Source organism: Phasianus colchicus, chromosome Z (genome assembly GCF_987193195.1).
Source record: "Phasianus colchicus chromosome Z, bPhaCol1.hap1.1, whole genome shotgun sequence".
Classification (NCBI taxonomy): Eukaryota; Metazoa; Chordata; class Aves; order Galliformes; family Phasianidae; genus Phasianus; species Phasianus colchicus.
Window position 1 is genome coordinate 50,645,083 of NC_143476.1, and position 144,179 is coordinate 50,789,261.

Sequence of the window (144,179 nt, forward strand, 5' to 3'; positions counted from 1 at the left end):
AGACTAGGCATTTTGAAAAAACATTTAACAAAGGAGCTCAGTGATATCAGAAGGATGTAATAAAGACATGATAAAGTACATATAGAAAGCAGTGGGAAACAGCAATTAACTTTTTAAGGAAAGTCACTGTAAGATCTAGTGCTGTTTTGCAGCTTACAAAGGGAGGTCAAAATGAACGCACACCTACTCCACATCAGAGGAGCCACCTAATAAAATATAAATAAATACTTCCACAGCATACTGAGAAAGCTCCTGGTGTGACACGGGAGGTGGTCAGAACTTTAGAAGTCAGGCACTGCCTCTGCAGGACTGTGGTTATAAGGAAAAAGGGAGGCTTGGTCCACTTAAGGTACAGAACACAAATAAAAGTGATGCAACAAGCAACAGTTTATTTGTAGAAAAATGCTTTAAAATTTTACTACATGGTAAGATTAAGGAAAAAAATAGTATTAATATATATACATACAATATATATACACAAACACATTGCACCATTAAAATTACATGCTTTTTAGAACAGAATGCGCTGTATCCCCTCATATCAATTTTAAAGTTCTCACTGCAAGAAATCTTGTGTCCTTTTGTTTTTATCCCCATTAAAATTTTCAAGTACAAGTAACTTAAAATCTAATAGTAGAAAACCATTTGGTATACACAAATTACAACTGACAGCTATACAGTATTATTCTGCGGTATCTAACACATGTATATCCTTTTTGAACTCCATAATGAAACAAACTTTTACCTGAGGTAAATGGTAATAAAGAAGCATGGTAATTGGCAAGGTTAAGAGGTTTTCACATTATGATCTGACTGTAATCGAAGTTAATTAGGTATCACACATCTGTACCCACAGTATTGGCACATGAATGATCTGCATGAGTCATTACCAATGTCTTAAAAATAAGGGAAAAATTAAAAGGCAAGCACCACTTGCAATGATAAGCATGCAGACAATTTCAGTGAAACAGAGGTAGCATGTTCTTGTAACTCCAGCAGGGTCATTCAAACCAATGGAACCCCCCTCTTCTGCAAAAGGCACTCGCTTTTTCAGCTAAAAACAATGCGGTGTTATATTCAGGCAGACTGATTACAAGTGTAGGTGGATTTCCCTCCTTAAAAATAGAAAAAGGTGTTAAACAGAGGACACCATTTAAAGAAAGAAAATGGACATAAGAAATACATATTTCATGTACTATGTGCTATTCTTCTCCCCTTTCTTTTTACAGGGAGAATTACTTCATAAAATAGTTGTGATACATCTAGAGTTGAAAGACTTTCCAGTTAAAACATCAGTATTAAGCAGCACATTATGTAATCTGTAATAACTTTTAACACATCAGAAGTACACCAGCCTTTAAGAGACCAAATAAAAAGCAACAGTTCAGCCAGAAGTAGAAAGCTTAAGCACAAAAAGGTGGTGCTGAAGAAGGATAAATACCCTTTGATGTAAAACCTCGTAATTGAGAAGGTACAGAAATTCTTGTACATTTATCTTTTTTGCAGTTTGAAAACATATCTATGCAAAACACCTGTTTCTTACCGTGACACTACAGAGCTAATTGAATTATAAGATGTGCCACTGTTGCAACTTGAAGCATAAGCCTCTTGACCATTAGCATCAAAATTTATTTTGAATACAGAAGATGCCTTGAGTAAAAAGTCTGCTGCATCTCTGCGACCTAATTCCCTCAGCTTAGACATTAGGATTCCTACAGTGCTCTCAGGAGCATTACTCCACTCCTGCAGCAGGGCATGGACTGGGCTTGACAGAAAGTCATTTTGTGTTCCATTATTTGTATTGTACTTTGCAACAAGATCGGGGAGGCCCAGGTTCATGGCCAGAAGGCACCAATCTTTGCCCATGGGATCAGGTGGATCCAAAAGTCGGCTCAGTTTTCTCCTGGTAAGCAGATTCAGATCTGAAACATGAATATCCATTCCTAGGCTTCCTTGGGAGTAGACATCAAGACACCCAAAACACAGTATACTACTAAAGCTCTCTTTATATCCCCCCATGGTGTTGGTTAGTGATGTCTCCTTTTGACTCTGTGCACGGAAGAAGTCTCTAGGCTGATAGACCATTACTGGTTCATGATGTTCCCTCAGCTGCTGAGGACTAAGGTAGTATTTTACAGTCAAAAGGCCTGGTAAGGTTGTGGCTATTAAGTTATCAATGGTGCTGCATACGGAATCCAAAAGTAAACAGCACTTGATCTTCTCTGTTTCCAGTCCTCTAACTTGAACCTCTATACCCTGACCATGGTTGACAAGCAGCACTAAAAGCTCAGCGCCACGATTCATAATCTTTGATCCATTTACCCACAGACGTATATCAGCATCTCCCTCGGTGCTTTGTTGATGAATCCACCTGCAGAGATTCACCTGAACTTTATGAAAAATTCCACAAGGAAATGGGGTAAGATGTTCCACAGGAACAATTCTAACACCACCGTAAATCAGTACCTCATCCTCCTCCTCTGTCCAAGACCTGTGGAGATTGTCAGTCTTGATGAGAGCAGGAATATCCACCATTGCTCCACTGCTAAGGTCTCTTGCGCAAATATCCATAGCGTCCAAAATCTGTATCAGTTCTTCCACGTCACTATCTGTTACCAGACGCTGTATGTCCTCTATAGTGTATCGACCTCTATAGTGATGAAGAGCTTTTGGGTTCTCTATTGACAGGATTTTTCCAAGGACATTTGAACAGAGCCAGCGAGGATCCAGAAGAACAACGTCTTGAACTGTTTCACTCTGCATAATGTTAATCTGTTTATAAATAGGAAAGCTATCATCGGTATTTTATGAAGAACAAGACGGTACTCCACATTCTGTCTTTGACCTATTGACCAAATCACTAAATAACATAGCTGACTGAACCTGAATTGCATTTTAATTTCTTGCAAATATTCAGAACTAAGATCTCATTCTTGGCTTCCATTAATAAAAAAGCCATCAGAACCCAATAGCACTAAAGCCTAGCCAATGCTCTGCAAACTATTTATGCAAAGGTGTTTTCCTACAATTCCATTTCTAACAAACAAATTTCTCATCTCATTTCACTACCTCATTTCAAGATGCTAGTCCTATAGGATATCCATAGCATATCCTAAGTATTTTAAGATGTTACAATTATAGCAATGAACTGCAGTTCTTTTTGTCTCATAGAAATGTTGTTGTCTCATAGAAATGATGAACACGTACATCAAAACAATAATGATAACAGGAAGCATTATTGACCAGTCTATTACTTAAGATGTCTTAAAAGGAAGAGTAAAAGGAAATAACTATAGACATTTACTTACATCGTATTAACCAGCATTTGACCAGAGAAGTACCTTGATAGTAAGAATACATAGTTTAGATAAAAAGCACTTACTTCTCCTATGCTATGCAACTGCTGTGCAATATGCCGCAGGTCATCTTCATTTGCTAGGGGATTAAGCTGCTCCTGTACGTCATATACAAACTGCTGCAAGGACATCAGCTGATTGGGTCCATTCATTTTTCTCCATGAAGGCAGCACGGAGATCATTTTTTCACACAGAAGAGTCATAGGTGGGCAAGTCTTACAAAAAGCACAGAAAACGTCTTGTAACTGTACTCCCCTAACCTTGAGATCTAGTACATACATGATATATATATACACACACATGTCAAAAGGGTCCTCTTGTGATAGACTGTTACTCTTCTACCTGGTATGAACTTACGAGAAGATCTACTTTTTCTTAATGAAATATATTCCAGAAACAGCTGTGCATTTAACTGAAATCTGTACTCACCACTGTCTGTTCTGGAAATTTCAACAGGTGATACTGGAGAATATCAGATAATACATACAAATAGCATATTTATCTATTGACTGTTTTGGACATTACTGCTGACTATGATGTTCTAGGGGAACCTAGATCCTCTATAAAGGCAGTGAGACAGAAAGCCCAGCTGAAGTGCCATTGTACCAATGCATGAGCCCGGGAAATAAGCAGGACAAGTTGGAAACTGTGATGTGCTTAGAAAGTTATGGCCTTGTTGCTATCATAGAAACATCGTGGGATGACTCCCATAACTGGAATACCACCATTGAGGGCTATCGGCTCTTTAGAAGAGATAGGCTAGGTAGGAAGGGTGGGGGAGTTGCCCTCTATGTCAAAGAGTGGAGAGACTGTGAGGAGCTTCCTCTGAGAAACTGTCAGGAAGAGGTTGAGAGCCTGTGGGTTAGAATTAGGGATAGGTCTAACAAAGGCCAGCTGGTGATAGGAGTATACTTCAGGGGAGACTGCTGACGAGGCTTTCTTGCTTCAGATGCAGGAGGCTTTGTGTTCATGGACTCTTATCCGGATGGTTGAAGTCCCCCATCAGGACATCTCTGGAAAGACCACACGGTGAGTTGCAAGAGGTCTAGGAGGCTCCTGGAATGTGTTGATGATAACTTTCTGGTCCAGATGTTGGACAGACCAACCAGAGGTGAAACATTGCTGGACCAGCTGCTCACTAATGCAGAGGAAATCATTAAAAACGTTAAGGTTGGAGACAGCCTGGGTTGCAGTGACAATGCCCTGGTCGAGTTCGTGATCTCAAGGGATGTGGGCCTGGTGAAGTGTGGCGTCAGGACCCTGAACTTTGGAAGAGCTAACTTTAAGCTGTTCAATGGACTGTTGGCCAAGATCCCCTGGGTTGCTGTCTTTAAAAACAAAGATATTGAGGAGAACTGGCCGCTCTTCAAGGATGCCTTCCTGAGAGCACAAGAGCTCTCCATCCCCCTGAATAAGAAAGTGAGCAGAGGAGGTAGGAAACCGGTGTGCCTCGGTAAGGACCTGCTGGGCATGCTGAGGGTGAAGAAAGGTGCGTACAAGCTCTGGAAACAAGGGTGTGTCATTTGAGAAGAATACAGGGATGCCGTCCAGACTTGCAGACATGGGATCAGGAAAGCCAAGGCGCAGGCAGAACTTAACTTGGCGAGGGACATGAAAAAACAATAGGAAGACATTCTACAGGTACATTGGCCAGAAGAGACAGGACAAAGCGAGTGTACCTCCTTTGGTAAACGTAAAAGGAACTAGCTTCAACAGATGAAGAGAAGGCTGAGGTACTGAATCAGTTCTGTGCCTCAGTCTTCACTGGCAGTCAGGATTCCAGCACTTCTCATGTCCCTGAGCCCTGCATCCCTGAACCTCTAGGTGGGGGCTGGGGTAGTAAATCCCCCCCCTGTGAGGGCAGAGCAGGTCTGAGACCACCTCATGAGACTGAATGCGTACAAGTCTATGGGGCCAGATGGCGTGCATCCCACGGTTCTGAAGGAGCTGGCTGAGGTGGTTGCCAAGCCGCTCTCCATCATATTTGAAAAGTCGTGGCTGTCAGGTGAGGTCCCAGATGACTGGAGGAAGGGTCACGTCACTCCCATTTACAAGAAGGGGAGCAAGGAGGACCCTGGGAACTACAGACCGGTGAGTCTCACCTCTGTGCCAGAGAAGATCATGGAACAGATCATCCTGGATGACATGCTTGATCACATGAGGAATGGGTGTGTGATCCGAGACAGCCAGCATGGCTTCACCAGAGGAAGATCATGCTTAACCAATCTGGTGGCCTTCTATCATGGAGTGACGGCAATGGTGAACAACAGAAAGGCGACCAATGTCATTTACCCGGACTTGAGCAAGGCCTTTGACATGGTTCCCCACCACATCCTTATCTCCAAACTTGAGGGATGTGGATTTGATGGGTGGACCACTCGATGGATAAGAAACTGGTTGAAAGGCTGCAGACAGAGGATGGTCATCAATGGCTCTATGTCCAGGTGGAGGCTGGTAACGAGTGGCGTCCCCCAGGCATCTGTGTTGGGACCGGTGCTCTTTAACATCTTTATCAATGACATCAGTGATGGAATTGAGTGCACCCTCAGCAAGTTTGCTGATGACACCAAGCTGAGTGGTGCAGCTGACATGGTTGAAGGAAGGGATGCCATTCAGAGGGACCTCGAGAGGCTAGAAAGGTGGGCCCGGGTGAACCTGATGAGGTTCAACACAGCAAAGTGCAGTTTTGCACTTGGGCCGGAGGAATCCCAGGCATCCCTACAGACTGGATGGAGCGATCCTTGAGAGTAGCCCTGCAGAGAAGGACCTGGGGGTCTTGAATGGATGAAAAGCTTAATATGAGCCAGCAGTGTGCCCTTGCGACTCAGAAGGCAAATGGTATCCTGGGCTCCATCAAAAGAGGGGTGGCCAGCAGGGACAGGGAGGTGATTGTTCCCCTCTACTCTGCTCTTGTGAGGCCCCATCTGGAGTACTGTGTCCAAGTGTGGAGCCCCCAGTACAAAAAAGACGGGGAGCTGTTGGAGAGGGTCCAGAGGAGGGCCACGAAGATGATCACGGGACTGGAGCATCTCCCCTACGAAGACAGGCTGAGGGAGCTGGGCTTGTTCAGCCTGAAGACAAAAAAAAGGCTGTGGGGTGACCTCATTGCAACATTTCAATACCAGAAGGGAGCCTACAGAGGGGAGGGGAATCAACTCTTTGAAAGGGTAGATAACATCAGGATGAGGGGAAATGGCTTTAAGTTGAGGAAGGGAAGATTTAGGTTGGACGTCAGGGGAAAATTCTTTACAGAGAGAGTGGTGAGGTACTGGAACAGGCTGCCCAGAGAGGTTGTGGATGCCCCATCCCTGGAAGTGTTCCAGGCCAGATTGGATGGGACCCTGGGCAGCCTGGTCTAGCATTAAGTGGGGAGGTTGGCGGCCCTGCATGTGGCAGGGGGGTTGGAGATTCATGATCCTTGAGGTCCCTTCCAACCCTGGCCATTCTGTGATTCTGTGACTATGTATTGCAATCTCTAGCCCCAGCACCCAATCTGTATGCTATGAAGACCCCTCAAATTTCATCTAATGGAAACTTCTATAAAAAAAATGTTCTGTCAAAGAAAAACTTATTAAAATCAAGACACCATTGAGAACATTAAATAGGCTATATTTTATAACATTAAAAAACTTCTTCCTTGAATCCAAGAGCGAACTCAGCAACATGTTATCTTCATTATTTCTTTTACACTTAACAGAAGCAGCTGCTTCTGAACATTTTGTTGGCACGTCATACAGTTAAGAAGGACTTTAAAATGACGAATTTAAATGACAGACTTCAAAATGACTTGGTCACCCTCAGTACTGAAGTTTGTGTAGATTCATGTTAATTACATGCAGCTCAGGGCAATTTTACCCTTAGTTTCATACACATATATATACATACACAACTATGAAAAATCTAAATACATAATTTTTCAATAGAAGAATCTATATATTATCTATCTATCTCTATATAGTAAGTTTGCACATCTATATGGAAAGTGTTCAACCCTGGTCTTTTTGAAAAACCATCTACATCAAATACATTCAATTTCTCTGTAATACTGCTATGACACATAGTATAAAACAAACAAGAACACAAGCACTGGAGTCCAATCTCTGTCAACTCAAAATATGAAAATATAGCTTCAAACTGATAATCCCAATAATTTCTTTTAAATAAAGGCTATTTTTGGTATCTGTACAATATGCCAACAATTTTGGAACTGCTGATGGAATCCTTCATGTCAATAATTTGTTGATTTTCTAATTTCTGAGTTTCAGAATTTTCTAATTTCTGAAATTAAGTAATAAGTTTACAGAAAAAAAATTCCTGTCCTAAGTTTTCACATTTTGGCTGGCACAAACTAGACCATTAATATTACTTACAGAAATTATCTGGCTTCTTATTTCTTGTAAGTGATTTCGGAGAAGCTTCATATCTTTAGATCCAGATGCTCCAGCATCCAACACAAATAACTTCTCTGAAATCTGAAGATCATTTCCAAATCTTAAAGAGAAAGAGAGACAGCATTGTTTACTAGTCCCATATCTATTTTCTTAATCCAGTGACATTTCAGCATTAAACTGTATAATACCTAATTTCCTTCAAAGAATAATGTGTACATGCAGTACTAATTATGGTAAGATATTTTATAAGGAAAGACAGAATAGCTGCTCTCTAATTTCTTTGATTGTAAGCAGATAAGTTGACAAGAAGGCTGAAGAGTCCTAAGTGAAGTATAATTGCATCCCAGCTCTTGTAATAACAAACACAATAACATTCTAGATAATGGATAGCAGGAATTCATTTTTAAAAGTCTTGAAACTTGCTCTTTAGATCCTACTCAATTAATAGTTTAAACTCAATAGTTTAGTTTTCATCAATACAGACACTAGCTCTATTTCTTACTTTTATTTAACTTCTCAATCACACATACTTGTTTTCTTAGCTCTGGAATGATCTGCACTTAGAAGGGTGTAAGCTTTGGTGCTGAAATCCATATATATTGTGATAGTTCATTTCAACTGATTGAGATACCACATTATCCATTTTGTGGGTAACACAAATACGTGAATTCCTTAAATAATACTCCTTAGTTTGTGAAAGTTTTCTGTTGCATGTTACTGACAATCAGCACGCTCTCCGGACATGTGCTCAAGAAGCTGAGCAGCTTTTCTGACTACTGAATACCTTTTGGTTGATCTTCAGGTATATACTCTGTCATGTCCAGTTCTTTAGCAACTGTGTATGGGTAGTACCTCCCAACTTGGCTTAGTTTTTCTCCTACCAATCCTAAATCAATTCAGATTAAAAGGTGGCTGCCCACCTCTGCTGTGAAGCTTCCTCTTTTGCTCCTGCAGGCTGCAGATCAGAACTGCCCACTTTTCTGGTGCGAAACCAACACAAGAATGTCAGACAGATTGTTGGCCTTTGGATCTAACCCATCTTGAAGGTGAAACTTCTGAGCCTCAGTCATATTATGCAATATTTGCTCATGTGAGCTCACTCACTGAAAAACAGTATTGACAATTTTCTTCCACCCACCCCCTCACAGACTAAGCTTCCAGAATATTTTCATTAAAAAAAGAAATTCTCAAAATAGGACACTTCATTTTGTGTCAATATCGCATAGCTTTAGCCAAATAAAAAACCTTTTACATATTCTTATACATTTTAGTATACTTTCTTTGAAACTCACACATACACCACTACCAATAAATATAATCCCTCCTTACCTGTTCCTGATTTCTTTCAAGAATGACATATCCTTGTCATACCAAAACTCCCCCCCGGCAGGCCGAGGAAGATTGACTATATCAGCATGCGTGGCAACCAAAACAACACGCAGTGGAGTTTTCAGCCTTCCACCAAATGCTAAAAGGGAAACAAGAACACTTCCTTACTATAAGACGTGTCCAGGAGGATGGGTGCCTTACAGAGCCAGGGAAGGAGCAGTACATGTTTTGTTCTTGATAACGATCACTTCTGCAGTAGATTTACAAACTTTTAAGCACGGCTACATCTATTTCTATATAATGAAACCATTGCTGTTCTGGCTCTTAGCCACTTACAAGGTTATCTACGTAACATTCAATTTTAATAGCTAGAATCTTTGAATAGTACCAGAAATACTGGTATTACATGCCCTTACTGCTTTAACAAAAGCATTAATTAACAACGCTACCAATAGGTCTATTAACTACAGTCTATAACAATGTAAGGAAAAATAATTAAGGAAAATAAAAGCTTTTTGAATGGGTTTCTCATTATCTCAACACTACTAAGGTAAAGCTTAGGGAAATGCAGGTTAGAACAAAAACGTCTACAACATTTATATGTTGGTATGAATGCTATTTTACAGTACTTACACAAACAGTGACCTCTCACCTAGGTGAGAGTTAAGTAGGAAAGCCTGGCAGATACCATGAAAAAGAATGAAAAAGAAAGAAAGACACAAATGGCATGAATGAGGAGACAGCATGGAACACAGAATTTTCAATCTCCTCTCAGACTGATCTTCCACAAAAGAGGAGACATTACTAGACAATTATTTCAGAAGAATGACAGAACATCCAGTTCTGCAGTTTTTGTTTGACAAAAACATTACAAGTCAGAAACATGTTTTTGTTGATTAAGCTGCAGAATGTGGATTCATTCTTAAAAATAGCCGTATTTCCCATCTTTGTAGCACTTCAAGGTAAGTTTTCTCCAGATGTAGATTTTTTTTTGTTTTTGAGCTCAAGAATTTAGAAGCTGTAAGTAATACCAAAAGTAAAAATTATCCACTAATGTCAAATACTACAAATATACATGAGTATCCAAATAGAGTTTATCAGTATAAATACTGATTTAAGCAAAGTGCCTAAATAATGGTATTAACTCAGTCAAACTAAGTTTCCTTACTAGACCAAGACATGAAAAGCTTTTAGACACTGCAAGTTAACTACATTTTTAGCTTTAATATTTTTCTGCTTAATATTTCAGAAATAACTGCAAGTCAATTCTATCCAAATGGTTATATTCATAACGTTGTGTTGTGACCTAAAATGGAATATGAAAGACAGTCAGGTGTCTGAGGTGAAAACTCAAAGTCAGCCCTTTAGGTCATCATTATCAGCGGTTAGGCTGAGATCATACATACAGAAGAGAGCTGTAAACAAAAAGAGGGGCAATACTCTGCCCTATGTAAGCATACAGTATTTTTGTCTGGGCTAGTCCCTAGCAATTTTTATAAGCATCCATCAGTGCTGAGTTAGATCCTCTGGTGGACACAACACTTTGATTAGTGGAACCAGTTCTTCCATAAAACTGCAGACCACTCCTTAGCTACAATCATGATCAAACCTTACAGTACATATGCCTACACCTACAGACCTTTTAAGGAAAAAAAATACATGAAATTAACTTAAAATCAGTTTGCTCGTCACATAATTCTATGTTATGTAACTTATATGATTGTATGATCCTTTTAACTCATTGAAAAGCTGGAATACAAAGTCATTTAACTTAAAACCCATGCAAAGTCTTTAAAAAATTGAAGTGAACCAGAAGTACTGGTTTCTGTATATCTTGATGTACCAGAAGTTAATGTATTTGAAGCTAAAATACAGCTCTAATTAAAGATTAGTGGGTGGGTAATGAGAGGTAATGCCAGTGTACAACATTATTCTTGTTGGAACAGGTCCAGAGGAGAATTATGAAGATGATCACAGTGCTAGAGTACTCCCCCTACAAGGTCAGGCTGAGAGAGCTGGGACTGTTCAGCCTGGAGAAGAGAAGGAGGAGACTTCATAGCAGCCTCCCAATACCTGAGGAGTCCTACAGGAAAGCTAGGGAGGGACTTTTTTTTAAGGCAGGTAGCAATAGGACAGGGCAAAATGGTTTTAAACTGGAATAGGGTAGATTTAGACAAGATATTATAAAGAAATTCTTTACTGTGAGGGTGTTGAGACATTGGAACAAGTTGCCCAGTGAGACGTTGAATGCCCCTTCCCTGGAAGTATTCAAGGCCAGGCTGAATGGGGCTTTGTGCAATGTAGTCTAGAGGGAGGAGTCCCTGCCCATAGCAGGGAGGTTGGAACTAGATGGTCTCTTCCAATCCAAACCATTCTATGATTTTATGATTCCTGTTGACATTCGCAAAACTAATTTGCCCTGTAAAAATATTTAACTGGTGTTAGATTTAACTGTATTTTAATCAACATGTCCAGAACTTGCCTTAAATGGTTTCAACACTCTTAAAACACTTCTTAAGAGCACTTATCTGACATTAAAGTTCATTTGCCACAAGAGCTTGTGCTGTACTTCGTGACCTTTTTCAAGTGGATAACAGGGTGCATGAAATTCTTCAGGCTTGTCCCACAGATAAAACTGTCCACCGCTGAGAAACATTGATTCAAAACTTATTCAAGTTTTGCTTAAATAAAAGGGGATGAAACTGCTTAATAGCAGTCAACATAGAGGATTGAAGAGTTGTAGAGAAATGCTTATATTCCTGTGATATTTCATTAACAAGCAAAAGAACATACCTATCGGCTCCTCAACAGGGACTAATGATTTCAGGAAACTAAGCCAAAAGGTCACTTGGTTTAACTGGATTTCATAAGGCTCCTCAAGACTAAAAAGCACTATATGAATTGCAGTAGGATCATTTGCAGCAAAATAATCGTAACAGCAGAAATACACAGGATTCCCAGAGAATTCCCAGATGCTGATATCACCAACTCCTAAAAAATAAACAAATACATGTCAGTAAGCATGAAATCTTACTCATCATGGAAAGACAAATCAAACAGTTAGTCTAACTTAAACTTTTTCGGAGATTAAGTGCATGCAAGTGAGAAGGCAAAACTGTAAATGCAATCACGAACAAAAGGAATGGTGAAGTTTCAGACCATCTGAGAGTTTGAGAAGTTGGGTCCTCACAATTTGTTCCTCTCTCACATTCACTTCTCTAAACCATTCAGCTGGATGTCACAGGGAAACACCTGCATTTTATATGCAATGCAGCCTTACACATTAAACTGGCTTTTGTCTTGTATAGAAGCGATTCCTTGCAAAATATAACCGCTCTTTTCTTGCTAATCCCAAAAAGCATTTTAATGTTGTTTTTTTTTTTTTCTTTTGAAGTGCAACTGCTGGTATTAAAAGCAACCCAAGGACATTCTCAAATAACCCACTTCATTTTACAGAATTGTGTTACTCAAACCACATTTGCAAGTGAGGACTGAAGAATCACTATATTTGGAGCTGAAATAGCACAAGATTGCTTTCTGTGATCTGCTTTATTTAGTTTTAGGTGAGAAAACCATTAGCATGTTGTACTGCATTGGCACTTCCCAGAGTCATTACCATGTTAGTGTGAAATTAGATACAATTATACTACCTTTACTTAAATAAATGCTGATTGAGATGCACTTCAAACTTCTGGGAGAAAAAAAGCCAGAGACCTGAAATTTACTTTTATGAGTACAGCAATTCAGAGTTCATCCATGTACACAATTTCCTTCAAGATCAAGATGGTAGAGAGAAAGAAAAAAATTGAAGAATTTGTGGCACAACTATTTCACTGCAGAATTTGACCTGATTTAAAATTATTCTGAAAGAAGAAATTAGCCCATACAAAGAACAAGCTTTAGTTACATGCCAAACTCCTCAGCATCTAGGACAAATGTTTTGTCACAGTATGTATTAGTGTGCATATGCTGAATTTATATTAAAATTAAATTAGAAGATTGATTAATTTGAACTCAGAGTCAGAATTGCAATCTGCTGAAGCGTGCAGAACATCATCCTTGCACAGAGAGATCTTACTAACACCCTTACTAATAATCATAGAGGTGGTATGTATCTTTTGTATGATCTTCACACTCAAAAGTGTTACACTAGGATCTACGTGTACGTAAGACAAAAGACAGCCATTGGATGAAGAGAAAGCACTACATTAGCCTTTAGTTTGAACTGCTCACTCCTGTTCCAAAACATCTTCTAAAACTAATCTCTGCTAACTGGTTCCAATTGCAGAACACTTAACTGCTTTCTGAAAAAATGAAACCAGAAGTTCCACTCCGGTGCTCACCAGATATGTTCCAGCCCCCTTGGTGGGTAAGAATAGTTAGGTCCTTCATGGAGATGGGAAACACACCTAGGCCTATGGGACTGAATTAAATCTGACAAAAATCTCTAACATAAGCGTAGGGACCTTCAGACTGGTAGGTGGTGTCCTAACCTACTCCTATTCCAACAAACCTCTTTCTTCCACCCCACCTACTTGTCTCAAAAGTATTCCTGTGTAATGCTATGAATATCTGACACAAAAGATTACTAGGTGTTTTACAAGCAGAGAATTTCACACTGATATACTTTCTATTTAAACACACCCCACCCCCCAATATTGAATTCTTAACCACAGTCACTACCATACCAAGTCATACATTTTATTTTTTACTTCTAAAAACAAGCAACATGGCATTACTTTCTCCACAGAAGAGAGGCAAGCCAGCTCAGAACTCTGCTTACCATTCAAGTAGGCATTCTGAATGTCAATGGCCTTGGTGGACTGATCATCAGCAGAGAAATGAGAGTGATGAGCAGGTGAAACAAAAGCTTCTAATACCCCTTTTGTCAGGCCTGGCTCAAACATCATACTTCGGCTTCTCACACTGACATTCTCACAACCAGGATAAAGATTCGTAATGCTTACTGAAACTGAGTTGGAGAAAAGGAAAATAAAATTAAAAATCATGGGAAAGTTACAATCATATGACTTCAAAATAAGTATGCTAGGCAAACAGAAAAAAACTGATAAAAAATCAAATTTTTCTTCAAAAAAAGATGATTATCAAGCTGTGTGTACACACAACTACATCTTTATTCTGAATGCTGAAAAGGAAAATATTAGAACGATCCCATTTGGTGCTTAGTGCACTGGAGCACATATACTACTGGGAAGGAAGCTAGGAAAGGAATAATTTGGAAGTAAAAGACTTGAAGAGTTAAAGCTCTTCTACACCACAAGAGTATACATTTTTATAGATAAGGGTTGTAATTTCATAGCATGGACTATTTTTATTGGCATAAAAGTGCTACACATTTGAATAGTTAAATTCTGTAACTAAGGATAAAAATATCATAGAATCACTAAGGTTGGAAAAGACCTAAAAGATCATACCATCCAACCATCTATCTATTGCCAATAGTTCTCACTAAACCATGTCCCTCAACACAAAATCCAAACATTCATTGAACACCTCCAAGGACGATGACTCCACCGCCTTCCTGGGCAGTCCATTCCAGTGCTCAGCCACTCTTTCAGAAAAATAGTCCAGCCTGAATCACCCCAGTGCAAGTTGAAGCTATTCCCTTGAGTCCTAACACTGATTAGGTGAGAGAAGAGGCTGACCCCCAGCTCACAATAGCCTACTCTTCAGGTAGTTATAGAGAGCCATAAGGCCTCCCCTGAGCCTCCTCTTCCACAGACTCCCAGCCCTTCAGCTGCTCCTGATAAGTCTTGTGCTCCAGACCCCTCACCAGTTTTGTTGCCCTTCTCTGGACATGCTCCACGGCCTTAACGCCTTTGTCGCAGTGAGGGGCCCAAAACTGAAGAGCACTCAAGAGTGGCCTCACCAGAGCTGAGTACTGAAGGATGATCACTTTCCTGCTCCTGCTGACAAACCACTTCTGATGCAAGCCAGCATACCATTGGCCTTCTCGGCCACCTGGGCACACTGCTGGCTCATGTTCAGCCAAGCATTGACCAAAATCTCCAGGTCTGTTTCCTCTACACAGTCTTCCAGCCACACTGTATAATAACTATTTCTGAGGAGGTGCAGGAGAAAAGCAGGCCCTTAACTGAAATGACTTATAAGCAATTTGTTTAGTTTACGCTCGCTGCAGATTCTGTAAATGAAAAAGGGCTTTTTAATTAGTTTGCACCATCTAGTGGAGAAAGTAAATATTTATTTCCTCTATTAGAAGCTGAATTCTAATACATGTCAGTAGTATAATAAAAACTTTCATGTCCTTTGGTAGACTATTTAAATCTTTAGGCTCACGTGAATTAAATACAGTGAATTCAGACTCATTTCTACAGAATTTTTAAAAACATAAACATGTTGTCAAGTACCCTACAAACTGGGCTGTTTCAGATTGTAGTGCTCCATTCAGAACATTATTCATGACTTACATAATGATTTGCATCCAAAATGACCAGATACTGAAACAAAGTAATGTCATAGTGGATTCATTTGAACAGTGCTGCTCAGTTTTCAAGTGTAAGTTTTAGAGAAGCTATTTTCAAGTGAATGCTTCAAATTCACCATTACTTTTATGGGGATTTTTCAAGCAGCATGACTGACAGATCATCTTTCAATTTATGATGCTATGACAGCATTACATTACTCTCTGGTTCTTGTATCAAGTGACCTAAAAAAGTGTCTTCGGTCAAAACCTTCACAGAATCAGAATAGCGTGGGTTGGAAGGGACCTCAAAGATCATCTAGTTCTAACACCTGTGCTGAAGGCAGGGTTGTCAACTACTAAATCAAGCTCAAGATCAGGTTGCCAAGGGCACCATCCAGCCTGGCATCAAACAACCCCAGGGATGGGACAGCCACAGGTTCTCTGGGCAGCCTGTCCCAGCATCTAACCACTCTCAGTGAAAATTTTCCCCATAATCTAATCTAAAATCTCCCCTTTTTTAGTTTAAAATTGTTCCCGCTTGTCCTATTACTGTTTACCTGTGTAAAAAATTCCCTCCTGATTGTAAGCTCCCTTTAAGTACTGGAAGGCCAGAGTGAAGTCTCCCTGGAGCATTCTCCAAGCTGAAAAAGCCCAACTCCTTCAACATTTCCTTTGTAGGAGAGGTGCTCCAGCCCTCTGATCATCTTCATGGCACTCTTCTGTATCTGCTCCAACAGCTCCACATCTTTGTTGTGCTGGGGGCCCCAGATCTAGATGCAGTACTCCAGCTAGGGCCTCACAAGGGCAGAGAAAAGGGGGACAATGACATCTCATGCTCTGCTGGCTACCACTCTTCTTATGCAGCCCAGGGCACAGGTAGACTTCCAGGCTGCAAGAGCACACTGCAGTCTCTCCCTGCTGTTCAGCTTTTCGTTCACAGGGATCCCCAACTCCTTGAGAGCAGCTCTGCCAAGAAGGACTTCTTCCCCCAATCTATTTACATCTGGGATTGCCCCAGTCCAAGTGCAACACCTCACACTTGGCTTTGTTGAACCTCATCAGGTTCACACAGGCCCACCCTTTGGAATCCGTCAGGTTCTTTTTGATGGCATCCCTTTTTACTGTCACATTAACTGCACCACTCAACGTAGTGTCACCTTCCTGCACTGCCTCCAGGAACTGATATTTGTGGTGTAGTTAGTCTCCCCTTGTACAACACAGTGAATTATGTTAAATAATCCAAGAACTTCTGATTAATTTATTGATGTATTCTCTCACCACCACAGGTGTTAATGTCTTCTGATAAATGAACAGCAAATGTAGTAACAATTGTGTTGGGTATCTTGACAAATCACAATAATTACCTTAGCATTTCCAAAGGTGATAGGAGAGAAAGAGGAGGTGAAATCTATTGCAAGCTCTTGCTCTAACATTATTTGGAAGTAATGACAATACCTAAAACTGCAAGCAATACCCAAGGGTTTTTAAAAGAGAAAGACAACACTGACCTCATCTGAAACTTAGGTAACAAGATTATTTCTGAACAGCAATTTAAATTCAAGCTCTTCAAATTGCCTGATTAGCTTGGATACATCGGACAGCATTTCAATGTTACAACAAACAGTCCTCTCTCTCTGGCATGCTACCACAACTACAGGCTCTTCCAGAATGAGATACATGTCGATGTGTAAATCTAACTAGTTTCTCCACATCCTGCAGCTCTTTCCACATTACACAGGTTAACTTCATGAGCAAGGTTTCCTTACCATATGCATACTTCAGTTTAGAAAAGCTCCTTTTTCATCTTGATTAGAGACCGTTTTAGACAACAATTGGCTGATCCAAGTGCCTTACCAGAAAGCTTCTCTGTGTATCTGTGGTTATACTTAATGATTGTCTAAGGATGCAGAAACTGTTTTACACAGAATTTATACTTAAACAAAAAATGCTGATGAAACTTAAGTCCAAAACCATGATGGTAGAATCTCATTATGGCAGCAATATCTGCAGCTTAAGACTTTTTTATAGAAATAAATACAGTTTTCAAAGTACTGTCCTCTGCTCTCTTAAGCTCACATACTTACCACAGTAGTAAACAGAAGCTGAACTATTCTTTATTCTCCACAACTGCTGCTTCTCTTATTTCTTATTTTAGGCATCAGATTGCATGCAGAGTAGTCAATACCAACTCCGCTTTACTTTAATTTCTTACACACACAGGTTATTCTGTCTTTTACAGCACAGTTAATAGGTGCTTGTTTGGACTTCTACAGATGAAAAATGAGTTACTATTTAAATGGTATAATGTTAAAGCCATACCTGAAGGTTTGGAAGACAAAGGAGATGGAGGGAATCTGGTTGAGTTTGTGGAAGAGAGTCTAGGCCTACGTCTTCGGAAGAAGCTTCGGATTAGGCCACATTTGAGAGACTCCACAAGGGTTGTTTTTCCAGAGCCAGAGTGTCCAAACAGCTTCAGTTTGATCCGTGGCTGTGGGTTCTGTGTGTGTCGCAACTGCTGGATAAAAACCACCCTGTGCGTATCCTAGAAATCAGTACAAACAAGAAATCAGAGTGCATGGCAGAGAACTTTTGCCTTCCAACAAATGTAAAACCTAGGATTTAAGTAGAACTTCTTTGCCAGGTTAGCATTCATCTGGATCAGTTCTCCACCCCTGCTCCATCATGCAAGTGATCAATCACTGGCAGAGGAGGAGGAATACGTAACCAAAACACAGCTAAATCACTACTGTCCAGAATTTGAATTGTCATGAAAATCATCAGAATCAACATCAGTGAATGGGATCATTCTGACACATGATAGAGGACAAAAGAGAAAAGAATAGTCTATTTTAGTTCCCTTTTTCCTTACCCATGATTCTGTGTAGCATAAGATTACCTTTAAGCTTATGTTATATATATTCGGGTCTGAAGAATTTTGCAATGATAACCATCTGAGCAATCTGAAAACTTAGCATGCTTCTCCTTTCCTCTTTCTGTTATCTTTTTCTATACTTGTTATGCTTAGGAGAATGTTCTCCGCCTGTTTATTTTCACTTCACTTTTTTGCAAGCAAAATACTGCCTTATCCAGACCAATCTTACATCTCAATTCCCACAAAGTTCTTGTCTCCCATTAAAGACCTCTTCCAACCTTCGAAATTTCTACCCTTCTACTGCAAGCTTAAATCCTCTATACTTGTTTCCCTTTTTACTCCCAAGCCTCAATAAGTCTGCTTCCCTACTTAACTGTCCTTTCATTGTTTGTCCTCTGAATACATTCATTAGCTCTTCCACAGCAGCAGTCTCCTCATCATATTCAGGCCTTCTTCAAACCTAATCACAGCTTCTGCAGAAGAGCTTTGCTCTTTAAGCTTACCCATCACCACTGTTTTGCAACAAGAATAACAGCCTAGGACAAACAAAACACATCTTGCTTTCTTCCTGCGGCAAGAAGCAATCAGACATAGATGCTCTACTCATGTGAGCTGAGCTTTAAAAATCAACTCATTAAGACAAAGCAGTGGAGGACAGGAAAACCATTAAATGCCTCCCACCTCAGAAAGACCTATTTTAAGATAACTAAAAGAGCAAAGAAATTTGATTTATGCTCCCTTCTTCAGTCACCCATTTGGAGCTGACAGAGGCTCCATTGTTCAGCATTTGTACTGGGTTTAAGGTGAATTATTAAAAGAGCACCCACTGCATCAATCCCTAAAATAAGAACATGCTGCAATTTCACTGAGAAATTGCTCAGAAATAGTAGCGTATTTAATTTATTTTCTTCCTCCCTAACAGGTATGTACAAAGTATGTTCATCACAATGCAAATTTGCACCCCCTCACTGCTAATATTCAATTATCTTTAAGAGCTACTAAAACAGTAAGTTCTTCATATGTGCTTTTAGGAACAAAATCCTCTAGAGGCATTGAAGACAAAAAATGTCAGGTTCAGTCACTACTGATATCATCCATTTTAAGTGGTTTGTGGTAGATTTATTAATTTCAGCTTACCAAGTTATCTATTGCAAGCTCTGACCAAATATATAATTACCATACATTTTCCCTACATATGTAGTCAACCTACAAGAATTAAATATACTCCACTGTCAAAGAGCATTAGATAAATCTCTTCTGAAATAAATTTTAGTAGCTTTATCTTGTTCCTTTTGTTCTAGGTTGATTTGTACTAGTTCCATATCTACATCAGAAACATTTTTCCACCTGCATGCAAAAACAGTCAAGAGTTGTTTGTTTTTTGTTTTGTTTTCTTTTGAGCAATACTGTGCCGTAGCGCATATATATATGCTATACTATGGATCTTGTTATGACAAGTGTACACGAAAGATATCACTGCAAAGAAAGCCTCAACTTTGTACCTTTCTGTCATTTTCACTGATATATTTTACAATCCTAGCAAGTATAGATTTACTGGCATGGATGATTCTACTTCCTCCTTGGAAATGCCTGGCATACATACATTTCCACTTCAAAATTATGTGGAAAGAAGAGCCTGATCATATATTGTATATCTCCACAATATCATCGGCATAATTAAAACAGTACTCTTAGCTGCTTTGGCTGTTGCCCGAAATCTCCAGGAAAGTGATCTCTGTATCTTCACAGCATGAATGATACTGCATATTTGGAATAATCAATCTATATCAGACTTGTCAGACTTACTCCTTTATGAGAAGCCTAGATCAGCTTTATGTTCTAAAAGGTAGGAGATTTTGAGCTTCTGAAATTGCAGAATTAAAAAAGGACACAGAGAACTTACACTACTATTCCAAGTGGTATTCTAGCTTCCAGAAAACCCCTCGAAGTCATAACTCAAATCTAATTAAAATGGTGTTGAAAGCAAGTCCTCCTGATATTTGGTAGGCATAATTAGAAAGCACATAAGATGGAATGTTGGTGTTGTCTATCTTGCAGCAAGGATATTTGTAATGGGTTTTCTAGAGTGGCTTTTGTGAATGATCTTATGGATTTCCCATTTTCAAACTGCTTCTACCATTTTAAAAACATGAAGAGCTCAGTTAAAATTTACACGTTCCCAACCTTTTTAAGTCTTGCAAGCAGACTGGCTACATGTTCATGCTGCTCTGCTCTGGCAAGATCTTCTGCTGTTTTCCCATCCTGTTGAAAGATAAATCATTAGCTGCAGTTTCTTCCTTTTACCCACAAAAAAAAGTTACGTGCAACACAGATCAACTCTGCTTAAAGCAATAACTGAATAATTACTGTCAGACACAGATGAGTCAGGGAGAAGAAAAAAAAAAATAAATGAAGCAGTACTGACTATGCCCACTGGAATTCCAGTTTTCTTAAGTAGTGCAAAGATACATGCAGTGAAATACACCACAGTATTTCGTTTACAAATTAGCATCTGGATGCTATTGTACAAATACACTTTGAATTCAGAGTCTTAGAGTGATGCAGTACTCTCTTTCTGTATTCTTCTTTTCTCACCAATTAGTAGATTATAGTAATTTCTATATACATTTCTAATAGATACTACTTTCTAAATAGATTTCAAAGTTTAAACAGTTCACAAAGACGACACATTAGCATATTCGCTTGCATGAATAGCAGGTGAATTTTGTCTGCTAATGGATAAAGAATGATGACAGCATATAAGTCAGTGGAGGTATAAAGAAAGCATGAACATTATAAAGGATGTGCTTTAAACTGCATCGGCAAATTCAAAAAGAGAAAAGCTACCTTCAGCATTCTACTCTTGATGTAGAATTACCCATGTTTTATACATCAGCAGTTTAATATAAAATAAGCTGAAAGAGAAAGTGCTATTTTTCCTGTTACGACCACATTAATGTTGATGATGTTTTATATTTTGGCAGGAAGTAACTAATTCAGAAGGATTTTAATTCTCTCTCTTTTTTTTTTTTTTAAGAAAGAGCTTTCAGATATTAAGACAAAGTACTGGAAAATTAAGACCTCTTTCTTGGACTTCCATTTTTTATATACTAGCATTTCACGTGGGGTTTGTGTAGTCTTAAGTAATTTCTGACAACCCTGTTAACTATTGACTGATACATGAAACAGGCATCTTTGATAACTGGGTATCAACATACAGGAGCCATTTTCAGTTTTCCATAGAAGTTCTCCAGAATTTCTGATAATTAATACAGAAAAGGAAAGGAACATTAGCAGGCAATAGTCAGAATCACAGGTCATGTTATGAAGTGACTAATTCTGAACAAACATCTTGTCCTTAAAAATTCCTTCCAAAATTTAAAAGCGTCTGCAATTTTACTGAAGAAAGATCTGAATTCCTTACAATTCTTTTTCCTTAGAAAGATGTAACAAAGACAAGAATCTTTGCATCCGCGCTGATCCACATTGCATGGCTAGATAGTGATAAGACAAGAGGGAATGGTGTTAAACTAAAGAGGGAAGATTTAGGTTAAATGCAGGGGGAAATCTTTCACTAAAAGGGTGGTGAGGCATTGGAACAGGCCGCCAGAGAAGCTATGGATGCCTTATCCCTGGAGATGTCCAAGATTGGATGGGGCCCTAGGCAGTCAGATCCAGTGACTGATTAGTGGTTGACAACCCTGCCTCAGGGGTTGGTTTGAGGACCCTTCACACCTAAGCCATTTTATTATTCTATGATTAATTCATATTCAGGGTGTTCCTCCTGACAGGGTTAGCATCAGCACTACTTACTTTGTCATTCACACTGATACAAGCTACAGAGATAAAAATTACAAGGAATAGATGGACAATTATACCAACATAATCATTTTGACATAAGTGAGCTGATACAGCTCATGAATCCCCTATCCACACTTTTTCCTTATATCTCAACTCTACAGTATGCAGTATTGACAACAGAAATACAGAATAAGACAGAAAAAAAAAGCAAAGGACAAAAACAGGTGTTAAAGAGAAAGCTGTAAAATGCCCCACAAACTCCACTGCATGCACATTTCATTGCTGATTATAGAGGACACAGCAGTTACTGACCTAGTCTTCCAGATGTCATTTTTAGATACTAAACTTCTTCAAGCCACAATTTCAAAGGTTTTAATGACTATTTTTGAATGGCTTCTATTTGTCATGTGAGATACATACTTAGAGGAAAAAAAAACCAGTGCTCAATGTATGGGAAAGCATAAATGTAATTTCCATCAAACAGCTAAAGCAAATGAGATAGAAATCTTCCTTTTCTCTCCCTTTTTGTTGTCTCAGGGATACTTCATGTGAGGAGGAACTTTGAAAAACAGAGTCAGTTATAACCAAATCACAGTCGCATGATTTCAATATACAGAGAAGCAGTTATTTCAGATTAGAATGCAGTGATTAGAGCAAGGAACAGCATAAACCAATGCAAGTCTTCTAAAAATAAATTACAGTGGGTGGGCAGGTAAAGGTGTACACAATGCCTTGGATGTATGGAGGGTGTACGAGGTATTTAGGAAGAAGGATATTTAATTTCTTTGGCAGATGTGCCAGTAATGACATTGCTGCTCAAAGCAGTAAGAAAGAAAAAAAGATATCTTGAGTAGTGCTAATTGCGAGCAACAGTACTGATTGATCTGACATAAATGATTTGTTTTTACAAAGATACTTGCACGCTAGTTCAACTCTTCCATGCACCCACACATTTATGACGTGAAAATGAAGCTTTTAAACTGCTCCAAAAATCCCAAAAACCCAACAGGATTCATATTATACATTTTTACAGCAACTGTACATGGTATGAAATGACATATCTTAACATAAAGCTGTAATAGGCCACCATTGTTATCTATATGCCTAACTAATTCTTAAATGAAGAAACTCCGCAGATGAAGTGGTAGCTTCACTGTACCCAGTTTCAAATTCAGCTGTAAGAAGGGAACAAGTAGACAATAGGTAATTATTTTCAAGCTACAGATCTTCTACTACCTACTATTTTTTCATTTCAAAATGTAGTTGTATTTAACTCCCAGTGCTCTCCCTTGAGATAAAATTGTTTTCTACCACTTACATAAAACATCCATGAAGCACGGTCTTAATACTTACTGAGGTTAAAGTTTCCACATTGGCACCAGTAAGACACAGGAACCGGACAACTTCAAGAACGCCATTGTTTGCAGCAAGGTGTAAAGGTGTTCTTCCATACTATTGTGGAGAAAATAACGTGTCATATTAGTCAAAGAATATCATTCCAATGTTTATGATTAATAATAAAACATATCATACCATTGTTATGTACTGATATACTGCAAAGGTACTGTGAAAGTTTTAAGAAAAAGCCCTTAGTTTTTAAAACTCTTTTTGAAGTTCAATTTATTTCAAACCAAGCATTACTGAAGATAACATGTCTGCAGTGTTCTCCTAGCAAGGAATAAGAGATGAATATAAGGAGTGCGCATGCAGGGATTTATGATTATAGTGACAAAAGGAAACTGATGAAAGTATCCTCATCCTGTTTTTGCTCTTTTCTCCAAATATTTCTGCTGACAACAGGCTTTCATATCAATCACTTCTGGTCTTTTACCTTCACAGCTAACATCATAAATAACTCTACAGTATATTGTAAATCCCTGCACTACTTGCAAATCCTCTTATCACATCCTCTTATTACTTCATATTTTCAATACAGTTCTCCCTGTTTTAACCCTACATTCAGAATTCATTTGCTTACTTCAAAAAAAAGAGTACTTGAAAGCAAAGCTAAGTTTATGCCAGCTGCAAACTGGAAAGATGCTTACCTGTCAAACTCAAATGTTTATGATGTTCTACTGCACACAGTCTGTGAAAGAAACTAGCAGTGCCCTCAACTGGTATTGGATATGCATTGGACAATGCCAGTTTCGAGGACCAAGAACAGATGGCCCTTAGTTAATTGACTCACATCATCGGTTTCACTGCTTAAGAGGACAAGTAGAAATAAGTGTCCTTTACTTCGTAAGACCTTTGCTTACTCTTTCAAATAGACTGTGTTCTTAAAAATCACTCCAGTATATTTGACTCCTAAAGTTCATGTCCTGTTAGTCTTTTAATTGCATCTCCTGTGCCATGATCCCATATATACTGAACACTTAAAGACTGTTCTTTTCTATGGTATGCTTGAGGCCAGGCTGATCCCAGCTGAGCATTTTCAGTTATGAAAAGAGATGCTAAACCAGCTTTCTGCTGAATTAACTCACTTTCTCAAAGTGTGTTCTCAGCAGTAAGTCTAAATTTAATTGCCTACTCAATAATACTTAAACTCAGAGGCAAGATCAGAGAGCTCATTACTGTAAGTTTCTTGACTTTGCAGCTGATGATTTTAGTTATTAAAACGAAGTGATTTCACTGGACAACTTTCAAGCCAGAAGACCTACAACTTTAATTAGCTAGCTAATATAGAAAAGGTCAGTTTTCATAATAAATGGAAGTATTAGTAAAATGTTACTGTAGGAATATGCATGTTTTCAGAAAGAGTGAATTACAATATCTGAATCAAACAATTAATAGATAACGATATAAAGATCATTACTGATATACAAGTTTCAGAACACATAAGAATTCAACAGAGCAGGGAAAGACATTGGAACTAAATATCAACACAGCATGTCAGCAGTCTATTGGCAGACTTTAAACTTCAAACAAGCTAAAAGAAAATTTCCTCAAACAGCTTACTTACTTTTCACCTAAAGATACATAGGAGGAAAGCCAGAATGGTAAACCTGCATAGCACCTCATTTAGTTATCCCATACCTTGCAGCAACAGCACAAGAAAGGAAGCCAAGAAAGCACTAGTGTCTCCAAATTTAGAGATAGGTAATTAAGCTTTCTCTTTGGAAAGTGCCTACTGACTTTAGTAATGGGCATTTCACATTTTTACCTGGCAGTAATCCATCAATAGGCATCACAATCAACATTTCTGAAGGTTTATCACTTCTCTAATTGCCACTTGTAGGTGAAAGAATAACCAATAGGACAACTTCCCAAAAGCACCCCCCTCAGTCATCGAACTACAATTTTTGAAGATTTTTAACATTTTAATTCTGAGAATTCACTCTACTGATGACAACTTATTTTATATATGAAGATATTTTAAGTTGAATGTTTTATCATCATTTATTTTAATAAATGAACTCAAGAATGAAAAACGTAAACCACCTAATATAACATGCATTTTTATAACCAGCAGTAGAATCCACACTTCCTTTCAATTACTTGTTCAGATGACAGTGCAGATCTGTACTGAATTTAAATTTAATAAAAATGCACCAGTCTTTAATTTTGCAAGCAATTTAATGTTATTAGAATACATCAAACCAATGTCTGTTCAGACCTCCAGAAACACACAACCTGTGTTCTCTGGTGCCTAAGCATGATCTACTCATCTAGGAAGGATCACTGGCACAGACTTCAACACTAAGACTGAGTGGCAAAGTACACTGTGGTAATTAATTCACTTGAGCTCTTCTTCATGGATCTTTAATCCATGAACTAAACTGAAAAAGGTAAATCTGCAGCATGAGTCATTTAATGCTTTGCTTTTGGCCACTTTAAGAGATAAAAATGAAGGGAAAATAATTTTCTTACTAGCAAAGTAGAGAAGGTCATCCAATGCAACAGGTGACCTCTTAAACAAAGCAGTTCAGTGCCATATCCCATTTACCTTATTAGCGACATCCAAGTTACAACCTGCTTCACAAAGTGTCATTACAATAGGGACATTGCCATCTTTGCAGGCCACATGTAGAGGAGTGTTGCCATGTCTGTCTTGAAAATCTACAAAACAGCCTTGATTGATGAGGGTTTTAACTACTTCTATCTGACATCTTCTTACAGCAAGGTGTAGGGCTATATGACCATCCTGAAAACACAAGAGAGCCAAGATGTGAGGTAAAAATAAAAATTCAAGTATTTTTCAGAGTCACAATAATTTTCCAGTAATCGTATGCATTTCCTTGCCTCCAGAATAAAAAAAATATCTGGGGGGAAGCAAAAGGGAAGGGCAGGGCTAGAAGAAGGGAGATGCACAATATCTGTCAGAACAAATCAACAACAAATAGAAAGCCAAATCTTTTATTAAGCCAGCAGGCTTTGCAGTGAAATGGATGAAATGTAAATACACATTCTCTAGTGAAGACTTCCCCAGAAAGTGGGAGCGTGACCAACTGAAACAATAAGCTCAACATTGTAAACCACAGCAGTATTTAATAACAGAAGTTAGGAATGTAAAAGTCAAGCAATCTGTAACTTTAGAGACAGAGCTTGCTTTCTCAGTGGAATAACTTACAGGCAACCTGGCCAGAGGAAAAAAACAAAATGATATTGCACTGAATATAGTCTAGTAACAAGTTTGTAACTACCACCAATAAAGCTAGCTATAAGGACAGGCATAGTAGGAGTATAATCTAAGAAATGCAAAAATTTATTTTTTTGGATCACATCATGAGAGAGAAAACATGATTTTGGATCAAATGCAGTTGTATTTTTAAATAGATTGATTTTTGTTCCTAGTACACTAATGTCATTTATCTGACCCTCAGGAATCACAGGCAAACATTAAATTCATCCTTTCTCTAAGTCAGTGGCCTGTTAACAATTACAGAACCAAATGTTCCTTCCATTTTCCTCAATATTATTCATAAGCTGATAATGAATAATCAAAATAATAATAAAAAAAGTAAAAATAATCAGTTAGCAACTTAAAAGACTAGCGTAGCCATCCATATACTCTGTAGAAACTGCTCAGAAATTCCAAATCACAAAAAACAATGCTGGCATGCAGCATTCAAATAAATTCAATTCAAGTAATTCAATTCAGAGGTATGGCTCTGTGACACCTGTGATCTCTGGAGGCAATTCCTACTAAATGAAATCACTCACCCATAACTAACCTTATCTGTTGCATCAAGGTCAGCTCCATGTTCTGACAAGCATTCCACAATATCATGGTACCCCCTAGCAGATGCTGTCAAGAGTGGAGTCTCTCCTTCTCTGTTTTTAATGTTCACATCACAGCCTGCTTCACAAAGTGCTTTGGCAACAGAGTAGTAGCCATGCCAAGAAGCACAATGCAATGGGGTTTCTTCTTCCTAGAGACACAGAATAAGAACAACCCACAATGAAGGAGAAACAAATGTTTCAGTTTTCAATTCACTTCCTTAACATAGAAAGAAAGCAAGATGGCAGGAAAAAAAGACAGTCTACTATACAGGCCTTGTAGAAAGGGGATAATTTCAAAAGCTGACCTTCTCAAGTATTTCCTGCTGACACACTAAGGGATTACAATGAAGCACTAGATTTGCATCATCGCCTGGATTCTGGGAGTCTATATTTCTCACTGTAAGGCTATCTGTTGTCTACACTCTGAATGTGAGTAGTACTAGACCAGGCATTTCCATGCTATTAAGGCTAATTGTCTTGGTCCTCCTAATTGAGGAGTAATTCTCATTCATAAACATTTTCTACATCCACATCTTGCATGCCAAGGGACTAAAATAGTGTTTAATACAGATAACTCACCAAGGAGATATAAGTCTCACTAGACTTTCAGCTTTTTTTGTTTGTTTGTTTGAACCAAGGAAGATTCAAAACTTCATTTCCAATATCTCTGTTTTTCGTAACAATTGTGTGAAACATCATTAAGAAATTCAAATGTTTCATAAAACTATGCTATTGAAACTACTGGTTGTGCATCCCACTACAAAACAAGAACTGTAATAAAGATTTTTTTTCAAATTCTAAGAAATGAAATACCCTTTCTGTATTTGATTAATAACAACTGACAATTAGTGCTGATATTAGAGGACATGGGCTGCATTCAAAGTTTCTGTAAAAAAAAAAAAAAAAAAAAAATCTAAGGAAGGAAGTAAAAGTTGATTCTACTTAAACAATACAAATATAGCCCTACAGGATGCCAAATTTTAGTTCCAAAAGTCAACATCCATGCACAAGAGAGTATCAGTGAATTTAGGGTTGAATGCATATTTTCTTTCCCAGTTAAGACTTTTCTTTCCTCTTCTTACAAGACTTGACAGTTCAGAACTCACAGAACAATAAGCATCTTTAAAAGAGCCCTTCTGAACGCTCCTTCCATTTTCAAAAATGGGTGTTTGACACTGCTGAATTCTCTCATTTCTCATTAAAAAGCTGCTGAAATCAAACCAACAAGTAATGAAAAGTGTTAGCTGAACTCACACACCACTGGCTGGACCTTCATGATGTGAAACTTCTTCATTTTTAAGCTTCCACTTCTAAGCTAATTTGTGCTGAGTACAGCAGTGGTTGGTTGGTTTATACATTGCTTTTGAGTAGCTATTTACTAAGAGGTATCAAGATTTCCATTATTTGAATTTTTTCTCTTTTCCAAATTCACAGAATCATAGAATGATCCAGGACCTTTAAAGGCAATCTAGTTCAACTCCCCTGCGATGAACAGGGACTCCTACAGCTAGCTCAGGGTGCTCAGAACCTGGTCCAGCCTGGCTCTGAACATCTCCAGGGACAGGAGCCTGTTCCAGTGCCTCACCACCCTCACTGTAGAAAAACTTCTTCCTTGTATCCAATCTAAGTCTCCCCACTTTTAGTTTGAAACCATTTCCCCTTGTCCTGTCACAATAGATCCTCCTGAAGAGCCTGTCCCCTTCCTTCTTACAGCCCTCCTTAAGATACTAAAAGGAAATTCAAACATATTAAAGGCTGCAAGGAAAGGCTTAGAGTTTTGACCACTTACACTAAAGCTGTGTTTCTGTAGGAAAAGCAGAAAGTACTTCACCTTATCTTGGAAGTTTGGATTGGATCCAACACTACAGAGAAACTGAACCACATCCACATGCCCATATCGAGCTGCAACATGAAGAGCTGTCTCCCCAGACTGCAATTACAAAAGAACATAACAGTGTAATTTTGAATGTTGCTCCAAATTCACACCACTATGTACAGCTTGATTGTCTGTACTATTTGGGGCACACCTTTCTTCCTGTACCCTAACAGCTACAGTTAGCAGAGGTCTCCAGTTCGCATACAGTAGTTGTATGGGACAATCGTGATACCACCAGACAAAAGGTATTTCTTCAAAGGCATTCCTTTTCTGGAACTTACTTTCCTATTTAATTTGCTGAAGATCGCAGTCAAAATGGAATTTCTGAGTAATGTGAGGAGATTGATGTGTGCATAGCTGTCACTAAAACAGGATAACTTTCCTATTCTATTCCTATTCTTACTACCCTTCCCAACTTTACATCCATACGTGTAAGGAGTCGACCTAACATTTCATTATATCCTTTGGTACATATATTTTGGTTATTACATAAAGTAATTTGCAAACTTTTTTATAGTTATATTACAAAGAAACAGTATTTCTACTAACAGTGTAATTCCTCTTCCAGTATTTCTATCAGGAATGGAATACTGATATTGCTAGTATTCCTTTCCTTTCTCTAATTCAACATTCAAAGAGCATTTCACAACTACATACATTTCACAAGTATAACTGCTTCTGTATTGGAGCTTTGGCTAGCATGGAAATATTGTTGTGGTATAAGCTTTTAACAGCAACTGGCTTTTCAGGCAAATGTTGCTGAAATAACTGTGAGATACAGGCTAACAGCTCATCAACTCTAAATTCTTAACCTCCTTTATACTCAATAAAGTAAAACCCATTTGTCAGACTAAAGTGATTTTCAATCAAGAGGAATGAAAAACAGAATCACGATTTTACACTGAGTTCCAAGGCAAAAACCCAGTGTTCATGTGAAAATTAATTTAGGTTTGTTCTTCTCCACCTACCCACCATGTACTCACCACATTTATATGCACGCTTGCTTAACATCCATCAGAAGAATAATCAGTACGTTCAGCTACTTAAAAGCTGTGTTATTAAGCTCTGTAAGTCAGCTTGTAAAACCAAACTAAAAAATTCAGTCATTTTGTAATGCTATAATGTGATAGAAAACACAGTGATGACAGCAGGATAGCAGAGTCCCAGGCTGCAGCAAGTGAAGAGAAGCTCTAAGTGCAGCAGCCACGAATACAGAAACAAAAAGAAAAAAGCTGCTTACCTTTGGAAGGCCTCAGGTAGGCAGGAATCTCTTTCAAGATACCCTTGCCTCTACTGCCAACTCTTAAATGAGGTCTGGATGGGGTGGGTCCTGGCTCCACCCCTTCTGGTCACTCTGGTGCATTGCTTGCACCTGAGCTCCTTTGGGTTGGCTCTACCTTCCACCAGGTGCTCAACCAACAGCTGTTTCAGGCTGTGACCTAGCATTTTCGCTACACACATGAAGAATTAAAAATTCACAGCTCAAAATCATTTCAATCCAAAGACCTCTCCCTTTGCAAAGGTAAAGCTTTATGAAAACAAAATACCAAACAAGCTGTCTCCATGAAATATGGAAGAAATTTTGTTCTTACCTTATCCTTAACATCCAGAGGACATTTATTCTCATTCAGAAATTTCAGTGTTTCTATATGACCGTGTCGAGAAGCCCAATAGATTGCATTAGATCCAGCCTGCCCAAAATGTTTGATTATAGGTGTCAGCAATCACTTCAGAATCCTGATTTTAGACATTTACTGAGGTAAAAATGCACATACATGTATACTGATACACTAACAAACAGACTCATTACAGTAAATTTAAGCTCATTACTTACATCAACATTTTTATATATATACTTTTTTTTCTTCAAGTTGGTTTAACAACTGGACATATCAATACCAAAAAATCCACCACAGTCTGTACAAGGATAATTAATAGGATAACAACTCTATGCAAGGGATAATCCTCTTCACCCTTGCAAGTGAGATTATGGAGAAGTCATAAAATAAAAACCTCTGTTGTGCTTATTTTTCCAGGTAGGAGCAGACAGTGCTTCAAGTTCACTTTAAATGAGACCCAGATCGTTCAAAGATATTTTGAAGAAGCACTAATTGCAAAGTGTACCTGAATTTTAGTTGTGACATTCCCCACTGCTGAAATGTGTACTTATCATTTCATACTAAACAAAGTTTAGTTTGATTTAGGGCAATTTGAACAAACTCAGTCAACTTAATAAGCAAGAGCTACATTTTAAGATTAGTATCATTCAAATTACCACAACTAATAAAGTGATCAAAATGAGGGTATATGCACTAATAACAAATAAAGGTATTAAAAATTTGCATTTATCTTTTTGCTATGGAGACTAGTGAATAGCTTACAGAACAAGCTCTACTGCATATACTTTTTCATTTCCAGTACAACCTGTTTTGAACTGCCTGTCTTCTGCTAGCTGTACTGAATGCGAAAATCTCATTTAGAAATGGTGACAAATCAGAATTCTTACTTTATCTTGGACATCAATACGGGATCCACGCTTTAGAAGCAACTGAAGCATCTGAATATTTCCACAGCCAGCAGCAATGAGTAGTGGAGGTGTTCCATGCTAATAACAAAAAATACAAGCAAGAATAATGTATTTAAATTTTGAAGGATTAAGAACAGAGATTGGAATAAAAGAAATACAGTTAATGGCATCTCTGGATGTTCAGTTTTAAATAAGTCTTTGGGGAATACTGTACCGTAAATAACTCACTTCTTTGTCCTACTACATTTATTATATATCAATTTGTTGCATTTTTTGCGATGAAGTCACACTAGCTAAATGACACAAAATATTAACAGCACACTTTTCAAATTAGGAATAATAATGTTAAGTTCTCACTAGCCCAGTTTACAAAAATGGTCCCTTTCACAATTTCTTTGTAGTTACATTTCAAACAGCTTAGAAAAAAAGAAAAGAATATAAAAAGAATATGTAAGTTTTTGGCCACAATATCGCAAAGACACAACCTTCTAACAACATATTAGAAAGTTAAATGGTACTGCAGAATTTGAACAAAAATGTGTATTCAGGACTCCTTCACAGTAAAATGATAAATGCTTTACTTTCACACTCCTCAAGAATACTTCTTGAAGTGTATTATAATGAACATTATAATCATTAAAAAAAAAAACTGAAAATCAAAGCTGAGATGATTTATCCAAGGTTTAACAGCAGAGCCAGCAATGGAACTTCAGTCTCCTAGGCTCAGTTAAAATACTCCCACTCGAGCAGCTGCAGGATACTAAAATTCTTCAGCAGGCAACTCATTTTGCTTCTGAAAATGAATGGCCCAATCTAAACTGTGTTCATATATACAGTTTCTGTTGTATGGGACTTTTGTTTCTGGGAGTGCTTTGTAGAGCTGGTTTGTCAGTCTGGTTATTTGTACATGTTCAACCACCTTTATGTGCTCTAAGGAACAGTTGCAAACTGAAGCAAAGGCTAATCTCTAATGCAACAAAGCTCATTTAAACAGATTTGATTAGTAGTTTTTCAATGGCTTACTTTTTCAAAAGCATATTTCAGGCTCCATTTTCAGGTAGTCTGAGAGGACTGCAGGCAGAACTTATCAAAATTTTCCCTAAAGAAAGGCAGAACAATTTCCCATCCACTTGACATTTCTTTTTCATTTCATGTGTTACATTCCTATTACAGCCACACTGATATATTCAACAGGGTTAGAACTAGTCTGCCACCCACTTCAGCACAGACCCACACTCTACCTTGTTAGGTTGATTGACATCGTAATTTGTCAGAGATCCCAGAAGGTGCTGTAATCCAGGAACATTGTCATCGTTGATGGCATGAATAATAGCTTTCATCACAAAAGAATCTTCCTCATCCTTGTAATTAAAGACAAAGAAGAAAAACTGCTAGCTTCAAGAAAAACAACCCCTCTCAAACTCAACAGTTGCCAAGACACTGAAAAATTTTAAAAAGTGAAATGTTGAAGTCTTCAGATGAAAGTAATCCTTTGCGAAGCATACAGATAAAATGTTTGAATGTTGTTTGAAAGTCACACCAAAAAGCCCTGCACCTTTTCTAGTGCAATAATACTTAATCTATAAGCTCATTATTCACTAAGATTCCAGACACAGAACTAATTCCAGCAGAACTAATTACATGCATGTATCCAAAGGGAAATGTTCAGCAGCCTATTGCTCCTCTTGATTGCACAAATCTATAATGGCTGGATAGATCTACTCAAGGGTGCTGATGGAGCTGGTTGAAGCGCTAAACAAGCCACTCTGAAAAAATTTACCAGTCGTCTTAGCTAACTGGCGAGCTCCCAGTTGATTAGATACTAGCAAATGCAATGCCTATCTGCAGGTAGTGCAGAAAGGAGGATCAGGGGAATTACAGGCCTGTCATTTTGACCTTGGTGCCAGCCAAGACCATTGAGCAGATCACTTTGAGTGCCATCACATGGCACACACAGGACAATCAGGTGATAGACCTTGTCAGAATGGAGTTATAAAAGGCAGGTTCTGCCTGACTAACCTGATCTTCTTCTACAACATTACCCACTTAGTGGATGAGGGAAAGGCTGTGGATATTGTTTACTTGGATTTCAGGAAGGCATACAATTCTGTTTCCCAAAACTTGCTCCTAGAGAAACTCACAGCTCATGACTTGGGTGGATATACTGTTCTCAGCATAAAAAACTAGTTGGATGGCTGAGTCCAAAGGGTCTTTGTGAATGGAGTTAAACCTGGTTGGTAACTGTTCACAGGTGGTATTCTCTAGGGCTCAGTATTTACGTCAGTTTTAATATCTTTATCAATAATATTGATGAGGATATTGAGTGTGCTTTCAGTATGTTTGTTGATGACACTGCATTGGGAAGGAGTGTTATCTGCTTGAGGGTTATTCTTCTGCAGAGGGATTTGGATACACTATACGTACAGTCTGCATTCAGCTGTGTGACATTTAACAATGCAAGATGCTGGATGCTGCACTTACGTCAGAACATGCAGTGGTATACATTTCAGGAAAAGTGGTTGGAAAACTTCCTAATAGAGAAGGGGGTGCTGATCAGTAGCCAGCTGAACATGAGCCTGCAGTGTCCCCAGGTGGCCAAGAATGCCAGTGGTGTCCTGGCCTACATCAGAAATAGGGTGGCCAGTGGAGAAGTGATTGTCCCTCTATACTTGGCACTAGTTAGACTGTACCTTGAATACTGTGTTCAGTTTTGGGCCTGTTAATACAAAAAGAATATTGACTTGTCTAAGCATGGGAAAAGAGCAACAAAGCTAATGAAAGGACTACAAAACATGACACATGAGAGGTGGCTGAAGGAACTGGGGCTATGTAATCTGGAGAAAGGGAGGTTGAGGCAAGACCTCATTACTCATTACTACAACAACCTGATAGGAGGTACCAGCAAAGACAGTGTCAACTCTTTTTTAAGGTGACGGGTGATAAGATTGGCAATGGCCTTACGTTGTGCCCTCCCTCCTTTCAAGAAATGGTTTAGATTGGAAATCAGGAAGAATTTCTTCAGAAAGAAAGGGTAGTCAGGTATTGGTCAGTTATCATCCAGGGAGGTGGTAGAATCACCATCCCTGGGGGTATTTAAGAGATGTGTGTATGTGACATGGTTTAGTGGCACACTTTTCAGTATTAGATACATCACTGAACTCAAGGATCTTAAAGGTCTTTCCTAACATGTTCAAAACATTAAAAAGAAAAGATATACACAAATACAAAATGCAGAATCAAGTTCTGTGTTATCCAGATACGCTGTAGAAGAGGTACTTTGGATCCAGCTTTCATACTTTCATATGGATGAGGTAGGAATCTAGAAAATAAATAATGAGCCTAGGTACATTTGCTGACATAACTTTATTTTTCTCCCATGCACTGAAATTCACTGAGCCAAGTATCTGAATCTCTTATTTCCTTCATAATGTTTCTGACTTTTTAAAAATCTAACATTAGGATGTGCAGAAGATGATCTCTTCTGTTGCAATACAGGAGTGGAACGCTGATAGAGTGTTAAAAGATATAATGACAGCCGATAAGCTGGGGTGGGGGAAGTGGGGAAAGTGGAAAAAGACAGAGAATAAGCAGCGTGAAAGCAGAAAGATAGGAGAAAATGGAAACAAAGATATATGGGGTTACAGAGAAGGGACACAAAGAAGATAACACGAACAAAAAATTTTGTGGAATTTGTGAAGTATGATCCTATTAATGCACAGGAAAAATGAATTTACCCAGCTCTAAACATATCATTATTGCTGATCACATGGGATTTCTGAATAGGGAAAGTGTTAATTTCAAAGCATACAATTGCTATTACTTAAAATCCAGTAGATATATACAACCCCAAAAACTGAATACTGCCAACTCTAAAATTTTGTCCTTAAATAACTGCGTACTATCCTTACTTTGATACTGCTGTCTAACATTTGTCGTATCTATGGAGGCTCAGTAATTCTGAATGCTCTGTTAAAAATACCCATAGTATCATTTTATGTTACACTGTGCCATGAAAAAAAAATCAGATGCAACTTTTCCACATTATAATTGCTACAGTACTAAAATTCCCCCTGAATAAAACTAAAAAACGGAGATAAATGAATTTCAAGCACAAGCTGATCAGTCTCAGTATGGTAATTTGTGGGATAAAGAATGTCGTTGTATTGCTAATGAGTGGTAAAGACCAACAATAACTTGAGCCAGATGTAAACACCCACAAGGCGCCCAGCCCCTTACATGTAACCAGACTTGGTTGTGCGGAAAACTGTGGTGTTGCGCGGGTATAAAAGGTGGCAAGCACCTACAATAAAAGTCCTTTGTTCTGCACCAGCGAAGGAGTCCAAACCTCTTTCGCCACACCTGCAAGGGAGCTTGATGCCCTCTTGCAACAGTAACTGATAAATTAAACTTCAAAGTTGGTGTCATGCACAAGATCAGACTATGGATAATTGCCCTTTGTAGATTTAAAATCTATTTCTTCTTACATCTGATGATTTATTAATTCTGCACAGTTTGTCCAATATTTGTCTTAGAATCATTTCAGAAAATGTTATTTCAGATATATTAAGGCTTCCTAATCATATAAGTATACACTTACCAGAGTATCATCACTCCTAGCAACACTCATATTACTTCTGGACAAGAAGGATCTTGATAATCTCTGGCACAAGGATATCAAGCGTACTGATTGCTTTTTAAAAATAAGAAGAGAAAAGCTATATTAAAACAAAAATCGAAACAATACTTGTGATAGAATGCTTTTGCAGAGCTTTTAAAGGAAGACTGTTTATTAGTAACACAAACAAGTTTTATGCCAACCTCTCTCCCATCTTTTTTTGAGGTTGCATTTGAATCTTCAACTATAATACAAATAAGCTATTCATTTGCACTAGTAGAATTATATATTTTTGGATTGGTACTATTTCTAAAAGCCATTCAGATACAGAGCAAAACATGAAAAGTAGCGTGGATTTTAAAGCACGCACACACAGAAAATCTAACTGGGCACAAATTAACTGACAACATTCCTTTAAGCTGTTATTGTTATATATATATGTGTGTGTGTGTGTGTGTGTGTATGCATATATGTATATATATATGTAGTAAGATATTCCTAGACTTACAATTTAATATTAAGGAAGAAATTAATATTTCAGTTTAATAAACACCATAGGTATTTACCAAACAGAGACACTGCACTGTGGCAAAAAAAAAAAAAAAAAAAATCGGTGAGTGCCTTTCCTCTATAAACATGAGCAAGATAGTTGATAACAACAAACAAATAGACACATAAACACTCCACATACACAAGCACTTCTGCACAAATCATTAGCAAGGAAGTCTTCTCACTATACTCAAGCTTCTACTTTATTCCAAATGACAAAGGAAAAGCATGTTTTTCTGGAGCAGGTGATGCTATTGTATTTTGTATATGTAACCAGCACTGAGAAGATTTATTGAATGACTTACTTTCCATTTTCGCCGTGCTGCAAACTTCTTGAATTTCTCCATATTCACTGCAGATGCTTTCCTACTTAGTGCTTGCTGAGTATCTTTAGGCTGTGAGCAAAAGTAAAATATAACTATGAAATATCCCACAGTTACAACCAGAACTTTCATAAAACATCTTTCTTTATGTAAGACTTCCATTTACTATTACTTTATTATATTGTCCACAATTCACACGTACCTGTATTCATACAGACAGCCTTCAAAAGCAGCAAGATATATTTAACAATTAGACCAATATTCAATTTGAAGGCTTTGCTAAAGAACTTAACATGTGAAAGTGGAATAAGAAATCAAGAACGGTTAAAGAACAGAACAAGAATGAATTACATGCTCACCTTGATCCAAGGATGTAGTAAACTATCTTGAATAGTCATTCTCTTCCTATAATAGGAGAAAAGAGAATTGTTTCAGGTAGTAAAAAATAGAAAACACTATATAGTAAAAAAATATATATAGTAAAAAAATTAATATCGCAAAATAATCTGTAATTTGAAATATTAGAGACATTTCAGACTGCAACAATGCATAGGCAAGAGGAACAACTCACTTTGGATCCTTGACTAGAAGTCTTCGTATAAAATCTTTAGCTAGGGCACTGGTATTACTGAAGAATTCTTCTTCAAATTCATAATTCACAGCAGACACGTTTGCTAATGTTTCCTGCTTGGTTTCTCCAAGAAATGGTGATGCACCACTTAGACTGCAGAAATAGAGAACCCTCCTCACATTACATGTTGAAACACAGCTGTTTAACTCTCAGCTCAAACAACAGCAGAAAATGAACATTTTTTTTCTTGCTTTAAGACTGGAAATACTATTTTCAGGAAGGTTTTATTTAACAGGGCAAAAAAATTCTCTGCAATTTTAGAGAATACGGATTTGCTTCACGTGCAATCTCAAGGCCCACTAATGACCATTCTAATCAATAATTGTAATACTGCTTTTATGATTATTCAACTTGAAACATCTTGTGCAATCAAAATTAGTTGTCTTGCATAGGCATCACCAAAATCACAGAGAACAGATTAAAAAACTAGCAATTCTGAGAACTGCCCATAGATTTTTGTACTTACAGGATGTAAGTTATCACACCAATGCTCCTGGAATAAAAAAAGAAAAAAAAAAGAGGGTGAGAGAGAATGAAGAGAAATGGAGAAAGAGAAGGGAAAATGTAAGTTTAGAACTCATAAATAACCATAACATTTATTTCAAATAAGATCTAGCAACTCACCACATATCTGCTTCAAGACCAAGAGGCTCATAATTTACTATTTCAGGAGCTGAAGGAAAAAATAAATAGATCAAAATATAGCCCATGGGGAAATCTATTTCAGCCTGAGATTATGTAAGTCAGAGATAATAAACTAAGACGCTGACAGACTAAATACCTTTAACATATCTTACAGAAGGAATGAGTGCTACAAACTGCTTATTTAAATTTCAAAATATCATAAATTACCAAAAGTAATGCCTCCACTTTATGTAAGCGGAAACTACAACAGATACAAGGAGTGCAATAACACAGTTTGAGAGAGCAAATTCTCAACTAGAAAACACTATTTTTCAACACATTCACAGCAATTTGCTATGCATTTTCACCAGAAATGAACAAAATGCATGCCACATTCATAAAAATCTGCACCAGGAGGTGACCCATTGTCGCTGTTGTCACAGCTGAAGCACACCACCTGTCCCTCACTGTGCTCACGTCCACTATTATATCTCCATAAACATTCAGCAAGTGTCAATGAATGTCAGTGGGTGCAACGTTTTCCACAGAGGAGTTATACACCTCTGCTTCATACACACTTCCATGTCAAACACAGTATCATCAGAATGCCACTCTGCTGCCATCTCTTACATGGCAACAAAATATAATGGAATATTGTCAGGAATATTAAACTTCCATTGCCATACCCCCAGCATGTGTCTCTGATGAAATGGATTAATATAATAACACAGGAGGCATTACTTTTGGAGTCGCCACCATGTAAAGTCTATCTCAGTCAAACCAAGCTAAACCATATTTATCATTTCACAGAGTGGGAAGGAAGAGTTTTAACAATATCAAGTTTCTCACCAACAAACTCTGGTGTTCCGAAAATATTTTTGAATTCATTTCCAAAATCAATTTTGTGCGCTAAACCGAAGTCAATAATCTTGATTCGAGGCTTTGGTACATTTTTGTCCAACAACATTATGTTTTCAGGCTTTGAAAGGGAGGAAAAGAGAGAAAAAGTAGATTACATATAGGTACAAAATGTCTGATATATTCCAGTGCTATTCAGTGTTGCGCACTTCCTATATACTCAGCAGAGAAATCCTGCTTTTTCCTATCACAATTTAACATGATAAAAATTAAATACAGAAAATCAGAGTTTCATGCTGATGACAAACAGCTGATTACTAAATTCTACTCTTTGTGGATACAACAGTTGCAGTTTTCATTTGGAAAGATCCTGGTGAAACACATTCTCTTCTGTAAAGATCACAACCCCTGTGATATGATCACTGCAGTTCTGCTAGAAGCTTGCAAGAGACAAAAACTATTAAGTAGTATTTGATTAATATTACTCCCTGAAAGAGTTTTTTTCACAGAAAGTGAGGAAACAACAAATCAGGGAAGTATATCTCTCTGCTTCTGGTTCTCCAAGAGAAAATTTAGGGGTAGTCTAGCTCCCAGACTTTAAGGCTTGAAATCCTTTCATAGGTGAATAGCAGGTTCTTGTATTTAGCAATTACTTTTTAAAATACAGCAAAAGATTATTTACAACACAGAATCACAGAATGGCTTAGGCCGGAGGGGACCTTAAAGATCATCTACATCCAACCTTCTGACATAAGCAAGCTTGCCACCCACCACATCAGGCTGCCCAGGGTCCCACCCAGCTTTACCATGAATGCCTCCAGAGATGGGGCATCCACTGCTTCTCTTGGAACCTTACCACCCTGTGAGTAAAAAATTTCATCCTAACATCTAACCTAAATTCCCCTCTTTTAGTTTAAAGCCATTCCTCCTTGTCCTATCACTATCCATGAACATAATTTGTCAAAAGATGAAACAAAGAAGAAAAAATGTCAAGACTATCATGGAATCATAGAATGGCTAAGATTTGAAGGGACTTTCAAGATCACTGAGTTCCAACCCCTTAGCATGGCGGGCTATATACCACCCCCTTGTACTACCCCTTGTACTACCACTATCTACCTGTGTAAAAAGTTCCTGCTTATAAGCTCCCTGCAAGTACTGAAAGACTGCAATGAGGTATCCCCAGAGCCTTCTCTTCTCCAAGCTGAACAAGTCCAACTCTCTCAACTTTTCCTCAAAGGAGATGCTTCAGCCCTTCTCCAGACTCACTCCAACAGCTCTTTATCTTTCTTGTGCTGAGGGCCTCAGACATGGATGCAGTACTCCAGGTGAGGTCTCATGAGAGGGGGACAATCCCCTCCTTCTCCATGCTAGTCACTCCTCTTTTGATGTAGCCCAAGGTACTGTTAGCTTTCCAGGCTGCAAGAGCACACTGCAGGCTCATGTCCAGCTTTTCATCCACCAGGACTTCCAGCCCTTCCCCTCAGAGCTGCTCTCAATGAGTTTTTCTCCCAGTCTGTAATGTATTTAGTATCACCCCAATCCAATTCTAACAATTTGCACTTAGCCTTGTTGAACCTCTTCTGTTCCTCTTTTCAAACATGTCCAGGTCCCCTTGGATGACATCCCTTCTTTCAGCTGTGTCAACTACACCAATCAGCTTGGTGTTACCAGCAAACCTGCTGACAGTACACTCTCTTCCACCATATGTGCCATGAGTTTTTGGTTTAGTAAGAAAGGCAGTTAGCAGAACTGCTGCCTTGGAATTACGGAGGTTAGTCTTACGGAGGTTAGACCTTAGAGACCTGGGGTACTTAATGATAAGGCCAATTGTTCTTGGGGTATCCAGCCTCCTGAGTTGGAAGACAGCAACAAGGAGCAGAATCAAGCTCCTGCAATCCAATGGAAAACTGTAAATGACCTATTACATACTTTTAACATTCACAAGCCTGTGGGGCTAGGTGGGATTCATCCAACAGTGGTGAAGGAGCTAGGAGTGCTCACCAAGTCAAATTCAATAATTTACCAGCAGTCCTGGCTGACTAGGGAGTTCCCAGTTGACCAGATGTTAGCAAATGTAACTTCAATTTACAAGAAGGGCAGGAAGGAGGAGCCAGGGACTTACAGGCCAGTCAGTCCTCCTCAGTGCCAAGGAAAGATATGGAACAGATGTTATCGCATAGCACATAGAAGACAATTGAGTGATCAGATGCAGCTATAGATTTAGGAGTGGTAGGTCCTGCCTGACTAATCTGATTTCTTTCTGTCACAAAATGATTTGCTTACTAGATGAGGGAAAGGCTAAGGATATTCTCTGTCTCAATTTTAATTAAGTGTTTGACAGTTTCCTACAGCATTTTCCTGGAGAAACTGACTTTCATAGTTTGTATAGGAGTACAAGTTACTTGGTGAAGAACTAGCTGGATCGCTGGGATCAAAGACTCATGATAAATGGAGTTTTTTTCAGGTGACAAGTGGTAGGATGTAAGGAAAAGCTGCACTATGGGAAGATTAGATAGGATATTGGCAAGAATTTCTTCCTGGAGAAGGTGGTCATTAGAATGGATTGCTCAGGGACATGGTACAGACCTCTCCCTGGAGGTGCTTAAAGAGATGCATGGACCAGATACAGTCCAGTAATGAGACTCCATAGGTCATGCTGATAGTTGGATCTGCTGATCCTGATGGTCTTTTCAAACCAAAATGATTATATATGCTGGCCTGCTCTGAGGAATTCTGAGAGCTACACCATAGTGCTCATATTGTACAAAAGGACATCCAGAACAGATAAGAACAGATCTGGCCCATCAGCCTTCTATTAGCTTTCTTTCTCAATAACAAGGGTTGATACATAGGGCTGATAAATCACTTCCAAAACTAATTTTCTTTATTTTCTTTATTTCAAGATCTCCTCAGAATGGTTTCATTTTGTTGGAAGTTGCATTTTTTCATAAAAAATCTTATATTAAACACAGATGAGAACTATTTATGGTTCAGTAATTTCTTTCAATTGGCTGATATTTTCCCTGACTATATAAGCAAGCAAAACAAAACTACAGCCAAGATCTGCACGATGGAAGATTTCTGGTTAATGTTACAAAAGAAACATTGAATCATAGAATAGTTTGGTTGGAAAGAATCCTTAAGACCATCTAGTTCCAACCACCCTGCTACAGGCAGGGACACCTCCCTCTACACCAGGTTGCACAAAGCCCCATCCAGCCTGGCCTTGAATGCTTAAAGGGAAGGGGCATTCACAGCCTCACCAGGCAACCTGTTCCAGTGTCTCACCACCCTCACAGTAAAGAATTTCTTCATCATATCTAGTCTGAATTTACCCTGTTCTAGTTTAAAACCATTTTCCCTCGGCTGGTCACTACCTGCCTAGCTACTGAAGGCCCCATGCAGGTACTGGAAGACCATTATAAGCTTCCTGCAGAGCCTTCTCTTCTCTAGGCTGAAGAGCCCCAGCTCTCTCAGCCTATCATTGTACAGGAGGTGCTCCAGCCCTCTGATAATCTCTGTGGGCCCCCCTTGGATCTCCTCTAACAGTTTGATGTCCTTCTTGTGCTGGGGGCCCCAGAACTAGACACAATACTCCAGGTGGGGTTTCACAAGAGCACAGTAGAGGGGCAGAATCACCTCCCTCAACCTGCTGATCACACTTGTCTTGATGCAACCCAGGATATGGTTGGCCTTTTGCAGCAAGTGGATATTGCTAGCCCATGTTGAATCTTTCATCAACTGACACCCCCAAATCCTTCTCCTCAGGGTTGCTCTCAAGCCATTCTCAGCCCAACCTATATCTGTGCTTGAGATTGTCCCGACCCAGGTGCAGGACCTTGCACTTGGCCTTATTGAACTTCACGAGGCTGGCATGGGCTCACCTCTCAAGTCTGTCCAGGTCACTCTGGATAGCATCCCTTCCCTCTAGCATGTCAACTGCATGACTCAGCTTGGTGTCATTTGCAAATTTACTGAAGGTGCACTTAATCCTACTGTTCATGTCACCTACAAAGATGTTAAATAACACTGGTCCCAGCACTGATTCCTGAGGAACACCACTCCTCACCAGTTTCCACTTGAACACTGAGCCATTGACACAACTCTCTGAGTGGTCCATCCATCAGATATATTTTTCTCCAGTTTCTTGACCAGGAGGACATTGTGCAGGACAGTATCAAATGGTTTGCACAAGTCCAGGTGGATAATGTCAGTTGCTCTTCCTTTATCCACTAACGCTGTAACTCCATCATAAAAGGCCAGTGAGTTTGTCAGGCATGACTTGCCCTTGGTGATGCCATGTTGGTTACCACCAACCATCTCGTCTTTATTTTCCATGTGCCTTAGTAGGGCTTTTAGGAGGACCTGCTCTGTGATTTTGCCAGGCACAGAGATGAGACTGACTGGCCTGTAGTTCTCTGGATCTTCTTTTTTCCCTTCTTGAAAATGGGAGTTATGTTTCCCCTTTTCCAGACAGTGGGAACTTCTCCAGACTGCCATGACTTTTCAAATATGATACATAGCAGCTTGGTGACTTCATCCGCCAGTTCCCTCAGAACCTGTGGATGGATCTCATTGGGTCCCGTGGACTTTTGCACCTTCAGGTTATTTAGATGGTCTTGAACCTGATCTTCACTTACAGGAGGCAGATCTTACTTCTTCCAGTTCTTACCTTTGCTTTCTGCAGCTCGGGTGGTATGGCTTAGAGCCCTTGCCAGTAAAGACTCAGGCAAAGAAGTCACTGAGCACCTTAGTTTTCTCTGTATCCCTCATGATCATGTCTCCAGTTTCCTTCCAGAGAAGGTTTACATCTTCCCTGGTCTTCCTTTTATTATTGATATACTTGCAGAATTTCTTCTTGCTCCCTTTAATGTCCCTGGCTAGATTTAATTCTGTCTGGGTTTATCTTTCCTAACCTGATCCCTGGCTGCTCAGACAACTCCTCTGTAGTCCTCCCAGGCTTCCACTCCCTGCGATTTTCTTTTTGAGCCTCAGGAGCAACCTGATTCACGGAAGCATCCTGGCATTTTTGCTTGTCTTCCTTTTTCCCAGGATGTACTGCAGAGGGTTTAGAGGAGATGGTCCATGAGTACTGACCAGCTTTCTTGGGCCCCTCTTCCCTCCAGGGCTTTATCCTGTGCCAGCCTGCCAAGTAGTTCCCTGAAGAGTTCCAACTCTGCTCTCCTGAAGTCCTGAGTGGAAAGTTTGCTACACAGCCTGTTTCATACTCTAAGGACCCTGAACTCCACCATTTTGTGGGCACTGCAGCCAAGGCTGCCCTTGAGCTTCACATTACTCACCAGCCCCTCTTTGTTGGTGAGGACAAGGTCCAGCATAGTACATTTTTTCGTGGGTTGCTGTACCACTTGGAAGAGGAAGCTACCATCAACACATTCCAGGAACCTCTTCAACTTCTGGTGCCCTGCTGTGTTGTCCCTCCAACAGATATCAGGGGGACTAAAGTTCACTATAAGGACCATGTTTTGTGCATGTGAAGCTGCTCCTATTGTTTATAGAGGGCCTCATCCACTCAGTCTTCCTGATCCGGCAGCCTGTAGCAGGCTCCCACTATGATGTCTCCCTTCCCTGCCTTTCCTTTAGCCCTAACCCATAAGCTCTCTGTCAGCTCCTCATCTATCCCCAGGTGAAGCTCCCTGGACTCCAGATGGTCAGTGATGTAGTGGGCAACATCTCTTCCCCTTTTCCCTTGCCTGCCTTTCCGAAAGAGTTTATACCCATCCATTCTATCATGTCTCAGTGATGCCAATGACATCGTATCCGTGTAGGCACACACATGCCTGCAACTCTTCTTGCTTGTTCCCCATGCTCCATGCATAAGTGTACAAGCATTTGAGTTCGGTTCCCATTGAGGCTAATTTACCAACTGGAGTTCCTTTATCTTTCATCTCAGGTGCTGCCTTACTGGCTTATGATCCAACTGTAGGCCCAGAGCACCCATTACCATCATCAGCCTCAAAGTGGGATGGTTTGAAGATCCCCTCTCTCAGAAACTCTAGTTTGAGCCTTCCTGATTAAATTGGAAAGCTTGTTGCCAAAGATGGTCTTCTTCTTCTCTGAGAGATGAATCCCATCCTCCTACAGCAGACCAGATTTCTCAAAACTAGTTCCATGACATAAATAGCTGAAGCCCCATTCATGACACCACTAGCCCTGTTCATGACACCAGACTTTAATGGATGTTGCTCATAGTTGTGTGCATTCTTATATGCTCAACATACCTTTAGATCAAAGTGGGCAATTTGAAGAGAATGGAGATATTGAACACCATTAAGTATTTGCTTGAGAAATTCCGTGGCTTCCTCCTCTGTAAGAGACTCTTTTTCAGCTAAGAAGTCGAAGAGCTCTCCACCTGCAACACTGGGAAAGCAGAAGTAGAGTTACTGCCAAGCTTGTTTTAACCTACAGGCTCCTTTCAGCACAGTTATTATCAGACCAACCTCAGAAAGCATCCAAAACCTTATAAATTGTCAGTGTCAAAGTAGAAGATGGAAAACACTTGATTCAGAATCTGAAATAGTAATTACCCCCAACTTCCCCTGAAGAGAAAAGATTACAATAGAAAAAGTTCGTTTCTTTTTTTAACAAAAAAAGGTTGGAACAACTAAATATACATACATTTACAGTTGGCTGTATCTAAATTTAAGTGAACCTAAACCCACGTACTCAAATATGCTAGAAAATAAAGCTTGTCTTTGCTCATACACCCATATGACATTAGATTTTGTTTGGTTGTATTTTACTGGAAAATACAAAATTCAAAACTTTCTTTATAATAATTACTAGTATTGTTTTTTTCATTATTCTTGTGTTCAACTCTTGAAAAACATAGTGTACTCTCTGAAATAGTGTTATCACACTAAGCATGCGTGTTATATTTCTACTCTAATCTTCCACATAACTTCTCTAACAGGAAAAATCTACAATTGCTCTTAAAACAATTTCTGGGCTGCAAGGGCACATTGCTGGCTCATGTCCAGCTTGCCACCCACCAGTACCCGCAAGTCCTTTTCATCAGAGCTGAGGTCTGTCTTTCCATCCTGCTGTATCAGCCTGTACTGATAGTAGCATTGCAGTGACCCAGTTGTGAGATCTTGTACTTGGATTTGTTGAACCTCGTGGTTCCTGAGCCCACTGCTTGAACCCTTTAGGTCTTTTTAGATGGCATTCAGTCTCTCAGGTGTGTGACTGCACCACACAGATTGCTGCCATCTGCAAACTTGCTGAGCATGCACTCGATCTCACTGTCATTGTCACTAATGATGAAGATACTTAAAACTGTTGGCCCCAGTACTGACCCCTGAGGGACACCGCTCATCACTGATCTCTATTTGGCATGAGCCAATGATCACTATTTGTTGGTTATGATCCTGCAATTAGTTCCTTGTCCAATGAATAGTCCACTCATCAAATCCTTGTCTTCCAATTTGGAGAAAAGGATGTTGTGGGGGGATGTGTCAAGTGCTTTACTGAAGTTCAGACAGACAACATCAGTGGATCTTCCCTTGTCCACTGACACAGTTTCAGCTTCAGAGAAGGTCACCAAGTTGGTCAGGGAGGACTTGCTCTTGGGGAAGCCATGCTGGTTGTCTTGCATCATCTTCTACTTTTGCATGTGCCTTAGCATAGCTTCCAGGAGTAGGAGGATCTGCTCCATGATCTTCCCTGGCACAGAAGTAAGGCTAACAGGTCAGTAGTTCCCTTGGTCATCCTTTCTATCCTTCTTTAAAATGGGTGTGATATTGTTTTTTTTCAGTTCATCAAAGATTTCACCCATTTGCATGATTTTTCAAATATCATTGAGAGTGGCTTGGTGACTATGTTAAATAATTCCCTCAGGACTCTGGGATGCAACTCATAATGACCCAAATACTCAGGAATGTTCAGTCTCCTCTGGTGGTCATGAACCTGATCTTCACTTACAGCAGGAGCAGCACTGCTTCCCAAATCCCATCATCTGATTCTATCTACTCGAAGTGTGTGTAAAGAGCAGTTGCCAGTGAACGCTGATGTAAAAAAATTGTTTAGTACCTCAACCTTCTCCTTGTATGCTCTTACCAGTCTGTCTGTATAGCTCACTAGGTGGGGAGTATACACTTTCCTGGGCTTTCCTTTTCCGGTTGATGTACCTATAGAAGCCTTTTTTATTCTTTGCAATCCTTGCCAAGTCCAGTTCCAATTGGGCTTTAGCCTTCTTCCCAACTACATACCTACACAATGTAGAAGCATAAGGTTACCTGTCCCTATCTTCACTGCATTTTCATCTTCCTCTCCAGTTTGACCAGTAGGTCCTGGTTCAGCCACACTGAACCCTTCCTCCCTTCCACACTTGGGGATGGAGAGCTCTTGTGCAATAAGGAAATCTGACAGTTCTGCTCTGCTCCCTCATCCTTGAGGACAGATTCCCAGTGTGTTTTGTTGACTTCACTCCCTGAGGAGCTGGAATTTGCCTTCTCTAAAATTCAGCATCTTGATTTTACTCTTTGCCTGTCCCATATCCCTCAGATGTGTAAACTTCACCATGCACAAAGTAAACAAGAAACAAGATTCATAACTTCTCTTAAAAAAATAATCAAGCTCTCTTCAGTTTTAGAACACCTACAGAAGTAACTTGCCGTTCTATAACTGTTTTTTCCTGTTTATAAAAACAGCACTATTACACAGAAAGGTGTTAGAGACAGTAAAGGAAATCACATTATCCCTTGTATTTTGTACAATACCGATAATTTAAAAATTATATGTATATATATCAGAAAGCATAACCGAATACAGTATTTATACTTTCTGTAGGGAAAAAATAATCTGTTCATTATTTTTAAAGTTCTAATTATGAAAAATAATGGGATTAACATGTAACAATAGCTTAACAATCCAGGCAAGTTTCTGGAAATACATTTGACTTACTTTATCGTGTCTACTTTTCAAGAGACTTAATCTGCATTATTGTAATGCAAATTGCATGAAAAGTGTATTTTAATGAGTTCTTGGAGCCTTCACTGAGCTGCCTAGAAGATAATAAGAGTATTGTTTTGGGTATTATTTGGGGTGTTGTAATATTTTTCTCATGAAAACAATTATTAAAACAAGTGCAAAATGAAATGCAAGAATTACAGACTGCAAGGAAGAGAGATTTTTTCAATAATTTTTTGTTTGTTTGTTTTAGAAACATTAAAATGAAATTGCTGCAGATTAAATACAGTTGATTATCTTATGCAGGCTGATCAGAAAGATCTTATAAACGGATGGATATGCATATTCCCTTATTCTTTGCTTCCCTCTGAATTAAAGTAAAAGGCTTCAAAGAGCTTAACAATGCAGGTATTGTTTATTAGCTTCCTTCTAATGCTTTTCAGAAGAATGTTTACTCTGTTACCTTCCTGGTCCTGGTCAGGTCTGATATTAAACACTATCACCATAGGTATACAGAAAATCATTGCATCATTACAAGGTAATTGTTGTTTTAAAACAATTAATAGAGTGCTAATGCATGTCTGCACTCAACACGCTTTACAAACTAAGTTTTAATTCTGCAGTTTATTTACTGGCTCACAGTTCCTTTCATTAGTGGAATCTACTCTCACAAATTATATAATCACTTTATATACCTAGATTCACACTGGATGATCTTGAGTGGACTTCCAAAATTGCAGATTAAGAAACTGCTTTAAAAAAAAGCCAGTCTAAGACACTGGCTGTCAAACCTATTGTGTCAGTCCTCACAAATCTAAAATACTGTCAGGTTTTCAAGTCTAGTCCTGTGCTTCAGCCAGGATAATGTGTTTCCATACTAAATAAACACAGTGTAAACTATTCTCCCATGTTTAATTTTAGAGGTGAAACTGCAAGCCAGAACTGTAGCAAAAGAAAACCCTACTGACCAAAATACCTGCACATAGTCTTTTCTGCTACATGGCAGCAGTCTCAATCTAAAGGAGAAGAGGCAGACCATTCAAATCCTAAGACTGACCTTATAAAACTTCAGCCTCTCCCAAGAACAACACAGGTTCCACTGCCATCACAGTGACCCAGCATTGTTTCTCATGTACAAGTTAGGCTTGATACTGTTGGAGAATGGATGCCCTGTTTAAATCTAGCTTCAGATCACTACACAGGCTTCCCTGCTGCTGCCAGAACCCTGCAACCTAGCTTCCAGCTTGCCTTTTAGACATAGGGATCCATACTGCACTACATAGCTGACTGCTGCCAACAGACTGGGTGAGAATTGCTTTCCTCAGGGTGCAGAGGCAATGAGTTCACTGAGCACGAGGATTTCCTTCTACAAAGCACTTTGGAATAATTATATATTGTATCCTCTGGAAGCGCATTGCTTTTTCTCTATTTTCTTTTTCTCTGTGCACTATCTGTTTGCTAGCAGGAGTTACAGACAGCTTTCTGAATAATTCACCTATGCACTGACAACTCTTCTCTACAAACTGCTATCAAGTGACAGGTCAACAAGAAGATATATCTCTTCATATTAACATTAACAGCTGAACATACATCACATCTGAATCCCATTACAGTTTCGAAACCTTTACTTTCACCATTATGTAACTGTTTCCTTTGAAGCATTAACTCTTCACTGTTCCTGAATTAAACCTTTCTGCTTACCTTTAAATTGGAAATGTTCTCCAGTTACAATAAATAGATTGTTTATATATTTGCTTCAGTATACTAAGAACTTGTGACTCATGGGTATCACATTTTGATCCTAGAGGTCAGTTTTTATTATTTACTGTGCTAAAACACAGAAAGCTGCAAGGACTGAGTAAATCTATTTTCACTGCCATAACATCACTTCATACCGTTTTCAAGCAGCAGAGCACATGTTTTTAGAAACAGCAACAGCCCTGAACTTGAAAATATTCTGTACAATCATTTTTACTAAGAGTAACATTGGTATCACTGCATCTCCAAAACAACGAGGCAGCAATGCTAGCTTTCCTGAACTGGTTGAAGTGAAACAAAGACTTGGGTCTGCCGCATTTACATAAAATGCAGTAGTAGTAAGCACAGTTCCCCATCTTTCCAAAGGAAGGCTGACAAGATGTTTTTGCAGCTCACATATTTCTCTCTGGGAACTGAAATAGATCACACCTGCCAAAAAAGGACTTCCAGATAGTACTGTTTCCAGTTATCAGGTCTCCTCAACTAGGAAACATCTCTAACCAGCAGACCTTGGAGGAAGTCATTACAGGAACCGGCACAGGGAACTTAAAACCAATTAACCTTCAAAGTCAGTGTGGCCACCTCATAATGACTCAGTCACATGCTGGGTTGATCACATTGCTTATATGATAATATTGCCTAAATGATAATTAATGATTATCTAATAATTTCTCATGAAGTCAAAGAAAACAAAACATAAAATGCTAAGTCCTTGTTTCAAGCAATTTAACCCAAGTTTAAGCTTAAAAGATTTAATCAATAGATTTCAAAATAATGTGAAGTAGAAAAGCTAAAATCCAGAATCAGTTTAATCCAATTTTTGAATCAGAATTAATTTGGGAAGTTATCTGAATTATTTTCTACTACAGGGATCATGTCCTTTCCTAATCCAAAATACTGTGTTATCAACTTGCAGAAGAAATGCTCTCTTCTATGGAGTCTGGTTGTCTGTGGTCAACTGTCTCTCCTATGATTCCTTGAACTTTTTCAAAATATAAGTTTTCTGTCCAAGACTAGAGTAAAATACTGCTACTTCCATTTTATTTAAGGATTTTAGTACTCATTTATCAGCTTTTATGAACTATATAGTTGCCAAGTCACTCTTCTGAAGTGAAGTAAAAAGTGTGCCAAATATTTTGAAAGGGCAGTTCAAGGATGCTGCTTTTTTTTTTTTTTTTTTTTTTTTTTTTTGTATCCTACCCTTGCAACACTATCATATTTAGTTTATTTTCTTAAAGAAACAAAACCAAAAACAAAACAGTCAAAGGCTTGTTACTGCATTACAACTCCTTGTCATTTTACTGCTCTAGCCCATAGTGGAGATAGTTGTGAAATCCTCTATCTGAGGATTTCTATCCTTTATTTTCTACAAGTACACAGACCAAGAGGCTTTGGCTTCAGAATAACTAGCCAGAAGAATATGTGCTCCATAACTGGGCAAGGACCTAGACAACTTCCAATAAGATGGAGACTTGAAAACTCCAGTACATCTTTCCAAACACATTTGTTAAGTCTTTATTTCTAGGTGCTGAAACACTCCCTGTGGTTCTATCTGACAGCCCGTGATTCAGGATTTTGAAGTCAAAAGGTAGCACAATATCTCAAGATCTGCACTGTGGAGCATGCTTATCTTCTGCTATCTCCCACTAATCTCTGAAAAGCCAGTACAAGGCTCATCAAGAACAACTTAGCAAGTCAGAGGTAAATTTAACAAAAATATCAAGGCTATTTTAGTCAAAATACAATTAAAGAAACTGTGCTGACTTCAAACCTCAGTGGAAGTCAAGCTATTTTAAGCAAAGTAAGTTAATTCTGATGATTTAAAAGAGAGATTACAGAGTTCATTGTTACTTGTACTTATTTTTTTGAAAAGCAACTCAAAATGTCATTAGAATTTTACCATCCATTCTTTGCTTTGTTCTGTTTTGATAAATATAGAGGTGCCAAGAAGATAGCAAGAATGGTTTGGTTGGAAAGTACCATAAACATCATCTGGTTCTAACCCCCTGCCGCAGGGAGGGCTGTCAACCACGAGATCATGTACTAATCAGGCTGTCCAGGGCCCCATCCAACCTGACCCTGAACACATCTTGGGATAGGGCATCTACAACCTCTCTGGGCAGCCTGTTCCAGCACCTCACCACCCTCTCTGTGAAAAACTTCCCACTGACATCTAACCTAGCTCTCCTCTCCAATAGTTTAAAACCATTTCCCCTTGTCCTATCTCTGTCTACTCGTATAAGAAGTCGATAACCCTCATGTTTATAATCTGCCTTTAAATACCGGAAGGCCATAATGAGGTCTCCCTGGAACCTTCTCCAGACAGAACAAGACCAGATCCCTTGGACTTAATTTTAAAGGAAGTATACAGGAACTAACTTTTGAAAAGTACAAGCCTTTATACTTAATGTTCAACCACTTGCAAGTAATAAAATTCCTCTCCTGAGCTGAGACTTTAGCGATACACTACAAGAATTAAGACTCTTAAACTAAGATTCCTAATGCTCTCCATCCATTTCTATGCTCAACATCATATTTGAAAAATCATGGCTGTTGGGTGAAATCTGTGATGAGTGGAAAAAAGAAAAAATTACTCCCATTTTTAAGAAAGGGAGAAAGGATGACCCAGGGAACTACAGGCCAGTAAGCCTCATCTCTGTGCCTGGGAAGATCATGGAGAACATTCTTTTGGTTACCATGTAAAGGCACATATGAGACAAAGAGGTGATCTGAGACAGCCAGCATAGCTTCACCAAGGGCAGATCATGCCTGACCAATCTGGTGGCCTTCTATGATGAAGTGATGGCACTGGTGAACAGGGAAGGGCGATGGATGTCATCTACCCGGATTTCTGAAAGCCTTTTACACGGTCCCTCACCACATGCTTCACTCTAAGTTGGAGAGGTATAGATTTGAATGATGGACTGTTTGATGGATTAAGAACTGGTTGGCTTGTTGCAGCCAAAGGGTTGTGATCAATGTTTCTGTGTCAGGCTGGAAGCCAGGCACAAGCAATGACCCTCAGGGGTTGGTCTTGGGACTGGAGCTCTTCAGCATCTTCATCAATGACATCGACGATGGCATCAAGTGTACCCTCAGCAAGTTTGCAGATGACACTAAGCTGAACATTGCAGTCTATACACTGGAGGAAATGGAAGCCATCCAGAGGGACCTGGACAGGCTGAAGAATTGAGCCCATGAAAACCTAATGAGGTTCAATAAGGCCAAGTGGAGGGTACTGCAGTTGGATCAGGGCAATCCCAGGTATTTATACAGACTGAGGGAAGAACTCCTTGAGAGCAGCCCTTCAGAAAAAGACTTGGGGGTCCTATTGGATGGGAAGCTGGACATGAGCCAGCAGTGTGTGCTTGCAGCCCAAAAGCCCTACTGTGTTCTGGGCTGCATTAAAAGAGAAGTGGCCAGCAGGGAGAGGGAGGTGATTGTCTCCCTCTACTTAGCACTTGTGAGGCCCCAACTGTAGTAGCGCATTCAGGCCTGGGACCCCCAACACAAGAAAGACATGGAGCTCTTGGAATGGGTCCAGAGGAGGGCCACCAAGATGATCAGAGGGCTGGAGCAATGCTCTTCTGAAGAAAGGCTAAGGCAACTGGGCTTATTTAGCGTGGAGAAGAGAAGACTCCAGGGAGACATCACTGTGGCCTTCCAGTACGTTGAAGGGAGCGTATAAACAGGAGGAGGAACAGATGTTTACAAGGGTGAATAAATGGTTTTAAACTGCGACAGGGAAGGTTTAGGTTAGTTATTAGGAGGAAGTTTTTCACACAGAAGGTGGTGACAGGTTGCCCAAGGAGGTTGTGGATGCCCCATATCTGGATGCATTCAAGGCCAGGCTAGACATAGCTCTGGGCAGCCTGATCTAGTGGTTGGCAACCCTGCAGATAGCAGGGGGTTGAAACTAGACGTTCTTTGAGGTCCTTTTCATCCCAGGTCATTGTGTCATTCTATGAACTGAAGGCTTTATTTTTAGCAAAAAGTATAAACAGATAACTCTAAGTACTCCACTACTGCTATCAAGCTGCTTTGAAAAGTGAGGCCATCTGGACTGTTTTCATCCTAAGCAATTGTTCTTCTCCAGTGCACCTGGAAAGCACCACATATTGAGAATATTTTGCAGGTCTGCAGCTTAAATTAAATCCTAAAGAAGTGGAAGGAAAAACAAAACAAAGTAGTCAGATATTGTGCATTCTCGGTTGCCAGCAGGCCAGTAAAAAGGTAACCACGTAGGCACCAAAAATGTCTGAGGAAAGAACGTAAACTTGTGGGTGTACTTGATCCTAATGTTGAAGTCATTCATTAAGATGTTTAAGAGCATCAGTCCCACATCAGATCATTGGGTCACACCATTCACCACTGTTTTCCATACAGATATAACTGCTAACCACAACCCTCTTGCTATGACCATCCAACCAATTTTCTTCCACCAAAAAGTCTTTCCCCAATTTAGGGATTAGAATGGGACTATGTCAAAAGCAAAAATTTGCAGAAATCTGGGTAGATGCCATCTGTTACCCTTTACCCTTCCCTTGTACATTGATGCTGTTACTCCATAGAAGATCACCGGATTGGTCAGACACAACCTGCTCTTGATGAAGCCATGGTGCTGACTATTTAAGATCACCTCCTCATCCTGCACTGTTCTCAGCACATCTACCAGGACGATCTTTTCCATGATCTTTCCAGGCACAAAGGTGAAGCTCACTGGCCTGTAGCTCCTCAGATCTTCCCTTCTATCCTTAAAAAGGGGAGTGTTTCCCTTTTTCCAGTCATGTGAGACTTCATCTGACTTCTCAGCCACGACTTCTCAAATATTTTGAAGAATGGCTTGGTAGATAAAAACAGCCAGCAGTAAGACAAGGAAAAAGTATACAAGAAATGATACAACAACTATCAGTCTGGGATTTGACATGTAATCTATTTATTTCCCTACTCTGTCAATATATTTTTTGAGATCACTAGCAAATATCTTAAATGCTTTCCTTAAATACTTTCTACAGAACAATGGTAATAACTTCTACTTCACAAGCTGGATAAAAGAATTATAAATATGAAGTCCTATACTATTAAGGTGAACATCTCTCATATACAGGTTGTGACATGAGAAAATGCTTTTTACTGAGGTGGTGGTGGGGTACTGTAAAAGGTTGTCCTGAGAGGCTGTATATGCCCCATCCCTGGAGGTTTCCAAGGTCAGGCCCCAGGCAGTCTGATCTAGTACTTGATCTAGCAGCTAGCAACTCTGCCAACAGCAGGGGGGTCAGAACAAGATGATCTTTGAGGATCCTTTCAATCCAAGCCATTCTATGACTACAGGATGCATGCTGTTTGGCCCCAGAGACTTGTACACATTTAGTCACATGAGGCAGTCTTGGACTTGCTCTGCTGTTACGATGAGGGGAATTTTGCTCCCGTGATGCCCATCCAAACATTCAGTGATGTAATGTGGGAAACCTGACTACCTGTGGAAACCAAGGCAAATAACTTGCTTGAGTGCCTAAATCTTCCCCAAATCTGCTGTTGCCATTTCTTCCTTCTTATTCATCAGAGAAAAAATGGATTACATAGTTAAGTATTTGAGTATATGATTAAAATGACAATCTTCCCACATTTTCAATGGTTTTGTGTAATACCATAGTAATTTTGAAGATAGTAAAAGTTGTCTCTACAGCAATTACAGCAATTCAGTTTATAAAGGGATCGCTAGTGTATCGTATCTTCCTCTCTGACCCTCTGTGCTACTTTTTGATACCACAAATAGCACTTCTTCAGATTAATATCCATGTAATAGTTTTGAGAAGTGGAGAAAAATCTCTGACACTACATTGGAATTATTGACTTGGCAATATGATTAGCTAAACAGCTAAACAAATAGTGTGCTGTGCTTCACATTATCAGTTTTATGAAACATTAACTCACGCTGGATGCAGTAACTGTTTCCATTCAATAAAAGTCAGCAGGTACACAAAGACACGCATGGCAGCCTTGCCACCAAAGGAGCTTTTATTCCATGTAGAAAAAAAGAAAAAGAGAGGAAAAGCTCCATTCCTCCTACCACTATCTACAGCTATTAAGTTTTCTTCATGGCTCAAGTACTGGACACTGGACTTTCATGTGGACAGACTACAGAACAGAAAGAAAGCAGTGCAGAAGCAGCAATGTGATAACAGTAAGATTACATATAAGAAGAATGTGAGAGCAAGGGGAGGGAAATCATGTTTTTTTGTTTGTTTGTTTGTTTTTTTTTTAAGTATTCATTACACTTTTTCTTTTTTAAAGACCTTTGAGCTTCAGTGGTATTAGGTCTTCTGACAGAAACTAAAGTTCTTACTTTTTACAAGTTGATTATTCAGTTTTCTGCAAGAATTCTCATCTACACAAATTCAAACTAATGCAAACGTGTAAATCTGAAACATAGGAAGCCAACACCCAGACAATAGCAAATGTTACAATGAGCAATCACATGCTGGACTAAGAGAAGTGTAAAAATGTTTCCATTTATTACAAATGTATATATCATAGCTAATAACTGGAGCATAACTCTATAAGGTAATTTGCAGTTTATGAAATTTCTACTGTAAATCTACATGTACGCAACTGAAAACACGCCACACTAAAGTATCCTTATAAGGTATGTGGAATTATCAGTTATGAAAGCTAGTAAATAGGAAGATGTAATGTACAAGAAAAAAAAATCACGTGAACAGCAAAGGAAAAGAGAAGCATTGCCCAAGATTCTCACAACAAATCAGACACATTTGCTTGCATGAAATACACATTCTGAAACATTTAAATGGTATGGAACAAATATGGCAATAATACACCCTGCATTAGGCATCCAAACAACTTAAAGACATGCATGTTCCACAAGCAGACACTGACAAGCTGTGAAGGGTAAATACTGATTAACTAGAGAACTTGCAGTCTTTGAGGAACCTGAGCTCAGGCTCCAAGCAGAAGCGAAGTGTTCTCTGCTAACACGGTTACTTCAGTCAATTAGCAAATAACTGGATAAAAAAATGGGAACTAAAACAAGGATGTGAAAGTTCAGTTTACATTTCAACAGGAAAGAACTGTGAGAATTCTACTCTCAATTATGTGGGCAAAAAAATAAATAAATTCAGTGATGCTGCTTTACACCAAAACAAAATACCACAAAATTTGCTAAACTAACCTCCATCCAGAATCTGTACTTCCCTCTGCTCTAATCTTGAAATCATTCAGCTCTACGCTGCTCTGGATTTAGAACAGTAATGATGATTAAAATAACAGGCAGGAAAAAATATTAAGTATACTGTACTTATTTAACCATTGTAGCACGTTTAGAGTAAAAAACAAATGTATAAATCAAGAAGTGACAACTCCAATATAAAGAAAAAGAACCCTCAGGCTATTATCATTCACCTTCAGTGAAGTAAGAAAGATTCATTAAATCACCATTCTTAAAGTACCTTCATTTCTTTAAAATTACAACAAAAAAAATCTGTCATTCTTCCCCAAATTTCTAGAGTCACTTACAGTTCCAGAATAAGAATGACATCTGTTTTGTTCTCATAAACATCATGCAGGGTAATCACATTAGGGTGTCGAATCTCTTTGAGAATGCTGACTTCTCGCTCAATATCTTCACGACCCACGCCACGTCGGCTAGATTTTGTTCTCCGTTTCTTGATGAATTTTGCTGCAAACTGCTGACCAGTGCTTTTCTCACGGCATTTTTTCACTACAGCAAACTGCCCACTGAAAAAGAAAAAAAAACCAGAAAGATGGTTCAAGAAAATTTAGAACTGGGAGTAGTTTCTACTTGCTACTACAGGGAGAAACAGCTGTAACTCCAACTTACCATCTCCGCTGAAATATATAACTGTTTATTGTGAAAACTAGAATAATACATGAAAAAAAAACCCATCCTGGAATTCTACAGACATGTAGCATGCACATATACCCATGTTTCAGCATACATAACTAAAAAATACTGCCTGTGTAGACCATTAGATTTTTGACACATATATGCTTTGGGAATTAGTGGGAGAAGGTTCTGCATTTCTCCATCTTCACTCATGCTGAGGGTAATTTTTTGTTCCAAGAATCTAGTGCTATGTTAAAGCAAGAAGAGGATTTCTAATACTATTAAACATTCCTCTTAAGTTTTCTTAAACTCTTGCTCAGGGTTCTCTAGCAATTTTGTTTTTTTCACTATACAAAAAACTATACAAAAATGTCAATGAGAAAGTTTTCTGAAGTTTTTCAATTTCTAAAGGTAAGCAAAAAAAAAAGTGACTCTTGATGTAGATTTATAGCAAAGGTTAAACCAAAGACAAGCTTAATAGGCTTGGATGTCTGCACAGAGATGTAACATAGGCACGTGCAACTCCCATCAGTACCTGAAAGATGAGCTAACTTGTACTGGTAGTTGATGCTAAGTGGGAATCTTCCCTATGTGAACGCAATCCATTACACCATTTACATCACTGAGAATCTGCTCAGGCAAAGTGCACTGATGAAGTAAGCAGACAATTAAGGAATATATGACAGACTGAAAATAGCCAATAACTGATAAAAGCAGTATTATATAATTAGCCAACTTCCATGCTAGGTGGCTTGGACTAGATGATCTTTAAGTTCCCTTTCAACTCATATCATCTAATGGTTCCACAAATAAATATAAGAGAAAAATCACATTTGTGATTTATGAATTTGAGGGGCTGGATCATGCTGTTGGGTTGCCACTATCACCACACTTAAACCTGAGTGACAAAGCATCTTGAGCTCGGACACACACACACTGAGCAACTGCCTTGCAGAAGACTGGGCAGAGACATCAACCTTCACTTTCTAGAAAGGCTTTGGAGTAGCCAGCACTTACAGGGGAGTCTTTGAACTCTGCCATGGGCAACCAGAGAAGTAAACACTGAGAAAAGCATTCAATTTAAGTTTCAAGATTTGGTTTTACTTCAGTGTTATCATCAACACATTCAACATTTCATGAAATCAATTAATTAATTTGTAAGATGACATTATGTCCCTTGAAAAAAAAAATATTTAAGGCAAGGATTTTTTAAAAATTCTGCTGCATGCTTTGTTATTCCCCTGCATATCTCTGTTCTAAAGATAGAGCTGTACTGCTCACAGCTCAAACCTGTCAAGGGCCTGATTTGCCCGACAGGGCCCAACAGATATTCAAATGGTAGTGGGCAGAGCTGTGCTTTGGGCTGTGCTGGCCATATCCTCTTTCTGATTAGGTGTAAGATGGAAGGTGTACATTATTAGCCTGAACTTAGCTAGTGAGAGTCATCTGAGATGATCTTGGACACTCATACAGGACCAGGATACAAGGTACAGGACCGCTGGAAGATCTGTGTTGTCCTAGACCAGCAGCAGAGGGACAAAAAAGACACTCTACGGTACCTCAGCCCTCTTTGCTTGGTTCAGTTCAACTCCACAACAGCTCTCCAAACAACACAGACTTTGGGTTTGGTCTCCAGGATCTGCACAGTTTTGCACTACAGGGCAACAAGTCAGGGCAGAGCATGCACTCAATTATCTGCTCTGCTGTGGTGAAGGGCTTGCACAGTGTCCTAGGCTGTTGCTTATAGAAAGGAAAAGCTGTAATTCTCTCACTCTCTCTCACACAATATGTACGTCTCCAGAGATATTTAGTATTATTGAAAAAGCCAGCCATGTTTCAGAGAGTTCAAAGCTCCAGAGCAATTGCAAAGTTAGGCAGCAGATACAGGCATTTCTACAACTCAATCCAGCTCAAGGGTCAGAAGGAAGTAAAAAGTTCCTCTTCGTATCTTGGTCAAGTGGCTTTCTGCCTCTAAGTCTGAACTGCGCAACAGAAGAAACAAAATATTTCTGCTTATGATTCATCCACAGGCTTGAGTGCTATGCAGACATCTGGGGAGCTGATCATGGGATAAAAATGCTGCACACCACATGATATGTACACATGACATTAAATGACTCTGTAAAGAAAGACTGCCAGCAGCAACCTGTAAGGGTAAGTAATTTTTGGTTTAATCCCAATGGGCACAAAATTATTGTTACACTTTCTACTCTGCTTTTAATTTATTTTCTTGGGCTCTACTGCAATACTCAGAAGTTATATCTACCAAGGTAAGCAGAAAACCAGACAAATTCTGGGAATTGTATTCTTGTCACACTAGTTATCCCTTTGAAGGAGAGCTTATTAAAAACACCCTCATCTCTCCATACCATAGGGAGAAAAATACTAGTGCTAGACAAAAGCGTTCTCTGCCCAGTAACAAAAAATGGCTCTTTTTTCGTGTTTGAAAAGAATGCCAATCTTTGCATAAGTGAGACACCCACAACATGATTTTAAGCTATTAATGTTATTTTTTCCCCCACAGATTTGAGGTTGTAAATGCACTCAAACAGCACATTAATAATGATTTTGCAGCTAAGTGATTCGCAGCTCCAAGAAGCTTAGAATTTACTCTGCATGTGCGCACACGTAATGCCTATTCTCCTCTTCTAACAGCATGTACCCACTGCAAAAAAGGAAAAGAACACATTAATCTCAAAACAATTAAATAGTCATTAGTCAGTAAGGAAATATATAAGACCTTTTCAATCATAAAAATATGAAGGTTAGCCACTTTCTTATCAGCACTCTCCTCAGAAGTTTTACAACAGCTACTGCTTTACCATAGTAAAAAAAAAAAAAAAGGTAAAATAAAAAACATAATCACTACTAATATCAGGCTTAAGAAAGGCTGGGGCTAAAAAGTAACACTGAGGTACATGGATATACATTTTAGTATCCTAGATTTAATAAAATTGAAAAACTGACTGGGATTAAGAGTTATGTACATAGGTTGCTTCAAAAGTAATAATTTCTAGTTATTTCCATGGAAATGGTAACAGATACAGAAGAACACAATAAGACTATTTCAGAGAGTTAAGTATCAGCTACAAAACACTGCATATTCAGCATGTTCACCATCATTAGCTACACATTTTATTTTATTTTTTTTTTAAACAGAGATGAGCAAGCCTGCACGCCACATCTGTTACACTCTGCAAAGCTGTCCAGAACAAGGGGCCACTGCCATCACCATTTAGTCTCCATAAATGTTCAGCAAGCATCAATGAATGTCAAAGGCTGTCATTTTTTCCACGTGGAAGAATTCAGCCACACCCTTCATACACACATCCACTTTGACAGAGTGCCCCTCTGCCACCCGTCATGGCAACAACATGTAACAGAATACTGGTGGAAAGGTTCAGTCACTACTGCCATACTGCCAACATCCATCTCTAACATCATGGGCCAATATAATAAAACAAACAGGAGGAACCACTTTTGGAGAAGCCCTTCTCATTGAAGAAGCTTACACTGCTGGTGTCTGAAAAATTATGACACCTAAATTTCTGATATTTTTTCCCCTTAGTCCATGACATATTTTTTTCTTTTTTTTTCTTCTTCACTGAAGATAGTAATGCATTTTGGACTTCTTTCTAAATAGAAAGCATTCTGCACATAATTTTAAACATGCAGTAGTTTAGATCTGTAAACTAAAGAAAGTTGATTTCTCTGTGGTGTCAGTAGATCTTCAGTATCCCCCTTTCCACAAAGACGCATTGTGCTTATGATGCCTTTAAGGTTAAGAGTTCTTTAATCTGATGTTGGCTATGAGTCAACTATCATGTTACAGCATGAGGCTGAAGCACTGAAACAAAAGAGATCAGCTCAGGCAAGTAGATCTCCTCTCTTCTGAGATATGTACCATTTTCAGTCTTTTTTTCCCCTCAAGCTGTAACTATTTCAAGGATACCTCTGCACAGGGTATACCACAGTAAAAAAGTGCTATCACATGGCCAATCTGTTGCTTAAAATCAAATGACTTTGAAGATTGCTCCCATCTACAGTTCATTAGGATGTGGAGTTCTGGGAATCTTCGCCACTGCTCAAGAGTACAAGAAAATTATCAACAAACAGTTATCTAGATTAAGTGCCAGTTATTCAACAGCCTTCTTACTGCTATTCAGCACATAACCCCACAATTAGTTGTTTGTTATTAAATGCTGTACTGGCAGATCACTTTTAAGCTGCAATCAAAGAGGCTATTTCACTCCAGAGTTCTCTAAGCCCTGCTGTTTTACAGCTCCCTCTAAACTTCTGCTTTAAAAGCAAAGGAGAGGTGTAAATCAAAGGGTATTTACTGGACTTTAAACTGTAGAACTGAAGCAACATAGCTGGTATAAGTCAGCCCTGTATAGGCTAACATATTCATATTCCTACACATTCTCCCACTGATCTTTTATTTCAGATCAGCATTCATTCATTTAGCCTCTTCAAAGACAGGAAAAAAAGCACTTGAGTTTTTACAGTTCCTATTGCTTTTGCAGGTTTGATTTGAAGTGGCCAGGTCACGAAGACCGTTGTCAGTACAGGAGAGAATTACACTAAAAAAAACAAGCCCTCATAGAAAAAAGGATCTGACATTTTTTTCCACATGGCAGAAGCAGGCTCAACAGTGAAAATGACAGCTTGACATGAGAACAAATACTTCTGCTAATAACAGTAATTTGTTTCGCAATTTTGTAACTCTTACTCAACCAATAGCTAATTGCTAGCCTGAATCCACTCTTTTCAGGACACTTGGCATGAAGCTTACACATCCAGTGAATTTTCTGACTCACTTTTGAGCAAGTACTTATCCTACTGGCTTATTAATCATTACATTTCTCTGTCATTTTTTGTATCATAAAGACAACATGTGCTACCCTTTGTAATACATATAGATAAGTGCAAAAATTATGGAAAGTGACAAAATCCTCAATAGAGCATGCACACACCACTCCTTATTGGTCCTGGATTAGTGAGATCAAAGAACAACCACTAGCATGAATTATAAACAGTTTTAACTGCAGACAAAGATGTTTTAGAATCTATTTTCCTTGGAAGGAGGTTCAGTGTTGCAAGTGCCTTCCCTTTCAGAGGGATGATCATAGTGATTAGGGGTGGCAGACTCATCACCTGTTCCAAACCCTGTACTCTTGTCCAGCCCCAGCCTACAGATTTAGATTAGCTGCAGATTAGTTGCTTCTGTAATAAGAAAAATTCTTGCAAGAAGAACCTTCCAAAAGAGGTGAAAATTGACCAAGAAGGTACTGAAGCAAACCCCAGAGACCGGTTTCTAATATTTATTGCCACAGACGTGCAAGTGTAGGGGAATTGCTCATGCAACTTTGAGATGGACTGCACTAACGGAAGCAGAAGAAGTGAATGAAGAAGGGACATTACACTGATAATAGTAACAAGATGTCTCAGTACCTTCCTAATACTTAGTGCTTTTTTTGAAAAAAAGTATGTTATAGACTTGGTATTCATTACATAGCTCTGACAGTGTGATGTATCAAGATTCAAATATTACCACTTTCACTATTTGACTGCTCTCCTTTTAAAAATCATACTTACCCAATAAAAAGACACTCAAATAATACTATTGGATCGCAAGTCAATCACTCAGCTACTTGCTTCCCCACAAGAACAGCTGCTAGCAGACTACAAACATCCTCACACCTCCTCTCTCCTCTGAACTCTTCTCAATCTCTACTTCAGATGTCAGAAGTGGAAAAGCAAACATCCTCTCCCCAGTTTTTATGTCCTGTTCCTGGAAAGCTGACACGCTACTTGTGCTGAAGTAGTCATCCACAAATCCGAAACACAGCTGGCAATTTCCCTCACAGCACTGCAGCAGGGAAGGCCAACTGAGCTCATGATTGGTTTTTAGCCCCCCCATCTTCACTCCAAAGAACTGAAGATAATCTGAACAAATGAGAAGTCTCCTCTGAAGGGATCAGTGGATCTGCTCATGTTGCTTCAGCAAAAGGACACCAATGTAGCATTAAACAGGTACCTCAGATAAAGCAAGTGTCTTGATAGTAGATACCTTTTAATAGAAACTGCTTCCTTCTTTTGCAGGTACTTATGTAAAACCACTGCAGCATTTGAAGTCTACAAAATCATTTTAATAGGATTTAAATCCAGAGATGTTGCACATTATACTTTCATGCGGTAACTGCATTTCTGTGGATTTTCACTCCTGCAACTGAAACAATTACCTACCAGTATATCTCTCTCTAATTTGAAACCTTTCGTGATGTGGAAACACACCTTCAATTTTGAGAATTCTGCGTTCTGCATCATGCCAAATACTTTCACAATATGCTGTCCCCTGTGCAAAAAGTGTCTATACTGTGAAGATGCAGGCTTTATTATAGTGTGGACACATTATAGTGTGGACTTGTGAAAAACAATGTTTATTGCTTCATTATTACAGATTGAAATGAAAGCAGTTACATAATATAAACCCAGCAGTATCACCTGCGATATTGCCTCCTAAACTTGTGAAGTTTATTCCGTATTTTCAATTTCCAATTATCTGCCCAGATTCTTCATGTTTTATAACCCATAGAGACATCACATGGCTCAAACTGTTGAGTTTTTTTTTTTTAAGAGAATTTTTAAAAATATATTTTTAAAATTGTCTTTGTTCTAATGGCTTAACATTCTCCAAAGCTTCTATTGAAAATAAATGGCAGGGAATATGACAAGACACGAAGGGGGATGTACAACTGAGCAAGGGAACTCATCCTTCACACTTGCTCTTGCTAACAACAGCCACCTCCACATCTCTTTGTCAGCTCGGTCCATCAGTCAGCACTACCACTCATATGCTGTCATGGTAGAGGACATCCGAGTTTTTCCTGCTAAATAGGTTAATTATCACCAAACTCTGGGGAAGGTACCTGCACCTAAGTGAGCCTTTTTCAAAGGAAGACAGTTTCTTTAGAAACTGTAAAGGGTTATAGATGTCAGATCTCTCTCCATGTTCTAAATCTCGCAAATAATGTAGCAGAGCTGAAAACATAAACAATGCCAAATTGGAATCCAGGTGATCCTTCCCCATTACCACTTCCTTGCAAACTTGCACAACATGGTAAACATTAAGAGACACTTGAAAGCTTGTCCTGCATGTGCGTCAGTGACTCTTAAGTGCAAAGTGTTAGACTTGCCCAACTGAAGAGATAAGCTCCCACCAACATTAACAGGGCAGGGTTAGTCACTTGCTTAAGAGAGCACTCCTGGCAATCATCGCAGGAAAGTGGTGGTGGCAGTCTGCATTCACCATGCTCAAATACAACTACGCTCACTGCCAGCATTATGCCTCAAGGCACAATCTTCTCTAATCTCGATGGATGAAGAAACTGAGATACATGTGCATGGACACATGCAGGGCAGTGCAGCGGGGGAAAAGGGCACAATTCCCCTGCTTTATCTCCAAATCACATTAATTTTGCAGCCATACAGGGAATTAATGCAGGACAGCTAGTTTGCTCATACTGTGTTTACTTAGGCTCTGAAAGGTGGAAGTGCTTATTCAGTGCTCAAAATGTTTGTGCTCCTTCCCTTGCTCTGCAACATTTAATTCACCGGTAGGAAAACAGAAAACGGAAGTAGCATTTAGTCTCCCAAATACCAGAGCTTTGAACAGAGATGGCAAACAAAACGAGGGAGAGCACTGCAGGGTGCCTGTACCTGAAGGACCCTGGATGATTAAGCTATATGCTTTTCTTTTTTTCTTTTTCAAAACTTTCTATGAAAAACAAAACAAAAAATCAAAACAGCTCTGGCTAAACAATCTTTAAGTAATAAGCTTACACTTCAAGTACTTATAGACACAAATCTCTCATTTGACAGCGCAGTTGTCTACTGTGTGTCTCTGGCTGAGAAAAGTATTTCCACAGACTGCCCTGTGCCTAAGCTGGCAATGCTCTAAGTACTTGGCTACTTTTTAATATGGAGGAGCAGTACCCGATCACCACAAGCATATTTTTGCTGCACACAAAAACCTGCTCTGAAAAAGGGTGCACTGGTCACAGCACAAAGCCAGAAGTAAATTCAGGAGACATATGAAAAAGCAGTACATCAGAAAAGAGCCAGAAGAGGAGCTGAACATTATATAGCATCTCCTAGCATCAAGCTGAAGAGGAAATAATGCTGAAATGCTACATGAATGAACAAGGAGAATGAGGCTGCTGAAATCCAATGGTTTGCTACAAAGACAGTCTTTTCCAGCAACCACTGATACAGAGAAGCACATTCAAGAATCTAAATAAATTTGACCATAAAAACAGAAGAGTACTATAAGTACAAAGGCAGAAGAATGTGTTATGTGATCTTGCTGTGCTAATGTTTCTGACATTTAAAGAATTTAAATTAAGTTGTAACTTTTACTCATCAGTAAAATAGAAGCTGATATGCATTCCTCAGGAACATTCTAGAAAACAGCAAAGCTAAAAAGGGCAAGAAGAATACGGAAAGGGGAGTGCAATCATATCCCTAAAGCAAAGCAGATCTTCCAACATGAATTATTCCTAACTTTCAAATTCCTTGTTGTAGATGTGTTTATGTACTTATTAACTCAAGAAAAATCTCTCAGTTTTTCCTGAATTTCTGACGTTGAGCGTCTTTCAGTGTCAAATTACAGTGCTTTGGAAGAACCCTGATCATAATACAGTCACCCAGCATATATGATAAAGAAAGTTTCATAGTTTTCCAACAGGAACACAAATACCTCAGTTAAAGGGATTATACCAAAGCATCTGTTTCCTTCATATGATATGCTAAGCAAAAAAAAAAACACCAAAAAACCCACAATGTAACAAACCCACTTTCAAAATAATCCGTATTATTACCCTACGAAATACTTCCAGACAGAGAAAGATGCGTTGCCAGATGTAATTTAGTGCATAAAAGTCAGCTACAATTTTTTTGCCCAAATCAACTGAAACCTTTGCTCCACCACCTATTCAAATACAGACTGAAAAGCTTAACTGTAAGCTATTAGTGAAATTAATGGAGAGAAAAGCAGCCTGGCAGTATTTGTGATAGATGATGGTTAAGATGAAACAACCATAATTTGATGTTTCAGGTGCTGTAAAAAGCAGATAGGCTAGAGTTTAAGTGCACACATTTTTATAATATAAAACTGTACTTTAAAATTACACATTTCAAGCATATGCATAGCTGAAACTACATTAGCAGAAATTTGTAATCTGCCCTGAAATTAGATTGCACTGGAGTCTTTTATTGTTTTACATCTTTCTACAGTTTTGTTAGGCTGATAACAGACTTCTCTGGATTTTACAGTGCTTAAAGAAAAGTGATTTTTCAGTCTTCTAATTGTTTTCTCAGAAACCTGAAGAGCCTCTAGTTCTAAGGAAGGACATAACAACAGAACAGCATGAAAGCACACTTCAGTATCCATGACAAAGCAGAAGACAGATACCATATTTCTTATTGTTTCCTATACTTTACTTCTGCCCTTTTTACCTGATTCATGTATGAAAAAATTCTAGAGGAATAATTACAAGATCCTGGACTAAAATAGAGAGAAAAAAATGGAAAGAAAGGGACTTATTTTTGATCCACGTACATGTATGCATAAGCAGCCAGTTTTAAATGAAATACTTATGCCTTCACGATACCAGATTATCACATAGTATTACAGCACTTCACAGGCCTCATTATAAATGCAAACAATAAAATGTGTGTGCAGTACTGCCAAGATTCACTACAAGAAGTGTTATGCATGCACAATTTCTGGTATGACCACATCTCACCCAACAGAGTGCTCCAGAATAACAGCTGTTGTTAAGCAGAAGGTGATTCATCAGATGAGTCCCACTGGAGGTGATTCAGAATTGTCTGAACTGGGATGGACCTTTAAAGGTCACCTAGTCCAACTCACACGCAATGAACAGGGGCCTTACTGAACAAAGCTGAGGTCCAGTTAGATGACATCAGCCACCACAGAAGGCCTCTAGGTTAGTCAGGCAGGACCTGTCAGTAGTAAAGCCTTGCTGGTTTTCTCACATCACCTCCCGCTCTTCCATGTGCCTCAGCATAGCATCCAGGAGAATCTGTTTGTTTTTTTTTTTTAAAACTTTCCCAGCACAGAGGTGAGACTGACAGGTCAGTAGTACCCCGGGTCATTCTTCCTACTCTTCTTAAAAGTGGGTGTGACATTGCTTTTTTTTCCCCCTGTCATCAGGGACTTCACATGACTGTCATGAAGGAAAAGCTAAATTCAGAGTATTTCCAATATATTTTTCGCATACATTTCATCCACGTGTTGAAAGTAAAAACAGTATACACCTTCCCCAGGCCCAACAACACCGCTTAAAAGGAAGATATTGATCTGCTTACGATTTTCTCCTTCTATTCACAGATCACACTATTTTACCAACACAGCCAATGAAAAGCAAGTTAAAACCTGTTTAGGCATGCATGTACACACCTGTGCATACAATTACAGCACCAAAAGCACTTATTAACTAGTATAAGCCATTAGAATTAACTTTTCCTTCTCTAAGTATCAGCAGTTTGACAGTAAAATTCAACCGTATATGAACAGTGAATTGCTCACATCTGAGAATAAGGAGTTTAACATAAAGACATAGTCTTGTGATGACTAGACTTAATTTTGTGGGTAGAACAGAGAACAAGTTTTTAAAAACTCAGCTTATTCCCTCCCGCACGTAAATATTTTCACTTACTCTTTATGCACATGTACGTGTGCCAGAACCTCAGTGTATTACAACAAGAGCATTGTAGAAACAGGAAAAAAATAAAATATGACTATAATATTTTGATGATATCTTACACATACTACGTTGTGGAGTGAATATCTAGATATTTGGAATACTCCCTCTTGGCATGCAGTAACTGGGTTACTGTCTTTGGAAAGGTTTTAACGAGAAATGCAGAATCTATAGGGAAAAAAAATCAGAAAGTAAAAAATCTGTATTATTTGCTTTCTGCTGATGTACTTAGCCTGAAGGCTGATGCACAGACCATGCCAATTGTGGCTGCTACTAACTAGAGTGTAGTCCTCTCTTCCATCTGAGAAGAGAGCTCCAACATTTTCCCTCTTTATACAAGGCTTTGTTTCCAGTCAGAGCGTGCTCTGAATAACACCACATCTCTGTGAAGTTGCAAATGCTCCTGTTCAAAGCGATTCCTGGCATGTTACTTCATACTGGGGAGTGGAGGGGGTCATGAAACTCAGAACTGTAGATACTTTACTGCACAGTTCAATGTGAAAGAAGTTATGAAAACACCTCAAAGAATAGCAGCCTGCGTACTGCTTGGAACAGAGGCTATTTATATTTTCTTTATGCAGACCATCTCCTTGACATATAATTAGATGTTACTGAACTATGCTTTATTAAAGGAATGTTTACATATTTGATTAACTTGTCATATAGCACAAAATAGGCAAATGGGCAAATATAAACTGTTACTAACCCAAACATTACCCAAAATATAGGCAGATATTAAATTATAAGTAAATCTTAAATCAGAAATACAAATAACAAATTTAATAATTACATGAAGAATACCAAATCTGAGTACTTTATCTGCACTGAACACAAATTGGATGACTGAAAGAATAACACTGGTCTTCACTGAAACAAGAATTGTAGAGGAATTACAGCACAGAAAGGAAAGCTCTAACAAACTAAATACTGCATACATACACAAGATTCTTACTGCAATAAATACTTTATTATCCAAAGTGCCACACAAAGCATATCATCATAAGCCACAGTCAAGGCTTATAAGGGCATTTCATCACAGTTTGAAGATATTCAATATTGAAATTTACCCAGGACTTTAAATAAGTTCACACTCAAACACAAATTGGCAAATGACAACTCAATAGTATAAGAGTGCTCAGGAGAAAATGCTTTGAAAGATGCATCTTAAAACCTCTACACAGTCCCTAGCCAGTTTCAGAGTTTAAGCTAGAAATTCTGCTTTTCATATGATCTAACATCTAATCTTAAACTCAGCTTGACCAAGCGGTGGGTTAAGTCAAAGGCTTGCAGTGCACATAAAATACTGCTTGTTGGTCTTTTACTTCTGTAGAAACAAAGATTTTTGAACAAGTGGCACAAGTCCAAAGGCTCATCTCCAGTATTCAGCACCTTCACCTTCTGCTTGATCCCACCACTGTGCTCCTGTAACACAACTGAAAGGCCTTCTCCTCACTCTTCTGACAGCCCACTGTATTTATTTTCCTCACTAAGTCCTCTTAATTCAAGACTTCTGTAATCCCTACCTTCCCCTCCAGCCTCAAGGTCCACCTCTCTGATCCCTGCCTGGATCTAGGCAGACAATAAAGCTACAGTGTCCAAAACATGGAAATGCAACAAGTTCTTCCTCATGCTTTCTGGCCCTCTCTCCTCTCCTCTCCCTATGCACCCTGGCTTGCTCAACACAGCAGGATGGCCAGGCACTAACATCCCCCCCAGTCATAGCTGAAGTCATGAATTGGAACTCCATCCCTCGTAGGAGAGAGATCTTTTTCACAACTCTTCTCTTGCTGTGCACACAGTGTCCCCAGCACACCACTTGGTTTCCTTCCAACCTGCCCATCTTGTCTTCTCAATTAAATGGCACAGCACATCAAAGAAATGTACTTTAAGAGATACGAGACAAAACCAAACAATTATGCCTTATTTCTAGATTAAACGGAGTGCTGTCTCCAGGGTTTACCATTTCCCTTGGTTTAAGTAAAGAACTGCACCCCAAGCATGGTCTTCACACTTAACCAGCATATTAAACTTGTTACATGGAAAGAAACTTGCTTATTTGTTTCACAGAAAAAACAGTGAGACTGGACATATTACTTTCTACAGACCTACTAAATGGATTCAGTTTAGTGCATGCACAGTTAAAACACAGTTTTAAACAAATCATTTACTGTAACCTAAATAAAAGAATTGAGAATAAATTGTAAATAAAGGACTTTAAAAGTTCTACATACCTCATTTAAAAAATAAATTCTTACTTTTTGAAGTTATTTCCTCTCTTATTCGATAGCTGAACAACATTTGTAGCAAGTGTCTTTAAAGATAAATGAAAAATAAAAACATCCACGGGCAATATCTAAATTTAACATACCAGCTAGGTAGCAGATGGCATATCATGTGGTTACCCATCAATCTGCAGCACTGGCAAACAGATTAATCTACAAATCCTGCTGTTTAACCAGAAGCAATAGGGATAGTATCTGCCTCTCCCCCACCTCCTTGCTGTGTTCTCCCCACAACCCTATCTCACACACACACAAAATTTTGTTCACGAGGCAATGGTATTTCAGCAGGAAGTACTTGGATGTTTACTCACTTACTTTCAGGCCCAAGGCCAGAATTTTTGAAGCACAGCCTCATTTAAAGCACAACCATCCGAAACTCCTGTACTTGCCAAGATGCTTTCTCTTCCAGGAATTCTGTTACATATGATGTTTCACATATTTTCTAATTCCAATAGAACATTCTTCCAAGAATGCAAACAGAATTTCTCTTTTTTTTTTCCCCTTCCATTTCTTTCCCATTCCCTCTATAAGAATTGGGATCAACAGTCTCCCCATAACAGAACTAAATGGAACAAGCTATCCTGAAATGGCACATTCATTTTCCTTGGGCTTACTCCATATAAGCCCTAACTCACAGTACCTATATCATTCTGTAAAAGTTTTTGTAAAGGCAGAAAGGGCTCAGGCATCATGCTTTCTCTAGTCTAAGTACATGGAACAGATTCAATAGCTGGGATACCAAGGGCAGGATAACTGATAACCTTTTTAAAAAAGAAACAAAAAAACAGAACACCCATAACTCCTAACTACTCAGTCTACACATTTTTTACGTTCAAACATATAGTGCTGAAACATGCTGAACTAAAGATCACTATTCCATGTAACTTTGACAGCGGATTTCTTTAGCACTTGGATTATTTTAGAATATTATGAAAACAACAGTCATAGTGTACTTGCAAAAGTAATGGATTAAAAAAATAAACACTTGTGCCAAAACCAGCCCTATCATTCAAAACTGTTTTTATTTTCTGGTAGGATCTGGTTAGGAAAGTATTGTTGAGAAGCACTAAAGAGACAGCAAATTTGGGGCATAGCTGCTGAATAATTACACAAGCTCAGGTTAAGCATATGTTTTCCTTGTGTTAGTACTACCTGTAGAACAAGAATGAGGCCTTCAGTTGGAATTCCAGCTGCAATCAGATAAAAGGGGAGAATGCCATTTCTTCAGAAGGCTGACCGATTAACTCTTCCAGAATCAAAAAATGATAATAGTAAATCACTGAAAATTGAAAAAGCTTGCATCTGATTAAGAAGAGAGATAGGTGCATCATCATTTTATTCATCTACTGGCTCAGTTTAATTGACTGAAATAACATCCTCCTACCATCCTTTGGGGCTCAATCCATTTGTGATCCAGGCTTTTAATGGTATCTATATCCTCTACAAAACCATCTTATTTTTCTTGTATGATTTTTAACACACATGCTTTCTGCCTATAGAGCACTTGTTTTAACCCACGATCAAAAAACCAGAAACAACCATTTAGATAATAAAAGAATGTTAAAAGCGTCAATTCTCAGCATTAATGCTAGTATCCAGAAAATGACATTTTTTCTATACTTGCAGGTACTCAAGTTAATCTTATTGAGGCTTAAGCCATCTAAACTGAAGTTACCATATTTTAATTTCATACTCCATATAAACCTGCTCATTGTTAAAAACAAGTATTTTTTCCAAGTGCTCTAAACCAATATTTTTACTTACTGTATATAAGTAGAAAAATCACCATATCTCAAGAAAGATAAGTAAAGACAAAGATATGTAAAGTAACCCAGATTCAAGGTGATGTGAACAAAAAGGACCTCCAGAAACACTAACGCTCTATAACATCCAGATCTCACCTGAATCTCTGAAGTTTGAACTGGAACTCAGACTTTTATACTTCCAGTATTTAGATAAAGTGCTTAAGGGTTAAGTTTCATGGTGGTAAACTGTTGCTTATTTTCAGAAAACCAGTGCAAGCTGTATTTGGATGAAAGATAAATGTGCTACAAAGCTTTTAACGAAACTTCAGCAAACCAGAGGCAGTCACTAGAATACATCCTCTGAACCTCAACTCTACTCCAGCTGTGTTTCTGCAAGCACTGCAGTGCACCAAAACTACCTTCAGACAGCTTTGACCTAACAACACTGATGCTCAGTGTTATGAAGCAATCCAAAACCCACATGCATACTTTGATGACACTTCTGAACACCATGAAAACTATTTTGTTAGTAACAGTAAAGGAATATGTACATATGTAAAGGAAAAATTGGGGACCAATTGTGTAAGCAACATACACATATTTTCATTAATTCATGCACATTTTATGCTCAATGAATAACAGTGAGAATAAACAAAAGTAAAAAAAACCTCTTAAATTCATATCAGCCTTGCTAAAAAGAGTTGTTTCCTAAAATTCAGACTCTGTGCCAAAAAAGAAAGTGTTTTTCTCAGTCTGGTTTTGAATAACAGGATGCCAGGAGATCCGTCATTTAAAACAGTTGCATATTTATAATCCGTAACACTGCAGAGCAAAAGTTCCACTTTCTACAGTAATTCAGCCAGTCTACAGAAGACTCACACACATCAGCCCCAGCTTTCAGCAATGCAGCTCTTTCTACTCAGATTAAGAGTTAAACCTCAGAACAAAAATGCAGTCATAGAGACATCAGCATAACAACCACTCCAAGCTGCAAACAGAATCCTTTCCTCCCTCCATTATAAGGGATGAGAAGTGCATAAACTACAGAATTTGTTTCAGAAACTTTGGTCTTCCATCAGGGAGCATGTTTTTAGATTTTTCCACTGTAGAATTTTTATAACATGGTCTTGTTTCACTCTATCATCCCTACCTCTTCAACTTCCAACAAGAGCCTGCATGTCATGCTCGTATAAAAAACTGTACCAGTGGAAGTGACCCACTGTTTCACAAATGCAATGACAACATAGCTGCTAGGAAAATGTTGCCCACATAGTCCATCTTTCACAGCGCTCACATCCATTGTTTGGTCTCCATAAACGTTCAGCAAGCATCAATGAATGTCAGTGGGTGCCACCTTTTCACAAGAAGCAGTTCAGTGATACACCTTTGCTTCATACACACTTTCATGTCAGACACCATTCTGTCAGAACGCCTCCCTTCTGCCTTCTGTCACATGGCAACAACACAATGTAATATTGGTGGAAAGGTTCAACCTCTACTGCCATCTCACCAACATCTGCCTCTGATGTCATGGGCTACCACAGTAACATAGGAGGTATTACTTCCATAGCAGTCCATATATTGTAGATATGCTATATTACACCAGACACAGAACAAGTGGGTTGACTTGGGCCACTTGGTTAAGGAAGAATGCAAGTTTCATCACAGCTCCAAATTGAACAAATAGTTTCTGAATTCACAAATGACTTTGTAATCTGAGTTTTTACCAGGAATATTTTTTTCAGCAAGTTGGCATTTTCCAGTTATACCTGGCAAAAGCAGCATCCCTATAGAAAGCATTTAAGACCACCTCTGCTGCAAACAGATGAGCACAGGTGAGCTGAGGATTCGGGCCTATTCCCCATTGTTACCATCATCTTCCTTCTACTTGGAATATTTCAGATGAGAACCCAGAAAAAAAAAGCAGAACCAGCTCACCCAAAAGCTAACTTCTCAGCATTTTCAGTAAACTTTCTCTGTTCACCAGTTCCCTCTTCATGAGATATTCTACTTTGCCTTCTTTGCTGTCATGACTTCTCAAAAAACTTTAACTCTTCACTTGCTAAATGCATTTACTCTTTCAGTCATTAGTTTCAGAATTTTCAGAAAGTTAGGGAGCACTCCTCTTGATATGTTGCAAGGGTACAAAAGGCATTCAGTTAATTTCAACTATACATAGAAGCACTCTTATGAAGTTTGGGTAAGACGTTTCTGTAAATGATAATTCTGTAAATGACAGTCTTCTTTATAAAAAATGTATTTGATTGAGCTTCTACTTATTTTGGCATGCAGAAATAAATTACAAACAACCCTGAATTATTTCACTTCAGAAACAATAGCTGGCTTTAATATTTGATTTTCTACATAAAGATTTCTCAAGTAAATACTTGAAATATTAAACCGTACTAGTTACTGAGCTGTCTTATATACTGCTTGCTTAAAAATTGTTATTCCCATACAAAATACAAAAGGAAGCACACAGAACTGACTCAAGGTCTCATAGTGCAAAGTTGCAACTAATTCTCCTTGCATTTCTGCTACAAAAGCAGTTTACCAAGACATTTCTTTTTAGCTTCAAGAACACAAATTCTATTTATACATTTCCTTCACTTTCCTAACATAATCATTCCTTTATGAATTATGTGAAACCTTGCCTGAAGCAAGGCTCCTCTTAGGAAGGTCTGCAACACTTTCTTTCTCAGAAGCAATCTCAAACAAAAACTGTTACATTGAGTTACCAAATGTTTTTCTCAGCACGCACCTCTTTCTACACAAGCAGTAGCAAGTATCTGCCTTTTCTAACGCCAGCCACCAGTTTTTCAGTTCAACACAAATGTCTGAGGAAGACGAACACATTGACCTCTCTCCTCAGTCATGCTTCATTTTTTTTTTTCCTTTTCATTTTAAAGCGCCAGATTAAGGAAAATCACCATGATTGGAGGTTTCTCCCTGCTCGTTTTAAATGGAAGAGAAAATGTCAGTGGGGAAATACAAGAAAGCAGAGATGAGTGTGCTAGTGCGTTCGCTACATTTCACTCTACAGAAGAACTGGATGAAGAATAAATTGTAATTGTCCTTTCTCATTTTGAGGAACAGGCTCTTTATGGTCTTAGGACTATCTGAACACACACCATGTCAGGGGCAGGATCCGGACAGAAGCATGGCCTCACTCTGCCTCACACAAGGGTCTGATGGGATGCAAGACAAGGCAGCCACTGCCACTTCTCATGACATCAGCACTCAGGCATAGCTTTCTGGATAGTGGTGCCAGCTCCACGTTGCCTCCAGAAGCCCAGGAGAAAGCGCACGCTACGTGCCTAATGAAAGGCCCTGTCCAGCCTGCACCACAACCTGCCTAGGCTGATCTCACAGCAGACCTTTTGCCTGTGGCTGCCACCTAAGACAGCGGTATTCATCATGAGAGCAGAGAACAGCACAGGATGTATCTCACAAAATGGAGGGGATGCTCTACTGGTACACAGTACGGGATGAAAAACAAACTCAATCTGCTCCAAAGGAAAGTCTATGTTTCCAGAAACATCTCCTTTTCCTCCTCTCTGATCCATATACCTTGCCCTCCACCATGGTGCACACAACCGCTTAGAGCCACTGAGATGCTTAAGGATAGATAAGGAAGCAGCTAAGGTTTCTGGATGTTTTCAGCCCAGAGCAGGGCAGGCTGAGGGGAAGCCTCATGGTGGTGGCAGCTCTCTGCTCTCTTCGACAACAACAGGGCCTAGAGGAACGGCATGGAGCTGTGTCGGAAGAGAGGCAGCTGGGGGTTAGGGACGTGTTAAGGTTAGGGTCCCAGGCTGCCAGCCTTCAAGAAGCCTTTGGGCAATGCTTTCAGATACAGGGTTTGGATTTTGGGTGGTCCTTTGTGGAGCCAGGGGTTGGGCTCAATAATATTCTTGGGATATTCTATGATTTTATGACAGACCGCTTTCCTCTTCCACATCAGGGAAAAGGCAGCTCACGTAACACGGAGAAGCAAATATCAGTACACAGCAGCTCACCAGAAGTGAGTTGGCTGTATCTGCTGCTCTGCCAAGCACACCAGCCTTTGCTCTTCGACTGTCTGGGGACTTGACTGGGTGTTTACTGCAACTGACCTGGAGCATAAAGGACTTACACAATTTTAGAAAGGCAAGTTTGCATGTGAACAACATTCTGGATGCGTATCTTCTCACTTCATGAATTCAGTTTTGTTATGAAAACCTGTAGGATGCACCCAGTGTTACCAGCCAGGAGCGACTATATGCATTACAGTCCTCAGCAGTGACAAGAAAAATAACAGAAGCTGCTTATGGTCTTGGCAGACTGTCCAGAAAATGTGGTGGCAAGTTTAAATCTGCAGAGTGGCAGCCATGTGTCAGAATTCCCCTTCCCTCCCAAAATACAATAAGAATTGCTACAGACCCACAGCTTCAGCATGGCTGAAGAGTGGCTGTAAGGAATGGAAGTTTTGTAACAGAACTGCAAGAAGCGGAAAAATGTGAGTTCATCAAATGAAGATGTCTCCCAGAGAGTCACCAGCAAAATTCCCTCACAATTAATGAGTTCGCATAAGTGCTACTCAAGAGTAACCTTCAGGCTGCCTATCTGGCAGAAACATAGCTGAAGTGATAGCTTGTTGGTGATGACAGAGGAAAGAGCATAGATCAGCTGCCATAATGCATAACAGCTTCTGCAAATTTGGCAGTCAAAAATTAGCTTAAAAATTTGATAGAGATATCTGTGAAATACAATACAGAATCCCTAAATACCTTCCAGTTTAAAATCATAGTCACATCTTCAAGTCGGAAAAGCTTCTGATTTACTATTGGCAACACTGATTACCAAAATAAAGACATCAGTAAGCCTGAGCTGTTTTGGAGCATTTGTTAGACTTGAACTCGTTCTCATTCTCAATACACTCAATACACGTGGTTTAAGATATTTACTGCTTGTTTCTGAAAGCTTTCTCAAAAAAAAAAAAAAAAACAAACAGAAATGAAAAACCCTCCATCAAAGAAAGTCCATCTCAAGCTTTGTTGTAAAGAACATTTTGAGTAAACAAGTTGAAACTCTGGTAGGTGTGTGAATTTAGACTTCCACTAGACCGTGAACTAGGTAAGCACGAACACTGCTTTAAGTAATCAGACATAACTGCATCAGAGACACAGAAATAAACAGATCTCCACAGTACAAACTCCTTCCAAAAAAGTTCCTGAGAAAAACATGCCCTATTGGCAACAGTGGCACAAAGCAAGCCCCGAGGCAGCAGAGAGATGCAGGCAAAATATCATACAATAATTTAAAAAAAAGTTATTTCTAAACTTGGTCCTAGGATACCACAGAACCAGGCACAGGAACAAATAATAATTTAACTGACAGCTTGTATTCAAATTGCAAAGGAAAAAAAGAAAGTTATTTTGTAGCTGTAAACAAGCCTGCACAAAACCATTTCACAGAGATTGATAGAAGGTGGTTTTATTAGAGACAGGAAAACGACTGCAAGATGAAAGTAAATGATAGAATGTCTTAAAATGTCACCCACATGAAAGATAGTACCATCTCTGCTGAGCAGGCTGTAGATAATATGACTAACAGTACCTGAGCATAAACATCACTTTTTTGTAACTGGAAGTAGAAGGGTATCAGAGTTAAAATGAGTATACAATACCCACTTCCAAAGACACTACAGGAAAACCACTATCATGGAGAAACAACACTGACACCTAGGAATAATTATATTTTTTCTAGCCTTACATAATTTTTCATGCTGTCATGCTAAAACTCTTTTCCCCAAATGCAACACTACTAATAAATGCAATAAACCTTGTCAGAGAGAAATGAAAAACATCAGCGCTGGAACTCATAAAATGAAGGCAGGGAAGGTAGTACCTTTTGAATCCTAAAGCTCTTCTCTGATGTTAGAGCCACACATTAAGAAACACAAAGTAAACCGGGATAGCACTTAAGACTAGTTTAAAAATTGGTACTATGAAGATGAGTAGTAGATTTTGTCTATGCAATTTATTAAGAATTCGTAATTTTTTCCCCTCACACTTTTCCTCAAATATATATTTTTTATAATTCATTAATGTTAAAATCAGTTAAAACACCATATGCATTACACACAGGTTTGTTGTGCTGGATAGTTAGTGCAGTTGCAGCTCTGCAGAGTATAACAATATGGGAAGCATCTCCTCTAAGACACCTCCTCTGTCTCAGCAAAGGGTCGGCAGCATCTGTGCACAAACTTACCTACACTCCTGCATTCTCAACCACTTGTTCCTGCTGTCACATTTTACCTCCAATTGACACCTCATAAAAATCAAAACTTATTTCTAACTATCAGCACTCTAACATTTATTTTAAAAACAAAAGTATTCACATATGTCACAGAGGAAAAAAGCCACCATACATCTTAGGATCAAGTGATAATAGACTGAAGTTTTTCCAAGGCTACATTGTCCCTTACAGATTTGGAGAGACAGTACCCTAAAAAAGGCAGAAGAGACTAGAAATAAGTAGGCAAACTAGAGTATAAATACATCTGAGATCATTTTCAACTTTATTTATACTACTATTCTTCAAGCAAGAAATATTTTCCAACACCTGCAGCATTTTTATTTTCTGCTCCCTCAGATTTCATTCATGACAGCAAAACCTCTGCCTTAATTTAAGTTTTCTGCTTTGCCAGCCACATACTAATAATTAACATTAGCCAGAGAAATCTAAGAGAAAAATATGGAGTGTCAGATGAGAGCCTGTTTTTTGTCTGTTTTTGACTTCTCAGTAACAAGTAATTATTCACTGCAACTTTCTGAAATTTGAATTCTTTTAAGTTGATCTATTGAAAACAAAGGTGAAGTTAATAGTCATGCAACATGATGTTACCAAGGAGCAATTTACTACCACTTTTAATCAGTCAAGAACTCCAGTACTTTTCCATGGTGCACAGCTTTTCTCATCTACAGAGAGTCCATTACTGTCAAGTTAAGAAATGAAACTGAATTAAATTCTAGATAGTTCACTACATTTAGGATACTATTCCAGAAGCATCAAGTTTCATTTTACATAGGTAATTCACTGTAATTGTACTAGTTTACAGAAGTTCACTGTTTTGAAACAATGCAGACAAAACAGAAAAGAAGACAGGTCAGAAAGCTTTCCCTATATATGATTTCCTCCCTGAATTATGAAGTAGAAAGAACAAAATTTAGAAGACTAATACATTTCAATACTTTCACTTGCCAGCAGTAGCATCAGATCACCTATGCTGAAAAATGCAAACACTTAACTGCTGACAAACAACATTCAAAATCCAATACAAACAAAAAGGCTATGTTGCAATGATTGCAGAGGCCATTTCAAGCAAATGGAATGGTCAAAACAATATAGCTGTCCCTGTAATGTGAAATGCAATACAAAAGAATAACATTTATTTCCCATATACTCCTTTACCACGTAGTCTTCCCATCCCAGAGAAGAATTGATTAGCTTGGCCACTTGGGAATTCTAGCTAGGAATCTGTATTGACAGAGAGGTTAGGTTGTACACAGGATCGACACTGGGGCCTCCAAGGAAAAAGCGATTAATCAACCAATTTCACTGGAAATGTCTGGAACAACGTGAAAGCAGTCATGACACCACAAATAAAAAATAAAACTTCTGCTGATTCACAAAGTATCAAGGTGAGCTTGTTATCACAGAAGACAACTTTATGACGTAAATGTTACAGTCAGGATGTTGGACAAGGGCTAAGAATACATCACATAGAGAAAATAGATCATTTTAGTCTAGGACTTAAGACATTCTATCCTATCACAACTGTGAACATTCTGAAAAACTTCAACTGCTGGCCAGATATTCAGGTATTAAGAACAGGCCAGTGCATTCTGACACACTGAAGTCAAAGAAAAAAATCCAACAGGCGTCAGGAAGCAAGTACTCAGCTGAGGCTGAATAGCAGGTAAAGTGCAAAGGACAAAAAGCAAATATGAACAAAGATAAACACCCAAGACAACACAGAACACAGTGATGTGTTGTTTAGTTGGGATATAGAAGCAACTGAACCTTGATACAATGACGAAGAAAGAGGCAGGAGAATACAGAGTAGATAAGCAATCTGAATCAAGCTACACATAAACAAGCTGCATGTATTTCCTACATACTCTGCAAACTGACCCAAGATTTATAGAGACTAACCCGACTGTGCAGCCTGGGCAGCAGAGAAGCTACCTAAGAGGATGAGGCGAGCAGCAGCAGCTTCTGGCAACAATCTCTCCCTGGAGCTGCAACAGTGCTCTATGTCACGACCACATGGCTCCAAAGGTCAGGCTAGGCATAGCCCACCTGCCCTTGTACCAGCACAAGACTGCCCTGGATGAAAAAATGCCCTCTGCCTTGAGGCACCACCTGCCCTGCCACTTGCATACACGCTTTGCAAACACTGATGCAGAGATATTAATTGAACACATCCACAAGGCTCATACTTTTCCCTCAAGAATGGATCCAATTTTTACTTCAAAAAGGCATTGTATTACAAACCTAGATTTTTCCAGTGAGTTTTTCAGCACTGAGTGTATGCAAGAAACAGTATCGAAAAGATGCTTCTTTTTTTCTAGATCAGTATAGGTTGTCATCACTATAAGTTAGTGATAAACACTGTTAAAAATATAACATTATTTGACAGGGTTAAGAAAGGTGTGTTTAAATGAGGTTGTTTACAGTACTTTTAAACTTCTTAATCTCCCCAAAAAGTGAACACCATAATTGGATGCAGAAGACAAATTTTATTATTAGATCATTTTATGCAGCCGACTAAACACAGGACCTCTCATAAACAAACCCAATGACAACACAGTTTATGTGTGAGGTAAAAATGGAGTAAAAATAATGCACAGAAACCAAATACCATATATCCTGTATATCCACGCAGACAAACAGTCTCTTTCCTCTCCTCCTCCACCCTTGTTTTTAAGATAAAAGTCATTAAGCTCCCTAACTTCACCTAACATTACTAAACTTGCTTGAACATCACAAAAGAAAGGGTATCAGCAAAACATTAAGAAGCTTAAGTGTCCTTACGCATATTTTGGTTTAAGATAGCAAATTGAGTGGTGCAGATACAAGTTTTAAGAACAAATTCTGGATTCTGCTAGGGAAGTACTCAGGCTTAAAAATGAACAAACAAATGAATGGTTACTCCTGCAGCAAAACTAAGCCAACAGTTTTGGGCATGCTTCAGGTACTCACTTCACACTCTCACCAGTGTTCTGGCAAGATGTAAGCTGTGAAAGGGCTACAAAAAAAAAAAAAATCCCCCCCAAAAACACTCTCTCATCTGAGTCAGTCTCATCACTCAAGTACTAACAGCTCTCTGTTCCACAGAGGAATACGAAAAGCTGCTGCATTGCTTATCACAACAAGGATGGGTTGTCTCTCTCCTCACAAACCCTACCGTATGGATTCCTTTGTTTTTCCCACATTTCCTCACGTGGGGAGAATGAGCCTCAACAGCTTCTATTATAACTACCAGCAAAACAATACATCAGGAACATTTATGGGTGTATGGTTGGCAATTTTGGAGCTTAAGACTGTATCACAAACTACATATCAATGGAAGTGCACAGAAGGAATGATACCAACTTATTATTTAGTTATTAATTTGCAATCACAACATATGCAAAATACATGACAGACAGAAGGGCAAGCAGTCACATTGTTTTCTGAACTTGCTCTTTTGATATTACAAAATACAGAAGAAACGAATTACATTTAAGTGGGACAAATAATACTGGACCTAACACAAAAAGTACCATTTATAGAAAATCAGTTTGCATCCCTATTTTTGTCTGAAAGTGAGAGCTCAAAGAGCCCTCCAACATCAGCTTTCTTTCTCCCCTGAAGGTGCCTATCAGTACTCCAGCAGGAGAGTAAGAGCCAGAAAGTACCACGCAAGCACACAAGAGTCACAATTAGCCCTCAGAAACAGTTCAAAACTGATAGCATGCAATTAGTTTGCCTAAGGAATACAGACACAGCTAGGAAATGCACGCTTTTACTTGCACCATACTTTTCAAACCGCTAGTTTCACCATCAACTAGTTTCCTATCACTAAGTCATTCTGTGAACTAGAAAAACCCCCGCATCCCCACTTAATCTGACTTCATTTTTCATAAACATTAGTATAACCCCCAGTCTGCCCATGCACAGCTATCTGCCCACAAAGGAGCCAGAGAAAGCAGTTCCCTACTTGGCACTCAGGGTGGGGCAAGGGCTGTGACAGGCCTGGCAGCCAGCACCCACAGCCTAAGAGGGCTGCAAACAACCTCACTGGAGGGGTTTGGGAATGGTAACTGCTGACAGCAGTTATCTTTTAATTCTGTGTGTTCAAATTCACACTGCACTCACACCTAAATTGCCTTAAGTCTTCAAGGGAAGATCACACAAGAAGTTACACCCACTTATTTTTTATTTGGGTAGAAACTCAAAGCAGAGTTTCATGATTCAGTTGGACACCAATTTTCTGTCTCTTCTTTAAGTGCTTTGAAGAATGAAGAATAAGTGGTTTTCAAGCAGAAAAGGTGGCACTGTCAATGGTGCTTCAAACAATGAAGAAAAGAGAGATCGTGCAGCTGCTAAATCCTCCATAGACAACACCAGCACACAGCCCTCCCATCAATGCATTCTTTCAAAAGACCACATGATTTTAAAGAAATTATGACCGCAGGGTTAGCAGACAATATATGGGATTTCTCCATGATCATACTCTGTTAAGCAATTAGGTCAAGCTGTGCCCTTTAAAATTAGTTTAACACAGCTAAAGGTCAAGGGAAGAAAGCACGTGGTGGAAAAGAGGATGTAAAAAAGGAGCAGGAAGATTTATTTTAACTCTCAAGAACTTACAAAGCCCTTGCCAGAAGGAGGAGTTGCACTGTTGCTAGAACTTTTTAATGGATAAAAGGAACATTCTTGGCACAGGAAAACTGGCATCTGTGTACAAATAGAGAAAGTGTTTTCGAAGGTCCAAGCTACACACACACACACAAAAAACACACCAAAGAGAAACTCCTTTACATCAATCTGTTCACTATTACTGCATTGATAATTCTAAATTACACTTTTGTCAATGGATTAATGTGGCTTAGTAGGCAGGTAAATAAGTCAATTTGTGCTGTTATTGATAATTAGAACAAAGAGTTACTGCATGCTGATGTGGAGTTCTTAAAACAGATTCCCTTGCTTGAACAGGAATTCTGATATCAGATTTTTTTTTCCTATTCACATTTGGGTTTTGAAATGCAAATTGGACTGAACGGAAGTATTCTGGATCTATGCTGACAGCAGCTGTTTGGAAAAGAAGGTGCACAGAAAAAAAAACAAAAACCATTACTGAAGGCCTGATGGTTCTGTCCTGTTGGAAATCCATAAATTACTGCAGATACAAAACAAAGAGCTACAAAGAAAACTTTAGTGACTATCTTATAGAGATCAATAAGCAATTTAAGTCCTAAAGTAGCCATTTAAGATTAAATTCTTTTTGGCATTTTCAAATTGTTAGGATTGCTAGAATAGGTGGGTGTGAGGCACACACCAAACAGGCACAGACAAAACCTTCCTCATTTCCTGTATGCACACAAACAATTCAGCACTATTTTCAGTTTCACATCATCTATATAGCATTCACTTATATGGTCTGTATAACGCTAGACTTAGATGTTTGTTGCTGTGCCAGGAGGCAAGGCAAGAAATGCAAGTTATCAACATCAAAGAAACTTCATACAAGAGGCTGAGCAATGCCAAGACATTTCCTTTTCCTGATCAAATTATTGCCTAGGCAGAATAACAACTGCAGCATTATTGGGGTCTGTGCGTATGGGGCAGTGGGGGGGAGGGAATAACAAATTGATGGATATCCCCTTGTAAGCATAAGTAAATATATCATTCTTTACACGCTTATCATTCTTGTGAAGCTTGAAGGTAAAAACAACAACAGAAGAGGTCTTGTATGACAAGTCCCTTAAGATTAGCACTTTACTTAGTAATTTACAAACTCCAGAACAGGCAGAACTATCTGTTATTTTAGTTGTCCAAGTAAGGGCTCAAGAAAATGCTTCAGACAGAAGTCTACAATAGATACAGTGGTTTAAAATACCAATGTGAGTCCATGCCTAGACATGGCAGTATCTACTATATAAGCTAGGGGAAGATGTATGGCTGTAAAACTTCCCAGCCAGCTGGATACCAGCCATTTTGTAATAATGATGGCTGCACTGGAGCTTGCTGGAATTCATTTGGTCTGAATATATGTACGTCTGTTAAAGCCTTTTCAGAACCATCTTATCATATCAAACACAGGGTATTCACACTTGTAAACAGTCCGAATAGTACCTACATCTCTGATGGAAACTAAAAAGCCACAAATAAGGTGAGACAATGCAGAGAAACGCACAGATTTCTCTCTTTTTTTTTTTTTTTTTTTTAAAGTGCTACTCTAACCATCACTTAAAATAATAAAAAGGAGCCTGCATATACAGGATCGATGCCTAAGTAAATAGCCACATAAATAAAGAACATAATTTACTGTGCCAACCCCTAATGCCAGAATTTGAGTCTTAATATTTCTATTGTCCTTTAGAGCTTTATTTTTCCCTTTGGACTTTCCATGAAATTTGTAAACCAGTTCAGAAATTATCATTACTTACAGTTAGCCTGCCTAAATGTTGGAAGGCACTCATAGCAGAGAAGCAGTTGTTAGATATATAAAACAGGGCTACTTTAAGGAGTTGTTTTTCCATTATCTTTGAAAAAGACATTTAACACTATGACAGCACACCGATTATTCAGCAAACACTTACTAGAAAGACAGACTGCAAAGCCCCCAGACTGGTTATGCTTTCCTAAGAAAGGATACAGTTGAAGTTATGATACAGATTTTTACTTCCCATTGGGCATGAATAAGCACTGTAAAATCTACAGGTTTTATTAACATTCCAGTACCAGAACATGAAGAAACGCATGAAACCATAAGCTTACACTTGGCTTGAAAAAATGTTTACTTTTCCCCTTTCAGTTATTAATTTGATGTTAGCTACGTACACAAGAAATACACCGAGCGATAAAATCTATAAGCAATCATTTTTTTTAATGCTTTTCAAGAAAATCTGCTTTGGTGAATGAATGTCATGCCTCTCCTTGACTAAAGTAAGTTTTTTCGGGAAGACACCAAAACCTGCTATTAAAAGAACTGCAAACAAAGCTCAGTTTCTGTCACATTCTCAAACCTCATACCAAAGGCCTTAGTAACTGACTGTATACATTACCGTTTTATGAGCTGCTATTTACAGCCAAGTAATTGTCTGCTTCCCCTACTCCTTAGCCTTTATTTACATCTGTTCACACTCACAGATGAGCCGGAGCACTTAGGAATTCAGAACATTTAAAAAAATATATTGCAAATGGCCCCCTCCATGCAAAGGAGGGCCTGCCTGTCTGCCCTATAGCTGCCGCAATGAGAAAGCATGCTCAGACCATGCAGTCACAGCCCTTGTAGCCTAGGTTTAATTAGCAGCCAGGCTTCTCCCCCTGCGCAGAGCAGCATTTCCATGAAGCACCATGGAGGTCGTCCACATGCTCCCTGCCACCCATCATACCAATGGTGCTTGTAGGGCAGTGTGGCAGGTGAGGACAAAGACCATCATTGGTCTCTCTTTGGGACAGGTTTGGTCACCCTAAGGGCACCTGAGCAGGCTAAGAGGGAGGCACTGCAGTGCCCCCCAGGAGCTACCTGATGGCTTTTCCCTTATGGTTCCGCTGTGGATGCCTCCTTTCTGCAGGAACAAGGGGAACCAGAAATGGACCAGCTTTGTAAAATGTAATCTGGAACTATCTGTTCCTCAATTAATGTTGTAACTAGTAACAAAAGCAGAAAAAGCAATGCTTCTTTTAGGCAGAAATATGAAGTAAATAGTATCAGAAGGCCCTTTCAGATAGAAAGCAACAAGAATTACAAAGACACAATGGACTAAGCTTTTCCCTGACACACCTTTCTTTCCCAGGGAACATACAGCACATCTATGCAGATAGCCCAGCTCATGCAGTGTACACTGCTCCAAAAGTAATACCTCCTAGGTATTTTCATGGAAACAGTTACAAACAGCATGATGTCACTATTTGATAGAACAGGTTCTCAGCTACAAAACACCATTATTCAATAGTTACCATCATTAGCTATGTATTTTCACCAGCTATGAACAAGAGCCTGCATGCCACACTCATAAAAACCTGCACCAATTGGGAGTTAACCCAATGTTTCACAGATGCTATGACCCAGACTGTCATGTATGTAGTTTTCTTAGTAAGTAATAAGCTGCCAGTTCATTTGGTGGAGCTACTGAAGTCATGGGATCTTGGCCAAGAACTTATTAGACCCAAGTAAAATATCCAGCAATATTATTTCCCAGTCTGGACAAGGAGAAACAGATTCCACTGAACTTGGCAAGATAATTTAGCTGCAAGTAGTGCCAGAAGAGAATGCCATACAGTTAAGTAATGTAAGAGCTACCTGTGCCTAGTGATACCTACGTAACTAAGGACAGTAAACACCAATCAGTGTGCACTCAAGAGAGCACAGGATCTCAGCATTCTAATTTTTTAACACTAGTTTTCTTTTTCTCATTTAGAAAAGCAAGACTAAAAGGCACCATCTCAGAAATAAAATACAGCCCTCTTAAGCTGCAGACAACCTGCAATACAAATCGAGACTAAAAATTTCAGCTGAGACCAAAGAGATGAAAGGAACCATCTCACTTCTCTGTAATCATGTCTTGAATGTCACCACAGACTCCAGAAAATGAACACCTTTTCTCTTTTCTCCTGTAAGGGTAGTAACTTCAAAACACTGTAGCTCCAGATCATGGTCCTCCTGATCCCTGGCCCCACAGGAATGCTCACAAGCAAGGCACTCTCAGCAAACACTTTCAGAGGCACACACCATCCCACACCTCAAGCCTTATAATGAGTTTGTGAGAGATGTTCTTTGAGATAAAACTGAGAAAAGAACAAGAGCCCAGAAGCCAAATGACATACCAGACAGAAAGTAGAACCTCCTCAGGTAAATGGCAAAAACTTATAACTAACACTGATAGCTCACTAAAAAAGATACAGTAGAAATCAAATATTAATAGTACATTACTTTAGTTAAAGGCAATCCTACCACTGAGCTGAAGCAATAAATACACAAATAGCAGGGCACAGCATACAGGAATGTTTTTTTTTTTTCCTTTTCAACAGCTCATTCTCTTGAACAGCTCAGCAATGAATCCAATAAAACTAAACCTGTCGACCAGGCTGTAAGCATGGTTATAATTTACACTGACTGCAAACTCTCCAAAGGTGTGGATATACCCTCGTATGCTCGCCATCACCTGGTAAGAACTAATGTTCTTCCAGAGAAGTACAGACAACATGCTCTGAACACCTACAGCATCTTAAATGTGCAGGCAGGCTATTCAGGAAGCGACTTGCTCCTTTAAAAAGTGGCATAGCACTGCTCTGCAAGTTCTGTGCTGTTCAGTCTGGGTAGCCACACAGCAATACTTCTTCCTCAGCATTACTGCATCTTCAAGCAGAAGTTGTCATTTGTCGCATCTGGTCATGCAATTAATAGAGAATAAGGGGCAGGGGATAAGATATTAAAACCAAAAACATAAGGTTGCAAACCATCAGATGGATTACTCATTGCAATGCTTCACCACAATGCCAAATTGTGTGAACTGCTCTGGATTTAGGTGAAAAGCACCTGTTAGAAGACATTCACCATGACATCAACGTAACAACCAAAAATATATATTTTAAGCATGTTAGAATATTATAATAGCCTTCATAAAGTAGGAAACATCCTCAAGGACGATAACATGCCTGGATAGAAAAGAGATTTAAAGCTGATCTAAAAGATCCACAAAGAATAAATCCTTATCAGCTTCCTCCTTTCCCACAACAGTGTCAAGCTAAACTCCCCATTAATTTTACAAGCTCGGTCTTTGAACAATTTAGATTCCCTGTTCAAACCAGCTTTGTTTCAAAGAGAAATCCTGAAGTTCACTCTCCTGGAGGCCAGCAGCACTTCAATTTCCAGCCTCTTCATTTACCTGTGAATATTAAAGTGTAAATCTAATTTAGATCTTTCAAGATCAAAGTTTCTTCATTTCCTTAAACGTTTTCATCCTTTCAGTGTATTTAGAAAAAAATCGCATCCTTCTGCACTTGACAGGAGTGTTACCCAACAACTGACCAAGACAAGCAGGCTCCACTCTTGTGATATCAGCCCCAGGTTATGAGATCTGACTGCAGCAAAATTATCTACATTAGGCTACCTGGCAGAAGCTCTTGCAGTCTGCTCCACTAACTTTCACACCATTTACATTACTCTATACACACTACGTTATGAAGATATACAAGGAAGTACTTTCAATTCCAGAACCCTGAGATGCAAACTTTCATTGTTCACCTCAGTTTCCTCCATAAGCTAGCGCTGACTAAGACAGATCTACTGTGCTGGTGATTAATGCTTCTCAGGTTTCCTGGATAGTACTACTTTGGGTCACCCATCTTCCCCCAGTGGGGTCAAAACACAGTTTGAGAGAAGCCTTACTTCATACAAGACTACTATGCAAGACCCTATCATTCAGGAAATAGAAACTACTAAACCACTGCTCTAACAGACATTGTTTCCTCCATAACATATAACTATGCCAAAAAGTTGAGTGTTTGCTGCAAGACTAACAAAATCAGCCAAAAACAGAACACTGGTCATATGGACCAGCTGTGGCTCTCACAGGAAATATGCAATTTCCTCCAAAAACTGATAGGCCTTTTAATGTTTTACCAACTTTAAAAACTGCCTGGCAAGGTTTCCCTGCAGCCTCAGTACTCTCTGTCATTCTCATTATTTTCAGCTCTATTTCCTGGTTCACAGCTTATGTTCTGCCTTCATACCATGGTTCTTTACCTCTATTCCTCCCATGTGTTTAACTAGAGGCAGATTTGTAGAACTTTCCTCGCAAGTTGAAATTTCAAAGGGCTTTCAGCTGATCTGAGTGTGACTGTGGCCATAAGTTAGATATAAGGTGTTTCTTCTCTTTGCATCAAAGAAATGGGTAGAAACATTCAGCAGGGGAAAGTGATACTACTCACGTCACCTACAGTCAGCCTGGACTGGGTCTGGCATACTACTCTCAGGAAAATGGAGCCTCAGCCTCCTAAGACAAGCATGCCAAATTCTGTTTAGTACACTCAGTTCTAATAGGGGAAGAGATTTACCTGAACATCTGTGAAGGCAAATAACAGAGATGAGAAAAAAGTCCACCAAAAAAACCTCCATATTCACAGAAAAACTAAAAAGCAAAGCTGGAAAGAACAAAATTAAGTTTAACCACACCCTCAACGCATCAATTCAGGAGCTGACTGTACTTCACTGAGCCTACCTAGAAGAGAAATCAAAGACAAACATTTTATCTACTTCCTGATGAGTTCAGATTTATATTCATTTAGATGAATGAATAATAATCAGCAAGCTGTAGATTTAATTACACTTAGTTTTAAAAGTCTCATAAATCAGACACTTCTCCAAACAGAAAAATGCACTAAGAATGAAGCTGTCACACCAAAAAGCAGCTGTACTTCCTGTGGTTTTCCTGCAGCAACACCTCTCAACACATTTTAAAAGGCAACAGTTGTTAGTGGCTGTGCTGCATGCAGCCTGCATGATCTGCAGTTTGCAGTTTATTATGCATTTCCAAATAGAGCCATTTTGAGACATGACTTTGAGGTAAAGTGAGATGAGATCCAACAGAAGAGTAACTCTTGCCACCACTCTTTACAGTTAGAGGATTATTTTTTCTGTCCCCATGCAACCACTAGGGCTTGCTCTACTTGATGTTATCAAGGCAAGCATTAAATATTCAGCTTCTCAAAGCTTACAATACTGATACAACATATACACAGTTCAGAGATAGCACTGAAATAGCTCTTTGCTGCAAGCTGGGCTTCATCAGCCACTCAGGTGTTTTACACAAGAAGTAGCTCTGGGGCCAACTGTTTGAGCCCATTCAATTTACTGCAATTCATTATCACCTATTACTGGAATTTGCATACATAGTTACAAAAGAACTGAATTTCATATTTGCAAAGCTTACACAAGTAACTCGGGAAACACTGCTCCAGGGGTTTGCTTGTTACCCATCTTCAATATTCAGTAGTTTTGTCTCTGCACAAAAATGAAGGTTAGCATGTCTTTCAAGGGAGCAAACTAAGTAGTGATACCCAATGAAGCAGAAACTGAGTTTCCACACGCATAATTAAAAATTTTAGACAAATGTAATACTTCTCACTTTACCAGACCGTCCTTCAAACTGCTCCTTTCCTTATTATGACTTTCTGATAGGATAACTAAAGGAAAAAAAACATCACCCTACAACAGTATTAAAAAGACAGCTGGCATGGTTCTCAGCTTGGCCGTTCTGAAAGGAACCATCATCTTGAAGGAATTTCACATGCTGTGTATCTCATAATGGAACTTGACAATATGTGCACAATTTCTGCAAATCAGCTTATTAGTATGAGTTGTTCAGGTTGTCAAGCCTGAAAAGCACCATGGTCACGTTATAATTGTCATCCAAGCATTTTTTGTCCACTGTTTTCTCTTTCCTCTCAACACCAGAGTGCAGTGTAATTACTGTTCCAGTGTATGGATAGGTGAGGGACAGCCTCTGCAGCCCTAAAAATGAGCATTTCTGAAAACTGAAGCATGAACAACCAGAAATATATATATATTCTGCCTACGTACTCACTGCTTACTACTGAAATCAGTTCCCACATGGCCAGAGATTTCTCTAACTGAATGCTCTAAAGAAAAAGAACATTTTTCAGATCAAATATATTCACTTCCACAACTGCCTATTCTCTCTTATCATCACCTTCATCACATTACCCTATGCATTTTCCTCTCTGAACTGATAAAGTGATTAGATACCTTAGATAACAGCAGAAAGCAGTAAGCTAACCCTGGCAGCTCCTCTGCTTACTGAGCTACCAAGCAGAAGCATGTTGATTCCAGAGCTGCTGAGATCCATTGTTTTGTTCAACAATGGTTGAAAATGTTTCACTTGTGAGTTCAAAAGATCCAAACAAGTGAAGTTCAAATTTGCCTGATATCTCTTCCTACTTTTTGAAACAACAGGGGTGTTCTATTAATAAGTAACAAACCACAGTGCAAAGCAAATGCCATTCTTCAATTCCAAAACATTTCGGTAATCTGCAGCTCTTCAGGGAACACTCAAAAGTTTAATGATAAAAAAAAGGAGGAAAAGCAGAGGCAGGAAGAATTTCGTATTTAAGAATATTAACTAAGTCATTTAAATTCATATAAACAAACATGATGTACATAGTGTAGCTTTGCTTGGATACCACTCCCAATAATTTCCTGAGTAATGCACCATTTCTCACAGCAATCGCTTCCGGGCAAAGTTGATCATACAAGAGTAAGAAAACCCATTTTTATTAGTCTGATCTGGTTTCAAGGTCTTTCCTTGCGCCCTCCCCATGGTAAGGTTTTTAATACTGATGAACTTTAATTCCCATCTTCTGGGCAAACTGAAGCAGAGACACTGCAGCAGGGTATTTAAAATGCACAGTCAGATGGCTTGCAACTGCAGGCAGAATTAAAATGAATAAACCCGCTTTAGCAAATTCGTTGCTCTTTCATGATCATCTCTAATCCAGTAGGATCAGAATCTCCAACATTCTTTGAAATGTCATGGTTAGATGATTATTTAACACAATAACTTACACTGGGCTAATACACTGATACATACCACTAAATCTGTAAGACACAAAAAAGTGTACACAGAACAAAACGTACATGGTCAAGAGCACGGTCTCCACGTATGGTGTTCCATCCTGAAGACAGCATTTGGTTGGCAAGTCTCAGGATACTCAGTACAAAAGCTAAACATGACAAAAGAAGTAGATCTACTTCAACAATCACAGAGCTATCTGCACAATTAATGTAGAGGCAAGATGAAAAAAAGTGAATGACCCCACAAGTATTCACAATTCTGAACTCTTTTTCTCTTATTTTCTATAATGATTAATCAAAACACACAAAAGAACTGAATAGAACTCATTTTACATTTTACCAAGAGAATGACTGTTTATTACTTTTGCCATGCCACTGAGAAATAACATAAAACTGAGAAGTGCATTTTTTTCAGCCAAGGCGTGCCATTATCTCTTCTCCTTGTTTCAGCCACCTGCAGGTTTTGTGCAAGCAGTATTTAAAACCTTCTTTACTAGCTTTGATCAGAAATCTCATCAATCCACGTATTTTCTTTAAGAGACCTTCGCTAGAACAGCAAAGCTACTTTTTATTCTAGTTACTACCAGAAGTATTGCAAGGCAATAGAGATAGCAAAATAAATTACAAGAAAAAAAATAGTGAAAACATTAAGATACCAAAGTATTTGCATCTTCATGAACCATTCTCAAAAGGCAGGTGATCCTAGGAGCTTCAGGACCCATATGTGAAAATACTCCTTAGTGGAAAAAAAAAAAACCAAAAAAAAAAACCCAACACTAACCTGTTTGCTTACCTACTTGTTTGTTTCACTGCTGCTGCTAAATGGAAACAAATGAATTCATCCCTAACAAGGGAAAAACAGGCTGATTTAGAAAAAAAAAAAAAAGAACCTTTAATCAGCGCTTAGCCAAATCTTAGATCATGACTCAGGTTCTCATATAAATACAAAAAATCTTAAAGTTACAGGTGCTTTTAATAGTCACTTGATCCTTTAGTTTTAAGCCTCACTCAGGGTTGATATTTGCAAGTACATTTATATGCAAATATAAGGTGATGAGCCTAAGGGGGAATGAAGCAAGAGAAAGAAATAGAATTTACGAGTGTATTTCAAGCAACCCTCCAAGCTTAAGTTCAAAAACAAGTTAGAAGCATCAGTGAGCTAAACTGCTCAACAACAATGCTGAGATTTCTTTATCCCTACTGTTTTATGGCAGCGCTTAGCTATGGAATGATGTGTATTTCTCAGAGCAGCACTGAGGTAAACTCCTTCGGCCCTTTTATTTTTAAAGTGAAACCCACACATCCGATTATGTTTATAATCAGCATTTTCTCATAACAGTCACTAAAAATCAGCAAGGTTCTTTGTTACATTTACTTTAAGGAGAAACAAATAGAGTTTAACTAATTCATTTAAATTCTTAAATGTTATAGGTTTAAACTGCACGCTAAGGTTATAAACCACTAAAATGGAGAAAAGCAAACAGCCCTGGCACTGCAACACCTTGTTTCTAACTCATCACATTAACACAACAAGTTGTGTTTTTTACTGAACTTTATTACATGATTTTCAGATAATTTAAAAAACTCCACTTGCTATTTTTTTTTTTTTTAATAAAAGTAACTAGTAACATCATCCAGTATTTGCACTTCCCCATGCTTCAAAAATGAAATTCCCCACCTTCAGTGCTACTTTCTGGAGTTGCATAAGACTTCAGAAGCACGCTTGTACAGGAAAATCCTCATATTTTTACATGAGGAGTGTCCTTATGGAACCTCTTCTGTATGTGAGCATTGTTAAGGAACCAGCTCTTTATCACAAACAGGTGTTGATGACCAAGGGTTGCACTGACACTTTCCCTCTAAAACGAATACATGAGGAGTTATACCAAGCTCAGTGTTTCCTGAACTAGCAGGCTGGAACCGTTTTCTCTGTGAAGAATTTTAAGAAAACACAGTGGATAATTTCTGATTCTCTCTTTATTTTCTCCTGTAAAATAAGTCACGTACCAACATCTGTAAGCACAAGCATGGTGCCAGTTTCAGTAGTCCAGAAGCTGAAAACTGAATTCCAGAACGCTTCACACATTCTTCCCAAAGTCTTTTTCAAGTCCGGATAAAGAATTCAGACCACACACCTGAAATTTATGGCTCAGCATACATATATCATTCTACCACAGTATCCAACAAGTCAGTACGACGAGGCTGCCCGTCAGACACCTGAGATGCAGAAAAAGGTTCTGCATGTGGCTGTACAACGAGTACGTTACTGTTGCTTTAAATGTCCCTGATAACATGCCGCTCCTTTCTATCCGCATCCCACAGCTCAGAGCCCCACTGCACCGCAAAGCCGGCCGACACCGCCAGACCGCCACCTCCGGGGGCACTCAGGACATCCCCTGCCCTCGGCGCAGCCCCGAGTAACGTGACACTGTCCGCGCTTTGCAATCACTGGCATCACCGCCGGACACAGATTCGGCCCTGTGCCGTCTCGAAATGCCGCAACCCTCTCCTATAGAAGCGGGGATGGACGACGAACCGCGGCCGGCCGAACTGAGAGGGGCTGAGGCGGAGGGCGAAGGAACGGGTCTGCCCGTTGCCCATCCAGCGCTCTCAGCACCGCTGCCGGCCCCGCTTCGGCCGCTCCCAGACTCGCCACAACGGCACAATGAGAACTTCTGTCCCCGCCGCCGCCACCCCGCACCCACCTGCCGAGATCCTCGCCGGTCTCATAGTGCTCCTCCAGGTTCTCCTGCCGGAACACCGTCATGGTAGCGTCGCGCCACACCGCTGACCGCCGCCTTCAGCCCCTGCTCCACGCCCTCATCACCGCCACGCCGGGGCCGCCCTACGCCCTGCGGAGGAGCGCGGATGTGAACGCCCGCCCTCGGCCGCACCGCCCCCGCCTCCCGCGACCCCCGCCCTTCCCCGGGGCGCCGCCCGCCCGCCGCATTCCGCCGGGATTCCGCTACCCGGCGGCGGCTGGGCGCTCCCCGGCCTCCCCGCACCTGACCCCGGCGAGGCGAGGCGGGAAGGGGGTTTCCCTGCTCGCTGTCGCGCTGGGACCCGCCCGGCGGCAGCACTCGTTCCCCGCGCCCGGCCGGTCGGTCGCTCGGAGCTCGATCGCTCGATCCCCCGCCTCCTCGTCCTCAGTCGCACGGCGCCCCAGGCACTATGCGGCCGCTCCCGGCCGGCTCAGGCACAGCACAAGGCCGCCTCCCCTCCGCCAATGGGAAGGTGCCGCCGCCCCGCCCCCGGCCCCGCCGAGGAGAGCGGGCGGCGGCCGCGGCGCTGCCCGGCCCTGGGAGATGGCGGTGGCGCCGCCCTCGGTCGGCGGCGGGTACGCGCGGCCGCCATTGTGCGGGGGCCGAGGCCGCGACCCGTCGGAACCCCGCCATCCCGAGGGGGGAAGCTGTCTCCGCGCCGGGCGTGTGGCCCTTGGCTGGACGGGTGTACCCGGCGTGGGGCGGTGTGTCGCTGGGCCACGTGAAACCCATCGCGTTGTTCCTGCCGTGCTGCGTGCTTGCTGTCTGTCTGTCCTTCCCTGGCTTCCTGCGTTTGTGGCTGCGTGGGTTTGGCCTGCCCTGTTCTGTAGCATATGGCCCAGTGCTGGGTTAGAACTTAGCTGCATACATTTCTTTATAGCAGCTGTGTTCCTTTCATCTGCACTGTTCAGCCCTGAGGGAGTGCATGACGTCAGGTCACGGAGCAGCTTTCAGCTCCCATCTGAGCTTTGTGATTCTCAGAAAGAAGATTGCTCATCAGAGGTGAAGAGTTCAGCACAGCCATGTGTTGTCATGCTCACTCCATTTAGCATTTGAGAGAGCACAGCCTTCTCTAAGCTCAGCACCAGGTGGGCAACGGTCTGAAATCTCCCGAGAAAGTCATGATGTGGGCTTGGATGAGTGTCAGAGTTTCCTGTGGCCCAAACGTTGTCATCCAGGAAGTGGAAGCATAGGGGTTGTGAGCTGCAGTTCCGTCATGTTGCCTCCAAGGAGCGCACCGCAGGCACAACACTACCAAAATGGAAGCAGTCAGAGTAGCACTGCCCTCCACTGCTATTGCTCAGGAGAAAGGAGGGCAGACCTGTGCACAGCACATCCCATCTTCAATGCGTTTGTCTCTAGTGGGTTTTCATGACTCACACATTTGAGGTGGTTGCGTGGTTTGCACAGCTCAAGAGTCCTGACAAGCATTGGGTAAAAGTTCAGAAGTTCCTTTTGGCTTTGGAGATTTCTTCTTCGATGGATGAAAAGACAATCGCTGCAACCAGCCAAAGAGTTTTTTGGTAACTAATCTTCACATTTTTTCTTGTTGTTTTTGTGATGGCCCTGGGCTCACACAGGAGTAGCACCTGTAGTCACACATGTTTTGCTCTACCATCACTGCTCATGTATGCAGCTCAGGGTGTTCCTTGCAACACAGCCCTGCACCAAGTGAAGCAATTGGAAACTCAGTGTTGGTTTAGATGAGTGCTCACAGTGAAATCAGTGCACTGTTTCTGAGAAAATTACCTAGACGCATAGCATCAGCAGAAAAAATGCATTGCTTACAGTCCTTGTCTCATTTATTTAATAGCTGTATGGAAGACTAAGCCTGGGTTTTGTTCACGCTCAGGCCCTTCGCTTGCAGAAGCAGCTGTGTCTGAACACTGTTGCTGCAGCATTGCTATGCATGGTACATGTGGCCCCAGTGGCAGCTCTGTGCCAGAGCATGCCTGAGTGCAAAGGAGACATTTGCAACTCAGAGCACCATCTCTGCATCTATCTAGGAGGATACTCAACAGGTGGCACTCGGTGCAGGCCGTTTCAGAGGGTGTACATACTATGCTCTTGGCGGGACTCCTGCAGTCCTTGGTCTAGGTAGAAGACCAGCCTGCTAGCTGCACCTTCAACATTATTCTTGACTTCTGGAGACAGGTGTTGGATTGCCCATGTGATGAATGGGAAAAACAATGTAGAATTGCTGACAAATGTAGTTAAGCAATTTTGATTGCAGTTTATACTTTCAGGTTTTACACTGCAGTGGATGAAATGCAGCTGACAGGCCAGAAGGCTGTGCTGTCATTCAGCAGGACCTGGACAGGATGGAGAGCTAGGCAGTAAGATATCAGATGAGATTTAACAAAAGCAAGTGTCAAGTCTTGCATCTGAGAAGGAATAAAAGCATGTATCAGTGCAGGTTGGGGGATGACCTTCTGGAGAGGAGCTCTGTGGAGAAGGACCTGAGGGCCCTGGTGGACAACTGGTTGGCAATGAACCAGCTATGTGCCCTGGTGGCCAAAAGGGCCATGGGATCCTGAGATGCGTTAAAAGAAGTGTGACCAGCAGGTCAAGCAGGCTGATCCTCTCCCTCTGCTCTGTCCTGGTCAATCCTCACCTGAAGTACTGTATCCAGTTCTGGGATCTCAATACAAAAAAAGACAGGGTTCTCCTGGAAAGAGTCCAGCGGAGGGCCACAGAGATGATAAAGGGCCTGGAGCACCTCTTTTATGAGCAAAGGCTGAGCAACCTGGGACTGTTTATCCTTGAGAAAAGAAGACTGAGAAGGAATCTTATGTTTATAAATATCTAAAGTGTGGGACACAAAGGGATATAGCCAGACTCTTTTCAGTGGTCTGTAGGGACAGGGCAAGGGGAAATGACCATAAACTTGAGCATAGGAAGTTCTGCACCAATATGCGACAGAACTTCTTCACAGTGAGGGTGACAGAGCACTGGAACAGGCTGCCCAGGGAGGTTGTGGAATCTCCTTCTCTGGGGATAATGAAGACCCATCTAGACGCCTATCTATACAACCTGATGTAGGGAGTCTGCTTTGGCAGGGAGGTTGGAGTCAATCTCTAGAAGTCCTTTTAAACTGCTACAGTTTTGTGATTCTGTGAAATGCTGTCTATCTTGGCTTTACACAGTATTCTCCCGGAGAAGCTGGCAGCCTGTGGCTTGTACAGATAACACTCTTTGCTGGATAAAGAACTGGCTGGAGGGCCAGGCCCAAAGAGTTACAACCAGTTGCAACCAGTCACGAGTGGTATTCCCCAGGGGTCAGTACTGGGGCCTGTCCTGTTTAGTATCTTTGTTGATGATGAATCCCCTGGATGAGGAAATTAAGTGCACCCTCAGCGGATTTGCAAATGACACTAAGGTGGGAGGAAGTGTCAATCAGCCAGGGAGCAGGAAGGCCCTTCAGATGGATCTGGACAGGCTGGATAATTGGGCTGAGGCCAAGGGAATGAAGTTCAATTGGACCAAGTGCTGGGTTTTACACTTTGATCACAACAACCGCAACACAAAAGGATTGAGGCAGAGTGGCTGGAAGGCTGTGTATAGGAAGAGGATCTGGGAGTGTCAGCTGACAGTAAGCTGAACATGAGCCAGCAGTGTGCCCAGATTGCCAAGAAAGCCAATGGCATCCTGGCTTGTATCAGAAACAGTGTAGTCAGCAGGACCAGGAAGGTGATTGTCCCCTTTTACTAGGCAATGTCGAGGCCACACTTTGGTAACAAAACTAGTAAAGTGAAAGTACCTTGCTGTAAATCAGGAGTGGCACTGACTCCAGTAAAATTACCTTTAAATAAAAGAGGATTAGGTACAAAGATTTATAACAAAAAGTGTATTTGCGAAGGGCTGGATTGTGCCTGCCAGCTTACTGTGTCAACTAGTATGCATATATTTTGCTATAAAATAAGCTTTCTTTTTCTCAATAAATATTACAATCAATTCAAATCTGTAGAGATCCCTTGTATGTCCAAGCACTGTTTAGTAAAAGGGAAGCTACAATATTTCTGCAAGCCCCATGATTCACAGCACTTCTCAGCCACTTTTCCATTTCATCTAGGCACCCTTTTCTACATTCAAACAAACAGAAACAAGTACAAAAACAAACAAACAAACAAAAAACCCACTAAAAACAATAGAAGAGGAGGTATGTTAAGTACAAATATTTTCAAGACTGGCTGGTCTGTTTCCATCATCCAGGTAAGATGCCTCTCCTAATAATGTAAGATAGAACTGTCAGTGAAAGATGTGAGTCACTTAGAAGGGCTATTGTTTCTTTTGCATATGGTTTTCTTTTTAAGAAATCAGTGTTTGCTTCCGACATGACTATAAAAGCAATTTCCTGGGTAATGTGTGATGTTTTCTGTGCTGATTCACAGGTTTTCCATGCCTATTTTCATTTCGCACAAAGCACACTATGTCAGCCCCAGGAAGTTGCTATTTTGTATGCTCTGTATAACTAAGACACTCAGATTGGGCAAACCCAGAGCATTGCTATTAAAAAAGGAGCTCCAAACATACCAAATATTCCTTTACAAATGTCACAGAATATTGGAAAAAGAAAAAAAAATATAAGCAAGTAGCTGACAAAAAAAATTGATTCACCAGGAAGTATTGAACAAGGCCTTTGACATGGTTCCCCACCACATCCTCATCTCCAGATTGGAGGGATGTGGAGTTGATGGGTGGACCACTCAATGGATAAGAAACTGGTTGAAAGGCCGCAGACAGAGGGTGGTCATCAATGGCTCTATGTCCAGGTGGAGGCAAGTAACAAGCAGCATCCCCCAGGGGTCTGTCTTGGGACTGGTGCTCTTCAGCATCTTTATCAATGACATCGATGACGGAATTGAGTGCACCCTCAGCAAGTTTGCTGACGACACCAAGATGAGTGGTACGGTCGACACAGTTGAAGGAAGGGATGCCATTCAGAAGGTCCTCAACAGACTTGAAAGGTTGGCCCAGGTAATGAGGTTCAACACAGCAAAGTGCAAGGTCTTGCCCTTGGGCCACAGGAATCCAAGGCATTTATACAGCCTGGAAGGAGCAGTCCTTGAGAGTAGCCCTGCAGAGAAGGACCTGGGGGTTCTGATGGATAAAAAACTTAACATGAGCCAGCAATGTGCTCTTGCAGCTCAGAAAGCAAATGGTATCCTAGACTCCATCAGAAGAGGGGTGGCCAGCAGGGACAGGGAGTTGATTGTCCCTCTCTACTCTGCTCTTGTGAGGCCCCATCTGGAGTACTGCGTCCAGGTCTGGAGCCCCGAGTACAAGAAAGACAGAATTGCTGTTGGAGAGAGTCCAGAGGAGAACCACAAAGATAATCAGGGGGCTGGAGCACTTCCCCTACAGAGACAGGCTGAGGGAGCTGGGTTTGTTCAGCCTGGAGAAAAGAAGGCTGTGGGGTAACCTCATTGCAGCCTTTCAATACCTAAAGGGAGCCTATAAACAGGAGGGGAGTAAACTGTTTGAAAGGATAGATAACAGCAGGTCAAGGGGAAATGGTTTTAAGTTGAGGCAGAGAAGATTTAGGTTGGATGTCAGGGGGAAGTTCTTAACAGAGAAGTGGTGAGGTGCTGGAACAGGCTGCCCAGAGAGGCTGTGGGTGCCCCATCCCTACAGGTTTTCAAGGCCAGGTTGGATGGGGCTCTGGGCAGTCTGGTCTAGTACTAAAGGGATAGTTGGTGGCCCTGCCTGTGGCAGAGGGGTTGAAGATTTATGATCCTTGAGGTCCCTTCCAACCCTGGCCATTCTGTGATTCTGTGTATTCAGCGCTGTCACTGCACTCATGTCAGTGGCACAGGGTAAACTGGACAGGCTGCAATAATAGCTCCTTAATGATTTGGTCAATAAGATATGATTTTGTTAAATTTTGCTATAATTTGTCTCCTTGCTGTGTTTTGAAAACCACAAATATGATAACATAATGACAAGGATGGGATTTGCTCCTCCAGAAGCACTCCGGAAAGATTAATGCCTCCTGTAATTTCTAGGTATTTATGTAAGTTGCTCATAGAAAGAAATGTGCTCCATCTCCCCAGAGAGTTGCAGCTAATCTAGGAACTGCTAATTCGTGTGTTTATTCATAAGAGGTTGTATCACATACATCCCCACAAAGCAGCTCCTTGACAAGACGATTAATTGAATGCCTGACTTGAGTTGCAAGTAGCAGATTACCTAAGCTACTTGAGGGTCTAAATGTACATGTCAGCATCTCCCTGTGCAAAAGTCCAGACCCAGAGTCCTGGCAGAGCGCTCCGGGGTTCATGTTGTCCAGAAGCTGAATGTCACTCCCTCTGTGATGATGCCCTTGACAATAGCCCTTCTGCAGTGGAAAAATTGAGCTGCCAGTGGAAGAAGAAAGGCTTGTATCCATGGTACTTGTGTCTTTCCATGATGCTGAATTAAGACTACAAAAACGTCTTCCAAATGACCCAAGAATAACAACTAACTGCAATTAGAACTAACCAGAAATTACATCTCTTTGGCTTAGCTTCTTTGCAAGTATTCTTCCACATAAATTTGTGCTATTGTGTATTTATTTAATAGAAAATCCAGAAATGATAAATTCTATTTTTGCTAGAACTATGTCTTTCTGAAAAGGTTTACTGAAAACATTTTGACAAAGATTTCTTAAAAAGCAATTTCAGCAAGGTAAAATGTGTAATTTGTAGTTGCATTTAGTTAAAATATTGCTCTTAATAACATAACTCTGTGTTGCATATAGGATTAGATTCTCTGGGAGACAAAGTATTTGTCCTGAGGTATCATGAAGATGCCCACTGGAGTTTTGACTTCAGGCTCAAACGGTTACTTCCCTATGAGAACAAAACCCATACATTATATAACAGAGTTTGTTTAATTTTTTGGTAAATTTTACTCTTTTAGGGAAGAATAAACCTACATTGGAAAGAAGAAATCAAGACAGCCTATTCTGGAAGTCACTGGCAACTCATGAACTCTACAGGGAAATTGAAGATCTGGTTTGTCCACACAGTACAGTAACAGTACAGCACGCTGCACAGTAAAACTTGAGTTTGGATGACATGCTGATATCTAGATGCACATGCTTAAAATTAAAAATAATGAGTACTGCTGTTGTAAAATAATAGGTTTTATACTGACTTGTTGCACAATATGCACAAGGCAGCACGTGCTGTCCTGCCTTCACATCTATTTCCTCCTTTTCCTTTTCTAAGAAAATCTCTACTATCTCAATCATGAACCAAATGAAAAATTCAGAGTAGCCACACATAAAGGAAAAAAAGTTAATGTGGATAATGAAATATCTCTAAAAGCTTTCACTCAATGACCCCAAATGCTTTACGAGTATCAGTTGTTTTGGTTGTCCTTCACGGCACCTCTGTAATAGTGATGGCTGTTAAGAAGTCATACTTGTACATGCTGCTTAATAGCAGCTGGGACCAGAGCCACGCCAGGGCTGGAGGTGTCAGCAGTGGGGACACTGTGTCACATCCCTGCAAACCTCCGTATACCCGGCATCTTCAGAATGGATATTTCCCTTCCTGAATGGGACTCATCTCAGGTGGAGCGACTGTTGACTCTTCTGGCGCATCACTATGATACATCACTGAGCCTTCTGAAGCTCCAGATTCTTCTGAAGCTCTTTTTTCAACGATGACAAAGACAAACTACTCCTCTGAGATAGGCAACCCACTGTGACACTGTCTGTGCTTGGGCCACTCCTGTCTTAGCAACGTGGGTCAGATCTTTCACCCACCCCTGAATTTGCAAGGTCATTTTAACTAGAATTTCAGCTGTTTGGGTTATTGACTCTACTGCCTGTAATGAAGAGTAGTCAGCCAATTATTTTGCAATCATACTGTCCCTTTCTTCTGCTCCATGCCAAACCTGAGATCAGAACCCAACTGGGGTTCAAACGGAATTCTGGTGCTGCCATGGGCCCCAGCAAAACCCATCCTGAGTTACATGGACATCTATTTCAGCTGTAAGGGTGGGATTGAATATACCCAGCACCTGGGCCTGTTTAACAGCTAGTTTTGTTTGCTGGAGGCCTCTTATTTTGTTCTCCCTGGTCCCATTTTTGGCCTTCCTTTTTGAGTCACTATAAAGGCCTCAGCAGCTGCAGTAAGCAGGGTATGAAGGAACACCAGTATCCCAATATACTCCAAAATTCTTGCAGCTGCCTTGGCGCGGTAGGGACTGGGAACACCTGAACATTGTCTGTTATCATACTAGGTGGTACTTGGGTCTTTCCTGACCTAACTACATCCAGGAATTTTGTTGACAGGCCTGGTTCTTGCACTTTCTGTGCGTTTATAGCCCACCCTTTCTCTTATGGAGAGGTAATCAATGAGTCTACTGCCTTCCCTAATGCCTCCAGTGAGTCAGACATCAATATGAGATCATCAATATAATGGCACAGTTTGATGTTATTGGGATTATTCCAGTCTGCTAGGTCATGCACCACTAAGTTATGACAATGTGTAGGTGAGTGCACATACCCTTTCAGGAGGACCTGAAAGGTTCACTGCCTGCCTGCCTATGTAAATGCAAACTGATCTTGTAATTCTTCAATGATGAAAAATGAGAATATTGAAGAATGCATTTGCCATGTGTAGGACACAATGGTAGGTTTCTAGTTTCCAACTCAGTGTGTCAAGAAGGCAATATTGGGTATGGCTGTATGAATGAGTGGTGTGACCTTACTCACTTTCTGTAATTCACTGTCATTCTCCATGTGCTGTCTGACTTTTGTACTGACCACGTGGCAGAACTATACAGGCTATGTGCATACCTATGCCCAGTAGATACTTCAGGACTGGGGCAGTAGGCACCTTGAGTATAAATAATCCTGGGGTGGGAGATGCCCAACCCCCAGCTTCAATCATGTCTGGGTTACAGGGATGGTCTGTCCCCAAAGCCCACCAATCATCATCCTAGCTACCTGGAATTTAGTTGGATCACCATAAATAATCAAGGTTTCTGCACCTATGTCTACTAATGCCATAACTTGCTCTACAATCTTCTGGGACCAAAGAATAGTTAATTCAGCAAAGGGCCTCAGTTCCCATCTGGGGCCTTGTATGGGAACTGCTGAATCAGGGCCTGAACCTCTGATTGACCACCCGAGGTGAGCAATGAGTCAGCCCTGGTAGCACAGGTGAAGGTAATTCTGGTTCTGCCTGTCCTAGACTCCATTTAAGAGCTGACTACAAGCAGGGAAGGATCTCTTTTGGAGATTGCTCCTCTTGGAGTCTTCTCAGCAAGCCCAGGGCAAGGGTAAGCTTTCTATCCATTCTTCTTTAGTGTGGTAACAAGTTTAGCCTAACTTTCCCGTATATTTCTTAATTGTAACATCTGTATATTCATTGATTATACAGGCCTTTAGATGCAGGGGAGCTGGCATCCCCTATCATGCAAGTAAACTTGCAATCACCAGTTCTTTTTCCTCAGGTGACTTGGGCATAGTGGCCCTGGTCACTTGAGGAGAGTTTTTCCTTTTATTAGGAAGTATGAAATCTTCTGAGATTTATGTTCTTGTTGGTACTTGTTCAATAATTCTTACCTCTACTTTTTGGGGGTCTTGAAGCTTTTGACTTTCTTTCAGCTTCCTCCGTATTTGAAGGACATATTTGGGCAGGCGATCAATCTTTGCAGATTGAACCCCAGCCTGGATTAAATTGTTAAACATCTGTTTTTGGGATACCTACATGGATCCTAATAGAGAAGTCTGTAGGGCAGGTCTCCTAGTTTTACTTATAGGGAAGACCTCTTCGAAGGTCAGGATATTGTGCCTGGTCTGAAGGTGCTCTGTTTGTCCTAGGTCAGTCACCAATTGGGCTGCTTGTTGGACAATGGCCTCTGAGGTTACCAAAGGGTTTAGTATTGACACTTGTATGCCATACTGGTAGGGGGGAGCTTATTGTAAGATGAGGTCCCTCACCCCTGCCAAGAACTTAACCAGGTCTGGACTCTCAAGGGCACCATCATAACTTGTCTCTTTCATTCCCAGTTCTCTGTTATAATTTGAAGTTCTTTCATCAACATTCATAGACCAGTATTTATTGAGACATTACTTTTATCTGGCCATGTGATTCTACATGCAGCCATTATTAATTAGAGAATTATTTTCTTCATTATGCATTACAATCACATATAGTCTTTGAGTGTCAGATGTGTAGTGATGGATGCAAGTATAGAAATCTCTGGTCCATTAATAACCACACTTTCAGCCCCCGTATTCCATAGCCTTAAAAGCCAAGCTGGTATGCTCTGTCATGATCTGTTTAAATTATTGTAACAAATTCACGAGTTTGGCAGCTGTGTATGTGAATTCTGTCATATGTAATGTGGGTAGGGGCCACTGCTGAGGTGACAACCCCATTGGTCTATCTTGGACTTTCTTTTGGTTTTTTTTGAGTAATTACTGGTCTTATTTCTAGAGGATTTAAGGTTCCCAGGTCCTCTAGTTGCATTTCAGTCTGCTTGATTTTATATGTAGATTCAACTAGGATCCAAGGATCCTGCTGATCTAACTCCTTTTTCTCTTCTGATCATATAGTCCTTAATTTTAGAGGGGAGATGCTGCACAAAGATGAGGCAGTTTGGCCCACCAGAAATGTAACTATTTTCCGATTGTCTGATATAGTCTTTTAAGAGCTTCTTTTATCTTTCAATCTTTCCTTATAGGAATGATATGCATTAATAGTTAGTAGCAGCAGCCATGCTACAGCAGATGCTGCTGCTACTCTTTTCTCTGTTGTTAGGAATGTTTGTTCTAGTTTATTCAAAAAATCTGCCATCTTGGAAGGGGATTTAATAATGGACCATTATCCCTTATAGGTCCCAATTCTACAATAATCCATGCAGCGGTCTGACATCAGGAACCTAGGGTTTCCCTGGGAGTTCCTCTTCTTGGGTGTTAGGGGTCCCAATGACAGCAGCAGCTGTGGGTACAGAAATAAAGTAAGAAGATGCTTACATTCAGAAGGCCTCAGGTGAGAAGGGATCTCCAGCAAGGTACCCTTTCCTCTACTGCCAACCTTCTAATGAGGTCTGGGAAGGGGTGAAATCTGGCTCCACTCACTCTGGTGCACCCTGGTCACTCTGGTGCACAGTGTACACTTAAGCACCCCTGAGTTGGCCCTGCCTTCCTAACAGGTGCTCAATCACTGTTGTACCTCTGTGTGAAAAACTTCCTCCTAATATCTAACATAAACCTCCTGTCTCAATTTAAAACCATTCCCCCTTGTCCTATCACTATCCACCCTTGTAAGTGGCTGTTCCCCCTGTTTATATGCTCCCTTCAAGTACTAGAAGGTCCCCCCAGAGCCTTCTCTTTTCCAAGATAAATAAGCCCAGTTCCCTCAACCTTTCTTCATAGGAGGGGTGCTCCAACCCTCTGATCATCTTAGTAGCCTTCTTCTGGACCCATTCCAAGAGCTCCACGTCCTTCTTGTACTGGGGGCCCTAGGCCTGTATGCATTACTCCAGATAGGGCCTCACAAGAGCTGAGCAGAGGGAGATAATCACCTTCCTCTCCCTGCTGGCCACCCCTTTTTTAATGTAGCCCAGAACATGATTGGCCTTCTGGGCTGCAGATGCACACTTCTGGCTCATGTCCAGCTTCTCATCCACCAGGACCCTCAAGCCCTTCTCTGCGTGGCTGCTCTACTGGAGCAGGTTGTCCAAGGAGGTTGTGGATGCCCCATCCCTGAAGGCATTCAAGGCTGGGCTGGATGTGGCTTTTTTTTCTGCCTGTCTGGCCTATTTGTACAGCAGAGAATGAAACATTTCTGCTGCAACTTCTGCAGAGAGAAACGAAGTTTGCACTCCATCTTTTTGTGTGCAATTCCTTTGTTCAAGGACTGCCAAAAACAAACTGGAATCCTCCAATGGATGAAGATGGCCATGAAGATTGTGACCCTGAATACAGCAGGGGGGTTGAAACTAGATGATCACTGTGGTCCTTTTCAACCCAGGCGATTCTATGAAGCGTGGTTGGAGCATTACTAAACATTTGTGAGCAGCTGACTCCAGCAGGCAAAGGGGCTGGAAAAAGAGCAATAGGCTTCTGTTCTGCAAGTGACACTTGATCTTGGTGGGTAGATTAAAAGATAGTGTATATTGTTCAGGTACTCTAATCAGGTCAGTTAAAGTTCTCTGTGTACTGGAAAAGACTGAAACACCAGCTTCTAGGGCTGGACTCTAGCTGCACCTGGGAAATGAGCAATAGGAGACAGTGATGCTTAGTGCTGCTTGGCCTGCTCTTTCCTTTTTATTTCTCTGGCTTCATTGTTGCTAGCTAGAGATCATGCAACCTAAGCATGTTCTACCTCACTGTGGATGGCTGCTGAGACAAACAGGTTGCAGCAGTTTTCCTGACAGCTCTTCTGTGCTGGGAGTAAACTCTGGGCCAAAACAGTAATCTCCAAAGCATGTCAGGGTGTAGTGGTGGTGTGATGCCAGCAGCACCCCCTTGCTATGGGGTACAGAATATGCTAATAGGAGCTAGGATCTGTTTTTCCCTACTGAGGTAATCCCTGCTGGCATGCCCTTAATTGATCTATTGCAGTCTTATTTCTTACTTTATCAGATAAATCTGAGTGGGCTCCGTTGTGAATTCAGTGTCTGGGATGGGTCAGTTATTTGTTTGATGTTTCGGTGATGATTTTTCTTGCACAGCTTTCAGAGGAGAGGTAGCTGCTACATGCCCACATACCCAATTTTCTTATTAGGCTTTTACATCCTTAGGCTTTCCCACTGCTAATACCCTGGAGGCTCCTCAGCTGCAATAGAATGTGTGTGACAAGCAGTGTTCTTATAGTCAATGCTGAAAATAATATTTTTTTTCTCAGTGACTATCACAGTTGCCCGTGACAGTAGAAAGTTGCGGGAATCTGCAGGTTCTACAAAGCAAGTCCAGAGATCTGGCTGCCAAACTGAGCACTGAATCTGTCAGAGCAAGGCCACTGCTCTTCTGAGTAAGGGCTGGCAAGCTTGTGACCGTGCTGCTGGATGAGCAGTGAAGTGCCCTGGGGGATGAAGGCCTTATATTCTTGTTAATGTTCGAAGATAAATGGTTTCTGTTCAAATGCGGAGTCTCCTGGCTTTAAGACATAAGAGGAGCCTGGTTTTGTCCACTGTTAGAAATCAGAATGCAATTTTAGTATTCCCAGCATAAAATTAGCATCATGCCTCAATTATAATTGCAATAATCATACATTATGTACATGCATATTGCTTAAATAGGTACTGTGGTGTACATAGGGATGGTCAGTGAGCTATCAAACCATCTTGTTCTTAGATTAATAAAGGTATGCATTAACAATGCTCTCTTGTACCTGAAACCATATTTAGTACCTAATTTAACTGACAGACAAAAGTAAGGGGTTTAGTCATACATCTTTTTTCCTTTTGCTTTTCCAACAGCTATATGCTGTTGGAAAGACCTAGCACATAACACTGTGCAGGTGTTTTGCAGTGCCTACTATTTAACCAACCAGAAACTTTCGTATTTATTAAAAAAAAATTGCTCTGCGAGAAAGTTGCCAATAAATACAAAACATAGACATTTGATAAGTAGACCAGTGAGGGGAAAAATGTAATCAGGTTGCTCAGAAGGAAAGAGTAGGCACATTAAGAAATTTGTCCTGAAGACTGAGAGTGACTACTGAAAGCCTGGTTCATGCTGACTGTGGGGAGAAGAGACCTCAGTTCTGAGCAGGCTGGAGGCTTGTCCTGTGGCCAGAGAAGGAGCAGTGCTGATGGAGCTGGATTGGGTGGAGGCAGAAGGAAGGAGCTGATACCTGTCTGTCCTTCCCTATCCACTGCAGCACTAGCTCCTTTTTCAAATGAAGTAGAGAACATTTAGTAATATTAAATATCCTAAAATTGTCCTGGGCTAGTGTAAATCAGTGCAATAACTGTCATGCTTCCCCAAGTAACGTGACCTGGATCATTCCACAAGGTCAGTTTTTAGTGTGAATTATCTGTTTAATTTAACCACTCACTTTGGTTTTGGGGATTTAGTGTTGGAATATCATATAGGAATTCATATTTGTAAAAATACTCATATAGCTAAACTCATAGCTGGGTGCTCAAGTGGTGACTGGACATAGTTTCAAAAACATCATGACCCCCCCCCCCCCAGCTATGCCGTGTGCTCTGTGTACCTCACTGGCCCTGCAGACTGCTGCAGAAGATCCAGTTTTGAAGCTCTGTGATTTGAAGGCAAGGCAGCATGCTGTGTTAATTAATGCAGCAATGCTTAACATCAGGAAATCAGCTTCTGTTCCAGACCTGTAATTGCTCTGGCAGCGCCAGCCCTTTGCTGGAGCCTGCTCCCAGTGCTCTCACCACTCCCAGCACAGTCTGTGGGCAGTGAGCACAGGCACAGGCCTAGGGTTGCAGCTGGAGGAGCACCCCCCAGGTGGAGGGACCTGAGCGGGGGATGTGGTGTCAGTATGCCCTGCACATCCTCAGCGTGCTCAGGCCTGCTAGGCTCTGTGAACCTGCCAGCATGACAACTGCCATGTCCCCTGCCCTGAAATGTGTGGCTAGCGCTTGGGGGGGTGGGAAGGGAGGGCTTGCTGATTATTGATGGTTAGAAAAGTGGGTGGTGATTGCACACTGCAGAAGGCTAGAAGAAAGGCAGGTATGATATAATTTCACCCTGGGAATCCATTGCTATGGCAACAAATAATAGATTTCTTTTATTTTTTTTAAAATAGAGTTCAATCCAAAAGCGTCATAAAAATCACCAGAGGTGATTTTGAATGAACTTCTCGTCTTTGTTTGCTTTATTCATTTGTATTATTGCTGAAGTGTTTATAAACATAAAATAAGTGGTTGTGACCCACAAAATTTCCTCTAAATGAAATAGAGTATTGTTACTGTAGCTCTATTTCCTTGATCTGCAGCCACACTAAAATTTTCAGCTGCAGACCTTTTACAGTTTACATTCAATTTCCAGCCTTTAAACTGTTCCTCCAGGATTAAACAGTTGTAGCTGAGATCAGGGCTAAGCATGCATAATTTTTTGTTTCATAGACGTTAAAGATTCAGGGAGGTGATCACTTTTCCTCACAGGCTCTACAGTAGGCACATGTGGTCACACCAGGATGTGCTGCTAGCTGCATTTCCCTCCCATTAGTGCTTCAGTGATGTGATCAGGATGAGGTGGCTAGCAAGGACATCTGCAGCAATTTCACCTCATCTCTGACAGAAGTGAAGCTCTGAAGTGACTCAAGTACAGCAATAGAGCTGACCGCATCTCTGCATGAGGCAGCTTGGCCTTCGGTCAGAAGACAAGGAGGATGCCCAGGAACCAGGTGCATGCTGTGGGGCTCCATGCCAGGCACTGAGCTCTGACACAGGGAGCAGTGATCAGTGCAGCTTCTTTCCCTCCATAGATTTTTGGTGAGAAGTTGGAGCTGCTTCCTTGATGAACCAAGGATTAGCCCTACCCATGCTCTGCTCTTCTGATTCCTATCGAGATACTGCCTTCATTTCATCCTTTTAGGCTTCATCCTGCCCTGTTTTCCTGGGGCTTGCACTATGCTAATCACATTTGCTATTTCTTTGCCCAGACATGACATCTGTTTGAATTACACACTCGTGTTTGCACAATTTTAGTGCTACAACAGAAGTAACAATTTTTTTTATATATCATTCATATATTTCACAATATTTGGAGGCTATTCCTGTAATAATTAAATACGGTTTTTAAAACATTTTTTACTTTTTTTTTTTTCCAAAGTAGAACATGGCCAAGAGATTCCTGCTGCCATGGAATGCCATGAACTCCATGCACAGGATCCTCTGGGAGTATCAGTCACAGCAGCAGTCAAATTAGAACTGTGGTAAAGAAAGGCAGCATGCAGCAATAGGAATCAGTTCAAGCAAAGCAGTTCTGATCATTTTGCACAACAAAAGCATAAACAAAACAAATTCAAAAGTAAAACAAGAAATAGAGAAGAAACTAAAGAGGACCGTGGACTGATTTTGACAGAATTCAATGGTATGCAAAGAGATGGGATGCTACAGGATGGTAAGGGGTCTTCCCTCTAATGTGCAGATGAGAGGAAGCAAACTATTCTGTTTAAAATTCACTTGAGAAGCCACCTAAGTTTGTCTGGTAGGTGCTTAAATGCTGATTTCTGTATTTTCACTATATTTAGCATACACTTTTAGAAAATTACATTGCCAGGTTCTTCTTCACCTTTGGACCGTTTTGGGAAGTTGCCTGGGGACCTCTATTGCATGTGACAATCTGAGGTTGGCACTGACCTCACACAGGCAGCTCAGCAGCACCCAATTCTCATCATTGCTGCCAGACAAGGCCTCAGCATGTGCTGTGTGTCGTAAGATGAGAAGATGCAGGTCTTCCTAGGACATATTGAGATGCATTAGTCTGATTGGCAGAGCAGCCTAAGAGGAGTTATTACACTGAAAAGCCTTCTGAGACCAATTCTTACTTCTCTCCTTAAGTGTCTTGCCTCCAATTACAAATATGCAACCAAAGAACTATCCAGCAGAGACTTACACCATGTAATTACTGTTCAAATGAACTGTTGTGCTTGTATCTGGATGGCAAGTGACTGAATTACATTTTCATGACACTGAAGAAGTGCAGATTGGTCTCATGAAGATCAGGAGTGCTCTCATGCATCTTTCTGGTATGTGCTTTTAATACTTGCTATTCTTGTTTTCACAGGAGAAAACAGGACAGAAGACCTGAACTGAAGCCTTGGCACTGTTGCCAGTGGCAGCACAATGCTGCCAGCTTCTTCTCTCTTTCCTATTGCTAATGGAGCGTAAGATGAACAGAACATTCCTATGTGTTTAGACAGTAACTTCCCAGTGACTGATCTTTTTATAATAACTTTTTTAACATTAATCAGTAGGAGATAAATTCATCTTAACTGTTTTTGTACTGCAAGCAGTAACCTTGTGGCAGATGTAAATCTACCCTCTATGATATTTATTGGAGAGTTCTCTGTGAATATTGCAGTATTTTTATTTTGCTGTTAATTCACCCTAACTTACAATATTTAAAAAAAAAAAACCAAAAAACTGTGTTTAGCATGAATTGATTTTTTTGTTGTGTATCACAAGCTTGGAAATTATGCAACAGTGACTTCTCATTTGTATGTAACAGAAGAGAAAACTAGCAATTTTATCTTCTTTTAAACAATACAGATTAAATTTGTCTTGTATCAGTGTAGGCTGCAATAGAAGTTCAGTTGTTCTATAGAAAAGCATTATTGAGTTGAACAGAGAAGAAATGATTAAGCTTCCACAGAAATTTAGCAGCTAATAGGTTTGCTGAGAATTATTACTCTGTTGTAGCACTCTTTGTGTTGCTCTAAGCATTCTACAGAAAGCTCATCACCCACCTATTAATTTCCATAGAAATTTTTCCATAAATAATGTTTTTTAATATATTGGAGCTGGAAGAAGTAGACCCCAGCGGTAAAGAAGCACAATCCATTTGCTGGACTACAAAAAGATACCATTTAGTTTTCCTTATGCCCCACTCATCCCTCTGGGACAGCAGTGCAATCTAAAATCTGAGTGACATTAATGCAGTGCAGTTAGCTAGCATGGCCATTGTATCAAGAGGTATTTATTGCAGCTCTGCCCTGACAGAAAAGAGAAGCGAAATGGGATCCTCGTTCTTACTTTTTCCTCCAGATTAAGGTATGTAGTGATATGATCCACAGTACATGGCAAAGTTACTGCTGCAGTGCTGAGCACCATTCAGAGGCCAGAAAATTGGGTGGCTGGGTTTTTATGCTCTCGGTAGTGTAAGTGTTGGAATTGTTCCTGCCTGAGAGCTGCAGGAAATCCTATTGTACATTCAGGGATTGCACTCCTGTGAATGGCACTGAGCTGGTGTGATTCAGGTATCATAGCAACCTCTATGAATCACTATCTTTGTTTATCTGTGACTTGATTTTATAAAAAAACAGCTGGCTTTGGGCCCGGCCTTCCACTTTGCACTGAAGTGAACAGAAGGGCTGCAGGAGTGGTCCCACCAGCTTCAGCATGAGTCACAGTGGGAGAATCAGCTCCTTTTGTACTGACTTCTCTGCAGCAGGAACTGTTTCATGCCATATGTCTGCATAGGGATTACCACTCACTGAGTTTGTGACAATTATTAATTTTTAATAATTAAAAGGCTAATTTTTGCAATTACATGGGGACTAAGGAAATATCACTTGAAAAAATCCTTCCCAAATATGTTACTCTAAAATAAATGAATAACTAAAGGAAGTGATTTATGGAGTTATTCTGCTTGCACGGAGTAATTCTGGCCTTCCTCTTTGTGCTCACTGGGATGTGGTGCACTCAGCATGGAGAAGGAGGTAACTCAAGAGGAAGTTAGATTCCTCAAGTGATTGACAGTAAGTGACCTGCTTTGCTCTCGTTTACTGTCATTTTCTGTGGTGGACAAAGGAAGGGAATCTCTGATCTACACGCTTCTCACTGGGTTTCACACTTCCTCCCTCTCTGCCATTTGCAGTAGACTTAGGAAATGAAGACTTGGCTCCAAGTCAGGCCCAATAAGCAAGCAAGCAAAAAGTGACACTGATATCCTGAGGCCTCTTTGCCCTCTGCTTTACCTGGTAAACACAAAGAAGGTAGTGCTGGGATTCGCTCCTGTGTAAGAATACAGAAAGACAATGCCACGTAGAAAAATAATTGTAGTGTAAGTCCTTAGGCTTATCACTTTTGCTTGAGCTATTTTATCCATGAAACTCCTGAGCAAGAGAAGAGTCACTTTTTTTTTTTTTTCATAAAGAATTTTCCTGAGGGAAGATACTCTGCGTCAGTGTCAAGCATTAAACAGGAAGGGGACAAAGAAGAAAAATAATGAATCATCGCTGTGACCAAACAATAAGGCTGGCTGGACATAAATTTCTACTCATTTTCTCTGCTGTCATTGGCATTAATTCATGCGTTTGTTGAAAAATATAATGTTCTTAAAGCCGCTGTCAGACAGTATTGGTCTGAAAATCAGAACATCCATTAAACTTTTGAAGTCCTGTGTAGGGCAATAAAACCACATTGATTTTTGTAAAATAAAATGGATAGGATGACTATCTTTATCATTACATTAAATATCTTAAAAATTTCATAAGGCAGTAGAGCATGTTTAAGCTTAAATTACTGATTCTGATAAAAGGCAACATAGATGCTATTGCAAATATGAAGTTCAGAATATTAGCAATCTGTAAGTATGGTAGTTATCAGAAAGCCTCAAATATATTTGTATTTCATGCCCCAGATGAAGAACCTTTTGTGGCTGCTGGAAACTTGAATATTTACAATCTTGAGTCAAAATGCAGCTTTTTGACAATAACTTGCCTTCAATATTGAAAACAGAAGAGCTAAACCACAAGAGTTCAAATGAACTGCAATGTTTAAGATCAGACAGATCACCACTCTGAGTGAAAGCAAATATTTCAGATCAGAACCTGAAAAGAAATGTAAATATTCTTCCCAGTGCTATAAGAAAGATTCCGCCTGTGCATAGCTGGTGTCTCCAAGTATGCATGTATTAACCTTAGTTCCAAGATTTTGGTCTGGCTTCTTGGAAGACAAATATTAGTCTTGGCATTATGCAGAATGCAAGCCACCTCCACAGTTCACACATATATTTGTGGTGTTCACAGAGAGGCCAAAGATGTGAGTAACGCAGTGGCTGATCTGAACAGAAAGTGTTTTGTTTCTATGGAAGAACAAATGTACTTCACTGACTCTGGTGTGGTCACAGCTTTGTGTTGTTGTTGTTTTTGTTGTTTTTTGCGGAAGTGTAAAAATTCTTACTTCATTTTCTTTCTCCATCATGCCAATCCAAAAATGATAGGAGAATCATTTTGCTCACACAGATTTGTATACAGTGGGGTGTCTGTTATGTTTGCAGCATCAGTTCATTTATTAACTATTGCAGATTGATTTAGCTAAAAATAGTTGGTAAGCTGTGGTAGCTTATGGTCTAAACTACCTCTCTTGTTTCTCAGTAAGGTAGGGATGTGCTCAGGTATCTATCAGAGCTCTTCTGTGGTGGATCACATGCCTTCCCCAAATTCACTGTAACTTCTTCACTCTGGAAATACGACTTCACTGCTGAGAGAGGCCTAATGCTGTGCAATTCACCTTCATTTTAAACTTTGTTCTTTTATGTCTACGGCATATTTTGTCTCTGTTCCCCATTCCTTCCTACTTTCAGTTGCTAGAGACTTTCTGCCTCAGCCCATTCCAGTGGTGGCCATGACCCTCAGAGCAGAGGAAGAGATACGTGACAGTCTCTGCTGTCTTTCATTGGGCTGAGACCCTCAGTTACAGGCGGTACATGGTCTACCACATCTGGTAACAGATAAATAAAACAACTCACTCTCTTGGCCTGCAATCCTTTTTCTCTTTCCAGCAATCCTATAAATGAGAAGGAAGACTGAGAATGTCTGGCTGAATCTTCAAAAATCCTGATGTAAAATGTATTGTGCCTTTTCCTATTTCATTTCTGCCATTCTAGTCATTTTTTCCAGAAGACAGTGATAAATTCCTGATCTCTGCTTTCCTCAGTTAGAGGGGCTCATTAGAGCAACCTTGCAGAGCCTGGCATACAAGATATCTGACCTTTCTTTTTCCTGATATTTAATCGCTTTAAAGCTATAATATGTTCACAGCTTTTGAAAACCTATTTGCCTCTTTGGAAGCCAGTGTCCTTGACCACAAATAGAGGGCACATTGCAGCAGCTAGTTCTTTATGATTCCAAAGGGAAAAAAGGACAACAGTACTGACAGATAAATGGAAGTCAGGCAGATATATAAAATGGTGACGTTCAATAAAGCAGGACCATGGAAAAGTGTTGTGTCATGAGAAATGTAGATGATTTCCAGGAAGCTAACAATAACAACCAACCATAGCAATTATGTGTATTTTGAAAGTAGTATAGTTTTGGAGGAATTTCTTGCCTCAGATGTAATTGGAAAAGATGGAAATATACATCTCAGTTCAGGATTCACAGAACACAGAGCCTCATATTTTCATTTGGTCATTCATGTAAGAATGAAGATGTAGCCTCCAACATAAGAAAAGATCAACAACTCATACATTGTTCTTGACAAAACAAATTATTTCTGGTGCATATGTTACGTGGACCCAGCTTACAGCACAATGCTCTGGGTATGCTCATGTATGAGTTGCTGTAGGAACAGAAGCATATCCGTGTTCTCTGAAGCACACTACAGATCATAAGAGAGACAGCGGCTTTCCGTACAGATTCTGGAGAAAATGACCTGAGAACAGAAGTAGAAACTATGGTACTGATAGACACATAATTCAACTCAGAGCTCCTTTAGTTACCATACTCCTAAGCAGAGCCTCCTCCTGTGTGTGTATGTCTTAAAACCTCATTGACCTTCTGTAAGGAAAAGAGTATGGTACTCTCCACCTCTAATTCTTTCTAACTCAGACATTTGCCTTTTTAAATCACTGTAAGGAGCTGTTTTATAGAGAGTGCAACTAATGGCTGCAGTGACTGAAATAATTTATCTTGTTTCAACATTTATGAAAAGAGCTGACTAGCCCTGCCCCAATAAAACAGGTATCTACTTTCATCTGTTATGTAGAATTTGGATGGGAAAAGGATGGAGCTGAACAATATTTCAATTTTATTATTTTATTTTATCTTATCTCATTTTTTTCCAGGATGAGACAGTGGTTTTCGCTTGCCTCCAGACCTGAAACTCCATAAAATCTGCAGGAGGAGGCATGCTGGTAATAAACCCCTGCTGTCTGTTCACAGGGCTGTTGGGACAGAGATCCTCTCTTTGCAGTTTCTTTGTCAGAAAAGTTCTTTCAGTTTTTGAATCAGAGCACTGAGGAGTCAGGAGAAACCATCGTAGTGAACAGATCAGTTCAGAGCTCAGCATCTTCAGCTCATCACGCACCTCCTGTCTCCTTTCAGCTAGTCTACATTTTTTACATTGTGTTTTCTTCAGCAGTCTGTACAGTCCATACTAGGAGACAGTTTTACTTCCAAATGAGCTAAAGTATGTTAGGCTATATCCTTCTCTCCCAGCAGGAGAGAACTCCACTTGCTGAGGAAGCTGCATTTCAGGGCTGCTAATGTTGCCTTTGATTATTATTTTTGCCGTTCATTTGTGAGTCACTCTGTTCTTTCCTCCTGTGAAAGCTAATCTTAGTTGTTGTTTTGGGACAAATACTTTACAACTGCAGAGTTATTCACTAGCAATGAACTCAGTGCATTTCTATTTACAGCAGACTTCCCACAGTCTGTTGTCTTGTGATAGTTCTGAACTTCGCAGAATCACAGGGGATGGCACTGTACCCTTCTGTGCTGAAAAAGGCTTGAGAAAAAAACTGTGATACAGGAAGCAGATGAGTGGAAAAGGGTAATGGAACATAGAAATGCTTCATAGTAATGCTTCACAGAAATGCTCAGAGGTGTGTTTTTGTTTCCGAGGAGATGGGAAAAAAGCTGAAGAACCAAGAGGCTGGAACTAGCCTCTTGCTATCCAAGCTCAGGAAGTCCTATGTCCATGGTTAAGACCTCTTTACACGCAGCATAACATCCCCTGCTGAAGAAGGGGAATATATGTAAGGAAGGCAATCGTTTGAAAGACTTGCTGTTGTAGTCAGTAATTAAATTGTATGACTGCATAAATACAGATAACTCTATATCACAAAAGGTTTGCATCCTGTTGGGAAAATCAACAGTGACTGAGGAGCGCTTCTGCCTCTGCAGTACAAAATGAGGCTGGTTTCAGTAAGTGCAGTGGAAAATAAGATAGGGTCATAAAATGCCTATTGTGGCTTCTTTTTTTTTTTTTTTCCCCTTCAAATTTCCATCCAGTATCATTTACTCCTCACCAGAACTACTTTGCTCTGATGGGTTCCAGATTCACATTCTAACATATTTCAGGTGCATAACTGAAATCAGGTGGGAGGTAGAAACCTAAAATCTTTTGAATATTGGGCCTCATAGTTACATGTATATCCTCAGTAGTTACATGAATATATGTATCCTCAATTCTAGGTCTTTCCAGAAAACAGAATCAAGAAAAAATAATGTTTGAAATGCAGATTTTTTCCCTTTTTATCTCCTTTCCCTTTCCTTTCCCTCCCCCTTACCTTTCTCTTCCTCTCTCCTTCCCTTCCTCTCCCTTCCTTCTTCTTCTTTTTTTTTTTTTTTTTTTTTTTTTTTTTTTTTTTTGGTATTGCCACAGTCTTTTATACAGCAGTGCACACATACAGTATCTGTAGCTTCTGGATGGCCAGACATGAATCCTAATTCTATAGCTGCCCAGCACACAATGAATCAAGACAAAGCACTGATGCTCTCAAAAGCAAATTGTTAACAAAATTGTATTAGTGTCCAGATGCAGAAAGAACACATGGCATCACATTTGCAATAGTTATGTGCTATCAGGCAGAATTTGAAAGAAAACTTTACAATTTCAGTCATGCAAAACAATTTGCAGTATGTCTTGCCAGGACAGATTGTTCAGATTTGTTTGCTGACTGAACGATTAAAAAACACAATCGATGTGAAACTGGTTTACAATAGTGAAAGGCTTACATTGGAAGGTACAGAACAAGAAATCACTTTATGCATTCCCACGAAGGTACTTCCGCCCTCCCCACTATCCTACACTCCCTTTCCCAGGACATTTCACATCAGCTGCATCCTGCCTTCCACAAACTCCTTTTCTGGTGTTTGGTCCTTTCAACAGAAGCTGCAAATTATGATGATTTGCAATGGCTATATGATGTATGCAAAAGGGGAAAAATAGGATCAGAGCTCTGTGGTTATGTTTGCTTGTAGCCCTGGGAAAAATTTGAACGCAAGTTTGCAAGAAGGAAAAGACCTTATATTTTTGTTGGTACAACTCACAGTATGTTTCAGAAATTGTCATGGCCTAAAGCTCACAGCTTAAAAGCTGGTATTGAATCTGTACTCCCTTTGATAAGAAAAAAATCCCTTCTGTGCTTGCACAGGTCTGAAAGAATGTAAAGCATAACAGTGAATGCAGTTCTTTTATGTAGACAGGCAAAAATAAACTGCTTACTAACTGTTTCCTAAGATCTTCTGACATTTTGAGGCACACCTTTTATGAAATACTGTTCCATGTTTCTGAGAAACTCTACATGGGTTATTGCTTGATAGCTCAGGGCACAGATGAAAGTGGATCAGGATTTGCTTTTTGCACATTCTTACACATCTCCAGGTTGATACTAGGAAATATTTATTTTTACAGAGTGGTGGGATATTTGGAACAGGCTTCCCAGGGAGGTGGTGGAGTCACCATCCCTGCAGGGGTTCAAGAAATGTGTAGATGTGGCATTTGAGGATGTGGTTAGTAGACGTGGGAGAAGATGGTTTGATGGTTGGACTAGATGATCTTGAGGATCTTTTCCAGCCTTTATCATTCTAAGATTCTATGATTCTGTCATCTGGGGGTTAAACCTGGCCAGCAGAGCTGCACTGCTAGTTAAAAAAGATGCCATACCATGTGCAAAAAGTTTGCCCATGTGTTTCCTTGACATTTACAAACAGGCACTTCCCTAGGAGGGAATGCCTGCAACAGAAACGGCTGCCCTGTGTATCCAGATGGATACTTGCTAGGAGGCAGTTGTTCCAAGGCACAGCAACATAACTAACACTCCTTTCCTGCCATGGAAAAAAAGAGAAAACTTTTCATGAGTCCTGACAGTTAGCTCACATCTAAACATCTCAACAGGTCTCAGAAAGTGTTTCCTTTCTTAGCAGACGGTCACAGCTGTGGAAGGCAATGTGGATCCCACTGTCAGCTTAACAGGCTAAAAAAGGCTAGGTAGATAGCAAAATACATGGACAAGTTGTGCAAGACAATTCACACAAATCCTTGAATGAAGATTTATCTTAGAAATTCAGAGCAGTTATGTTCTTCTGTGGACCATTGTACAGAAGGTTGCATATTAATCTTACTACATTGTTCTGAAAGTATAAGAAACCCATCAAAAATAAATGTTAAGTCAAAAACATTTCCAATAGTACAGTTGATGCAAAAATAAGAAAACTGTGGTTGGACTAGCATGAAGTGGAAACTTCTGTGTGATTATTTTGTGCTGTAATTTCAGGCTGAATGTTTATTTGCAAAATCTAAAGAAAGACTTGGAGTATGACGAAAACAGTGCTCACAACAAAAAGATTCAATTCAGACAAGACTTAAGATATATATGCTGAAAATCATTGAATACAATAGTCTTACTGTCATTGTAGAATGATTATTTGGTAGATGAATGCAACCTAGATAGTTATTATAGTGCAGTACAAGTTGCTTTGTGCGTACATGGGCTCTTCCTAAAATACTGTGTGCTATTTACAAGAAACTAAATGCATACAAATACTGCACTTTTCTGTATTGTTACATTGTGTTGCATTGTACTACATGAACTGCTAATCTGAAGATAACAAGTAACCAACCAGAAGCAAGAGCAAGTGAGTAGGGAGAATAAGTAAGGACAATGGGAAGTTGATCTTTACCAAGTAGTGGCTTTTATGTGTATAATTGCTAAGCTTGGCAAAAAGAACATTTAATTAACAAGCCTTGCATAAAACCAGAAAACTTCAATATAAGCATAGATTTATTTCTTACTGTCTGAATTCATAAAATCTTTACTGTAGTTAGATCCTGCGATTTTGCCTGAAACACAATCTACTGGAGATGGAAGATTTGCTCATATAAAACCCATAATCTGACCTTATTATGGATTAAAAAGTGAGATGGATGCATTAGGGTAGGGGACTGCAATGCTTCTCACACTGTGCTCTGTAGTAGTGCTCTTCAGTACATCTGAGTACCTATTTCTGTCTGCTATATTTTCCACTCACTCTGCTTCCTTCTGTCTCTTCCCAGTAAGTAGTTTTAATTGCTTCCTTCCACTATGATGGATGGTCCCTTGCTCTCTATCAGTTTTGTGGACGGTCTGTTGATTAGAGGGAAGAAAACAATGTGGAGCACCAACTCTCAACATTTTTCTTTTGGATCCAAAGACTTATGAATTCTTCTTGAAAACATGCTAACTAGAAAGATAACAAGCAGCTTTTGTTTCTCTTCATGTTTGGGCCCTGCTCCTGTAAACTGCAGTTATCTGATCCCCTGTGATTCAGTTTGTCTGTTATTATAAAGTATTTGCTATGCAATTTTACCAGTGCATAACTGCTCCACTGAAGATGGTAGGATGATCAGTTTCTATCAGAGAAAATGCTTTGAATTCCATTAGTATTCATTGACATTCATTCCTTCATGTCTCTTCACAAGTCTTTGCTTTTGAGTGTGAATATTGAATTAACTGTGTCAAACTTGTTCCTGAAAATAAAGAGACCGAGACAAAGCTAATTTGGATTTTAACTATTGATCTCTTCTGAGTTATCGATTAATCCTTTTTCAAAAGAATAATTGAGAAAGAATGAATTTTACAGCCAAGCACTTCTACTGTTTTCTACACTGTGTACTTGACATTCACAGCCTATGTTCCAATAAAATGAAGAAAATGCTTAGATTCTGGCATTTCAGTTGCCACACTAGGAGCAGAATAGTACAGTATTCTTGATCTTGCATATAGGAATACTTATTTATTTGTATCATTTTATAAGGTTACTGGCCTCTATATTCTCTACTGGGAAACACAAATTACAGTTTTTCAAAAAAATTGCTAGCTGAGGTATTTTACATACGTTCAAATAATATTCACTGAGATTTTTATAGAATATTTTGATGGCAAAAAGTCAAATATTTGAGAGAAAACAGTATACCTGCTCAGGTAAAATAACTTTGCATGAAAAGTGAGGCTGGTATAATATCTTAACACTAAAAAATAAGTATTTATTATCTGTGAGTGAAGATGGGGCAGCTGCTTTTGTCAGGAAGAATATTTTCACAGAATCACAAAATTGCCAGAGTTGGAAGGGACCTCAAGGATCATGAATCTCCAACCCCCCTGCCACATGCAGGACCACCAACCTTCCCACCTAATGCTAGACCAGGCTGCCCAGGGCCCCATCCAATCTGGCCTTGAACACCTCCAGGGATGGGGCAAATTGAAATGATGGTGGATTTCCTACATAATTTTCTTTAAAAATGTAATAGTGCACTAGGGCTCATTTAGAGCTTTGTTTTTCCTCATTATCACCAAACTTATTTTTAAAGATATTTTAATTTATTTTTCCTGAAAACAATATCCTGTACATTAATAAAGGATGTCAGTTTATTTTAAGATACGTACATAATTAATGCAGGCAGAGATATTCTTCATACTCTTTCAGATGATTAAAAGCTGACGTTCTCTGTGCAAGCTAACAGAGAGAAGCATGTCAGCAGCTATCACAGGCACCAGTGGTGCAGCACCACATTTTGGCACTTGCATGTTCTGTTGCATACAGCAGAATGTATGCTCCAGACGCTTGCTGCCTTCTCTTCCAAGAATCTCTTCCAAGAATCCTTCCAGCCCCACCCTCCTGTAGTCTGCAGATTTAACAGAGGATACAGAGTAATGGTGTCTGTTGCAACCACCATATTGGGAACAGTATTTATGGAAAAAAAACCAAACAAACAAAACAAAACAAAACAAAAAAAAACACCCAAAAACAAAAACAAAAACCAAAGTCAGAAAAATACTTTCTTATCATTTTGCTTGATTTCAATTTATAGTAAGAATCTCAGTCTCATCATCCACGATAACAGAAATATTAATTTTATCTCTAGGGTGCTGTTTACTTATATAGAGCAAAAAAAGACTGAAAAATTTTAGGTGAGGAAGTTGTGATTTACACAGAGGGCAGTAATACACTGGCACAGTTTGCCCAGAGAAGCTATGTACTGTGTATGCTGCTTTCCTGGAGGCATTCAAGGCCAGGTTGGATGGGGCCCTGGGAAACCTGGTCTGATGGGTGGCAGACCTCCCAAAGGTGGGGGATTGGAATTGGATTGGCTTGGAATGGCTGTAAGCCATTTTACAATTCTATGATTAAAAATAATAATAATAATAGTAATAATAATAAAAAATATCATTTTGCAATGAACCCGCTCAACTTTGCATGCAGATATCAAAAGAGAAGAGGATCTTGTTTTTCCTTGCATACTCCAGAAACAGCCTGCAGTTCCTTCCCATTTGTTTCTATGAATGGAAGGGTATTAGGGGTCTGACTGGGTAAATTATTTCTGCCTACCTATCCAAATTCATCAACAACCTTCTCAGCCTTTCCCTTCTGTTCAAAGAAGCATTTGTGACTTACAAATGAGCATTTTCATTGACATACATGATTAAATAAAAGGTGCTGTGCTACAAATTAATTCTGTTATGTGTTCCCTGTCTAAAAGTTTGTCTGACTCCCATTTCTGAAACATGTATTTACTAGCAGCTTGCATTGTGGGCAGCATCTGTGCATAGCAAGGTGTTATTTCAAAGTCACACCTCATTAAGATGTGGGAAGAGAAGACAATACTCATTTTATTAATATTTCCAGAGGTTTCTGACTTCTGAAAACAAGCAAGGAAGAACAACTTCCTCTTAAAAACTCAAACGGAGTGAATAACTTAATAAAATCTCAGGCCTTCCTGCCTCTCCCCTGAAAGACCAGAAAACCCAAAATTACAGGCTACTTCAAATCCAGACCTCAATCTAGCACAACAGTTTGTCTGTGCATGTTCTGGAGAGCCATTACCTGAACAACAGCAGGAGCAGTGAGAGGTATCTGAATGGGTGCCCGTGACCCTAGCCAACAGCATCCACTCACAGATTCAATCCTCGGTCTTGGTGCAAGTTCTTGGCCATGTGGACGTCCCTGTTTATATCTCTTTCCTGTAAAGGTTGCTCCACACTAGCAGACACGTGAGCCATTCTGTGTTTCCCAGTCAAGCCTAGAGGATGCTTGACCAAGAAGCAGGCAACAGGAGGCAAACTGCTGTTGAGCACCAGGTGGCACTCCCAACAATGCTTGGTCTCCTATTCTAAAGACAGCAGGCCATGTGGAAATATGTCACTTTGCTAGCTAGGAGACACAGAAAAGAAACCAGGCTGCCAGAAGCTTGCAGCAGGCAGCATCCCAAGAGCTGCAGCAGCCCTCTGATCACTCGATGTGGCCTGTCCAGAGGTGTGGAAGTCTTGAAATTGCTTCCAGGAGGGCAGATCAAAGCAGTGGCAAAGGTAACTGTGGCCTTGCCTTATCACCACACAGCTTTGCATTCTTGCCTAGATTTAACCTACCCACCTTCAGAGTGGCTATTTGTCTCACTCACAGATCTGCCTGTCTCTTGGGTAGGTAATTTTGCTTGTCCGCTTTTTAAAATTACACATGGATTTACATGCTTCTGTATGTTACCCAAATGTTTCCGAGTCATATTCTGCAAGAGGTGTTCATTTGCATCTAATCACAACCACAAGCTGCTACTCAAGTTATAATTCATTATTTGCTCGATACACTCAAGATCTAAAGAGTTCACTGGGTTAGAGATTTCTCTCTCAAAGGTCTACCATTCTCATACTTCCCTCCAGCATTATATTAACTGCTAAAAATCTAAGAGGAAAAAAAATGTTCTGTGTGCTTTGCCTTAAGGAGATAATATCACAGTAGCTATTCTTTGTACAGTCTCCTCAATACAAATGCAGATCTGCTCTGGGAAAGAAAACCCTACTGAACAGAAAGTAATTCACAAGAGTAAGGTGCCCTAAGTACAACAAAATGACTGAAGTTGCAGAGAGATGAAAGACTTATAAATAATTTTCTTTCATTGCAAGCACTGCTCTTTTATCTGGTACAAATTACTTTTTCTGCTGAACATGTAGTTTGAGTGTGAACTCACATCCATACAGATTAAACAAAACAACTTTACCTTCTACTTGTAGTGTCACTGCTCTATTTTTACATTTTGTAGATAATCCTTCAAAAAGTCTGAGTGTTTTTTCAGGGCTTCATGCTCTGGTGATCATCATTCCTCCTGATGATTTGGATCATTGGCTATGGTAATGGGAGAAAGATTAGACGAAACCTCATGGGAGCAAAATCATCTCAAGGGCTACTTCTGGGCTAATAAGCAAACCATATAGTGAGCCCAAATGTTTGTTAAAAAATGTTCACAGAATTTATCATCCTTAAGTATATAAACTGTATCATAAACTAAGACATTGGCCTCCAGCTTCATACCCTTACTCATAATCTTCTACTTTGCTCTATAAACAGTGATCCTAATACCACACATTTCAATTTTTCCATTTTTTTTTGTATTTCCTGCTCCATATGCTGTACTTCTGAAGCTGAGCATGTGATATATGTCATCACCATTTCCAGTATTCTTTAATAACAGCACTGGATGCATAGGAGATGCTCTCCTATCACACATACCTTGCACAAAAAGGTCTTCAGTTTATACATATTCAGAGATCTTGGTGGAGGTATGTACATATTCCATACAAAGAGTTGTGGAACATTCCTTATCTATTCAGAGACAAAGTATGGTGGAAACTTCCTTTATCTGTTCAATTCTTAGACACAGACCCTTCCTGTTATCTAAACAAACTACAAGGTTGTATCAACACAAATCCCAACTAATTTCTAGAAAGTAGGAAATAGTCTTGGCTGCTTTGTCTAAGAGTATTTGTGGTGCCTTCAGCACCTCTTCCCACTTTGCTGCCAAATGCAGTAACCTCACAGACTTGTATGTAGGTTATTCTGAAAGTAATGCCTCCTTATTATTTCCATGGAAACTACAACAAAGAAAACTATTTGTGAGAGCAAATTCTCAGCTACAAAACACTTTTTTCCAACAAGGTCGTCACCATTAGCCAATTCATGTGGATAAGCTCTTGTCTGCTCAGATAAATAATGAAATGAACACAAGAATGCAATATGAACATTGCAGTTCTTATCTTGCCTTTCATTATCTAGACTTATACCAAGTCAGAAACAGTCCTGTAAATATATCTGGTGCTATAAATGCAAAATTTATGGGTTTTGTCATTCATTGTGTGCAACATTTGTAGGAGTACTGCTAGCCATGACAAACTGGATAAATAACTCTGAATCTGTGAACTGGAGACCATCACCCTCTGCCACAAATTGAAATGTTCTGCTCAGATTCTCTGCACTCTTGAATAACAAATAAATAGTGTATACTTGCCTCCAAAATCTCTTGTATGGTTTATTCAAAGAATATTTGTATAACATTTACAAAATGTAGTATGCTATTATTTGGACCAAAGCTTTCAACTGTTGTTTCATTGCACACTGAAGACTCCTTTATTGGATTAAAGAATTACAAATGAAATGTCATTCCGAAATAATATTGCCATTGGTAATGGTGGCTGAAACTATGCAAATAATTTTTAAACCACAGGATTATGGTGGTTTCTATTCTATTCTTTTTCTATTTCTATTTCTATTACATCAGTCTTTTCAGTGGGCCAGCACTCCTCGATAAATTCCTGGTTTTAGATATCATTATTGTTTTCTCTGGCTTCACGTTATAGCCTTTTTGTATGATCTGTATTGTATGGTGTGTTAATTGTGCTGTTACAGTTCTAAAGTGGGCCATATAAAATGCTTAATCCAAGCTGTAGATCACATCATATAGCTTTTTCACCGACATATTGTACTTCCTCCTCACAAGACTTTAAGGAATATTTAATGTAAATTGAATATCAAAGGTCAAAATCTTGCTTATTGGATTGTGGAAAAAAAAAAAAAAAAAAGGCAATTCTGGCTAGTAAAATTCAGGCTACGGTATTAGTTATCTGCCTCCAGACATAACTCCACAAACTTGAGAGTTCTTAGTTTCAAAGTATGGATTTGTTGATAGATTTCACAGACTGCAGTCTTTTCCTGGACAGAAGTCAGCCATGGCTTAGTGCAATTGATTTGTCTGAGTCAGAATAATGAGACTTCTGTTTTCTATGCTGTCCCCTTTAAAATGAGTTGGCCATTAGTAAGTATAACTATGTACAGGATCTCCCGTAGTGATGCTGCTCTCAGAGCAATTACTGAGTTGAGTCGCTGCCTTTCTAGCTGTTGAAAGCTGGCAGGGTCATACGATACAAAGTGTGCTTTCAGAGATGTAATGCAATGTACGATAGGATATGATAAAATATGTGACATGATATATACACATTTTTTCTCATTAAGATCTCATATCTTTATGATTAGTAATTTTTTATTTTTCTGTTTCCTTTCTGTAAAGTTATTTTTGTTTATATCAAATGAGAAAAATCTGTTTGCAAATTTCATGATGTTTTCAAGATGGACTTCGGTGAAACTAAAAATTCCTGTTATTCTTTGATCTAAATATATATCATAGATACCTACATGTCACAACAGCTTTCCTAGAACACTTGCACATTTTGCTCCTGATGATCTTTGCAAGTAGATTTCTCAGTACATATTATTGGAAATATGTACTTTCCAGCACTGGCAGAGAAAAAACTGCGTCCTTGTTACATGCCTTCTAGAACAACCTTGAGAAATGAATCCTGGGTAAAAGTCACTTAGTATTACTGAAATTGTTACACTAAGGTATGTTTTCACTGATGATTTATGTTGACAAATGAAATTTCTCTAGCATTTTTTGCTTGAACATGGGCAGTGTTGCTTTGAGGGCCTTTTAACACAATTATCTGCATATCTAGTGAAAGGCAAAGATGATTTTCTTCTTGGAGAAGGACAGAAGTATTCTGTGAAAGCTATTTTGAAGAGTACAAGACAACAGCAGAGTACTCGTTCTGAGAAATCTAGATCTATTCCTGAAGTGCTGTTTTCCCTTCAGAACACAGCAGACTTCTCAGTTAAATGGTCTTTTTAAAAATTGTATTTTAAAATAATTTGTGGAAATACAGGAAGGTCTTCCTCATTCACTTAAAAGGTCCTGCAGGCTAATCTGTGCATCCAGTTCAGTCTTTTATTGAACTGCTTCCTCTACTCTGTGTTAAAGCACCCTGACAGGTACCACATGCTTCTACAAACAATATGCAAAAAAACTCTCCCAGAATACAAAAATACAGGCAAGCTGGATTTTAGTCATGTCACAGGAGTGAGAAAGATCCTACAATAAATGTACTTCTATTGATAAGATAAACAATCCTACTTGCTGGATTCAGTTAGCATCTGTGAAATCAGCAATGCACTGTGCAGATATCTGATGTTTTTAGTATCAGCTTCCAAGAAGGAAATTATGGTTTCAGTTTCCTTGGTTCTTCCCAACTGATAGCATTTCATTTTAAGGAGGAACTACATGTGAAGGGAGGTGAATACTGCAGTGCTGAGAGTTGTTACAGTGGCATGGAAACTGTTCGGGATTCAGTAAGGATCCATTCAGCTGTACTCAATTTACACTAGATGCGAATGTGAGATTGCATCCTCTGGTGGGAAAGCTGGCGTTGTTTTTTGTGTACCTTGACAATGAATTCTATGTTTTCAATATTACTTCAGTATCCGTGCTTACATTGTATTCTAGCTTTTGTTGTCACTTCAAAGAATAATATGTGATCACTGTCCATTGATTTTTTTTGCACCTAGCTCACTTTGGACCAAATGAGAAAACAGTGGGACAGTCAGAACTGAAAGGTGAATACAGACTGCTTATGCTGTGTTGACCTCAGACATTTCTATCCAAGAGTCACAATCCTACTGCATCTGACACAATTTATACCTAAGCTGTCCCACCACCATGAGCTAAATTTTTGTTATGCTTTTAGGTGTTTGTCAGACCGATGTGACAATTTGGATTGTATCTACTGAGATTCAGAGAAATCTGTTAGGAAAAAAGCCAAACCAAACTAACAATGATGTTCAGTAGCATCTACTTTTGATTATACAGATTTGTGAAACAAAGAATGTTCTATATTCACCACTAAAACAAATAATTAGGCATGCATTGTAAAATGTAATTAATTTGGAGATAAAGAGGAGGAAGAACAATTAAAAACACTAAGCAAGGGAAGTAGAAAGAAAGACAGAGAATATATCTTAAGCTAATATTTTTCATAGAAACTGGGAGCTTCAGAAAGTCAGCAGTGGTAAACACATGAAAAAGAAATTCTTAAGGTTCAAAAACAGAACAGTTTTGTTTGCTTGTTTTTGAGTCAATGAATAATACTAATTAAAAAGATTATTCTTGTGAGTATACAGATGAGAATGTAAGAAAACCAATATTTTCAGCATCTTACACAACTGAATTTATTTTAGGGAAATAAGATCTTAATATAATATCTAATACTCTAATGACAGAAATTCACAGAATCACAGAATATCAGGGATTGGAAGGGACCTTGGAAGGCCATTTAGTCCAATCCCCCTGCCACAGTAGGAACACTTAGATCAGGTCACACAGGAGCGTGTCCAGGTGGGCTTTGAGGGTCTCCAGAGAAGGAAACTCCACAGCCTTCTCGGGCAGCCTGTTCTAGTGCTCTGTCACCATCTCTGCAAAGAAGTTTTTTCCAGTACTTGTGTGGAACCTCCTATTTTCCAGCTTACACCTATCACTGTCCCTTGTCCTATCATTGGATGTCACTGAGAAGAGCCTGGCTGCACCATCATTACACTCACCCTTCACATTTATAAACATTAATGAGGTCACCCCCCCGTCTCCTCCAAGATATAAAGAGACCCAGCTCCCTCAGCCTTTCCTCGTAAGGGAAATGCTGCACTCTCTCAAGCAGTCCCCTGGACTCTAGGGGGAGTCTAGGCCTCGCTGGAGGCAGCACAGCCTTCTGGCATGTCAGCCATTCCTCCCAGTTTTGTGTCATCAGCAAACTTACCGTCAGCGCACTCTATTCCCTCATCCAAGTCATTGATGAATAGTGAATAGTTATCTGTGAAAATTACCTGTGAAAACCTTCAATCCAGCCTGTTAAGAACTTTAGACTTGTAACACAGTCTTCCAGTGAGAGGGTTATGCTTTGTAAAACTAATCCCCTATTTTATTATTATTATTTTTTTCTGTACAGAACAACTCCATAGAAGACATAGCTGAAATAGTATCTCAGTATTTTTCTGCCTTGGATTTCAGGAAATGAATTCAGGAATTATGTCTATCTTTTCCTCTCATTAAGCATCTAGAACAGGAAAGGAAGAAATTACTTAAAAATCACAAATTATGCTTAAATAATTTTAAGCTGCTTACTTAAAAAGTAAGTGTCAGTCTCAAATAATGATAAAATGGGCTGGAAAGACAATTCAAAGCGTTGTTTTTAATGAATCTCGAACAGAGAGATCAGCTTAAGATTCGTGTTTCACATGGGATTTCGTGTCTCAGTCTGAGTTTGCCCAGTTTTTGTTTGTGTTGCTTAATTCCTGCCCAGTGATGGGCTGCACTGCCACCCACTGGCTCCTTCGGTCTTCATACAGTATAGTGAAAGAACAAAACAATTTTTGTGTTATTTGATTATTTTACATAGGCCTATCTGAAGTACCTTTTCAGCAAGTGAGACATCATTTCAAAATGGTATATGTATTTGCCAAAATGGAGAAACACATCTAAACAAAGCCTTGCTCAACAAGTAGGACAGCATACTCAGCGTACTTGTTATCTGTCCTGGATACTGGTGAGCTGCTGAACTTTTCACACATTTGGACTCAAATTTATGAGACATTCCACAGGCATACTATGGAGCTATGAATGAGAGTGTTAAAAAAGTTAAGAATGTTGTTTAGGTGTTTAACCATGAGTTGAGTTTGTAGACATCTAGAATGAGGCTGTGAATGTTAAAATAAAAGGAAAGATGAAGCGAGGCCTCAGATTCTACTTGCTTGTTAACATCAACTGAGAAAAGTAATTTCCACGGTCTGGAAAGGTTGCTCTTGCCTTTGCAATCTCTGTGTTAATATCTTATTGCTATATGTTGCATGTTCTATATAGTTTTACACTTCCAACTGTACAAAAGTTATTTTAAAATAAATAATTAAAAATGAATCCTACTAGAGAAGTAGAGCAATTATGCATTTAAAATGTTTTGGTAAGCTTCTATAATTTTATGTAAAAAACATATTTTTTTCTAGGGACTGTTTTCCACATCATCAAAAGCAATTAACAGATTCACAGTATTTATTCCAAGCTGAGAAAGAACCTGATTATCATTGATTTTGTTTTAAGGCACAACTATATTACCTCATGATTCCATGCTCACATGAAAGCATTGCTTTTCTGTGATGGGTATATCATATTCTGCTATGAATAATAGCACTGCACATCCAAATAGTCCATGAAAAACAGAAAAATAACTCATCCTCCCTTACTATTTAAGCAGGACTGCTCATTCGTGAATTAATGCTCTGAACATTGTAAGATCGATACTTTTAAGCTGCAATAAAATGCAATGCTCATCTTGCCTTATTAGCTGACCGGTTTATTGAAGAGACACTTCCAAGGTACATCGTCCTATGTATGTGTCATACACTTTTGTTCTGCTTTCATTAATGAAGTATAATTAGTCTCAGCACTCAGTCACCAGTGACTTGACAGCCTGTTGCATCCCTTTTTTTAGGTGTTAGAGTAATTACAGTTTCCATAGCCACCAATTGACCTTTACATTGAGTGGTTTAAGTTCTCCAAGGCTATCAGACAATTCTGTAGTTCCCTCTGGCAATAATGAAGGACATTTTTTCTTTTAATGATGGCCAAATTAGTATTTCTTCCACTCATTGTATTACTCAGAAACAATTACATTAAATCAGTTTCCTCAAGGGAGATGGAAAGAGAGGAAAAAAAATCAACATGTTACCACGATAGCACTATGAACAGACTATTTATGAAAATGCAAAATGGAAGTTGAAAAAAAAATCAAGTCATATTCTCAGCTAACATTGGCAGGGATGAGATCCCAGATGTAGCTTCAGTATCTTTTCACATTATCATAGAATCATAGAATCTTCAGAGTTAGAAGGGACCTTTAAAGGTCATCTAGACCATCTCCCCTGCAATGAACAGGGACATCCACAACAAGATCAGGCTGCTTGGGGCCTGATCGAGCCTGGAAGTTTCCAGGAACAGGGCATCAACAACATCTCTGGGCAACCTCTGTCAGTGCTTCACCACCCTCATTGTTAAAGATTTTTTCTTTATCATCTGAAGTACCCACTCAAATGTCAGAACATACAACTGGGAACTGTTGTATCACAGGAGAGAAAGAAGAGAACTGTACTGCCTTCTGTTATCTAGTCTTGCTGAGTTAGAGTATGAAGCAATCCAAATATTAGATTATCTTTGTATTTGTGTCATTACTGAGTATGGAGACCTCTGCAGCTAATGTCTACCAAAGTACAATACATAATAGGACACAACAGGATTTCAATATTATGCTTAAGGCAGAGTTCAGCTAATAAATTTGAGATAATGGTAAGGTATTCAAATACTGAAAAACCTTGAATTTTTATCACAGCAAACCAAAAACAAGGTAGAAAATATTCTATCTTGATGTTATTGGAAGGATCAGCAGTGATTTTTTTGTGTTGCTTATCTTCACTGACATCTGCTGCCAAGCAGCATCCTTATCAGCTCATTTGCATTCAGCTCATTTCCTTCCTTTGCTAGAATTAGAAGTTATGCAAATCAAGGTAGAGAAGATACTAAATTTCAACAGATGTTAATTAGGACACCTAGGGTCTACTTCATGGAAATTTTGCCATCAATGCAGAAGGAACAAAAGCAGACTTCCAGTTCTAGTGCTGGTAATCTGCACTGAACTCCAAGTACTGAGTAACCTGACTCGTGAACAATATGATGATCTTTTTGAATCAAATATTTCTCAGAATAATATTGTATTTCAATTTACACTCCTAATTTACTGTTTACTGTATACTGTACTATGTAATTTTTTTTTTGAGACTATATTCTAGTTATATCAATATCGGGAGAAGATTTATGCCTCAGAAAGGGTTCCTGATTCTTCTTTTGCTTCTGCCAGATCAGGAACTGGGGATGGATGGCCCTTTTGTGGGCAGTTACCCACAACATTTTTCTCTTCATGTCTGAAGTTAAAAGTGTCTTTCTGACCACTGTCAAGAGTGATGTATGTCAGATCATAACCATAGACATGCTTACATCCTGTGTTAAACATTCACAGTTTCAATCCAGCACAAGGAACAATTAAGGGACTTTACACAGTGACACGAACGGAGTTGAAGCAATAGAACCACCATCCAAATCAACAGGCAGAAGAGATTTTTTTTTGTTGCTAATAGGCATTAAGGGATCATTTTGCAAGCTATGTATGCATAGGAAAAAAAAAAAAAGGAAAAAAAAAAAAAGGAGGTAGATTCTTTGTAAGTAAGCAGAGGTATGTGAAAGAAAAGCCAAATAGCCAAATGTTCACCATTACCTGAAATCCAAAGTTTCTCTGGAGGGGAGGAAAAGAGTTAATTTTTAGCATTTCTGTGCTCACCACTCATACTTTCTCTCATCTATATGTAGACAGTCAAATTATCATTACATTTTAGATTACCAGCATATTATGGAAGGAGCCATCAAACATATTTTATAGCAGTACCATGCCTGCCCATATCACTCTGTCAATAATTATAGTGTTGGATTACTTTTTGTGGATTTTCAGGTGAAAATTAAAGTAATTAGTGGTATTACGGTAGCTGAGATTTTGAATGAAGCTCTCGAGTATAGTCATTTAGATTTGTATTTGTTAAAAATAACTGTCAAAACTATAGGTTAATTTGTTAGCTCAATGTTTAATTTATTTTTCTCCTCAGCAAGGTTGTCTGGAAACGGGGAAATAGTTTGAGAAATCCCCTTGTGAAAGCGCAGTGTCACTTGGAAGGTCAAGATGGCTGCTTTACGACTGCTATTTTTTTTCAAAGATTTAGAATTAATCAGTTAAAAACAACAACAAAAAAAACTTCTAGTAACTTTACATGCCCTTGGTACAAATAGCAGCTTAGAGGTAGGACTTCAGTATATAGCAATCTGTCACTTGTGCAATTATATCTCTATATACTCTAATATCTTTCCTGATGCAAGCAACATCCACTCTGGAGGCAGTCTCCCAAGCAGTATGCAGACTTAGACTGAGGGCTGATTGGCTACATGGTGACAAAATAAAACAGTAATTTTTAATCCAAAGCCATAAAACTGCAGCACAAAGTACAATAGCAGCATGGAAGTATCTATACTCACCATGTCTGTCCCTGGCACAAATAGAAGTCTCTTGGTTGGAGTAGCTCATTCAAATGCTATTGAAGAGATATCCACTGAAATATGCTGTCAACTCATACATCATTTGATGGCATGCATGGCTGAGAAGGGCAAAAAGGCAATGAAAGACAGCTAGAAAGAAGGCTGGGTCTGTTGGTCAAGGGGGGAAATGATAAAGTAAGATTTTTCAGAAATATAGTTCCATGCTGTGAGATTCTAGCCTGCCTGTTTTCTCTGCTGATGAAAAATGATCTTTTGGGCACTTTTACAATAAGCATCAGCTCATGAGCAAACAGCTTTATAAGATGATCAAGTAGGTTGAATAATTTCTTTTTCCTTTTATTAGATTATACAGAAGTTTAAAAACCCAGTACACGCTTAATCATCTGAAAAGCTATCTTCACATAGGTTATTCCCTTGAAGTTCCTGAGGCATGTCTGAGTTCAAAAAGACTGCTGAGCAGGCTCCAGCTTTAAAGAAATGATCTTTGCCAGATGCCTCTTGCAAGAGATTTTGCAGAATGGTGGGTGACACTGCTTCTTGGCCTCTCAAGTTCTGCTCTTTTATTTTTCGTATTTATGGGCATCTCACCTTTGCACAGACTAGAAAAGCATAAAAAATGCTAACCTATAAATAACCAAAAGTTGCAATAAGCAGAAATAGCTGGAAAAAACATCAGTGGAATCAGTTGCACCATGTTCAGTCAGGACTTCAGGAAAATGCAGGCAGAGCAAGAAAGAGTAGGAGGAGATGATGTCTATGGAAGAGCAAAATGAATAGTTTATACTGAATAATTGATGTAATGGGCTTCACAGTTCTCATTCTTCACAGGTTGTCTGTAAAGAGGCTCATGATTTCATCATCATTTTTCTTTAGGGGAAGAAAAAACCAACAAAACAGGTTGATTTCTGTCAGTAATGTTGCTTGTTCAGTGCAGACAGAGTGAGTGTTTGGTATGCAGACTTGTGAGTTTCACTGGTTCTTTTGGCTGCATAGATTCATCTCTTCTCTACCACTTGAGCTGAAGAATTACATTTTTCCAAGTCTTGTCCTGAGATAACTAAATTTACTCTTGGATCCCAGTTGACTCATTGGTAGAAAACAATATCCTGCAGTCATATGCTCAAATCAAATCAGTGCTGCTTGGATTCTCTTCCTGGAAATACAAGTGAGTCCCCAGAGGAACTGAAATTTCATATACATGAATTTTCTTTTCTGTAAGGTTACTTATACATGGAAGAAACAACAATAAAATGACTATGTCTGTTCCTGTTGTTTGCTAGATTTGAGTATGAGAAGTATAATTCACTTGTAGTCAAAGGAGGTTTTTGTAATGTATATTTAAAAGCAAAATTTGACACAAAGCAAGAGATGATGTCAAGCAACCTTTTCTTTTTGAATGTAGTGCCCTTCTGCTAGAACTAAGATGCAGATAATATAAAATGCAATTCTGAGAACCTTACAGGAATGCTGTTGAAGAGCAAGTATAAATTATGATGAATTTATGCATTTGTGAAGATTAACTTGAAGAGAATACAGAGATGGTTGCCTTTGGGATGGATGAAAGCTGCTGTGCTCACTGTGCTATATACAGAGCAAGTAACCCACTTTACAAGAAGAAAACTTCTGTGATCAAGACATGAAGAAAGATGACAACAACAAACGAAGTATTGCTCTCAGAAGCGTTCTGAAAGAGCCATTCCACAGGTGAACAGTCATTATGGAAAAGGGGTATTTCCAGGGCAACTTGTTTCTATGATACTAGTGCCATATGCATTTGACCATAGTATAGATTTAGGCCTTGGATTTCAGTGGCCTTTCAGTATAGCCTTTGACTGTATACACTGCCACAGCACTGTTTTCAAAAGCAGGTCCTTCATGGAATCCTTCAGCAGCACTAATGGGGACACCAGCGTCTATATCCCAATGGATGTAGCCTCCCAGGTACCGTTAAAGATTTTCACCTATTAAAGTGCCTGTGCATATAAGGGAAAGTTCAAGTATAGGTGCGACAAGAAATGATCATTAAGAAGTTATTATCAAGTGAACAAAATACATTGATTAGAATTCTTTTGTTGGGCAAAATAACCTTAATTGTATTTAATTACTGATTTACTAAACTGAGGACAACTTCATTTTTTTAAATAATCATAGAGTATCCTAACTTAGACGAGACCCTGTGTCTCAACACAGGACCATCCAAAATCCAAACTCAATGTCTGAGAGCGGTATACAAAGACTCCTTGAACTCTGGTAGCTTGGGGCCATGCCCACAGCCCTGGGCAGCCCGTTCCATGCCCACCACTCTGTGGTGCAGAACCTGTCCCTGACCCCCAGCTGCCCCTCCCCTGACACAGCTCCATGCCGTTCCCTCGGGCCTGTCGCTGTCACACAGAGCCGGGCTCAGCGCCGCCCCTCCGCTCCCTGTGAGGAGCTGCAGCCGCCATCAGGCCTCCCCTCAGCCTGCCCTGCTCTGGGCTGAACGCACCCAGCGACCTCAGCTGCTCCTCACACACCTTGCCCTCAGACCCTTCACCATCTTGATAGCCTCTCTGTGATAATTTCATCATCCTCTTGCATTGCGGTGCCTGTGTTCAGTCATTTTCAAGAAAATATTCTTTTGCTTAAGAAGGAGCAAAACCCAAATCATTTTTAAAAGCTTAGTTCTTGTAAATGGTGTTAAAGATGGAAATAGAAAAGCAAGGGCTTTTTGAAAACCCACGTTTATTACTGATGGTGGTTTAGTAAGTGTTTGGGTTGGATGATCTCATTAGGTCCCTTCCAATCTATACAACCTAATGATTATGTGAACCTGTGCTTGAGATGAAAATGAATACTCTAGAAACAAGCAAAAGAAAACAAAACCCGTGCAAAGCTGTAGCAACCTTCTTCATAGAGTGTTGTCCATTTAATAACAGGCATAACTTGTCCTCTTGCTGCTCTCTAAATGGTGTAAATGACTCTGTTCCCTGCTGTACATTGGATGATTGTGCCTCTTGCCCCTCTCTGAGTGGTTTGCACTTTTGTGCCATGTCCCATTCTCTGAAAAATGGCAATACTTTTGGCCCACACTATTGTCTGTTCAGTGACCGTACATGTGCCCAATGAGGTGAAGAATGATAGCAGTGTCTGTGCTTCCCATAGCTGAGTGAAAAACGACCATGTGTGTGCCTAATGTTCTCCAAATGATGGCCATGTCTATACCTCTTGTTGTTCTCTGACTAGTTGGCATCCCTGATTTCTCTAGACATTCAGCATGCTTGGACCTTTTGGCATTTTGTGGAAGACCTGCCTCTATGGACTTCTCATCATTCTCTATATGATGGGCATGATTTTGTCTCTTGCCATTCTCTAGACGCTAATCTGTTACTTGGTGTTCTCTGAACAGTGAACGTGGCTGGTCCCCGTACCATTATCTGAACATTTGTCATGGCTGTTCAGATTGATATTCTCTGGAGGATCCACATCCATGGTCTCCTTGTTATTCTCCAGGTAATGGACGCAATTTGGTTCTGTGCTGTTCTTTGAAGGGTGAGCAGAGCTGGTCTCTACAGCCGTCTTGGGACACTGGTCATGCCAGTGGCCCCTGGTATTCTATACAGGATCTACGTGCGTGAGTTCCTTCTCATCACTCATTAGAGGATGGGAATCACTTAGTATACATCTTACTGGGGAGGACCTCTGTGGAGAAGGACCTGGGTATTCTGGTGGACAGCAGGTTGATCATGAGCCATCAGTATGCCCTTGTGGCCAAGAAGGCCAATGGTATCCTGGGGTACATTAAAAAGGCCATGGCCCTCAGGCTGAGGGAGCTGATCCTTCTCCTCTGCTCTGACCTGGTGAGGCCACTGTGTCTAGTTCTGGGCTGAAATGTGAAATAGATGGGAATCTCCTAGAAGGAGTCCATTGGAGGGCCAGAAAGATGATTAAAGACCTGGAGCATCTCTCTTATGAGGAAAGGCTGAGTAACTTGAGTCTGTCCCTGGGGAAACGACCAGGAGGGAACTGATGAATGTTTATAAATATCTAAAGGGAGGTGGGAGGCAAATGAATGAGGCCAAGCTATTCTTCGTGATGTGTAGTGACAGAACAAGAAGTAAAGGCCTAAAACTTGAACATAGGAAGTTCTGTATAAACATGTGGAAGAACTTCTTTACGGTAAGGGTGATAGAATAGTGGAGCAGGTTGCCCAGAATCACAGAATCACCAGGTTGGAAAAGACCTTCAAGATCATCCAGTCCAACCATCCACCTATCACCAATAGTACTCACTAAACCATGTCCCTCAACACAAAATCCAAGCATTCCTTGAACACCTCCAGGGTCAGTGATTCCATCACCTCCCTGGGCAGCCCATTCCAGTGCTTGACCACTCTTTCAGAAAAATAGTATTTCCTAACGTCCAGCCTAAATCTCCCCTGGTGCAGCTTGAAGCCATTCCCTCTGGTTCTATCACTAATTAGAGAAGAGGCCAACCGCCAGCTCACTACAACCTCCCTTCAGGTAGTTATGGAAAGCAATAAGGTCTCCCCTGAGCCTCCTCTTTTCCAGACTGAACAATCCCAGCTCCTTCAGCTGCTCCCCATAAGGCCTGTGCGCCAGCCCACTCACCAGCTGTGTCGCCCTTCTTTGAACCCGCTCCAGGGCCTCAATGTCTTTCTTGTAGCGAGGTGCCCAGAACTGGACACAGTATTTGAGATGCGGCCTCACCAGAGCTGAGTACAGGGGGACAATCACTTCCCTGTTCCTGCTGGCAAACACTGTTCCTGATGCAAGCCAAGATGCCATTGGTCTTCTTGGCCACCCGGGCACACTGCTGGCTCATGTTCAGCTGAGAAGAGGTTGTAGAGTCTCCTTCTATGAATATATTCAACTTCCATCTGGATGCCTACCTGTGTGACCTGTTGTAGGGTACCTGCTTTAGCAGGGGGAGTTGGACTGGATGATTCTTTGAGGTCTCTTTCTGTCCCTGCCATTCTGTGATTCTATGACTTGGTTGCATGCCATTCCCTTGATAGTGGGCATGTCTCTGTTCTCTGTCAGTCTCTGGGCAATGAGCTCACTTCAACACCACATATATACCTAACCAGCAGATGTGCTTGAGCCTCTTACTATTCAGTGAAGGATCCACCTCTGTGGGCTCCTTGCTGTCCTATAGCTGACATGCACAACTTGGCTCCATGCCCCTCTTGGGACTGTGAGTGATCTTCAGCCCCGTGATACTCCCTTGCTGATGCCCATGCATAGGCCTTCTACTGCTGTCTGTTGTATCCTTGTGCATGAGATTCTTGCCATTGGTTGCATGAGAGCTGAGCACTGATCTCATGTGAGTTTGGCTCTTGCTGCACCTGGTCCATTTTCTTTCCATGAGAGGTGATGTTCTCTGAACTCCTGGAACTTTCTCTTACTCCACACCCAGGAGGGAAGCCACCCATCTCCCTGCTGTGGCTACTCTCTCATTCACACAAGTGGCATGAGAAGGCCTAAGTTTGACCAAGCGGTGAGCCAACTGCATGTGGTCCTACTTTTTTAGGGTCCAGAGCAAAACATGGGGCAGTGGTGTCCACCATGATGGCCATTGTGAAACAAGTGATGTGTATAGCCTTATACTGCAAAACTGAACGCAGTGCTTGAGATGAGACTACGCCTGTGGAGAGCTGTATGGGACAATTCCTTCCCTTGATCAGTGAGCAGTGGTGAACCTGCTGCACCCTGGGGTATGAGGCTGGCCCTTTTGGCTGCCAGGGCACACTTAGGACTCAGATTTGACTCAGATTCAAGCAGAGTCCTTGGACTGTGGGGTTGGAACTAGATGATATATTGATCCCTTCAAACTCAAGCAATTCTGTGATCCTTTTATTTGGGCTGCTCTCCAGCCTTTCATCCCTTATTTGTACATATATCCAGGGTTGGCTGTCCTAGTTCATCTAGGACCCAGCACTTGCTTTTTTTAAACTTTATGTGACTGATGATTGCTCAGACTCTTGTCTGTCAAGATCTCTCTGCATGGCCTCTCCTCTCCGCTCAACAGGGGGCTCAACAATTCCCCCTAATTTACCATCATCTGCAAATTTAGTATGCATTCAAGTTCTGCATACAGATAATTTATAAAGATACTTGGGAGAACTGGCTGTAAAATGGAGCTCTGAGGAACCCCAGTCCTGACTAGCTAAAAGCATAATGTGACCTCACTTACGGTAGCCCTTAAGGCCTGAATCATCAGCCATCATATCATTTATTTGCTGGACATTTTGTCTAGGTGGAGACTGAGAATCAGTATTAAAAGCTTTGCTGAAATAAAATGCAATAGAAATGCTAGCACTGCAAAGAGGCAGAGTGTGAACTACAGCTAGAACCTTGCATAATACGTCCAAATCATCTAAGCTCCATCTCACTGAATCACTTAGTGCCTCTTCAGACCTGTCCATGGTTTGCTACATTGGCAAAGGCTGGAGCGAAGGCATGCAGTGCTTCTATTTCCTGACAGCTCCATTAGCATCACCAGAGGGCTCCACTTGGGAATCAGACTGCTAGTGTAATCCATTCTCTTGTTTCAAGACAGAGACAGGCAAAAAGGTAACAGTGTAAAACTCTGTTTCGTCTCAATGCCTCCTCTGTCATCAACAAGAAGATGGCCACCCATGAAGGGGGCCATTCAGAGGGGCACTCTAACTGTTGAAGCAGGTGGGTTTCTTTAGAGTTTATTTGATTAGTACCTGTAAAGAAAATGCGGTGTAGGAACAGATGTAAAATGTATATGGGGTTATGATACTGAAAGCAAGAGAAGAACAATAGTGCATAATAAAGAAAGGAGGAGATGAGTAGCACTTCACAGGTGAGTTTTCAAGACAACTGAGCCTTTCACTGAAACTGGTTTTTGTTGCAGCCAGCTTAAGCTTTCTGGCCCAAGCATTAAAAGCCATACACTAACACTAAATTGTTCTCTGTGCTGCTTTGTGTTTGCAAGTATTAAGTAGCTCAACAGCTATTTATCTAATGGTTTAGAACTGCTGAACTTTAATAGCAATGTTACATTCAGAATTCATCATTTGTTAAAATTGAAACTCAGATGATATCTGGCACCTTATGGTGAGTTTTCACTGGGCTGGTATTTGCTTGGCTGCATTGCTTCTCCACACACATCATAGAGACTATGAGTCGACGATAATGAGTCGAAAATACCCTGGAAAGGAAGATCTGATGTGGAAAGAAGATGTCTTTCAGTGACATACTATCCTTCCTTACGTACCTAACAACAATTGTCCACTTCATTTAGAGTAATCATAACTGATCATGTAATAAGCAATCATTTGCCTGTGTGACCAAGTCCCACTAAAAAATAAATTTACCTCAGGAGTGAAGAAGATATTTTATTCCTAATTATGCTTCACTGATTCGGCCAAATCTAATGCAACATATTGCTCCAATGTAACCAACCTACAGAAACATGAACTAATTGATATTGAACTATGCAAAGTAGACCATGACAGCTTTTATAGATTTTTCTTCTTCACCTTTAGAAAAACAGGAGGGAACAGTTAAGTATAGAATAACCTGCAGGATCATTTAGACAGAGAAGTTCTGAAAGGTATACCTGTGCTTTTCCCCTTGTCCTGTCCTGTCTTCTTAAGAACATGAGAATAGCATGGGGCATACCAAAAGTGACAGCAACATCTGTGGGGGACTTTGCTGTCCATTTCAGCAGGGCTAGCAACCTGCTGTGAAAACCTCACTACTGTCATCAGACTGGCCTTGAAAGCACTGTTTGCTTCCAAACTGCTAGACAGCAAGGCTGTAGTTGCTCCTTTCCTGCAGGTTCATCTCAAGGTCTCATCCCTGATTTCTTGTCTGAACAGGAAGTATGGTCCTTACAGGTCTTTAAAAAATATTTCTTTCTTTCTTTCTTTCTTTCTTTCTTTCTTTCTTTCTTTCTTTCTTTCTTTCTTTCTTTCTTTCTTTCTTTCTTTCTTTCTTTCTTTCTTTCTAGGGAATCCAGGTGTTTAAATTTTCTAATTTCCTCCAAAGCTTTGAACTACCTCTACTTTCTCTCAGGGATTCTGCCGCTACCACTATGAAAGCACAAATTAAAAAAGTGTAAATTTAAGACTTCATTTGGAAAGTCAAATTCCCATTTTGGTGCAGCATAAAGGATCTGTTCTGAGTTCACCACATATAACCTCATGACATTAATGGAAATTATGAGTGTGAAACACATAGAGAGCATTCCACACGTGAACTGAGCAAGCCAAATTATAGTCTCAGTTACACTACCGTATAAGTAAGGTAGTTCATTACTTCTAGTGGTGTTTGGTATATACAACTGATATCCTCACTTAGTCTAATTTAATAATGTAAGTTATATGATTACATAGATTACGTAAATATAAAATAATATATCTTTGCATCTCTATCTGAAGTGTGGTGGGTCTGAAACTTGGAACTACCTTCCTGGTTTACAGAACAATCCACACAGTGGTGCTGTTGGTGTATCCTGGACATGCTGCAGCAAAATACAGATGTTTCTTTAATTTGTGTAAATTAGCTAAACTTTTGTCCAGGGGTCTTTCTAACTAAGGACAGAATTTTTTAAAAAAACACATTTCTTTTTCTGTCACTCAGTCTCTCCAAACAGTAAGAGTTCTGTTTTGATTGCAATTTCTTATTGCTGGACTAGTTCTCAGGCTTTTCAATTGTGCTAATTCTGGTGTTGCCATTATTGTTTGTACGTGAATATGGGTGTTCCACAGCTGGGTGCTGAACCAGTGAGAGCTATCCATCCTTCTAAGGTCTTTTTGCCTTCAGTGTTTGAGGTGGGGGGGACCTCAGGTTTTCACATGACATCCAAGAACTCTGCAAAACAGAAGGGCTTCTTTTAGTGTGAGGCTTTGTTAGATGGCACTTTTTTCTCTTCATGTTCCAGGGGCAGCTGAATATCATTTGGAGACCTAGTGTGGGACAGTGATCTTCCACCCACTCAAACCTGTGTGCATTCTGCACGCAAAGGAAACTAGTGCAGAAGCTTAGGGCAGCACCTCTTGCTCGCCAGGAGATGTGTGGTTGTTATTGATAGCCTCTATTTAGTGACTAAGCAGAAACACCGGAGGGGATATGGGTGAGTCTTCTGTTTTATGCCACATGTTTTTGTCTATATTATGCCATGACAGTTCAGCCCTAAGAAGGGTGTAATTTGATTCCCATGTTCATGAGCTCCTGATTTTCTGAGATGGTTGTCAATGACTCCCATCTATAGCATTCTATACCAGCCTAAATAATTTTATTTTATTCCTTTAGAGTTTACTACTGTCTAAATTATTGCAGGCTACCATTATCTGAGGCATTTTCTAGCTACCAGTTACAAAGATCAAGTTATTGACAGCTTTTGAGATACGTTAGCCTCAGCAGGTCTTTTTACTCTTTCCTGAATGATCTTTTCCAACAACTTGACTTCTTGGCCGTCATTACAAAAGTAAAAAATTTACTGCTACACATAAGATTTTTCTCTTGTTTTTTTTTTTTTTATTTTTCTTAAGCCTTGTTAGGGAATTTAGCTTCAATGTCTTTTAAATAACAGAGGAGAT

At 39.8% G+C, this 144,179-nt stretch overlaps 1 protein-coding gene and 1 long non-coding RNA gene across 3 annotated transcripts; one reads left to right on the forward strand and one right to left on the reverse strand.

Annotated features, from left to right (window-relative positions):
* Positions 1 to 377: 377 nt before the first annotated feature.
* DAPK1 (death associated protein kinase 1) lies at positions 378 to 95,882 on the reverse strand. The gene is made up of 26 exons (XM_031598538.2): positions 95,645 to 95,882; positions 95,345 to 95,491; positions 57,643 to 57,864; positions 45,663 to 45,801; positions 39,412 to 39,541; positions 38,563 to 38,611; positions 38,405 to 38,431; positions 37,879 to 38,031; positions 37,667 to 37,712; positions 37,290 to 37,379; positions 36,418 to 36,510; positions 33,062 to 33,181; positions 31,800 to 31,898; positions 30,886 to 30,984; positions 29,249 to 29,347; positions 27,369 to 27,566; positions 26,141 to 26,338; positions 23,548 to 23,646; positions 20,578 to 20,655; positions 17,841 to 18,063; positions 13,860 to 14,048; positions 11,870 to 12,067; positions 9,077 to 9,215; positions 7,727 to 7,847; positions 3,383 to 3,571; positions 378 to 2,772 (listed from the first exon to the last, which is right to left on the reverse strand). The coding sequence occupies exons 2-26, from the start codon at positions 95,404 to 95,406 to the stop codon at positions 1,540 to 1,542; spliced, it is 4,293 nt and encodes a 1,430-aa protein (XP_031454398.1). The 5' UTR covers positions 95,407 to 95,491; positions 95,645 to 95,882; the 3' UTR covers positions 378 to 1,539.
* An 8,687-nt stretch (positions 95,883 to 104,569) lies between these two features.
* Positions 104,570 to 114,462, forward strand: LOC149912977 (uncharacterized). 2 transcript variants are annotated; one of them, XR_016461722.1, is made up of 4 exons: positions 104,570 to 104,677; positions 106,241 to 106,395; positions 112,116 to 113,101; positions 114,207 to 114,462. It is a non-coding gene; the product is annotated as an uncharacterized LOC149912977 (long non-coding RNA). The 2 variants fall into 2 exon arrangements; XR_016461721.1 differs by lacking the exon at positions 114,207 to 114,462 and having other exon boundaries at positions 112,116 to 113,671.
* Positions 114,463 to 144,179: the final 29,717 nt, after the last annotated feature.

Coding starts and splice junctions, on each gene's coding strand:
- DAPK1 (XM_031598538.2), bottom strand. CDS start 95,406: ATGACGGTGTTCCGGCAGGAGAACCTGGAGGAGCACTATGAGACCGGC. Junction 38,032..38,404: donor GGTGTGATAACTTACATCCT/GTAAGTACAAAA, acceptor CTATTTCTGCAG/TCTAAGTGGTGCATCACCAT. Junction 18,064..20,577: donor TGCTTGCAAGACTTAAAAAG/GTTGGGAACGTG, acceptor ACTGATTTCTAG/GATACGCACAGGGTGGTTTT.